The sequence below is a fragment of the Primulina tabacum genome, chromosome 14, assembly GCF_025594145.1.
Source record: "Primulina tabacum isolate GXHZ01 chromosome 14, ASM2559414v2, whole genome shotgun sequence".
Lineage (NCBI taxonomy): Eukaryota > Viridiplantae > Streptophyta > Magnoliopsida > Lamiales > Gesneriaceae > Primulina > Primulina tabacum.
This window is the reverse complement of record NC_134563.1, coordinates 2,487,342-2,630,052: the sequence shown is the minus strand read 5'-3', so window position 1 is coordinate 2,630,052 and position 142,711 is coordinate 2,487,342. Positions and strand designations below refer to the sequence as shown.

At 33.4% G+C, this 142,711-nt stretch overlaps 17 protein-coding genes and 1 long non-coding RNA gene across 29 annotated transcripts; 12 read left to right on the top strand and 6 right to left on the bottom strand.

Annotated features, from left to right (window-relative positions):
- Positions 1-3,589: 3,589 nt before the first annotated feature.
- Positions 3,590-8,536, bottom strand: LOC142524275 (uroporphyrinogen decarboxylase, chloroplastic). Its single transcript, XM_075628175.1, has 6 exons — positions 8,232-8,536; positions 7,452-7,573; positions 6,250-6,360; positions 5,816-6,004; positions 5,431-5,556; positions 3,590-4,317 (listed from the first exon to the last, which is right to left on the bottom strand). Exons 1-6 carry the CDS (start codon positions 8,329-8,331, stop codon positions 3,802-3,804), a joined length of 1,164 nt encoding a protein of 387 aa, XP_075484290.1. The 5' UTR covers positions 8,332-8,536; the 3' UTR covers positions 3,590-3,801.
- Positions 8,537-18,096: 9,560 nt separating this feature from the next.
- LOC142525601 (LOB domain-containing protein 15) lies at positions 18,097-20,797 on the top strand. Its single transcript, XM_075629925.1, has 3 exons — positions 18,097-18,216; positions 18,747-19,005; positions 20,305-20,797. The coding sequence occupies exons 1-3, from the start codon at positions 18,203-18,205 to the stop codon at positions 20,707-20,709; spliced, it is 678 nt and encodes a 225-aa protein (XP_075486040.1). The 5' UTR covers positions 18,097-18,202; the 3' UTR covers positions 20,710-20,797.
- Positions 20,798-24,803: 4,006 nt separating this feature from the next.
- Positions 24,804-26,898, bottom strand: LOC142524303 (peroxidase 4). The gene is made up of 4 exons (XM_075628226.1): positions 26,574-26,898; positions 25,958-26,149; positions 25,704-25,869; positions 24,804-25,382 (listed from the first exon to the last, which is right to left on the bottom strand). Exons 1-4 carry the CDS (start codon positions 26,802-26,804, stop codon positions 24,994-24,996), a joined length of 978 nt encoding a protein of 325 aa, XP_075484341.1. The 5' UTR covers positions 26,805-26,898; the 3' UTR covers positions 24,804-24,993.
- Positions 26,899-33,440: 6,542 nt separating this feature from the next.
- LOC142524304 (alpha-soluble NSF attachment protein-like) lies at positions 33,441-38,057 on the top strand. Its single transcript, XM_075628228.1, has 9 exons — positions 33,441-33,668; positions 34,123-34,172; positions 34,254-34,326; positions 34,757-34,836; positions 35,105-35,256; positions 36,073-36,232; positions 36,317-36,364; positions 36,585-36,665; positions 37,750-38,057. The coding sequence occupies exons 1-9, from the start codon at positions 33,524-33,526 to the stop codon at positions 37,828-37,830; spliced, it is 870 nt and encodes a 289-aa protein (XP_075484343.1). The 5' UTR covers positions 33,441-33,523; the 3' UTR covers positions 37,831-38,057.
- A 4,392-nt stretch (positions 38,058-42,449) lies between these two features.
- LOC142524838 (serine/threonine-protein phosphatase 7 long form homolog) lies at positions 42,450-46,552 on the top strand. 6 transcript variants are annotated; one of them, XM_075628957.1, is made up of 7 exons: positions 42,451-42,772; positions 42,962-43,010; positions 44,140-44,898; positions 44,992-45,122; positions 45,195-45,282; positions 45,368-45,799; positions 45,886-46,552. In XM_075628957.1, the coding sequence occupies exons 3-7, from the start codon at positions 44,140-44,142 to the stop codon at positions 45,943-45,945; spliced, it is 1,470 nt and encodes a 489-aa protein (XP_075485072.1). In that variant the 5' UTR covers positions 42,451-42,772; positions 42,962-43,010; the 3' UTR covers positions 45,946-46,552. The 6 variants fall into 6 exon arrangements, with proteins under 6 accessions (XP_075485073.1, XP_075485072.1, XP_075485071.1 ...); XM_075628956.1 differs by having other exon boundaries at positions 42,451-42,826; XM_075628962.1 differs by having other exon boundaries at positions 42,452-42,772; positions 44,384-44,898.
- Positions 46,553-46,981: 429 nt separating this feature from the next.
- LOC142525022 (uncharacterized) lies at positions 46,982-48,684 on the bottom strand. Its single transcript, XM_075629189.1, has 2 exons — positions 48,548-48,684; positions 46,982-48,314 (listed from the first exon to the last, which is right to left on the bottom strand). The coding sequence occupies exons 1-2, from the start codon at positions 48,682-48,684 to the stop codon at positions 46,982-46,984; spliced, it is 1,470 nt and encodes a 489-aa protein (XP_075485304.1).
- A 1,764-nt stretch (positions 48,685-50,448) lies between these two features.
- LOC142525021 (uncharacterized) lies at positions 50,449-52,349 on the top strand. The gene is made up of 3 exons (XM_075629188.1): positions 50,449-51,862; positions 51,933-52,076; positions 52,167-52,349. The coding sequence occupies exons 1-3, from the start codon at positions 51,167-51,169 to the stop codon at positions 52,347-52,349; spliced, it is 1,023 nt and encodes a 340-aa protein (XP_075485303.1). The 5' UTR covers positions 50,449-51,166.
- Positions 52,350-53,545: 1,196 nt separating this feature from the next.
- On the top strand, positions 53,546-53,872 carry LOC142525579 (uncharacterized). The gene is made up of 2 exons (XR_012815102.1): positions 53,546-53,634; positions 53,712-53,872. It is a non-coding gene; the product is annotated as an uncharacterized LOC142525579 (long non-coding RNA).
- A 2,548-nt stretch (positions 53,873-56,420) lies between these two features.
- LOC142525019 (uncharacterized) lies at positions 56,421-58,911 on the bottom strand. The gene is made up of 4 exons (XM_075629186.1): positions 58,595-58,911; positions 58,127-58,334; positions 57,344-58,033; positions 56,421-57,167 (listed from the first exon to the last, which is right to left on the bottom strand). The coding sequence occupies exons 1-4, from the start codon at positions 58,909-58,911 to the stop codon at positions 56,421-56,423; spliced, it is 1,962 nt and encodes a 653-aa protein (XP_075485301.1).
- A 5,999-nt stretch (positions 58,912-64,910) lies between these two features.
- LOC142525016 (wound-induced protein 1-like) lies at positions 64,911-65,630 on the top strand (the record flags this gene model as incomplete). Its single annotated transcript, XM_075629184.1, has 1 exon — positions 64,911-65,630. A coding segment is annotated over one exon (558 nt), but the record flags the coding sequence as incomplete, so codon positions are not given.
- A 3,035-nt stretch (positions 65,631-68,665) lies between these two features.
- Positions 68,666-71,439, top strand: LOC142525187 (uncharacterized). Of its 2 annotated transcripts, none has more exons than XM_075629369.1 (4): positions 68,666-69,046; positions 69,680-69,749; positions 69,854-69,947; positions 70,047-70,144. In XM_075629369.1, exons 1-3 carry the CDS (start codon positions 68,684-68,686, stop codon positions 69,904-69,906), a joined length of 486 nt encoding a protein of 161 aa, XP_075485484.1. In that variant the 5' UTR covers positions 68,666-68,683; the 3' UTR covers positions 69,907-69,947; positions 70,047-70,144. The 2 variants fall into 2 exon arrangements, with proteins under 2 accessions (XP_075485484.1, XP_075485483.1); XM_075629368.1 differs by lacking the exon at positions 70,047-70,144 and adding an exon at positions 71,136-71,439 and having other exon boundaries at positions 68,668-69,046.
- A 2,370-nt stretch (positions 71,440-73,809) lies between these two features.
- LOC142523639 (arogenate dehydrogenase 1, chloroplastic-like) lies at positions 73,810-75,739 on the top strand. Of its 2 annotated transcripts, XM_075627348.1 has the most exons (7): positions 73,815-74,057; positions 74,144-74,312; positions 74,411-74,566; positions 74,664-74,746; positions 74,824-74,893; positions 75,204-75,278; positions 75,355-75,739. In XM_075627348.1, exons 1-7 carry the CDS (start codon positions 73,894-73,896, stop codon positions 75,472-75,474), a joined length of 837 nt encoding a protein of 278 aa, XP_075483463.1. In that variant the 5' UTR covers positions 73,815-73,893; the 3' UTR covers positions 75,475-75,739. The 2 variants fall into 2 exon arrangements, with proteins under 2 accessions (XP_075483464.1, XP_075483463.1); XM_075627349.1 differs by having other exon boundaries at positions 73,810-74,057; positions 74,989-75,739.
- On the bottom strand, positions 75,031-84,568 carry LOC142523637 (protein RETICULATA-RELATED 6, chloroplastic-like). Of its 5 annotated transcripts, none has more exons than XR_012814793.1 (8): positions 83,799-84,568; positions 83,079-83,208; positions 79,118-79,648; positions 77,992-78,099; positions 77,320-77,868; positions 76,651-76,764; positions 75,839-76,319; positions 75,031-75,544 (listed from the first exon to the last, which is right to left on the bottom strand). XR_012814793.1 is itself a non-coding variant. In XM_075627345.1 (7 exons), exons 1-7 carry the CDS (start codon positions 84,422-84,424, stop codon positions 76,173-76,175), a joined length of 2,205 nt encoding a protein of 734 aa, XP_075483460.1. In that variant the 5' UTR covers positions 84,425-84,568; the 3' UTR covers positions 75,031-76,172. The 5 variants fall into 5 exon arrangements, 1 of the variants encoding a protein (XP_075483460.1); XR_012814794.1 differs by having other exon boundaries at positions 75,031-75,905; positions 75,936-76,319; XR_012814796.1 differs by having other exon boundaries at positions 75,031-75,602; positions 76,057-76,319.
- Positions 84,569-95,569: 11,001 nt separating this feature from the next.
- LOC142525456 (uncharacterized) lies at positions 95,570-97,668 on the top strand. Its single transcript, XM_075629754.1, has 2 exons — positions 95,570-96,477; positions 96,878-97,668. Exons 1-2 carry the CDS (start codon positions 95,624-95,626, stop codon positions 97,515-97,517), a joined length of 1,494 nt encoding a protein of 497 aa, XP_075485869.1. The 5' UTR covers positions 95,570-95,623; the 3' UTR covers positions 97,518-97,668.
- A 1,492-nt stretch (positions 97,669-99,160) lies between these two features.
- LOC142525031 (uncharacterized) lies at positions 99,161-111,821 on the top strand. The gene is made up of 9 exons (XM_075629199.1): positions 99,161-99,373; positions 102,661-102,858; positions 102,986-103,080; positions 103,592-103,645; positions 104,412-104,666; positions 104,743-104,805; positions 110,390-110,458; positions 110,566-110,611; positions 111,489-111,821. Exons 1-9 carry the CDS (start codon positions 99,337-99,339, stop codon positions 111,548-111,550), a joined length of 879 nt encoding a protein of 292 aa, XP_075485314.1. The 5' UTR covers positions 99,161-99,336; the 3' UTR covers positions 111,551-111,821.
- Positions 111,822-112,741: 920 nt separating this feature from the next.
- Positions 112,742-113,667, top strand: LOC142525315 (PRA1 family protein B3-like). Its single transcript, XM_075629572.1, has one exon. It carries the CDS (start codon positions 112,823-112,825, stop codon positions 113,459-113,461), a length of 639 nt encoding a protein of 212 aa, XP_075485687.1. The 5' UTR covers positions 112,742-112,822; the 3' UTR covers positions 113,462-113,667.
- A 7,374-nt stretch (positions 113,668-121,041) lies between these two features.
- Positions 121,042-124,113, top strand: LOC142525287 (putative leucine-rich repeat receptor-like protein kinase IMK3). Its single transcript, XM_075629530.1, has 2 exons — positions 121,042-123,118; positions 123,306-124,113. The coding sequence occupies exons 1-2, from the start codon at positions 121,243-121,245 to the stop codon at positions 123,920-123,922; spliced, it is 2,493 nt and encodes an 830-aa protein (XP_075485645.1). The 5' UTR covers positions 121,042-121,242; the 3' UTR covers positions 123,923-124,113.
- Positions 124,114-128,855: 4,742 nt separating this feature from the next.
- On the bottom strand, positions 128,856-134,141 carry LOC142523638 (sorting nexin 2A-like). The gene is made up of 5 exons (XM_075627347.1): positions 132,896-134,141; positions 131,582-131,791; positions 130,938-131,198; positions 130,192-130,278; positions 128,856-129,295 (listed from the first exon to the last, which is right to left on the bottom strand). Exons 1-5 carry the CDS (start codon positions 133,868-133,870, stop codon positions 129,221-129,223), a joined length of 1,608 nt encoding a protein of 535 aa, XP_075483462.1. The 5' UTR covers positions 133,871-134,141; the 3' UTR covers positions 128,856-129,220.
- Positions 134,142-142,711: the final 8,570 nt, after the last annotated feature.

Genomic DNA, 142,711 nt, shown 5'->3' with positions numbered 1-142,711 from the left:
TTCTGCAAATTTAATCATTTTTCATCGAGAATGATGATATGACATTACACAAGTCATCGTCGCGTTAGTACAATTTTTTTTTTTTTTAAAAAAAACTGTTTCAAATATTTACAACTCCAAAAATAAAATTGAAAATAAGGAATAAGCTTATCATGTTTGTCTAAATAATATGGTGAAGGATTGGATCTCTCCGGATTCAATTATTTACATGTAACATTTACGATCATGACAATTATATATGCACAAAAAATAGAATAATCACACATATCTATGCTTAATGATTAAGAGAGCTGCCCATGAAAAAAAATTATTAAGAGAATTATTTAGGTAACCATCGTAATCATCCACTTTTTTTCCTTTTTTCTTTTTTTATCTTTGGGCAGTTGGGATAAAAGCACGTAGCGAAAAAAGATCCCACTTTCATTTGAAAGAGCGCGCGCACACACACACATATATATACTAATACATCGACGTATGCGTTGCGTGCTTGTATAATATTTTTTATAATTCATTTGATTTATATTTAAATGAGGATCAAAATATAATTATAAGAAAGAGTGAGGGAATACACTGTAATTTTGATACATAAATTAAAAAAATAAAAGAATAAAAAAATGACATCAGTAAGAATTGAACCTAAAACTTAAACCCAAAAAAACATTGACTATATCCGTTGAACTACATATAACTTGCATTAAAATTTTAACATTTTATTAATATATATAATTACTAAAACATATCATGACACCAAAGTTAGTTACTCTAAGTGCCTCAAACTTAATAAATAAGTATATATATATATATATATATAGAATTAGTATATTTATAGTCCAAGAGTGGGTCTCATGTGAGACCGTCTCACGGATCTTAATCTGTGAGACGGGTCAACCCTACTGATATTCATAATAAAAAGTAATACTCCTAGCATAAAAAGTAATACTTTTTCATGGATGACCCAAATAATAGATACGTCTCACAAATACGACCCGTGAGACCGTCTCAGATAAGTTTTTGTCATACACACGTGTATATATATATATACACACACACTTGGTATATTATGCGTATATTGTGTATTTGTACAGTTTGTTTTTTTAAAATTAGCTGTGAAATTAATTCAAATTTTCTCATGTTTATAATATTTATTATAGTTATAGATGATTGATAGAAAATAAGAATATATTGATTGAAATAAAGGAACGCATCAATTCAAAACCTCACCAAAGGGGCATAATTTATTAGCTGTGTGGATGCTATTGGCTTACAGTCTTGGGTTCCTCCAGAGAAGCCACACTATCCTTTATGCAAAGTGGTCAAGGCGAGTGAGACCAATCATCATCTCAAAAATATCATATTCTTAAGCTCTACAATTCAAGGGAAAGATTTGAGTTATTCTCCAAAATTGCGACATTTTTTCGGAATATACATACAAAAATTTGCATTACCTGGTAATTCCTATTTTGAGTTGGATTCTAACCCCAAAACAAGGGATTTTCTTTCACCCATCGGAAGAGTAGTACAAACAACGGGAGGAGATCTTCCGATGTAGCATAGCGCGCGTCACATATTAGTAGTAGGATATTCCGATGTAACAACGCGAGCGTCACGTTAGTATGATCTCTTGACCAGACCAGATGATATTTATGGAAATATAGGAATAATTATTGGATGCAATATTGCATTATGAGTATGGAAATGTCAAATTATATGATTGAAACTAGGGATTTAATCGAGTCGAGTTGAGCCGAACTCTTGAATGTTTGAGCTTGGTTCGTTTATAATAGAGCCGAGCTCGAGCTTTATTTAACGAATATATGCATAGCTCACGAGCTTATTCAAGCATTTATCGAGCCTAAACAAGCTTAATAAATATGAATTATACATTTAAATTTTCATTAAATTAATTAAAGAGTAAATTATATATTTAAAAAAATATATTATTCTTATTAAAATTTGTAAATTTATTATAATAAATAAATTTAATAGATTTTTCTATATATTTCATAAATAATATGCAAAATCAATAAATCAAATATCAAAACTATTATTTTTTAATCTAAAAGATTACTCATGAACTTACCAACGAACATGTTCACGAGCTAACGAGCTGAATACTGTAAAGCTTGAGTTTGGTTTGTTTATCTTAACGAGCCTCATTAAACAAACTCAAACGAGCTTTTATCGAATCGAGTTTCGAATATCTCACAAACAGTTTGGTTCGTTTACATCCCTAATTGAAACAAATATTTGGATTCGTTGATTCAATCCACGAGTGGGATTATTAATCACTTCAATGGAACTGAATCTCTCTCTCATCTTCCTTTTCTTGAGGGGGACGTCTTCAAGTACCGCATGTGTGTGCAATTGGCCTAACACTGTACGTAACTAACAACCAAAAATCCCTCCAATTTACGTATCGTTTACATGCCGTATTTCTTTCAAAGTGCTCACTGGATACTCAAAAAATACCTCGGGGTGTGCCTGTTTGTCGAGGTTTACGCTCGAATCTGTCGAGAAAAAGAGTTCGGGTTGAGATGGAGTGGGTTTCATTACAACCTCTGGAGGTCTCTATCTCTATATACACGGAATCGGTGGGAAATCAGGATAGCTAATTTCACCTTATCTCCAGATAGACCTTTTTATTGGTCACCTTCCTTTATCTTGTTAATATTACCTTGATTGTAAAAGTGAGATCATGAGACTGATTCTGCAATGTCAGGAAAGGCATTTTTTGGTCCATTTTAAAACATAAAACTTACTACATTAACACAAAGACGATTCTCCTGCACAAGAATCCTTTATATAAAGAGCTCAAATGTGCTTCATTGGATCACGATTCAGCATGGCAGGACTTTGACAGCTTATCATAGTGTTCTTGATCAGTCAGCAGAATTGACTCAATGTTGTGTAATGTTGCTGATGAAAACATGTCGCATTTGTTCTTCATGTGCCCGATTTCTGCGCGTATTTGGAATGGAATTCGTCACTGGCTTGGCATGAAAAAAATCATGGGCTCAAAAACGGTGGTACTCAAGGCATTTAGAGGTGTGTATCGAGGGAGCTCGACGTTGGCAAAGATGAGATGCTTGGCTCTTGCAGCTACGGTTTACCATGTCTGGAATGCAAGAAACAGAATCATGTTTGATAATGAGAAACTAGATATTGATGCAACAATTAAGAAGATCGAGATCCTCTTGCTTGGATGTTTTCCAAGTTCTATTGATGTAACTTAATTGCAGTTTACGTAGTTAGTTTTATTAGGTAAAATTTGTTGGATTGTATTATTACTCTTTTTATCTTATTAATGGAAATAGTTTCATTAAAAAAAAACAAATATAACTATCACATCTCAAAAGTTTTCAAATATTTTTAAATTACTAATTTATATTTTAATCTTCATCTAAACTTTTAAATTTTTACATGATCCTATAACTACTGGCATTAAAAAAATTATAGTAAAAAACCATAAATTTAAAAGTAACAAAAAATTATTCAATAACAAAAAAATATTTAGCACTAAAACTTTTCATACATATGCACACATTGCATGTCAAGGGAAGAAATGGTTGGCCAAACCTGAACCTGGAAATATTTAGAAAAAACAACTAAATTTCACAGTTAAATGTTACACAAAATAAAATACATGGGTTCACAATCAAAATAGCAATAGCCATAATCTTCCGGTAAACTCTTCCCATATCCAAGCTGCATTAAAATAGCAAAAATGCAGAAAAACGAATCAAATAATCCTACAAAAAAGCCGGTCCGAACACAACCCATCCTCGATCCTTGTACCTATGTCTAGTACCTAAGACCTTTAGCAACTTCGAAGAAATGAGCAACATTTTCCTCAGGCGTACCTACTACGATGCCATGTCCAAGATTCAGTATATGTTTCCCTCTACCAGCTTTTTTCACAGTATCATGTATACGGTCAGTGATGAATTCTTTTGAGCCAAAAAGAACACCAGGATCCACATTACCCTGAACTGCCACGTTGGAGCCAAGTCGACGCCTTCCCTCAGCCATGTCCACTGTCCAATCCAAGCTAACAACATCTACACCGGTTAGTGGTAGTCTCTCAATTAGGCCACCTGATCCACTGGCATAAAGAATTAGTGGGAATTCGGGATGGGTGAGTTTCACAGTGTCTACTATTTGTTTCAGGTAAGGTAGACTGAACTCTTCGAAATCTACGGGGCTAAGTTCTGTGGCCCAAGAATCGAATATCTGAACGGCTTGAGCTCCCTTGTCTGCTTGGTACTGAATATATTTCGCCATGGAGATTGCAAATTTTTGAAGTAGTGCACGAAGGACCTATATTCAAAGCACAAGTTAAATGAGTAATTGATCAATACTCGGTACACATATTCCTTGGTTGGAAAGCACCGAGATATAGATAACCTTGTAACCATAAGCTCAAGATGAAAACCCAAGACCAAAAGACAAGCATTTAAGGTAGAAGAGCTTCTAAAATTTATCAACAAATTCATCATTCATCACAGAGCCAATGCATGATTGTAATATTGAGATTTGAGAAGCCGAAGACCTCCCAATCTAGAGGATTTTCACTCATCTATCATTATTCAACATACATACCTTAATCTAAACTATGATGTGAACATAGGCCACGTTATAATTTGACTAACTAGATCATAATCCTTATTAGGTAGTCCTTTCCATAGCACAATTCCCAACAAGAGCATCAATAGGTCATAAACACAAGAAGATAACTCAAATTCAAGACACTGCCTATTAAGTTCGAGAATCATCCCACCTTATCAATCAGAACAGGTGGAATTGTAGCAAAAAACAGTGTTCTTCAACAAGTAGAATAAAGTGAATTGCCTAAAATCCAGTAGCCATTCATCATCACCATTTTCTTAGACTCTGGTTCATGAGTATTAGATCAAAATCTGTTGTGTGCTAGAGAACACCCTTCAGAAAGAGGAATACTCTCTAACACAGTTGGAAAACTAATGAAAGTCGTCCAGTGTTTTAAAAGCAAATTAAAATCTGTTAGGTACTTCAGAAAATTGGGCTGGATAAGTAATGATGGAGTTATTATCACGAGCCTGGATAAATAGGGTCAAGAGAATTCTAGAACCAATAACTTGGAGAAGAGGAAAGGGATTAGGAGGCAATAATATAAATTAGCCGGGACAGAAGGAGATGGGTATTCATTCATGTTTATTGTGTTTTGTTCTACCAGAGTGAGTGCATTCTTCTTGTAAAAAGATTCTATCCTTGGATGAGATATTTATCAGATTATATTCAACATTTCATATTAAACAAATATTTCTTCTTTTTCTACTAGTCAATATTTGCAGGATAAATTGTGTTAGGAGATTTAGATCCTAACAAAATCCCTCTTTCAGATAAGTCAGATACCATGTTGAAGATTGGTATACTATCAGCAAACATCTACACCTTGGGTTCTGAGAAAGCCAATCTCTTTATTTTTGAGAAGTGCTTCGAAGAACCTCCTTCAACTACATAAGAAGCCAAGGTGAAAGGAGCGCCGACAAAACCAAGAACCGCAGCTTCATTATTTACCTGGAAAGAATGAGAATTTCTTGGTCAACATTTTTTAAGGCATAAAGCGAAAGGACAGAAACATTTAAGTAAATTATGACGTTCACTCTATTCCTTTTGTTCCATTGTGAACTAAGTCATATCATTCAATCGTTCATCAAATAGAATGCTGTGTAATGTTATAATAAATGATAAGGTAGAATGCTGTGTAATGTTATAATAAATGATAATTTCATCGAACAGTGATAATAATACACGGAAACGAACAGAGTAGTCAGACCTCCTCACGCAGGATAGTTAAAGCTTCCCCAACATATGGAACTGACTCTTCAGGATTGAATTCTCTCACTTTCTCAACATCAGCAGCAGATTTAATTGGGTCAAATATCATAGGACCCTTACCTTTTACGATATCAAATGGTATGTTCATACCAGACAAAGGAGTAAGAATGTCGGAAAATAAAATGACCTGAAATATAGCAAATAATTCGTTAAGTATGAGTCGGAGCACAGAAACTTGGAATTGGGTTCCCAGTCTATGAAAAAAATTGGTCATTGTCATATGGAACTAAAGATTATCTCAATCTAATACTGGCACTTAATATATGGAATTTTTACACAAAACAGTGAGAAGGAATGAGTGGGTCAGTTAATGAAGATCCCATCAATAAATTGCTTATTGTAAAAGTACTGTCTTCAACAAAAACATCTTACCCCATCTGGTCTGAACACTTTCCATGGCTGAAGGGAAATTTCCACCACAAGATCCACATTTTCTGATCTCTCACGGAAGGATGGATACTTCTCACAGAGGGTTTGGTAACTCTACCAAAGGGAAAGGCAAAGAACTCCAGGTTCAGTATAAAAATAGAAGACTGTGACTAGATCATGAAGCCATACTAGCTAGTATCTCCTTAGATCCACATAATTAAGCAATCAGAACTGTTTAAGGTTGGCTCACACATGATCACATAAAGATGTTTCATTATCAGTTCCACAACCATATTATTGTGGAAAGTCGACACTTTATGTGGAGGCAATTACCTAATCTTGAATAATTATATTGCCTTCAAAACGTTAGTCATTACTGATACATCGGTTAGGATACCAAGGAAATTTCAATAATCATTTAAAACCATTTGAGTTTACACATGTAACGAGAAGATCTTGTAATAGTATAAAAATCTAGGTTGTGCAATTGTGCTTGTAATGAATGAATTTATTATTTAAATCCTCTGCTTTGAGGTCATAATTTTGAGCACAATGAAGAGTTCGATAGCATAATGGAAATGAATTTCTTAGCATATCTTTACAACTTGAGCACAATAAAAAGGTTATGTGCCAGAATAAGAGTACAGTAGAAAACTATAAATAGATTAGGCTCATTTATTTGAAAAGATTGTTTTCTTTGTGTTAGGGTGGCAACTATGAATTTAAAAGCATAAAAAAACTTAAATAAATTAAAAAATAAAACCTCTACAATTCAGAAAATCCATTTCTTCATGTCCAAATAATCTTTTGAATGAAACATTACTTCCAAATTGGGAACACAATGAAATATCTAAGTGTAAAAACAGTTTTTTTCAAGTTGATTGACATTCTTAGTCTCATTGGAAAATGCAAACAACAAAATATGCGAACATTTCTCTTCCAAGTTTTCAATTTGGATGCACTATTATATATGAATGGCATAGGCAGTGAGCAGACATAGGGCAGTCTCTGCGGTTGGAATGCATCTCTATCAGTTCTCTCTTCTACGAAGTTAATGCTTTCCTTATTTATATGTTCATATACTTTCAGTTTATACAATATTATTCAAATGAAATGCCATCGAAGAGCAAACACAATAGCTAGCCTAGTAAGATAAAGACATGTAGCATAAAAAGCACAAGTTTAATCAGTCATACAAAGCCTACCTTCATGTATCTCCCCGCTTGTCTCATAAGCCAAACCGGAGGTCTCTCTACTTCTTTCCCACGTACAGCATCAAGTAACAAAGGTTCTGTGGCATTGATTGCTTTTGGTTCGGCAACAGCCCCTGCAAGATTAGACACAAATTGACTAAAGTAAGGTTTCGTCAACAAAAAAACTCAGAATATTATACTCATCCATCATTTGCAATCATGATGAGATACATGATTAATCGAGAAATGAAACAACACATATAAAAATCTATCGGATAATCCACCCTCCTACCAGAGGAAAAACAATGTCAAGCAAGTGGCTAGAGAAGTACAATGAAAACAAGTCAGTCAAGATTGTTAATATAAAGTGCAAGTATCCGCTGTAAAGCCAATACTTAACATTTCGGAAACAAATAGACATCCAAGAATTTGTTGTTAAGATTGAGATCTCACGGCTAGGAAGGAACATTTGGAACGTGAAATTTAACAATGATCCAACTATGAACAGAACGATTGGTCCAACTATGACAGCCCAAAAGCTAGCTAAGTGCGGAGGATTGTGAATTCCTCCCAGGGATTTTATACATTTGTCAACCTAATTTCATTCATATCCAATTAAGTTTAATTTGTCCCTAAAGAAGCATAGAATCAGTAAATTCAAAGTAAAACCCGGTATTCCTCGTAATTTATCAGGACAAAATTAATCCACAAATTAACAGTACAAAACAAACAGAACATCATCATCATCATCAATAAACGGATAGAAAATTCGAAGAAGGAAGATAATATAACCTGCTACGGAGCAAATGAATCTGGGTTTTTTATTTGAAAGCGGGTTGAAGTTGAATTTAGCAGAGATTGAAGAAACTGAGCAGCCGTAAACACAAGCCATTTTCTCCCAACTCAATTTCCTAGCTGGAAATTGAAAATTCCCCCAATCCCAAGTATCAAATCAACGTACAAATCTTGGGAACTTCTTCCACTCAGCTGATTATCTATATTTTCATGGCGAAGCTTTAAGGGAGCAACGAAAGGGATGGATGATGTGGAAGAAGATAAGGGGAAGAAATCTCATCTGCTTTCAGCGCCCCGGCCACCCCCAAAATGGGTCCCATTATTCGATCATAAATTACGAATATTTAATTTAATTTAATTTAATTTCATTAAGATGTAAATAAAATAGGGGATTAAATTAATTTATATAAATTGATTAATATAATTATATAAATTACATTGTATGTTTTTAGAATCAACAGTGTCCGGTATTCTTTTACACTAAACCCTTGTTCATTCAGAGGGAAATCACATTTTCTTCGATTATTTTTGTTATCATCAAAACTTAGATAAAATATGATATAATATATGAATTATACAATAATACTTATTTAAGATCGATTTACAATTCCGACTACAGTTCCATACGAATATGATTTAGATTTCACTTAATTCAAGTTTGAGTTTCTGATTTTTAAGAATTGGAATCGTTCTGTAAGTCATCGATTTCGGTTTCAATATAGAAACCGTGAAGAACAATCCAGCTAAAGTAACAAGAATTAGACCTAACACGATTCCAAATTAAAAAAAAAACTTCAATCATCTCAATTTTTTGAGAAGAAGAAAAAAAATAAGTAATATCTAGACCTAAAAAATAATCCGAACTGACATGAATCTCAACGACGAATCATTAACGATTGATAATAAAATATAGAATATACAGAATCTTACATAAAGATTTTTTTTATGAATTGTTTCTTTCAAATAGTTAAATAAGTCGTATAATGCTTAAATCAATAAATAAAACTAAAGTTATATTTAAAATTACTAGTAGAAAACCGAAATAATTAATTATAGTAAGCATTGAAATATAATATAAAAACAGGAAAACAATAGTTTCTCTTTTGATTTTTAAGTGATGATCCCGATTTCAATTGACGAACACCTTTGGCCCTAACTTTCTTGCTAATTAATATATGGAGTACGAGTATCTTAAGTATATTTTTTTTATACTAAATATTTATATAAAATAAGTTTTTTTTTTTTTATGTAAATTTAATATAGTTTGAAAAAAAATAAAGATTCGACTTTTTAAAAGGACATTTTCGATGTCAGTGACTTGTTTCTAAATAATATTTTATATATTTTAAAATATAAGACAAAAAAAGTCCCAGAAGTTTTACATGTGTCTTAAACATTTTATAAAATATAAAATTTTAAATAGTTTAACAAGATTAGCCCAAACAATCACCAAGTCATTCGAACACATAGCCCAAATAATATAAAATTGTTTTTTACTAGTTTCTTCCCTATGAGAATGGTAGGTTATGATCAATGTCATTGTGTGTTAAAGAAAGTGCAGTATGCAGGAGAGGTGAAGAAGCTGGATCCTAAATAGGAGGGGTCGTTCAACGTGATTCGGAAGCTGAGTTCGGGTGCATTCTACCTGGAAGACATGTTGACCAAGGTAGTGACGTCGATCAAATTCAAATTTTTTTGGGACTTAATTAGCCATCTACTAAATTGATATGGTGTCGGAGGGCGCATTTGCAGGCATACTTAGATCATTCATTTGACAACTCGACAATGTGTGGTTTTGTGAGGTTTACAGTGTTGTAATTTTGTCATTCTTGACTTGCAAGGTAATTTATGAATTTACCCAAATTTGAATCCTCTCTTTTGAAATTAGTCAAGTGATCTAAATTGTTCGAGGACGTAGCCAAATAAAATCAATATCCAAATTTGGAAGATTCATGTGAACGATAGCATAGTCGTCGCTCCTGCGAACCTGGAGAAGAAATGAAGTAGATTGTCATCCGCGTCACAAATAAAGTGTTAGAAGCATTAGGAAATACCTAACGCAAATACTCTGAAACTCAAGTCGGCCACAAAAAAGTGTAGAAAACTTTAATGGGTAAATGACAAGTTACCCCATATATATAACTAGAAAGCTTGCACTATTTATAGGCATTCTAATGGCTTTGTGGGCTTGGAAATTAGCGGGGGCTTGGTAGCTTTAATTATGGGCTCCAACAAATAATTAGATTAAAATAAATATAAGACCCAATTGAATTTAATTAAGTGAGTATATATAATTAAGATGTGTATGACCAATCGTCAAGGGTTCTTTATGCTAAAGTATTAATATATTCAATAGCATTTGTAAATTTATTTTTTACAGTAAATTTGGATGCTGACTCTTTATAGTTCTTTAGAACATGACAATATGATGTGAAAAAGGGCAAATATATGAATTTATATAATAATAATAATAAATAGTAATTATCATGAATTTCGAAATAATTTATAAATACGTGAGATCGTGACAGCTATCTTACAATTACCAAAAAGACAAATACAAATAAAAAATATTCATCTTACTAGAATATTCAAAACCTATGCCATTTGCAATTATTAAAAAATGAAAGTCGTGGTACGTACTAATCGCTATCTAATTAAAATCAAGAATTTATTTATGATTTGATATATACTATGATATATAATTACACCATCAAATGTGTTATAGAAAACTAGATACAAGTCCTACACAAACTACACTAAGGGCAAATACATCCTACGACGATATACAATTTACATGTAAATATAGTAATTCTCGCGGTATAGCACAAATTTTGCACATTTATCAGTTGATATATGATCATGTATATTTAAATATCGCTACTATATGTTATTCTGAAATATCGAAATCTTTTAAATTATGAAATCTATCATCGTTAGTTTTAAGAAAACTTAAAAACTAGACAAATATTTGTGACTTGTGGACTTCCAAGACCATGAAATTCTTGAATTCAAGAATTTCATTAGAATATATATAAATAACAATTAATAAACAAAGAGTAAAATATCACTTGGGGGTAAACAATGGGGCGGGTTACTTGCCTAAAAATACGGGTCAAACAAGAATACATGGTGTCATTTCCTTCAAGTCTAAGCAAATTTTACATAATTTAATATGTACTCCATATATATAAATATATATATATAATTAAATAAATACTATTTTATAATTTATGTTTATTCCCATGCATACATCACCACCCACCTTGAAATAACGTTCCCAAAATTTCAGAGCCAAGCAAAATTTTGCTTTTGTCCTATCTTGTTTCTTCAATTAGACATTAGATTGGTAATAATTCAATAAACTACTAAGTTTGCACGAACACTTCGATTCTTTTAAGATTTTATCATCAAATCGACCCAACTTGTTTAAACTTAGCTTTGATGGTAAAGAAAGATTTTTAATGCTTCACATATATGCCCCTTTTCGAATTATTCTTTTTCGAATCGATTGAATATTGTTTTAGTTAGTTTCGAATCGAAGAATAAAAATTTTGATGGATTCTATGCAAGATATTGTATAATTTATATTTTCAATCCTATTTTCACGCAATGTCGAAGATATGTATCCGGTGAAAAAATAATATTACATTGATATTTATTTTTGACTAGACATGTCAAAACGAGCTAACGGGATCGACTTGACCAATTTTATGCATAATTTGACAGGTTGAGATGAACCAACCCGCCATTAGGTCGGGCAAGGCTGTCCATTATTTTGGCCGGTTGGAAAATATCAATTCATTCCACTCATTTTATATAGACAGTTGTGTTGACAAAGTCAAAGAAAGGAGGCTGCTGAATTTTAAATGTGTTTCATTTTAAATTTGAAGATTGAAGATGCGTACAAGTTGCAGCAGGATTTGAAGACTGAAGACGCGTTTTCTACGCGTCTTCACACTGACAGAGGCTCTATAAATAGAGCTTCCCCCTTCATTCTGAAATCATCCCTTCTACGAGTTTTCTCTCATCTTATAAGCATTTGAGTGCTTAGTTCTATAATATTTGTGAGGTGTTTTGTTCTCCTGTATTAAAAGAGTGTGTGTTCTCTTTGGAAACACAGTGAGTGAGTTGTACACCACAAAATATTATAGTGAAATTCTTTTCATCTTGCCCGTGTTTTTACCCTAATAATTTTTAGGGGTTTTCCACGTAAATCTCGGTGTCCAGTTTATTCTTTATTTTCGGGTTTTATTATCTCAAATTCCGCACGTGGGACCAACAAGTGGTATCAGAGCCTTGGTTTAAAATTTCTTAAAATTCTGAGTATGCTCTGTGATTGCAGCCTAGACTGATCTTCCACATCAGAAAATATTTTTTGAGATTTTTTATTTAAGGTGGGATTATTTTGTCCAGTCTACTAAAATTGTTGTAGACATAATGGCGGGAAGGTACGAGATAACAAAGTTCAATGGAAGCAATTTTATGCTGTGGAAAATAAAGATACAAGCAGTTTTAAGAAAGGAAAATTGCTTGGCAGCTATTGGAGATAGACCGGTGGAAGTTACGGATGATTGAAAGTGGAATGAGATGAATGATAATGTTGTTGCCAATTTACACTTGGCTATAGCAGATGAAGTTTTGTCAAGTATCTCTGAGATAAAAACAGCCAAAGTTATCTGGGATACTCTGCCAAAGATATACGAGGTCAAGTCCCTACACAACATGATTTTCCTAAAGAGAAGGCTTTATACTCTTCGGATGGCGGAATCCTCATCAATGACCGACCATATCAACACACTAAAGACTCTATTTGCCCAACTCACTTCCATTGGGCATAAAATAGGGGAAAATGAACGTGCGGAGCTTCTACTTCAAAGTCTACCAGATTCATATGATCAACTTATCATCAACATTACCAACAATATTCTTATGAGCTTTCTAAGATTCGACGATGTCTTAACTGCGGTTCTCGGAGAAGAAAGCCGGCGCAAGAATAAGGAAGATAGGTTGGTAACTTCGAAGCAGGCAGAGGCTTTACCGATGATAAGAGGAAGATTTATGGATCGTGACTCCAGTGGGAGTCAAAGACGAGGTAGATCAAAGTCAAGAAGCAAGAAGAAAAATATTTACTGCTTTAAATGTGGCGGTAAAGGGCACTTCAAGAAAGAGTGTACGAGTATCGATAAAAGCTCTCAAGGAAATGTGGCCAGTACTTCAGGCAGTGGTGAAATATTATTCAGCAAAGCAGCAACTGTTGCAGAAGGCAGACACAAATTTTGTGACACGTGGATTATGGATTCAGGAGCGACGTGGCACATGACGTCTCGGAGAGCATGGTATGATCATTATGAACCAGTCTCAGGAGGATCTGTATTCATGGAAAATGATCATGCCTTGGAAATCGCTGGGGTCGGTACTATCAAAATTAAAATGTTTGATGGCACCATTCGCACCATACAGGAGGTACGACATGTGAAAGGACTGACGAAAAATCTTTTGTCCTTGGGGCAATTGGATGACATCGGGTGCAAAACTCGTATCGAGAACGGGATCATGAAAATTGTGAAGGGCGCGCTTGTGGTTATGAAGACGGAAAAAGTTGCTGCAAATCTGTATGTACTTTTTGGAGAAACACACAAAGAGGCAGAACTAGTTGTTGCATCAATTGGTTCAGGAGAAGAATTAACAGTGTTATGGCATAGAAAGCTCGGGCATATGTCAGAACGAGGGTTGAAAATTCTCTCAGAACGGAAGCTGCTGCCGGGACTTACAAAAGTGTCACTACTCTTTTGTGAGCACTGTGTTAACAGTAAACAATACAGATTAAAATTTGGCACTTCTACTGCCAGGAGCAAAAGCATTTTGGAGCTGATTCATTCGGATGTTTGGCAAGCACCGGTTGTATCCCTAAGAGGAGCGAGATACTTTGTCTCGTTCATTGATGATTTCTCTAGGAGATGTTTGGTGTATCCAATCAAGAAGAAATCAGATGTTTTTCAAGTCTTCAAAGATTTCAAAGCGCGGGTTGAACTTGATTCAGAAAAAAAATCAAGTGTCTAAGAACTGACAATGGAGGAGAATATACCAGTGACGAATTTGATGCATATTGTCAACATGAGGGCATCAAAAGGCAATTCACGATGGCTTACACACCTCAACAGAATGGAGTGGCGGAGCGGATGAACAGGACCTTGTTGGACGGAACAAGAGCTATGTTGAGGACTGTAGGTCTAGAAAAGTCATTTTGGGCAGAAGCAGTCAAAACCGCTTGTTATATTATCAATCGTTCTCCTTCAGTGGCGATTGATCTGAAGACTCCGATGGAGATGTGGACCGGGAAGCCGACAAATTATTCTCATTTGCATACATTTGGAAGTCCTGTGTACGTTCTGTACAATGAGCAAGAAAGATCAAAGTTGGATTCGAAATCCAGAAAATGTATCTTCTTGGGTTATGCTGATGGAGTAAAGGGGTTTCGCTTGTGGGATCCTACTGTTCACAAGCTTGCCATCAGCAGGGATGTTATCTTCGAGGAAGATAAAGTAAAGGGAGACAAAGACACACCGAATTCAGAAACTACTATTTTTCAGGTGGAAAATAAGACGGACGAAGGTCAAGTTTCTTGTGAAGCAGTACCAGAGCACGAAGAACAAGAACATGTTGAGTCTGAGGTTTCTAATGTGAGGCAGTCAACTCGAGACAGAAGACCACCAGGTTGGCTTTCAGATTATGTCACTGAAAGCAACATTGCATATTGTCTATTATCAGAGGATGGTGAGCCATCGAGTTTCCACGAGGCTACTCAAAGCTCGGATGTATCTTTGTGGATGATAGCAATGCAAGAAGAATTGGAGGCATTAGACATGAATAAAACTTGGGATCTTGTTACACTACCACGAGGGAGGAAAGCCATCGTTAACAGATGGGTCTATAAGATCAAGCGAGATGGCAATAATCAAGTGAAGCGGTATCGTGCTAGATTGGTGGTAAAAGGGTATGCTCAGAAAGAAGGCATTGACTTCAATGAGATATTTTCTCCTGTGGTTCGACTTACAACAGTTAGAGTAGTACTGACATTATGTGCGGTGTTTGACCTACATCTAGAACAGCTAGATGTGAAAACGGCATTTTTTCATGGAGATCTTGAAGAAGAAATCTATATGCTCCAGCCAGAAGGTTTTGCAGAAATAGGCAAAGAGGACTTGGTTTGCAGGTTGAAGAAATCTCTGTACGGTCTCAAACAAGCGCCGAGGTGTTGGTACAAGAGATTTGATTCCTATATCATGAGCCTTGGATACAACAGACTGAGTGCAGACCCTTGTACGTATTTCAAGAGGTTTGGTGATGTTTATATTATTTTGCTGTTGTATGTAGACGACATGTTGGTAGCAGGCCCCAACAAAGATCAGGTCCAAGGATTGAAGGCACAGTTAGCTAGGGAATTTGATATGAAGGACTTGGGACCAGCAAACAAGATTCTAGGGATGCAAGTTCACCGAGACAGAAGTAACAGAAAGATTTGGCTTTCCCAGAAAAATTATTTGAAGAAAGTCTTGCAACGCTTCAACATGCAAGATAGTAAGCCAATTTCGACCCCTCTTCCTGTTAACTTCAAGTTATCATCCGATATGTGTCCTAGCAGTGAAGCAGAGAGGATGGAGATGTCTCGAGTACTGTATGCATCAGCAGTGGGAAGTTTGATGTTCGCTATGATCTGTACAAGACCGGACATTGCTCAAGCAGTGGGAGTAGTTGGTCGGTATATGGCGAATCCTGGACGAGAGCATTGGAGCACTGTTAAAAGGATCCTTAGATACATTAAGGGTACCTCAAATGCTGCATTATGTTATGGAGGATCAGATTTTACACTCAGGGGCTATGTCGATTCAGATTATGCGTGTGATAAGAGAAAATCTACTACTGGTTATGTGTTTACACTTGCAGGGGGAGCAGTAAGCTGGGTTTCAAAACTGCAGACAGTTGTGGCGTTATCTACGACAGAGGCAGAATACATGGCAGCTACTCAAGCTTGCAAGGAGGCAATATGGATTAAAAGGTTATTGGAGGAGATCGGATACAAACAAGAAAATATTTCTTTGTTTTGTGACAGTCAGAGTGCCTTGCACATTGCAAGGAATCCAGCCTTTCATTCCAGGACGAAACACATTGGAGTACAATTTCATTTTGTGCGAGAAGTAGTAGAGGAAGGAAGCGTGGATATGCAGAAGATCCATACAAAGGATAACATAGCTGATTTTCTGACCAAGCCAGTGAACACTGATAAGTTTGAGTGGTGTAGATCCTCAAGTGGCTTAGAGAAAACGTAAGCAGCAGGTAATGACAAGATTGAAAGGATGTGTGGAGATGTGTTTGATTCTCAATCAAATCTCTAAGTGGGAGAAATGTTGACAAATTCAAAGAAAGGAGGCTGCTGAATTTTAAACGTGTTTCATTTTAAATTTGAAGATTGAAGATGCGTACAAGTTGCAGCAGGATTTGAAGACTGAAGACTGAAGACGCGTTTGAGTGAAATTCTTTTGTGAGGTGTTTTGTTCTCCTGTATTAAGAGAGTGTGTGTTCTCTTTGGAAACACAGTGAGTGAGTTGTACACCACAAAATATTATAGTGAAATTCTTTTCATCTTGCCCGTGGTTTTTACCCTAATAATTTTTAGGGGTTTTCCACGTAAATCTCGGTGTCCAGTTTATTCTTTATTTTTGGGTTTTATTATCTCAAATTCCGCACGTGAGACCAACAAGTTGGATCTAACTCATTTTAATATCTCTGAAATTCAATTTAGGCTAATTTACATGAACAAATTTGTTGTTTTTCCTATATCATAACTTTCTTTTTCTTAAAACCCAATAGCTATTATATATAAATCAATTTTTACTATGTCAAGTATTTACAATTTTTAATTAATGTGAAACACTTACAGATCTACTAATAAATAATGATCGACTGTAATGTTAAAATTTTTTAAATACATTTTGATTGTGAATTAACTCTAAATATTGTCTTATTTTGTAAATTTTATTTTTAACCACATTAGTTAAAAATACTGTGGGTGAGATGTCAAATATCAGCATGAATATGTGTCCACAATGTAGAAAATAGGGCACATTATATTGAAGGTGATGCTTCATTTTCAGTGAAAATAACTGAGATTTATCACCTCATAAAAAATGAACTAAATCACATTATTAAAACTGTCACAATTATAAGTACTTAAAAATTATAAAAAAGAATTAATCGATGGTAAATAATCGATTAATATTACTTCCTATGAAGTCCTCGGAATCGACACATTCGTTACATCGCAAGCGAAGGCTAGAGTTCTTTTTTCAATATCAGTTATTTTTATTATGTGAAAATTACATTTTTTGGTACTATATGGAGATTTTAACCATTTAAATCATTTGTAGACAAAACTGCGATTTATGGAACTCGAACGAGGAGGGGAACCCATGTATGCGCGCGCGCGCACGCGGCAGTATATAATGGTGTATATAATCAATAACTCATTCCATAATTTTATAAATGAATAATTTCAAAAAAAAATCATGTGGTTAATTTTCAGCGTCTTCTTCATTTTCATATTAATTATAATTTGAGTAATTAATTTCATGCATGTTTAATTTTCAGTATCTTCTAGATTTTCTTTTAATTAAAACATGAATTGCAGATATTTTGTGAAAATTTATGTAGTATTTCAACTTGTTTTTTTTTTTTTTAACGAAACTTCTAATCAATTGATGGTGCTTAATGTTTAAAATTGAATCCTCTTCTCATAATTTTTTTTCCCAATTTCCAAGATGAAACTTTGGATCATATTCTTAGTAATATTCTTGCCTTTCAAGCACTCTTTTTCTCTTACCCTTTATATATTTCTTTCTTCAACCTTCAAATCTCTCCTTCTTTCTCTCTTAAACTTTCTTACTTGGTCAATCAACAGATAGTATGCCTGAATGTCAAGAGAAAGGTAAGCAACAACGGACACAGATTCGTTGAATACCTCCAAACTCTTAAATTTTTAGCATGAGTACCCGGGAATCTAATAAAGGGGGCGATTCGATATATTAAAAAACAAACATCCATTGGATTTTTGTAACAAAAATATATATGATTCTTTTCTTTTTTTTTTTTTTTTCATTTTTTTGGGTTTTACGCTGTACCTACTCACGCATTCGAGCAACCATTTTATTTTCGTGATCTTTCTAATTCATCCTTGGTGTGAATAGAGACTGATCCTTTTAATTTCTTGATCTTCACTAGTCTATACACCTATGGTGGGTTTTGGGTGGATATATTACGATTTTATGTGCGACTTTTTAAAGAACACAAGTTATTTCGTCGAAATCCACTGAATTGTCCCTCGAAATCGTCTTGCCCCTACAAACAATTCTTGATCCGCCCCCCATTTGGAACTGCAATCTTGATTTATCTGGTGAATATATACCATCTTCCATGTATTTTTCTTCCTAAAATTTTTTGTGTCGAATTCTTTCGCAGGGAGAGATTTGAGGAGATAGCGAAAAAGATAAAGAGAGAAACCAATGTCTTCCCTCCTACACGAGGAGGAAGAAGGCATATGCTAGGGTTACCAGCCGGAACCCTAAACACAGTCACGCCCTGTGCTGCCTGCAAACTTTTGAGACGACGTTGCGCGCAAGAATGTCCCTTTTCTCCATATTTTTCGCCACATGAGCCTCAAAAGTTTGCATCTGTTCACAAAGTATTTGGAGCTAGCAATGTTTCCAAGATGCTAATGGTAAACCGTAAACCCTAAGAACTCTTTCTTATATCAAGAATATGGCTCTTGCATAGTACGAGTATCCTTGAAATTTTTGTTTGAGTTCTCAAGAATGCCTAAATTAGTATAGCTTGTTCTGGTCATCTTTGCAAGGTGGAGATATAAATTAAATTTAGGATATTGATCAATGAGAATGAAATAAATTATTTAGAAAAACAAAGTGCGTATAAGTTAAATTTTTAGGCCTAAAAAAAGAGTTGATATTTACACTTCATTTCTTGTCATTTACACTCTATTTGTCAATAAATTTGACACATATTTTATACATGAATTATAATATAAATAACACTAAATGAGGTGTAAATATCAACTCACAAAAAACGAAGTTAAGTTTTTAATAGTTTTTTTGATTTGATTACGTTACATGAAAAGACTAGACTACAAAATGTACATGTGAAGATTCATTTCTTGTCATTTACACTCTATTTGTGAATAAATTTGACACATAATTTACACATGAAGTATAATGTAAATAACACTAAATGAGGTGTAAATATCAACTCCCAGAAAATGAAGTTAAGTTTTTAATAATTTCTTTGATTTGATTACGTTATATGAAAAGACTAGAATACAAATGTACACGTGAAGATATTATTTAATCGTATTTTCAATTAGGAAGATTTACTAATTTTTGTTTTAAAAAAAAAAACCGAATAACTATGAATATATTTTTTATTCGAAATAATGACTTACTACCCTTATTTCTTGTAATAGAATCCCGAGTTGTATTTGACGTTTTATCAATTCACTTCTTTAATTTACTGTGAATTCATGGTAGAGGCATTAGGCTCATTTAAATACAAAAGATTGATTTTTGTGTGTATTTTTCTTCATATTAAAAATTATATTTTCCAATATATTGATTTGCATCCCGAAGACATAAGTCCGTCTGTATTATTTACCCTTAATTCTTTAGTCCACTTCAAAATTATGTAATCATACACGTTAAAAGCCGAAAATTTCAAAAATCATCAAGTAAGTCAATGATCTAGATTGGAATTTTGCGCTCTGATTAAGTTTAAATTTATATTGTTACTATAATAAATTGGTTTTTTGCTTAATAATCTGATTTTCGTCGGAAAAAAAGTACTCTATGTGCAAAAAAAGACCAAATTTTGACTAATTAACTAAATGTTAAGAGATGAGAGAGCGAAATCCGTCATCTTTCAGCAAGTAATTCGATTAGAATCTAGAAATATTTACTCAAAAATCATGTGGTTTATTAATTATTTTCATTTAACTTCTCTGTCTTTCTAGGAAGTAGCTGAAAATCAAAGAGCAGACACGGCCAATAGTCTTGTTTACGAGGCCAATGTAAGGCTAAGGGATCCAATCTACGGTTGCATGGGAGCCATATCTGCCTTGCAGCAACAAGTTCAAGCTTTACAAGCTGAACTAAACGCAGTAAAGGCTGAGATTTTGAAATACAAATATAGTGAAACCAATGACAATATAATTAATCTTCCATATTCTCATATTGTGGCAACACACTCCTCAAACGCCGTCTCGATCGCTGCGCCGCCATCAACACCTCAACCGCCACTGCCACCAACTCGTCCCTCCATTCCGATCACACCGACCATGTACAATACAGTCGTCGTTACGTCTAGCCCTGCTGACTTTAGCACCATAACTGATGGAAATATTACTTATTTTGGTTAGTATGTTTAATTTGTTTATCTAATTTATTGAATAAGTAAATTGGCATTAGTCATGTTTAACTTATATGTATTCAAGATTTTAATTGTATCAGTTAATATATTTATTCTAATTTATTTAAAATTTTATGAATGCTTGATGTCATTTCCTATTGTGTTAATTAGCAAATTTTATTGTTATTTTTATTTGCCAAAAGCAAGAAACCCAAACTCTCAAATGTCGTCGGTTTTCTTAACGATATAGAGGGAAAAAACTAAAATTTATTCTGTTACTATATATGGGTTTAGTCCTAATTATTCAAAATTTGGTCATGGTGCAAAAATTTTACTAATTATAAGAACAAATACATAGATAGACCAACTTATGTGAATAATTTAAAAAATACATTTTTGTCATGTATTTTACATTTTTTCTTTTGCATTTTTTGTCACGTAAATTACTTTTTTTTTTTTTGCATTTTTTTCATGTTATTAGGCAATTCATGTTTTTAGTCCACTAATATTTATCATTTTTTTCAATTTTAGTTTTTTTACCAGAGTGTTGATATGTAACTGAAATTGTGTGTGAGAAAATTACAATTTTTGTCTTGTAATTTGCATCAATTTTGTCATATTGTTGACGTGTTTGATTACCATGTCAGGCTCCGGTGGAAAAGAATAAATATTGAAAAAAAAAGTGCAAAATATTATATTAAGAGCATAAGTTGATCAATAACCTGACAAAAAATAAAAAACATGCAAGTTAAAGAAGTAAAAATGTAATTTTCACTATTAATCTTGTTTTTTCCCCTCAAATATATACTACATTTAATAATGTTTCAAAGTTAATTTTTAATGAGAATATTTTACTATATATACTTTAGATTTCTGTATTTTGACTTAAACATGACCTAACTTGGCATATGCATAGAGACGTGACCAGATTTGGTCTAACGTCCACATTGCTTTATATTGTAGCATCTGACTTATCTTACTCCCACAATTTGTCATGATCTTTATATAATTAATAATGAACAATAATAGTTCAAAAATATTTCAACTAACTATATTATTTACTTTTGATTAATCCCCATATCTCATATATTTTTTATCTTTCTTGCAGTCGACAACAAGACCAAAAATAAAAAACGTATAAGTTGGTTAATAAAATTAATTTGTTTCGGATTATGCATGTAAACATATTAATTAACTTCAGAAATGTTTTGATCTTCAGGTATAATATAAAAATGTAAGAAAAATATATTATGATTTCTTTTACAATTATCAATTTGAACTCCGTAGAATAAACCAATAATTCTCATAATTCATGTAAGATATCACCAACATTCAAATTTGTTGACTTAACACTTGTAACATACTGTAACTTCACAAACAATTGACCAAATATTTAAGTTCTATGCTAGAAGAATGAAATTGTGCATGAGAAAATTACAAATTTTTTCTTGTAATTTGCATCCATTTTTGTTAGAGTAGTTGCCCGGCAAACCAACTTATGGCTTGGGCTTATTGACTATAATGTAAAATAATCTTTATTTTAATAATATTTTACGATTTTATTCGATTATGGCATTATACTTTATCTGTATACCCATGCAAGCTGCATAGATAAAGTCCTTGAATATACAATAGGTACCATGAGGTCTCCGTCGCAACGTAAGATCATGAAACTCATTAGGAAGTGTACCGTATATTCTAAACATGTTCCTAGTCGAATAAGCCGCCTAAAACAAGGATAAAGGTCGCTCGAGCTTGAGACTAGGATTTGTGGTGTAAACGCCATGTTTCATTGGCAAGGGCATGGAGATGTTCATTCACACAGATGAGTGATCATATGATGATGCACTGAACAACCCTCCCTCGGACTATCCAATTGGTTCTCACTTATCGAGTGGAATAGTCCGCAGTTATGGTTGTACACCATTAGTCCTTTGACCCGGGACAATGTAGGGGCTATACGTACTAGCATGCACTTTGATCCGTTTACCGACTCCATCGAGGGTCATCAGGTGACGAGGTTGGGTGTAGTTTCGAAATACGTAGGAGCAAATGCATTGTAGTCGGGGATTCACCGTTTGCCTACGGGTGAAGATATCATATGTGATCTGATGAGTTAATAATGCAAGGAGTCTCTGGCCAAAGCAAGAAATATGCTTTAGGAAAAGGTGTTTTCCTAGTTGCACATACCATGCCACTATTAGTACTCAAAGATAAATCACATCGTTATCGAATTCATATGCAACTCTCGATATACCAATGGTTACAGATTCGATCGAGATATATGTGTTGAAGGGACCATACTGTACGCTAACCATGACTAAAGGTTCTTGCAGGCACTATCAGTGATACCTAGGGGATAATGGGACGATGCTACTAGACGCTCTTACCATGATCCGATGGGTCCAATCAGAAATGAGTTCTGACATTCTTGATCAAGGTGTTGATGAAAAAAATGGGGCTAACTATATTAAGCCCGAATAAGAATAAATGTTATTCTGAATCACATGGAGTTGTGAACTCACGGCTAGCTATATCCATGAACCATTGAAGGTCACACAAGTATCGGATTCTGTGTTCCCATTGAGATAGTCAAATTTCAAGGAGTTGGAATTTGGCGACTATAGTTTGATAGAGATCAAACAGGAAGCTTATAAAGGAGTTTATGAGCTGATTCTATAGGATGGAAGAAATGGAAGTTGGCGTGATTACTAAACAAGGATGGAGAGTGGAACTGCCTGTTTTGTGAAGGAGTTCACTAAAACTGGCAGCTGCCAAATATGATAACTGCCATATATGGTAAGTTCTAAATTTGGCAAATGAAAATTTTGATCTTAGAAATTTTCAATTTTTATTATATGAACAAGATTTGTATCCTTGACACATCGGCGCTCTCGGATCGTCGATCGGGATTATAATGAGTTCGAAATCATTTATTTAGTGAATTGAGAATTTACTAATTAAATGATTGTGCTAGTAGTTGTGACTACTAACTTGCAAAAATTCTCATATATGTTCTAGAGGAGTCTAGAATTAAATTAACCAATGAGTTAATTTATTAATTAAATAATGGTTATTTAATTTAATTAATATACATGTATATATTTTATATGGTGATATAATATATGTGTATATAATATTATTAGATCATGTATTATTAAAGGTTAATAAATACATTATATATTAATTATATGAGAGTTTAAATATAATGAAATTATTAGAGTCCTTGTGGGAGATGGACTCCTAATTAGATTAGGAGTCTCACTCTATAAATACACCATCAGAGCTAATTGTTGGAGGATGAAAAAATTGCACACAAAACAAAAAAAAAATCCTTCCCAATTGCAATACCACTCACGGCAACCACACAAGTTGGTTGGAAGAAAATTTTTTTTGACCACAAAAGACAAATTAGATTTGCTTGATTAATTTGTTGATTATTGGTTAAGAATCATTAATCACAAGAAATCATGATTTAGAATCATGATCTCTCGGCCATCAAGAAAATTTGAGAAAAATTTCGGCCAAGTGATTTTCTTCCACCACTGCGCCGACGACGCTACACCGTCACCGGATTTTGGAAATTCGGCTACAGTTTCAACGCACAAATCGTTTGTGATTTCTAGTGCAATCCAAGTGAGAAACAAAGTTTCTGATCGTGGACCTAATTAGGCGATCAAATTTGAAGAGCTGTTCGTAAGGATTTACAAGAAGGGCTATATCCGCCTAAACATCGGAATAGTTTGGAGTTCAGCGTTAAGAACGCAAATGTATAATTCTAAACACCCCATGAATGATTTGAACACACGACGCCCAAGAACAAAATTTTTAAACTTCCGCTGTGTCTTGGGTGCAAGAATACGATGTCCCAACATTTTGTCATATTGTAGGTCAATTTACGGTACGTCTACGCTAATTTGCATATTTTTTAAATTTTCCGGTGCCACGTAGCACTTATTTAAAACCGAAAAAATTCGAAGTTAGTGTACAAAAATCAAATTTTGCAAAGTTAGTTGACCAAAAAAATTATTTTCTGAACGAAATTTAGAAACCTTATTTTATTGTCCAAAATTACCATTGTTTAGCGTGTGGGCGAGCACACGGTGAAGTACAAGTACTTAAAATTCAAATGTAGACCGAATTAGTGTTGTCACACACTCAAACCATACAAATCGAGCAACCAACCAAAAAAAAAGAGAGAGAAAAAAACTTGGAAAACACCTAGTATGATTCGAAATCAAAAGATGCAACTTTATAAAAACCACGACATTTTAAAACCCTATGATGAATCAGTCTAGTTGAGCCTTCTGCAATTCTTCCTTATTTCACCATTGGATCCAGTCAAGGGCCTGATGTCACCCATCTTGATCATGGCAACTGCAAAATCGGACTTGAAGACGTCCATGTTCTTACTGTACGTTCTTACAATCGAATCAGTCGACCCTCCGTTGAACAACTGTTGGTCGGAGTGGAGGAGGCCACGACGGTTCAAAAGGCTGTTGAAATAGTTGTTGTCGAAGGTTGTCGGAGTCTGATCCAATGGTGCCAAATTGTTGTCTCCCACACCATTGGGTCTGGGGCAGTTCCCTTGTCTTGTTTTTGCTAGGGACCTATCCAAGTTGGTTTCGTTGTATATTCGAGCTCGAAAACTTGTGCATCTTGCTTGTCCAATTGTGTGAGAACCTGCACAAAAAAGTAATTGGTCCCTGTTGCCTATTAGACTATTCCATACATTAAATTCTTGCCACGAAAATTTGGGTTAACAATAAAAGACTTCATCTCACGTATTCATCAAATAATTTTTTACTACAAACATTCAGTATAACAATTTTGTATGTCTCAAATATTAATTTCCGATGTATGTTCTTCGGCCTCCGGCATACATGTTCGGGGTGTACTAAATATAAAATTATTGATTATGCGACATCCCAAGAGCTCAAATTTTTGGGGAGGAACATGAGCTTCTGCATGCATTTTTTAGTCGAAAAAAACAACAAACCAAACCTGATAGGGCAACCATGTCCTTGGTAGAAAGGCCAAGAGCATTGAATCTTGAAATAAGGGAATTGAGATTCGAAGTTGGAGGGGGAATGCTGTTATTTGCAGCTGCTTGACTTGCTGTTCTTGCATCTCTTCTGCCTAGTTTTACCCCCCAATTAGGCCCTCCTAACTGCATGCGCAATACAAATTAATTAATTTGAAATAGATCAAGCATTCAAAACATGCATGGAATGGCAAAAGCCAATGATAATACTCACTATGACAACGGAGTCGCGTGCAGCAATGGCTAAGGCATCGGCACAGGAGACGACACCGGGGCACACTTTCTCCACTGCAGACTTAATCTTGTCCACAACATCGAATCCACGGGCCGAATTCAAGTTCGGAACTGCCCTTTTTTCGCCTGTGAAAGACGATGTGTCGTCGAGGAGGACTGACGCATCACATCCCTGACAAAATATATATCGTGTGAGTTAAGTTCTAAGTCTACGTTAGTTTAGTGATTGTATTGAATGTTGCTGTGCACAACGTCGGATATTCAACAATGGCCTGAAAGAAGGTCAAAAGCATATTGTAATAACACTTTTTCACCTAGTTCTAAAAGACTATTTTTTCATTCTAGAAATTATAAAAAAATTTAATTGAGGCAAGAATCATGAAAAGATTTTGTTAGTTTAGGTAACAAAATTATATTTAAATTTTCTCTCAAAATCATCGTCCTGTAAGTTGGACCAAACCCAATAACGGACAAGTCAAAGGACCAAACAAATCATTTTCTACCTATGTATATAAAGCACGGGTAAGAAATTTAGAATGATATATATTGATAGCTTTTGCGGTAAAAAGTAATGATAAAGTGGTGGGGAACTTTACATTAACGAAGCAATCGTGGAAGAATAAGCGCAGAAGAGAAGCTCCCATTCGAGCTTCTCTTTGAATTGCCTTATGCACCACAGATTTCACAGTAGTGAAAAGCTGTGGACAAGATTTTGAGTAAAAATCTGCGGAAAGTTGAGCTGAAGAGTTTCCTATATTCAACAGAATCAACAAAACTAAAGCCAAATTAATGCCATGATTCTTGAAAAATACCGAAGTTAAAGCCATTGGAAATATATTTTCAGTATATACTAGCTATATATAATTTAGTGCTGAAACAAGAAAGGAAGTTTGTGGTGCAGATATTGGTGATGAAAGCTCAAGAATTTATAGACGATTAGTCGTGGGTTGAACTTTGAATACTCTTTCATTTTTAAATGAATATAGGCCAAAATTTTCCCTCCCAAACACGATTTTGTCAGTGTCGTTTTGAATTTTTCTTCCAGGTTTTTCTTGCTTTATTTGTATATAGTTGTATTTCACATGTGATAAAGTGAAAGTCATCAACGCACAAAGACATTTGTGAAGGAAATAGAAGAATAAGTAAACATTATCTAGGGAAAATTTTCGAATTCGCCATATAAGTTGTCATGTCCTATAACTTCTCAAAATTAAGTTTTAGCTTTTGTTGGTTTTTGATTCCTATTTCCCCCAAACACTGACATGACGTCGTAAAATACCGACGTGACACTAAAAATACTAGCATGACATCAGAAAATCGTTGTTATGTCTGACTTCATATGAATAGTATTCTAGCGAAATATGCTAATTACTAACAAAACAGCAAAGTTAGTTATTAAAATTCAACGTTGATAAGTTAGTAGACAGAAATAGAAAACAGGACAACTTAGATGATTAATTCACTGTTTTCCCTATTCTTTAAATGAGTTCTTTCTATGGTATAAGCTGCGGAAATTTTAGTAAGTATTTAACCACATGGATCACAAACATCTGATTAATATTTTTGAGAATACCAAACCTGAAAATATATTTGAAAAAAGAAATTAATCCATTGCGATGAGATCAAGAGACGCTAAATTAATTTTTCCAGGGAAGGAAAAGTAGTAAACAACCATATTTTCTAAAATAAAATATCATTCTATCTAGATTTCATCTACACATAGTGTTGGATTGAGGTTAATAGATGCAAAATGACATATCACAAAATCTCTAAGATTTTCCATGTGAAGCGCACGGCGAATTATACTGCACATTCATTTATCATGTCAGTAATATCCGATTCAGTATCAACACTTTTGACGAAAATCAGATTATAAGTAAGATCAACTTATGATCGATCATGAATCCGAGAACAAAAAGTCTATGTAGATCAATTTATAAAACCAATTCAGAATTTTTTTTGAGAGTATTTGTCGGAAAATAAATTTGAATTATACATGTAAAAATAATTCTTCAGTTATTGGCGAGGTAGGTTACCGAACCTTTTTCTTTTTTCTTTTTCTTTTTAATCACCGTACTTTTGGACTTCTTTGCATGGCGAATAATCATCTTTTGAAAGATGACCACGTAAAAGTTCTACATACTAAGTCTCTTTAACTTTTTATAATGATTAGGTAATATAGGTCAAATGAATAAAATCAGAGGTGAGATTTTCCTATGTTCTAGCTATTTTGTGACAGATTTTGTATCTTGAGACTTTCTGTTTTGGTATATATGATTAAAAAGAATGATTTTTATTAATTTTGTGTGTGGATTATACTTAAATTTGCACTAAATTTATTATAAAAACTTGATTTCTCGTTTCTGTGAATGAAATTGAATTTTTTGTACAAATTTTCTTTTAACGACGTGCAAACATACGCCGTTGATTTTCTTATCCACGACGTGCGGTGCGCGCTGTCGATTTTTGGATCCACGACGTGCGGTGCACGCTGTCGATGCTTGTATCCATGACGTATAATGCGAGCTGTAGATACCATTATTCGCAGCGTACGACGCGTGCTGTCGATTCTCGTATCCATGATGTGTAGGGCGTGCTGTCGATTCTTCTATACACGACGTGCGGTGCACGCCATCGACTCTTGTATCCTCGACGTGCGGTGCACGCTGTCAATACCATTATTCGCAGCAAGCATTGTCCGCTGTCAATACCTATGACTTTCAACAGCTTTTAACTGTGTAATGCGCGCTGCGGAAAGCCCATTTGCGCACTGCGACAAGTCATTTTTGTTGTAGTGATATAAAAATGAATATGTTAAAATTATCTTGAGTTTAAGTAATAGCAAATAATTGATGACTGTTAAGTTGTTTAGTTGGTTGTTTAGTTCCTTATAGGATATGTTGGAAATTTTAATAAAATTTAGAGTTTGAATGAAAGTTATGACTCATGAATGTGGGAGTGTCTTTTGGCTCTCCACATTCTCGAGTTGGTTGTGGCTCATTATTGTGGAGTGTATTTTGACTTTCCACATTCTTGAGTTACTTGAAGACCTTTGGTTCTTCATATTCTTGAGTTAATGGGAAGATTAATTGAGTTAATTAATCTTCCATGACTCTTGGTGTGCATTTTGGGGCTTATAAATAGTGGGTTCATTTCCTCATTTCAAGAACATGATGATAATCTTTTCTCTTTCAAGTATTCTCTTGCATTTCATATTGTTAGCTTTTCATTTGGCATCCGTTAAATCTCGGTGATAAAGTAAATGTACGTTTTCAGTTCGTCGTAGTAGTGTCTCGTGCTAAGTCACTGCTGGTTGTTCCGTTGTATCCTGGGAAACAGACGTCCAAGACGATCCTCGAAGCACATACAGGAGGGGACGAATCTGTTTTAAGGAAACTGTACATGCTACAGGCCTCGGTTTGGTTTTGTTTTCTTTTACACAATATTCATACTGTAAACATCACACTTGTTTCGATTATTGCTTTATCTCTACAAGTTCGTTTCTTCGCTACTGTTTTTAGCAATTTTATCTAACAGGATATCTCGATGGATGTCTGGGCATGTTGATGACATTTGTTCAAGACTACTGTCTGCTGCTACCATTTCAAATTAAACCGAACTCCTTAGATGGTTGAAAATCCAAGAACGATGTCGACAACAGAGGACAAGAAGAAAGCTAACATTAACAACGTGGCCAAGAAGATTATGTATAAGACAGTATATGAGGGTAAATTATCGGATAAATGAAAACAAGTAAGTTTTTAACCTCGTATTCAAGAATTTTAGTACATGTAAAACTTTTTTTTTTTTGTTTTTGAGATCTTAAATTGATGTAATTTAGTCGGGACATAGTTGTACGAGTACATCCAAAATTTATTTGAAACTTTACGAAAAACATTGGTTGAAGTCAAAAGAGTTCTAGGGAAAGAACTTTGAACATGTCATACTTAACAATTTTTTTTAATTAAATTAAAGATATATAGTTCCATTCAGATTAGAAGCTTTTAGTTCTTCATGACTCATGCACACATATGTATATAATATTATTTGTGCGTGTTGAAATTCTAAATTAGAATCAAGTATTTTCTCGTGTCGCATCAGCAATTAGATCAAAATATATAGCTGAAATAAAAAGTTAATGTATCAAAATCAAAATTTGAAAACTTAATTACCCAAAAACTCAAAATTTAGGAAGTTACCGAACCAAAAATTTTATTTTTCCTAATTATTAATAGCATCAGTTATTTATAAAATTTAAAAAAAAACTTCAACTTTTTATTAAATTATTTTATTGTGCATATATTATATTACATGCGTATGTGAACCCTATCGCAAAGCTGGTACCATTTCAAACCAGTGACTTTTCAAAAGCTTCTAAAAAAGGGGCATAATTTTCTTCTGTTTTGGTAAACTAGCTTTAAATTCATATTAAATATATACAATCTGATTACCGTTTGGTTCCAGCAGTCAAATTAAATCGGAATCGAAACTATAAATCTACTCTCGAATTTTAAACGTAACAATTTTAGTTTTATAAATCTAAATTACTTGACTAAATTATATTTGATCCATGCCTTAATTTTTTTAATTCGAAGAAATATTTTGTTCCAAAAAATATAAACAATTCATGGTCAAAATCGTTACAAATTGGAGACAAACTCTATATTCTCGAATGACTAGTTAAAATTGCAATGAGGACTATGTATATAAGAGAAACTAGTACAATATAATGTGTTTTAGCATATTAAATATTGTTCATGTATAGTAAATTTGCATGTAAATCAATATACTTTAAAGTAATTTATTATTTTTATTAAATTGATTAAATTGTTTTTAAATTTTTAATAAAACTTATTTTATTTTTACTTTGTGTTTTAATGATTTATTTGTTTTGTTGTTTTAGGGGTCATGAGATTATGCTAGAAATTAATATAAATATTATTAAATATGGGTACCGAATCATGGTAGAGCTATTTACTATTTATATTAAGAATATGTCTTTCATGAGAGGATCTCACGGATCTTTATTTGTGAGACGGATCAATCATTGTCTTATCACAATGATTTCAAATGTAAGAAAAAAAATTCTTTCAGATTTCAAATTAAAATTTAGGATCATCATTGTCTTATCACACGATGAAAATGTGTGAATGAGGTGGATCTATCAAACTAAAAGAAATGGAATTCACGATTGTTGAGCTAGCAAAAAATCTATTATCATCAAGTATGACTTTCTTATTATAATACAATCAATTTCGAGTGGTTATAGCAGGAAACCCTTTTGTATTAAATTAAATCTCTTTCACAACCATATGTTTTAAAAATTTAGTCGCGTCTACATCATTTGTAAAGGATTTTACGTATAATTTTTCAAAATAAAGTGTTTTAAATTATCGTTAGTGTAGAAGGTTGGTTGATTTTAATCCATCACTGCTTCCGAGGAGGATCAAATTAAACATGCCTACCAGATTGAGTTCATGTGTCACGTCCCGAGCCCGAGCCTGTGCATGCGTGACTGCATAATGAGCCTCTATAGCAACTACTGTGTATCTTTCTCGCTCTTCGAAAATGATTAACCCAAGTTGTTATACAAGTCTATTGTAGCCCGTTATAAATTCATTTTAAGTCTTCAATTTTTACCATGTAGGACAAGAGGTATCACATTCACCTCTCCTTCAGAACGCGACGTCCTGGTCGTGGCCTGACCCCTTGATCCACCATCGCTGAGAATATAGAGGTGACACTCCTACAAGTTCAAGAGATGGCTCCCGTAATGTAACACTTTGTCCCGCATGTTCAAGAGGTGGCTCTCATGCATGTAGCACTTTGCCCCACATAGCGCTTATTTCCCGGTGTTCCTTGATGTGACCGTCTCTGATATCATTCTGTCACACCCCGAGCCCAGGCCCGCGCCTGCGTCACTGCACAGTGAGCTCCTATAGTAACTATTTCTTATTCGTTCTCACTTTATGAAATTGATTAACTCAACTTACTATAGAAGTCTATTGTAGCCCATTATAAACCCATTTTAAATATTTAATTTTTATTATGTGGAACAAGAGGTATCACATCACGGATCCGATAATCGTTCCATGATAGTGGCTATCAAAAGATTGTAGCTAGGAGGGTGTTCAACAAGTTAATTATCCATCTCCTCTTTACTCGGTTCGATATCAAGGTGGCCTCATGCCTTATTCTTTTCTCTAAATATGGGTTATCGATCAACAATTTTTCCAGATTCCAGTGATCGAGTTGTTCGATATTTAGCTAGTTTTCTCCGTCCACTCAAACTGTGCATGTTGCTAGGCAATCTGGGCATTAATTAATGAGTATGTCTCTTGTGAGACGATCTCACGAATCTTTATCTATGAGACGGGTCAACCCTACGATATTCACAATAAAAAATAATACGCTTAGCATAAAAAGTAATATTTTTTAATGGATGACTCAAATAAGATATCTGTCTCACAAAATACAACCCGTGAGACCGTATCACATAAGTTTTTGTCTTAATTAATATTTAAGTTTCATCCATTTTGATACATATGTTTGCCTATCAGGAAACTAGCTACTGAAAACTAATAATCTTCTTGCACATGAATGAATAAATAATTACTTGTACCTACAAATTCTTGAATAACAGAAACAGTTTTCAAAATCCTTTTTTTCAAAGTAAAAAAAAAAAAATCACAATTTATAAATTTATTTTAATCTTTATATTATTGGGTTGGTCTAAAATTAATTAAACAATCTAATATTATTAATTGATAGGAATTATGATTTAAAAAATCACAACAAGCCTTACCCATTGGTATATATAAGTGCAATATCTCATGTTCATATGTCGTTACAAATAAAATTTTGTGCGGTTTTACTAGAAGAAAGTAAAATTATATATTATCTGAAAGACAAATTACGAAAGTATTTAAAATGTATTTACAAAATTTTTATTTATTTTTTGTTACAAGGGAGGGGTCACCCGCCATTGAACATTTATCATACTATGATTCTTCTCAAACAGTTTATTCTCATTTTGTTTTTTTCAATGATTTCATCTATGCCTGCTGGAGGGATTCGAATAGTTGTGTATCTTCGCTGGTACTTTAGTACTTCCGAAGCCAAATAATCAGCTGCCATGTTTTGTTACCTGTAGATATGGTTGATACTGACTTTTCGGTCTCTATTCAAGATGTTAATACGGGTAGAGATCAAAATTAAGCCATTTCTTCTTCAGCCATTTCTTCTTTTTCAGCCACTAAAAATTTTTTTTATTTGTTTTGACGATAATTCAAGATTGACACTAGAAATTTCTTAAATTTATATGTCCATTATTTTTTAAGTACAAATAAATAATAACAAAGATCAAAGTCCTAGATACTAAAAATATAATTATCCCAAATTTATTTTTATATTTTTTTAAAAAGAAAAAAAAAAATCAAATGAACTTGATTAGCTATGGGCAGCCCAATTTTCATTCATTTCCACCCCAATTTTCATTCAAAACCTAAAGCATCGTTTGCGTGAGGAACACAAAAGGGTGAAGACTATGGGGGATCAAATTGCTAGAGCCGAGGAATTTGAGAAGAAAGCCGAGAAGAAGCTCGGCGGCTGGGGCATTTTCAGCTCGAAACACGAAGACGCCGCGGATTTATTCGATAAAGCCGCTAATGCCTACAAGCTCGGGAAATCATGTAAAGTTTTTAGAAATTTATGATTCTAATTCATTTTCCTGTATTATCCGATCGGCCGATTGTGCTTGTTGCATCGGGCCCGATCTTATTTTGTCCTATTTCTGCTCTTAATTGATTGTGATATCGCGAATGTTGATAAAATATTGACCGTCTCTTGGTTATGAACTGGATTTGCGTCTAACTTTTAGGATTTTCCTGTTTTGTCTGTTTTTATTCTAGTTGATTTCTAAATTGGTGACGGATGAATACCCGATTGTTTCATTTAGTTTTTTTGGGTAATGAGCATCATTAGGTGGAGTTGAATTTATTAACTTCAGGTATTGAATAAATTTAGGAGAACTCTTCTTGTGAAGATAGGAAATGTATGAGTACCAGCTCCTCTTCAAAATATTTCCATTACCTTTAGTTTTGGGTGGTCCGTGTTGCTAATGTTGGAACATGTTTTTTTAATCAGGGGATCAGGCTGGTGCTGTGTATGTAAAGTTGGCTAATTGCTACTTGAAGGTGAGCTTTGTGTGTGGCTGGAAGGCCCCCTTTGACTACTTAAAAGTTAAAATCTCATACTTGTGTTTGTTATGCTTGTAGTTGGATAGCAAGCATGAGGCTGCTAATGCATATGCTGATGCCGCTCATTGCTACAAAAAGACTAATATAAAAGGTTTGCTTATTTTTCCTTTTATGTTGGCAGATTTAGTCATCGACATGTGAATTCGTTTTGTGCTTTGTAGTTATTTATATATTGGCATATAAATGTCTTTTCTGAAGTTTTGAAAGTGTGGATACTCGTTATGATAAATTTAGGTTTTGGTGTAAAGAAACAAACCTAAAGCCATTGCTGCAGATATGCACCTTTACTTGTTAGTTTCTTTCTTGTTTGTCTTCCTCCACTTGGTGCCATTTTATTTTCGACACGAAGAACCTGTTGTACATTTGTTAATGGAGAATAATTGACTTACAATTGTGAACCTGGTCATTTATGTTCATAAATTGCTCTGTTGTTGACCCTGCTTCTTTTTTCTCGTTAATTTCTCTCGATGTCATAAGAGTCATTTATATTCTGTCACTAATTCATCTCGGACACTTTTCAGAGTCAATATCATGCCTGCAGCAATCTGTTAATTTATTTCTGGATATTGGGAGGCTTAACATGTCGGCCAGATATTACAAGGTAAACATACTGTACCAGCAATCTAGTGATATCCAAAGTTGTTTCTTTTATTACATTTTTTTGTGATAATGGACATAAATTCCTCTCTCATCATCAAGTTCTGTTCTTTATCATTAGAAAATGATTTTTCTGCTTCGCGCAACATATCTCAACTATCGCATTGACTATTATGAAATATCAACCGTCACAATATCACATTTATCAAATATGGTCAAACTAAGATCGAAGTGATCGAAAAACTTGGATTGATACTTCTTCACTTCTCCAGGAAATAGCCGAGTTGTATGAGCAAGAAGAGAACTTGGAACAAGCTATTGTTTACTATGAGAGAGCCGCTGATCTCTTCCAAAGTGAAGAGGTGTCCACAGCTGCAAATCAGTGCAGGCAAAAAACTGCGGAATTTTCTGCGCGACTGGAACAGTTGAGTTTGCTTGCACTCTCTGTATATTCTCTTGTTACTCGAATGGGGGTGCTTTGATACATATATATTAGAACCACTGGCTTCAGTTATGCTTTTTTCTTCTTATTTGGGCTTCATAAAAATTCACTATTTTGGGTCATTGATAATTCTGTACATTTTCCTTTTTGATTGAATATGATTTTCCATGAATGGCTTTCATAAAGTTTTTAATATTATCCTTTGCATGCATGCATTTATATAGTATCCTTGAGCTATAAATGTGTGTACCTGCTGATTCAGATTGTCAATTATATTTCTCTTTGTATACCATATTAATGCAACTTTAATGGATATCCATCCTTGGCTTCTATCAAAATAAGGAGTTAACCAAATTTTGCATTTCCGCAATTGACACTCTTCTTATTTAACAGACCCATTTTACTATTTCTCAATCTCATCGTTGTCATCTCCATATTCTCATCATAATGACATCGCAAATATTTCTTTTCTGTAATACTTACTGGTGCTAAAGCAAACTGTTTCGATCGAGGCATAATTTAATACAGCTCTGTTTGGTATTCTATCGATAATCGTTATTACATGGAGATGGACAAAATATGTTGCTATTTTCATCCTTAATCAGTGCATTTCTGGTTGTGTGTCTGCTGTTTTCCACTCCATTTAATGAACCTTGTTTTGCGTAAATTATTGACGACTGTTGGACATGCAAGATGAAAAGGAACCCCACCCCAGGCACCATTTGATCATGCTCTTTCAGTCTGAAAGTTTGTTCAGGTGGAAGTAGACAAAATGATAATTGGTAACATTTTGCTCAGATATCAAAAGGCTATTGAGATTTATGAAGACATAGGACGGCAATCATTGAATAATAATTTGTTGAAGTATGGAGTTAAAGGGCACCTTCTTAATGCTGGCATTTGCCAGCTCTGCAAGGGTGATGTTGTTGCAATCAACAATGCATTAGAGCGATACCAGGTATATTTATTTCCAGGTACACAAACCCAACTCTCTGTTATATAATATGTGCTGATGATGTTAATCTGTTTTCTTTATTTTTAGGATTTGGATCCAACATTTTCTGGAACACGCGAGTACAGATTGCTGGCAGTATGTCATTTTATTTTATACTCTCTTCTCCATATCTTGATGGCTATATCCAATCCTTCTGTTAAATGGATTTTTCTCGTGTTAAAAAACTTTGGAAATCATTATGTTTCTTCTGTTTTTGTTATTGCTACTAGCATATAATTTATGCTTTGTTTTTCAGCATCTATCTGTTTTTTTAATGAGAAGTTCATGTAATTATGATTGCTATACATGATCACAGGATTTAGCGGCTGCGCTTGATGAAGAAGATGCTGAGAAGTTCACTGGTGCTATTAAGGAATTTGACAGCATGACTCGTTTGGTGAGTGAATTGTCTGTTGGTTATTTTTTAAACTTGATTTGGAGTCTTATATAGTGAATTGAACTTCTGCAACAAGCCTACCTTTGTCGATAATCTGATTCAAATTATTTCTCCATGAGGCATGACTTTATATTTTAAGGCATTGTTTGTAAATCAGTCATTTTTTAAACTTCGAGCCAGTTGTGTACATTGAATTAGATTTTTTTTTTATCATCCCTTACATTATGTTTAATTTTAACAGACTATGCATTAGGTTTCATGTGTCAATATGTGATATTATTTTAGTAAGAATGTGTAAGTTGTTTGTTAAACAAGAAATTAACCTTTGGTTTTATTTGATAGTCGTCTGGCCTTTAGACGCCACTGTGTTTTGTGATGAAGGTAGGCAAAAAAAGGTATGAAAGAAAAAAAATTAGATACCGCTTGCATAAAAATTTCGAGCTCATGGATTTGGGCTCGGGATAGTTTCATGCTTTAAGAAATTGAGAAGATATTTCTGGTAAAAATATCCAGGATGTAAATGTGCATATTGATCTGGTATTTTTGATAACCAATATTTTGAAATAAGCATTCAGTGTCAACTTAATGCCATGTGAAGGAAATACATTTCAGGAATTGAAATTTGTGCTCTCGAAAAAAAAGCTCCAGAACATTTGTTTGAAAAGCTTGTATTCTTTGGGATGTGTGCTGAACCATAATTTTTTTTATGGAATACGAGGAAATGATAAATATTATTATCATTAAAAATATTACTCTGCTGAAGCATCATTTGTAATGTTGGAGGTGCAGGTCGGTGAGGTTCTTCCCTTCATTTATCACTTTGTTGTAGAACCTAAAGTATGAATTCTCAAGCATTGAAATGCATACCAAAAATCCGTTTCACGTAGTATGATTATGGTGAACTCACTGGTCAATCTCTATAACTTTGTCTCTTTAAACTTGTCTACCACTTGGCTTGATATTTTATTGCATTGTTTGTAAACCAGTCATTTTCAAATTTATGGATCTGTATTACATTTCAACTTTTATCATCCAATGGAGAATTTACTTAAAACTACAGCTTTGACATACTTTGTTCATATAGGATGCATGGAAAACAACGCTTCTCCTCCGAGTGAAGGAAGCATTGAAGGCCAAAGAGCTAGAGGAAGATGACCTTACCTAAAGGGTCTTAATTCGCTCGGACGGCTTCTTCTTTCGACATTGTTTTCTTTGCTGTGTATTATTATGCCTTCATTACTCTTGAATTGCTTCGAGTATTGTACGACTTGATGACTTCTTAATTGCGCAGAACGCTCTTGATTGTCTCCTAGACTTGTGTGATTTGACACTATATATGGTGGTTTGTGAGACTTCACATTGTTTCAATTTATGTTCTATTGTTTAGCTGAATTGCTACTTTCTTTAAAAAATAATTTGGTATATTTATCAAGGTTTTATAAAAGCGCGACAAATACCGAAATATACCGTCAAACTTTAAGCTATATAAGTTTACACAAAAACTCCTGTGAGACGGTCTCATTGATCAATTTCGTAGGTCGAATCTTTTATTTGGTCATGTATGAAAAAATATTATTTTTTATACTAAGAGTATTATTTTTATTATGAATATCGGTAGAGTTGATCTGTCTCATCTCACAAGAGATATGCTCTATAAACTTGAGTTTATTTTGGGCGAGATTTAACATGAAAAAACACTGTGATAATGAAATCTATTTCCTGTACATATGTCATGATTCCTTACTTGGACAGGTTAAAAAAAACATACACAAAAGGTTTGGGTAGGTTTTGTTTAGGTGCTTTAGGGATTTTTGTTTAAAAATTGTATATTTTCAAAATTTATTTATTTGAAATTTATAATTTAACTTTTATTAAAAAATTAAAATTAACTAAAAAATTTGCATCACTTTCTTGCTCTTTTTTCGCATTTAATGTGGTCGAACCAAGGTTGATCGCTTTTTCACGCTTTTGCTCATATCAAATGTATTCTTCGTGTTTCGCTCTTACTCGTGGTTTTTTACACTTTTCAAAACATTGATATTTATATATTTGAAAAATATTCATTTAAGTATACATGAAAAAAAATATTTCACTTATTTCAATTAAAATTAACATAAAAATATATAGACGCCAGATAACCAAATTAAAATTAGACTATCAAGAACAGACTTGATACTATGAAAAATCGCGAGAATAAATATTTTGGACATATTTTGGTTTCATTGAATTTCGTGATATCATATCGAGATAAATAAAATTTGTGGGGATATCTTTAGTTTGAAAACGTTAAAATAAGATCTTATTTTAATAAATGAGTTGATCCATTTTTCAGTGGCCACAAACTTTTTTAATAAACTAACTTTTCTTATTTTGGATTTTCATCCCACTAATTTTTCAAAGTTTGATTTAGTGTATTACCTTTGATTTTTATTTTTTGTGATTTCACCATAATATTACTGTGACAGTGAAAAATACTGATGTGACGTCATAAAATACTGACATAACTAGGGGTGATATACTGTATCATACCGTACCGAAAATCATATACCGTATACTGTACCGAAAATTACGGTACATATAACTAGCATATCGATAATATCGAAATTGTACGGTATACTAAGATTTCGGTACGGTATCAGTATATATCATTTTATACCGAAAAAAACCTTACATTTTAAAATTTTTATAAATTTATTGTTTTAAAATATTATATATTTTAAATTTTTGTATATATTTTTCGGTATTTCGATATTCCGGTATATATCTAAATTTTCAAATTGTATACCGTTATCGTACCGAAAAATCCGGTATTGTTACCGTACCGTACCGAAATCTTTGGTATACCAAAAATTCGGTAAATTCGGCATTTTTTCGGTACGGTAATGTCGGTATGCCGAAAATTCGATATTTTTTCCCACGTCTGACTTGTCTAATTTTACATTAACAATTGGATCAAGATAGCCAAACAATGAAATTTGGTGTATTAAAACCAAAATTTTAAAACTTAATAAACCAAAGCTCGAAATCAGAGTTAGTGGACCATTTTTTTCCCAATAACTTATAAGTTGTCAAAAAGTTTTTTATATATATATAACATCTTTCATTATTTACAGCATCCTCTAAAAATATTAAACATCCGCTATGAATTTTAGCTTTGGAGAGATCATCAAAATAGAGTTTCTAAAAGTTGAAATAATATATTCTAAAAAAAATGTTAAAATAATATAACGCAAAATTGCACTTGTTAAAGTTGAAGAAACTTATGATACCAGGTGTATGCTTCGGTTTAAGTTATACCTATTGCCCTTACTTTCTTTCTGTTGATTTATCTATATGGATGAATTTTTTATATTTATGGGTAAAACTCATTAATTGTGGTGTTATGTATATTCTTCATTAGATGTATCAATAATAAATGGAAGATTAATTTAAAATTGAGATTGTTAAGATTGAGACTTAGACATAACTTAATCTCAAAAGCTAGTTCAAGGGAAGGATGTAAGTTTATACATGCCACTCTCAATGACTTAATCCGGCTGATTTGAGATATCTAACACTCCCTCTCACGCTCAAGAATGAACAAATGGAGTATGAAATTTATAAGAGATTATCAGGTGACTCATAGAGCTGTCAAACACATAACGGTGAGTCTAACTCAACCTCAAAAGTTATGTCAAGGGAGTGTATTATCAAATTTCATATATACAACTCTCAATGACTTAATTTAATCGATGCGAGATAACAAACCGAGTTTATTACTGATTTTTATCATATATATCTATCACTAGTGTCATAGTTTCTCATATATCTATCATAAACGAGTCATGTTATTTGTGCTCCATTTTACACTATATACACTTCAAAAAAAAAATTATACATTATTTGGATGCTTGAGTAACATAAATTGTAGTATTAATAACTTTTGAAAAAAATTGTATTTAGTAACCTTTACATTTGGAAAATAATTCGAATGAGACTCGCGAGTCGACTCCCGAAACAAATTAGAAGAACATAATACATGTCGTGAGTAGATGTTTGTGGTATATTTATTTTCTTAAAATCCATGTCAAGTGAGTAAGAAATTAACATCCGAAGTTTCTCATTTTAATATTAATTTATGTGTTTAAAATACATTTCAAGTGAATAAGAAATTAATAGCCAAATAAATATGATATGATCAAACGCTTACCATTAAATCAAAAGTTAAAACTGTCAGTTAAGATGCAATTTTTTTTCTTTATATTCATAGCAACACAGAGTGCACCTATTTGAGTGCTAATAGGCCCATGAATCCGGAGAGGTGTATGTTTATCTGCTGATGTGTCTCATATCTCTTAGATATCAATCTTACTCTTTTCCTACTATCGATCTTTTCCCCAGCAGAGACAATGTTACCCGTTAAGATCTGACGACGTTACTCATGTACGGTCCACTAACCAACTAGATCTAATACACGAGAACTTTTCAAGACGTCACTCATCTTAATACTACTATCGATCACGCACGCTTGACCCAACAAAATCATTCAGTTGTGTTTTCAACATTTCAAAATTGAAATAACTTATATAACATTAAAATACATCTGTCAACATGCTTTTCCTTTGTTTATTGGCTCTCGAAGAATCTACTTTAAACGAAATTGCATCGAAATTTCCTTGTAATAAAAACAAACGAGTTGTTGTCCAGCTTAGACGTTGGACCATAACTTTGTGCACTCAAACCTTGTCTTGATGGACAGAAAGCTTTTAGGTCGTGGTATGGATAATGGGATACATTTCACATATCTATTTTTTAATTATTTATTAATTATTATTTTGGATAATAATATTATTAAATTCGACCCATCGTTAATTTGTCCTTTGAGTAATCGTCTAGCCGTAATTAATATTATAGAATATACATTATTTGAATCTACTTACATTTTATTTACATGATAAATAAATATGTATATATGTGAAACCAATATTTTTAAATAGTTTTCTTTTTCATTTATTTTCATTGAATTGTTTTCCGATTTTTATTATTCGATATTTTTTTTATTTGAGCTTTATTAATTATTATATAGTTTTAACCCCTCGTTAAATCGACAGGGTAGAGTTTAACATGCCCTTTTTAACTCCTTGAAAAACAATAAATTAATTAGAAAAAGGTAACCTTTTGAATTGGAGGATAGGTGCCAAAACCAAGTCTCATTCTTGAATTTTGTATTTTATTTTTATTTTAAAATTATCATCTTGATATAATTTTTTTATCATAACAAATCAATTTTGATATTTATTAGTTCGTAATTATGAAACATATTTTTTATTATATTTACTAACTATGTTTGTGTCTTCGATTTTTTTTTTGTTATAAAAATTATAGAAAATTATTACATTCATACAATGTCTAACATATATGATGTCAGAACTGTATTTTTGTAATATATTTTAATTATTTTTTGCAAATTTACTCTTTTGTTTTTGTAATTTTAGCTTGTTCTGTGGTAAAGTATTGACGTTACATCAAACACGTCAATAGTGATTGACGTCATGCATGTAATGAACGTCTATACTACTTTCCGTAGAAAAATGACCAAATTGCCAAAAAAATAAAAAATAAAATTGACAGATTATTAGAGAGCGAAGCCAAAAAAATAAAAATAAAATTGACAGATTATTAGAAGAAATTTACATGAAACAACCTTTTTATAGCAACATTATCGGGATTGATTCATTTGAACAGAGAAATATGTACTAGGGCAGTTTTGCGGACTTTTTAAATAAATATTATAAATTAAAAAAAAAATTCAAAAATATACCAGATTTTAAAATTTTAAAAAAATATGATAAGGTGGGGTTTGTAACCCCGCTTCATTGAGGAGTCGGGTTCTGAGACCCCGACTGCTAATTGTGTTTTTCGAGGAGTCGGGGTTTGAGACCCCGACTCCTCTTTTTATTTTTTTTTTCCGATAACTTCTTACAATTGATTAGTGTTGATTTTTTTTTTTTGTCATTTTGTATGACAAATGTATCTGATAAAGCCAAATTGAACACCCGTGATGGCCAAATTGAACACCCGTGAATCTATACTGAATTCAACTTGCAATATCAGTGATGCTCGAACATGTAATTGCTTGCTTTTATCATTCCTTTCCCTCATGTTCTTCTTCTAAGGTGCATGTAAGTTTTTTCTTCTTTTCTATCTTTTTTTTTCTTATTTCAATCTATTTTTCCTCTTCAACACCAATTTTTTTTATTCTTTACTTTGTGTTTATGATGAACTAACAAGAAGCTTAAATTTTTTTTCTTTTGCAGGTATAAATTTTTTTGAAAAATCAATAATTTGGAGTTCCTCGTCAACAAAGTAAGTGATTTTTTTTATTAAACAACAATTGTTAATATTTTTAATTAAATTTATCATGACTTTGTTATGTTTAGTGTTATATCATTCATACTTTGTAAATAATACAATTTAAGATGTTAAAATTTTTTAATGGTGACAAATATTAATGTTAAACCGGATACGAATGCCTTGAAAAATTATAGTAATCAAAATTTAATTGTTGAATATTAACTAGTTTGGAGAATTAGGATATTAAATATAATTTAGATACAATCTGATATTTTAAAAACTTTTTTTATTCAATTAGTTTTCAGTAGAATGAAAATTTTGAGCAAATTAAAAATAATTTTGTGATATTAATTAAATTTTAAGTATAAAAATGTTTATAAATATTATAAAATAAAAATCTTGTAGCAAATTTTAACCGACATTTGAATTATAATTTAATTTTTTTTTGTCATATATTTATCAGTATATGAATATTTATCAGTATATGATTTTTCTAACTAAATATCTATTCATTATTATATATCCTTTCTAAACATAATAAATATAAATTGTATAAATAGTCAAAAAGATATTAGTATTTATAATAAAAAAATTTTCTAAGATCAAATAATTATTTATAATCTTTTTTAAAAAAAATTCTATCAAAATTGATTGAGAGAAATGTTTTATAATTACAAAGCTTTTAATGATAAGTTTGAAAAAAATAAATTGATTATACGAAATAAATACTAATTTGATATACATATATACGTGAAAATTTTTTAATAGTAAACTTTTCATTAATAATATTAAAAATATTGTTTATATATTTAAAAAATTAAATAGTATACTCATTTTTTTATATCATAAATGATATAATTTCAAATATTTTTATGTAAATATATATAAAAAAATATTATAGCATTTTTCTCATAACATAAATATACTGAACTTTCCTAAAATAAATTTATTAATTTTTGTACACTTAAAAAATATATTAATTGTAAAAATATAACAAAATAATGTTTTATTAGCTTTTTGGACTTAAAAAAATATTGTAATTTTAAAAATATAATTATAATTTTGTATTATTATTTCTATTTTTTGAAGGAATATTATTATTTCTAATTAATAATAAATTATTCTTGTTATTTTTTACAAGATGGGGGCATATATCAAACCGGTCGACCCTAGTGTTCTTCACTTGCAGGAGACTCATATCTCAAGAACAATATCAAGCGATAATATCGATACCATTTTAGAAGTCAGACGATCGGATAACAGAATTTCGAAACTTTATAGTTCTGACTTAATTCACAATCGTGTTCTGACCCTCTTGAATGAGATGGGGTTATATGGTGTTCTCCGATGTGGCTTTCGACCTATTGACAATCATCTAATTACAGCTTTAGTTGAGAGGTGGAGACGTGAGACTCATACATTCCACCTACGTGTTGGTGAGGCCACCGTCACACTCCAGGATGTTGAAATAATATGGGGTTTGAATATTAAGGGTCAACCTGTAACGGAAACCGACATGAGTCACACGGCTGAAGAATGGCGTCAAAAATGTGTCGAGTTACTAGGTTTTGCACCCACTGCATCTTTAGTGACTGGAGGACGCTTATCGATATCTGTTTTAGACGCACACTGCAGAGAAAATCAGATTGACAACGACAGTTCAGACTTGGAGGTGGTGCAATATACTCGATGTATTGCCCTGATGGTAATTGGAGGATGCATGTTCCCTGATTCTCGTGGTGGTGTTGTGAGTCTTATGTATTTGCAGCTACTTCTTAATATTCCACGGGTGAGTAGGTATAGTTGGGGAAGCGCTATATTATCCTTCTTGTATCGCGAGTTATGTAAATCATCAATTATAGGGAGGAAAATAATTTGTGGGCCTTTGTTGATCTTACAGGTAGCTTTATTATTTTGTCTATAATAATTTCACAATTTTTGTAAGCCAAAAATAATTTGTAGGCCTTTGTTAATGGTGCTTTCTTTAATGCAGGTTTGGGCATGGAGCAGGATGGCATCGCTTAGTCCTGATGTACATGGTTTTTGCCATATTGTTCCTGCAGCCCCCGATGTAAATGATAACGACTATGATACAATTCTTCCAATTGCTCCTTATGGTGCAAGGTAAATTTTTGCAAATCAATTTAGCATTTGAGTTACAAAAATATTTGAAATTACTTTTGTTTGTTTGTTTAGGTGGGCTCGTCATTTTAGTCATACTCATACATCTACCCACTCAGTACGTATTATACGTGAGATACTTGATCTTATGGAAGATGGTCAGGTGTTTATCAATCAATATTCATCAATATTAATACTAACATTCAATTAACACTCATATTGATTTTACATTTTTTTATTAATTGCAGTTTAATTGGACTGTTTACAATTTCGAAGCGCTCGATGTGCAAGCATTCATCACAGGACATCAAGGGGAAATATGGCGATGTGTATGCCCTCTAATTTGTTTTGATATTGTGGAAATGTATCGTCCAAATCGGGTGTTGCGTCAATTTGGAATGCCACAACGAATTCCCGAACCCGCAACTGATGGGGATGATCTACACAACTTGTCCCGAGTAGGACATCGTAATTTTGATTGGAAAGAATTTCATAGTGGTCCGATTGAGATATGGAAAAATAAGGAAACACATATCGTGGAGGATATGCTCGTCTCTGGACACATGATGGTGGACTATCAATATAAGAAATGGTACGACAACATCACTATACGATTCATTTCTCCAAATAGCGAAGGAATTGGTTACTCCAGTGGACAAGCATATTTCCGAGCCATTGTGGTTAGTGTTAATGCAAATTTATCAAAGTAAATTATTTGTACTTATTTTCTAATGTTTTCTTAATTGATATGATTTGTGCTACATAGGACGAGGAAGCAACCACACTCACAAATCGATTCAGAGGGCTTAGCGTACATGAACAATAGAGGGAGGCACTTGAGGAAGCCATTCAAGATGATTGGAGAATTGGTTCACGTCTTCGTGATGCACTGAATAGGGTATCTAATGAAGAAGAAGTGCAACATGATATACCACGTAGAAACTCGTTTCAAAATCGTGAGGAATGTAGCCGTCATCGACGACGTGAATCGGGTTCTAGTAGCTCATCTGGTTCACAGCAACATCGTAGACCACATGGATTCGATGTCACTGCCACTTCACATGGACATTGCATGCGTGGGTCATCACGTGGTCATGACATGTCTGGAACGTCACATAGACCATCAAAAGTGTCTAATGTTGACTATCGCCCATCAATGCAATACGGTTTTCACACTCCGTACGTTGCTAACAGTGTATCATTCACTGATCTACTAAATTCTGACCATCGACAGTTTGATGATGAAGTGCGCTCGTTTAATCATGAAGTGCGTCCAAACTATTTGACTTCACCGATTCCATTCCATGGATTTTCTGCCACATCATCTGCTAATGATCCATATGGTTTAAACAGAGAACACAATACGGAGACAGAACATAATACGGATATAGAAGCAGAACAGTTGAACTTGCGAAGAAGTCTACGAGTGCGTATACCACATGGTTGTGGCACTAGCCATTTCTATTATTACTAGTATTAGTATATCCTCTATGCATGTCGATTTCATATTCTCGTCAATTGTAGTTTGTTGTTTTATTTTGGTATTTGTATTTTGGATGTGTTATGATATTTTTATTTGAAAATAATATGATATATCGGTGCATATAACATGATATAAATTTATATCATATTTTTATTTCATATTTTTATACTTATATAAATCATATAACATGATATAAATTTATTGACAGAATAAAATATCAATAGTCAAAGTAAAAAATCAAACATCAATTACAGCCAAAACAACAACTACAATTATTTAAAAACTGTTGATATTACACATTCGTAATACACGTAACCACACTTCACTTGCAACACAAATCTTAATATTATTATGATAAACAACACATGAAACTCCATTGTTATGATGTACCACCACGTGCATAAGCATGTCTCTCTCTTGCTGTTGGTCGATCCATCTCATTATGTATCCTTGATGTTCTATGTCTACCAGCTCTTCGTTTTTCACGTCGACATTGGTTATGGTTTAATTCAAATTCAGCGTCATCCCAATATCCTTCATCTGGTATTGGGATAAATCTTCCTTCATATGTTTTAACATATCGGTGCATACTAAACCACGGCTGCATTAATTCCATCGGGTCTAAACCGTACCACTTTGCTGTACATATGGCATGAGAGCAAGGTATTCCGAAAATTGTCCATTTTCCGCAAGAGCAATCACGAGTACTCAAGTTCACAACTTGTACATGTTCATTATGTCCTAGTCGTCCTCGTGTTACTACGGATGCAAATTTGTCACTGATTTCGTATCTACTAACACTGTGATTGCTTGATTTGATTGACCATTTCTCGTATTTGTGGAATGCAAAATCAGGCCACGGTTGGTTGTTTGCCACCATATAGGTAATTCTTTCCTTACGATCGAAGAAATATTTTACACAACGTCCAATTATTAACTGCACAATTGCTGAAATAGGAAGACGTCTTGCACCCTTCAACACACCATTCAAACACTCGGACATATTTGTCGTCATCACACCACGACGCCATCCACCATCATGGGCCATCATCCACTTCTCACGTGAAATCCCACACAAATATCGATACGCATTCGGGTTAAGGTTTTTAATTGCATCCATTGTGGCATCAAACTTACGTATCTGATGTTGAGTGCCCGCTCGCCAACAAAGATCTTTCAAATGAACATTCTTAAACTGATTGTTGAAGTTTGAGCATACATGGCGCAAACAAAAACGATGTACTCCACGAGGAGGTTTGAAATCTGGTACATCATCCACGGCGCTTACAATAGCCCAATGCCTATCAGAGATAAGACATATACCTCTAGCCCCACGAATGACATGTTTGCTTAGATTATCAAGAAACCATTTCCATGAGTCGTACGTCTCTTCATCAACAATCGAAAAAGCCAATGGCAACACCTGATTGTTTGCATCCAATCCCACTGCTATCAACATTTTGTGCTTGTACTTGGTATATAAGTGGGTTCCGTCAATGCTAATAACCGTACGACAATGTTCAAACCCATCTATGCACGGTCTGAATGCCCAAAACACATAGTTCAAAATCTTCACTGTTGGGTTATACGTATCAATATGGTTCCACTCAACGATAGAGCCTGGATTGTGCTTCACGAGGGCGCCCATATATCTCGGTAGTCGTCGAACAGAACTTTCCCATGTTCCATAAATGTAAACACCGCAGGTCAATCTGAGATGTCATAAAAATCTGAGATGTCATTGGAACAAACATTATTTTGTACCGACTCAGACTCAATATACAAATGTAAACACCGCAGGTCAATCTGAGATGTCATAAAATGTAAATTATCGTCATCTTCGATACAAAGTTGAAACTCTATTCTATGCGTCATCTCCATGTAGGCATATTTGGTTGTCAACTTCAGCATAAATTCCTTGCTGTTAATATTTAACTTTTTCTACAATCTCTTCATCAAATCAGAATAAGTTATGGAACGTGGTACCATCATCATCTTCACAGCAGGCTTGCTGTATTCCACGGTTCCTTGTTGTGCAACTACATAACCATTGACATGCAACGCCACTGATATAGTGTCCATTTTCTGTGTTATGTGAATATAATTATAATTAATCACAACACAACATATGTTATAAAACTATGAAATTCTGAATAAATTAACCATGATCGTAAAGTGATTGATTTTAGAGAAAAAAAAAGTTCATTTTAATAAATTAAACATTGTCGTCATTTTATTAAATAATATCACACACAACATATAAATAATACAATATCAACAATAAGATAATCATGTAGAATTAATAATCATCTATAAAATTTCACTTACAGAGTATAGAAAACAAAAATACTTCGTCTAACTTTGCAAAATTAAGTTTAAACAAAGAGATAAATTAGTATTTGTAAAATCAAGTTTTTTAATAAAAATCACATACCTGAAATTTAATAAAAATCACAAAATTATTTCTCATTTAGTCAAAATTTTCATTATATTTAAAGTGATGGATTTTAGAGAAAAAAAAAAGTTTTTTTAATAAATTAACCATTGCACTCATTTTTTTTAAACAATATTACACACTACATATAAATAATACAATATCAACAATAAGAAAATCATGTAGAAAATAATAAGCATCTATAAAAGCTTCACTTATAGATCATAGGAGAAAAAAATGCTTCATCTAACTTGTTCGGATTTTTTTACAGAATACCAAAATTTATTTTAAATAAAGAGATAAATTAGTACATGTAAATAAAATTGAAACAAAATGTTGAAGAAAAAATACATTTATATATAACCAACATTCAGCTATAAAATACACTACCACATCGTCGCCGAATGCATCTTCATCAATGTCAATACGAATGAATTATTATTCATGTAAGTTATACATATATAGTGGGACGAATGAATTATTAGTCATGTAAGTTATACATATATAGTGGGAAGAAAGCATAAAAAAACAAAAGAGGATTCAATGAATATATTTCAATCAGACATTTGTCCCGAGATTCGCGGTGGTTACTGTAGCGGTCAAGGAGTCGGGGTCTTAAACCACGACTCCTCGAAAAACACAATTAGCAGTCGGGGTCTCAGACCCCGACTCTTCAATGAAGCGGGGTTACAAACCCCACCTTATCATATTCTTTTAAAATTTTAAAATCTGTTATATTTCTAAAATTTTTTTTAATTTATAATATTTATTTAAAAAGCCCCAGTTTTGCACTACACATTCGACCCAATTTGGTTTCGGATTAATACGATGTGATATCTCTATGTCTATGGAGTTCTGGTCATAAGTCTAAACAAATTGAATCGAGCCTACTATCACTAATTTTAAGGCTCGGATTCAAGCTCGATTCAATTTGAAGTTCGCAAAATTTAATGTATTGGGCTCTAATTCAGTTTGAATTAAGGCTCAAGTTCGAGTTCGACTTAAAATACTTGAGCATATCTGTGAATCACTTGAAAGCAAGGATCGAAATATATTTATTTAATATATAATAATATTATATTAATAAATATTAAAACGAACGAGCGACTCACAGATTATTGAATAAAATAAATTTTTCATCGAAAAAATTCAAGATAAAATAGTAAAAAAAAAATAATGTCATGGACGTCCTCATCCTGTGTTTGATGGAAATAATGTTGCTATAAAAAGGTAATAACTGAAACCTGACATTTACATTGGACATTTAAATCAACGGCAAATTGCACATAAATTCCTATTGGAGTTCTGAACTTTACGATCAGTACCCAATAGTTAATTTATTTATATTCAATGCCTGACAAATTGTATTTTTATGTTTAAACTCCTCAATGAAGAGGCAAATACCGAATTACCCTCATATTTAATAAAAACCCATTACTACCCTTCTTTGTATTATATCTTCTCTCCCTTCTTCTTCAGAGCTTGTTCGGCCGAGTGAAAGGATATCACGACAAAGAGGGAAAGCTTCAACTGAGACGCAGCAAATGGGGAAAAAAAGGCGACAAACAAATCTGCAGAAGCTAGCACCTCGAATGAATGTCGAAGAACTCGAAATAAGAAGAAATCGAAGCAAGGTACGAACGAGAAATCCAAGCAAGGTACGAACGAGAACCACATTTTCGTCAATGTCTAGCGTTTGTTAATTGTGGAAACTTTTTTGTGGTTTTGAAACTGTTATTGTTTGTTTTAGGTTATTGACAACCTTTTTTCCCCAATTTATAGGCTTTGTTCTTGATATTGTTATTCATTCGAATTTTTTAGTTGCATTGTTAATATTTTTAGAAATTTTGATTAAATTCAAAAATTAGTAGTTGTGCTTGATTTCGAAGCTGCTGTTCCAAATTCCTTGTGTTATGCACAATTCAATTTTTATGTGATTATTAGGGAATTTTCTGTCTACTGTTGTGGCCAGTGCAATTAAATTTTCTGCGTCTAATACCATGGCTAGATTTGTTGATCAAATAGACATGTCTAAATGCTAATTATTGTTTTGTGTATATGCAATTATGTTCTGTTTCTTTTTTTTTTTTTTTGTAATTGTGTTTGTAATAGTTATTGTATAATTTTTTTATGTTTTTTAATGTAGAAACTACTGCAGAAGACAAACTAATTCATGATTATAATGAGAAGAATAGTGGTAAAGAATATTTTTCACGATGTTCCCCTCCTTATTTTAAAACTGTGATGGGAGAATTGAAGCCAATTCTAGGTGAGCAGCATATGAGTCGGATAAATGATACTCCTTCCGCCATATGGATTGATATGCCAGTCCTTGCTATCAGTAGTGGGCGGATTGATTATTTTCTGAACAGATTTCAGGGTGATTCATGTTCTTTTTTTGTTGGTGATAATATTACCATCCCTTTCAAATCAGCTGATTTCTCTGTTGTGCTCGGCCTACATCACATTGGACAACCAGTTGACTTGGACCTGAAAATGAAGTCCAAATATTTGACACGTCATTTTGACGGCAAGGTCACCAATGCCAAGCGAATAGCCATTTATGAAAAATTGATTTTCCTTGCAAGAAGTGACGATGAATGTGATATTGATGATTTTGTGAGAACTTTCATTTTGTTCATTTTCAACTGCATAATATTTCCCACGGGCAATTATATCACTCCTGGATTTATATTTCCTTATCTCGATGATCTTACGATATTATTTGAATATGCTTGGGGAGATGCTGCCTTCCGATTTTTATATCGAGAAATATGTCAGATCGGGAAAAAACTTTATGTTGATGGATGCGCGGTTGGATTGATTGTTAGTATTCAGCTTTACTAATTACGATCTTAGTATTTGTCATTAAATTTTATTTTATTTTTTGTTTTAGGCTTGGTTATATGAGACAATCCCAGTTTTAGGAGTAAGACGTGGTTTAAATGTTTACCCTCGGTTGTTTTGTTGGGGGAAAAGCAAGATCCCACTAAATGCAGCTGGCACTGAAACATTGTTGAAACGCATAGATTCAACTCAGGTATTTATAATTATTTTAGTTTATTAATCTAGTTGTGCAAAATTAATGTTTAGTTGATTGATAGTTGTATTTATTTTTATTTGTGAATAGGTTCTGTCCATACATCCATTTTGTGAGGAGGAGAAGTTGTTAGTGGACATGAATCTTGTTTTAAATCAAGAAACGAATAGATCTGAAGTAAAATATTTTGAGAAAGTTGTCCTGAAACAAATGAATGATTTGAAGATACTGAGAAAGAGATGTGCTGAATTAGAGGGTGAAAACGTAGAATGAAGGGAAAAAGGTCTGTGGCGGATAAATGTGAGAATGTTGTTGAATCTGAGGAGAAGGTTGATAAAACAGAAGAAAATGTGACTTTTGAGTCACCACATGATGCAAGAGCTAACTTTGGTGATTTTGTTGACGTAGTAAAATGCAGTTGTTTCTGATTTGGCTAAAGAAAAGAAAGAGTTAGATGAATCCCATTCTTTGAATGTTTGTGTTGATGAGAGCATTGGTGGTAGTTTTGTTGCTACTTCTGAAGTGGAGAAGAAAATTATTTCTCAATCTTCAATTGCGGATCACGTGAGGGCTAGGGATGATCGTGTGAAGAAAAAAAAAGGTTCCATGTTTGTGACTCCACCTAGCTCAACACCAAGACGTAAGAGGAAGGTGACAAAACAGGTAAATGAAGTGTCAATTATTTCGAAATAGATTGTATTAAGTTTAATTTAGTTTTTCTGTTTTTCAGTACTATTGTTGTTATTGATGTTTGGATTTTCCGTTATATTGTTGAATATATCGTCGCTTTTGGACAGGAAGTTATAGACGTTGAGAAGAAAGGCAATACTCCTGGCAAGGTTGCCATTGATGAGTTTCAAGGTAGATCAGATTTCTGTGGACATGAAGAATCTGATGATGAAGAGAGAAAATTGGTGACAAACTTCTTGCTAGAAAAGAGTTGGAGTACGTTGATCTTCCGTGTGTTTCTTCTTCTTATTTTCGTAATAATGTGTCCAAAATTTTTTAATGAAATTGAATTTTCTATTTTGTAGTGTTGTCGTTTGGAAAGATGCGGTTATGAGTTTAAGTGGACCGATATTATGTCATTTTCTTTTTGGTGATCCTGTTGAGTCTGAGATAATTAACGTTTATATGAGAATCATGCAAAAGCAAAGTTTGCAGCATGGATTTGAGATTTATTGCATGGACACAATGGTGCAGGTTCGTAGCAGTCCGAGTTTTGCGTTTTTTTTGTTTTCGTTTTACTATATTAAGATAAATGAGTATATGTGTTCTTCAATGTGTAGAAAGAAGTCCTTACGAAGTTGGAACAACATGGGAAAAGATTGATGGTACATCGGGATGATTATGGAGCTTTTCTTTCACTGATGACATCTTTCACGATGGCTGGACTGTAGGAAATGGCTGGAGAATTATTTAGAAGATGCAGATACATCATTTTCCCTATTAATGACATGTGGCATTGGTTTTGTTGGTTTACAAAAGAGATGAAGGGATATTTAAAGTGTGGAACTCCATGCATGATCCATTCTCAGTTGGGAAAGCCAAAGTTTATGTAAGTTTACTTTGAAATGTTCAAAGTTTATGTAAATACAAATTAAGATTAAATTTTGAAAGTATTGTTTGTTGCAGACAAAGTTTTTGGCTGGTTCCATACGTCACTTATGGGGATTCGACCTTGTAAGTGAGCCAGTGTTAAGAGAACCTTGTCGTCAACAAGGTGCAACCCTCGATTGTGGTGTCTATGCATGCATGTGGTTGGAGTGTCTAGCCCGTGACACAGATGAGATCTGGAGCTATGCACATGATGTGAAGATGGACACTTATCGAGCACGTTTGGCAGCCACAATATTATCTGATGAAAATGGATTGTTGAAAAACAAGTTTGAGTAATTAATTACTCCTCACTATTCTGATGGTTAAGAAGTTACAGTAGTACTGGAGTTTGAACATTTGAAGTCTATGTTTAATTGTTGGTTTAAATTATGTAATGAAGACACACAATTGATTATTATCGTGTTTGTGTTAGCTGTTACGCACTTCAATATCTATTTCTGTTAAAATTTATTTGTTTCTGGGAAAGTTTGGTGTCATTTGTTCACTTTTCAGAATTTGGGTTACCTGGTATTTTAAATAGTACATATCAATTTAGAAGAGAAAATTGAGTCCAAAAATTGCTTTATTGGGTATATTATGTGTAACTATGAGTACAAATGTTAAATAATCGAGTATATCTAACTAATCTAATATTTAGTCATACATTAGTAAACACACAATAGTATTTAACTACTCGAGGACAATGTACACACAAATTGAGCACAATATACACATGAATTGATTACACAAACTGAGCACAATATACACATGAATTTATTACAATGTACATATGTATTGAGTACATTGCACCCATAAATTTAGTACAATGAACACATGAAACGAGTACAATGGCTTGTCAATCCAGCATAACGTAGAGTAGTTCATCTATTCATGCTAGGATCACCAAGTCATTATCTGGGTGAAGTTGTTATTATGTCAATTTTGAAGCCCACAAGATGTCTGATTGAGTATATATATTAAAAAATAGAGCACAATTCACAATAAATCGGGTACAAATATTTTAAAATCAGGTATACATGTACATAAATCGAGTACTCAAATTGAAGATGTATAAAATTCATGAAATTGACATATAACATGAATTTTAGTACTCGATTAATATACATGTATACCTGATTTTAACACATGTATACCCGATTTATTGTGTAATGTTCCTCATAACATATAACATGAATTTTAGTACTCGATTAATATACATGCTCACAAGATGTCTGATTGAGTATATATATTAAATAATAGAGCACAATTTACACTAAATCGGGTACAAATGTTTTAAACTCAGGTATACATGTACATAAATCGAGTACTCAAATTGAAGATGTATAAAATTCATGAAATTTACATATAACATGAATTTTAGTACTCGATTAATATACATGTATACCTGATTTTAATACATGTATACTTGATTTATTGTGTAATGTTTCTCATAACATATAACATGAATTTTAGTACTCGATTAATATACATGCCCACAATATGTCTGATTGAGTATATATATTAAATAATATAGCACAATTCACACTAAATCAGGTACAAATGTTTTAAAATCAGGTATACATTTACATAAATCGAGTACTCAAATTCATGTTATATGTAAATTTCATGAATTTTATACATCTTCAATTTGACTACTCAATTTCGAAGCCCACAATATGTCTGATTGAGTATATATACTCAATCGATATAAATGTTTAAAATCAGGTATACTTGTACATAAATCGAGTACTCAATAAACTGTTAAATTGGTGATCTTAGGCATGAATAGATGAACTACTCTACGATGTGCTGGATTGACAAGTCATTGTACTCAATTCATATGTACATTGTTCTCGATTTTTTAACGTATATACTCAATCTGACAATTTATGTACCTTGAAATTGACACTACAAGAAAATAAAGTATATACTCAATCTGAAAATTTATGTACCTTGAAATTTACATATAGTATACACAAGAAAATAAATTTTGTATTCAAATCTCTGTTCATATTAAATTTTGAATAAAGTTTGAATAGTCAACAACTTCCAATTTAGACATGTATTTTGTATTTCCGGTATAATATGAGTACAGTTTTCTTGTGCACAAAATGTAAAGTTTTCTTATGCACAAAATGTACCTAATTATTTAATATTTTTACTCATATTTACACATAATATACCAAATTAAGCAATTTTTGTACTCAAATATCTGTTCAAAATTGATATGTACCATTTGAAACACTCCTTAAACCAAACATTAAAAAATGAACAAATGAAACACCAAACCTTCCAGAAACAAAGAACAATAAATATAAATACATATTGAAGTGCTTAACACCTAACACAAACAAAACAATAAATTCTCCAACTTAAAAGATTAACATAAACAACAACCTAAAGCCCAAGTTTTTTTCCAGAGAACATATAAGAATACAAGACGTCAACAAGCACTAAAACAACATGACAGTAAGGCAAACCAAACCAACTCTTTCCCAACATTTTCAAAAACAAAACAATCACATAATGCGTAAACCACCAATGCTTCCACTCGAACGCGTACAACTTCTCACTGGTATCAACATGCTTGATTCCCCTTCTAGCACTCTCTTTTTCCTGTTAAGGTTTCGAAAAATATTTCATGTGTCAATCATAAAAAAAATACTGAATATTGATAGATACTAACAGTAAGATAGTTAGTAATAATAAAAACATTGAAACACCATTTTCATAAAACAATAACAGCTAGTTTATAGCTTCTTTGCAGCTACGTCTGTTATGTCCTCCCTTATGACAACGACTACACTTTGACACACGTGATTCGATTTGTGATGGTATCCTCTTGGTTTTCCTACGACCAGACTGACTCCTCACATCAGGAGCATTGATTACATTTCCATCATCAAGATAAGACTCATTAATGTCAAACGTTGGGATGGGATTAATAATTCCTCTGTACGTTTGGCGGTACATTTCAATTTTGAAATACTTGTCGCAAAAATCATAAAACGACATCGACTTCGACTCAATAGCAGCGCAAGCATGCTTGCAAGGAAGCTTGTTGATTTGCCAATATTTACATGAACAGGTCATGGCTATCAAATCAATAGCAAATGATTTTTCATCATTGACTACTTCAAACCTCCAATTACAAGACCGGTGCACTCTCAACTTCCGGGATTCCACATATACACTACCAATAGCTTTCTCCTTTTTTGGACTTAATTCTTTAACCATAATAGCTGTTGATTCACGTCGTTGGTGCATCATGTTCATGATCTGCACTCGTATATGGTCCACCATACCCACGATAGGGAGATAACGAGCTGCTTTAACCCAATTATTCCAACATTCGACGATGTTATTATTTATAACACCCCATCTATTGCCAAGAAACAATGCATTTGCCCAACTCTGTGATTCAGAATTTACAGTAAAATCCCTAGCAAGTGGCATGGACTCCAGGATATTTTTTATATGTTGTTCATACTCCTGCAAAGAAAGAGCATAAGCAGCTTTTTTGAATACCGAAGACCAATGCTTTTTGTTATGTTTTGGATAGCTTCACAACACCTAAAATGGTTACAAAAAAATCAGATTAAATACATCTATTTATATACATAAACAAAAATATCGGTATAGAAAAAAATAAGTAATTGATTATGTACCACTTTCACAAAATTATCAACTAAATGTCTCAAGCAGTACGCATGGTGACTGCCCGTAAATATTAGATTAACTGCCTTGATAATCCCAGGATGTCTGTCAGAGAAAATAGTGTACTCATTGAATGGAATGCTTTGACACGAAAGCAAAACACTTCTCAGATGATAACAAAACCATTCCCAATTAATAGCATTCTCCGCGTCCACTACAGAATAAGCAATTGTGAAAAGATCATCGTTGGCATCCTTCGACACAGCAAGTAGGATACAACCTTTAAAATTATTCTTTATATGAGTCCCGTCCAAAAAAATCAACGGTCTACAACCAGTAACAAAACCAACTACACATGCGTGCAAACAAATGAACAGTCGTTTAAATTTGTTAGTTTCGATATCAATCTCACACTCAGCAACACTTCCAGGATTCGTTTCTTTAACAGCTCGACAATACCATCTTAGTCTATCATAGCATCTCTTATCTGTGCCATGAATATCATGCATCGCTAACTCCTTGCCCTTCCACACATTGCGATAGTTTAACTCTACACCATAATCTCTTTGTGAGTCTTTCTGAATTGTACAAGGACAATAAGAGGGCTCTCCTATAAGTTTGCCTTTCATCACATTAGCTATCCATGTTACATCTGCTCTAGGATGTCCTCTACTACGTAGATTATTCTCACCACATGTATGCTATAAATTACATTTTCGGATAGCAAATATATTTTCTGCTTTGTATTTAGAAGCATAAATTCTCCATCCACAACTAGTCTCAGTACAAGTAACAGTGACTTTTTCGCTATCATTCTTCCTGTACGAAAATGAACGTCTTGTAGCAACAGCATAATTTTTAACAAATCTTCTAAAGTCAGCAGCATCTTTGAATGTTTGACCTACACCACGAATGCAATTAATCCAATCATCTAGTGTATTGCTCAAAGAGGCTTCATCAGCTTCATTACCACTATTTCTTTGTCTGTCTTCCTCATCAACCCTTACCAATATGATATAAACTTGTTAGGTGCAAGATACAAAAATAACTTAACATAAAAAAATGCAAAGTATGGAATGTAAATAATATTAGTATTGTCAAATAATTCATATCATGACAACAAAATATTTTTATATTATCATAACATAGAACAAATTATATAACCACAATAATCTCAACTAGTGCACAATTTCATGCTTGATAAATTAAAATATAAAAAAATTATTAAAACTAAACAGGGACATAAATCTAATATATTTTACCTCCGAATATTTTGGTTGCGCACATGTTCGTTTTTACTCTGTGCCCTCAATTCAATCATGCTGAGCTTCATACACATATGAAGATGAATCATATTTAGGACATCATCATCGTCGTTCAAAGTCACGTGCATCTTATGTTGGGTGGCTACGTATTGCAGAATCATAGCTTCAGGAGTAATCTCAGAACATTTTTTTCCAAGCCTCTCAAAAATGTCCATCAAACTACAACCGCTGAAAATTGAAATCACAAACAATTGTTTCTTGCATTTATAGCTATCCAAAAACGACATGTTGCAAGACCCACTTTCATATTCCATTTTGCACCTAATACAAAAAACATACAAAAGTAATTGATATGCACATTTCAAGACTTTAAAGAATTTTCAGAAAAGTTTAAATTAACAACTTTCTTATTCAAGAACTAAAACATAAAAATTGAGGATAAAATTGCATTAATCGAGAAATCTAAAAATAATTTCTGCATTCATCTTTACACTACTTTGTATTCAAATAAGGCAGCCTTATGATTAAGGCCACAAGATACTTGTATTGCTTTTACGTTATTCTAAAAACCAATCATAATACAAAACCCTAAATTTTCGAAATTCAATCGGTGGAATTCAAATAAATGAGGTTTTACACAGACCCACCATACGGCTGGTGGAATTCAAATAAATGAGGTTTCGAAATAAATGAGGTTTCGAAATTCAAATAAATGAGGTTTCGAAATTCAATCGGTGGAATTCAAATAAATGAGGTTTAAAACAATAAACAACACACAATAACAATCAAAAAACATAAGAGAATCATTAAATTGAAACAAATAAACACAAACTCACTAAAAGCTGGAATTTCACGAACTCCCTAAAACCTGGAATTTCACGAAAAAAATGATAAAGTTTGAGGAAAGAAACTCACCTTTACTTTAGTTTCCCTTCGATGAATTTTTTATGCACGACGTCTTCAAGATTTTGAGATTCAAGTAAATGAGGTTTCACACAGACCCACCATGAGATTTCTTCTCACGAAGCCGATGGGGGAGATTGGGGTAATAGTATTAAAATCCCAAATACAGATGGATTCAACAAAATAAATAAGGGTAAAAATGGGTTTTAATTAAAAATGAGGTCAATTAGGTAATTTGATGTTTACAAGGGAGTTAAAACATATGAAATGGTTTTGTCAGGGAGTGAGAATATATTTGTTTTACACTAGGGACTGAACACAAACTTTGAAATGGTATTAGGGATTTTAATACAATTGTTCCTTAAATCAATGAATTACATTTTTTTAAAGCTATCATTGCAGAGGTTTTTGTTATAAAATATAAACCCCAAAATGAGACACCAAATTGATGAAAATTAGAATATTTACAAGTTCGACTCGAATTCAATATTTTTGAATGTAAGTTAACTTTTTGAATAGACAGAAGAAGTTCAAGAACCGAACTCAATTCGTTTACACCATTAGTTCTAGATTAAAAAAAAAAAAGATAATGCCTGTGACGTCCTTGGCCTAATTTGGAGGAAATAATGTTGCTATAAAAAGGTAATAATTGAAACATGACATGTACATTGGGCATGTAAATCAATAAATCACAATTTTAAAAGCTATTATTGCAAAGATTCTTATTATAAAATATAAGCCCCCAAATAAAGCACCAAACGGGAACAAGGATTTTATAGTGAATTATTGAACGATTAGGGTTTTTTTGGGGGGGTTAACGGTTATAGTATGTCTCTTGTGAGACGATCTCACGAATCTTTATCTGTGAGACAGGTCAATCTTACAGATATTCACAATCAAAAGTAATACTTTTAGCATAAAAAGTAATATTTTTTTATGGATGATCTAAGTTAGAAATCTGTCTCACACAAGTTTTTGCCTAACTCTTAATGGTACTTTAACGTCATATTTTATATTCTGGAAAATTCCAAAAATAGTATAAGATTTTGGGTCTCTAGTTAATAGAAATTTGGTTTTTTAACAATAAATTAGGTTTTTTTTACATATTTAATCTGATTTTCGAAATAATGCAAACATGACTATAGATATTGCTAATATATATCCGGCGGTAGGAATGAACACGAGTCAGATTTGGATTTGGTTCGGGTTTGGATCAAATATTATCCAATTTCTTAAAAATATATATATATATATATATTAAATTTTAATTTATACTTTTTAAATTTAATTATGACATAGTTAGCCTAAAAATAAAATATATTAGCATAATCACCTAAAATTTAAATAAAAATATATAAATTTATAATTTTATCTATATATTAAAATTATAAAAAATTAAAATCAGGTATTTGAATTAGTTGATGGGGTAGGGAATTAATATCTCTATCTGGCCGATATCAATAACTAGTAAACTCCACAAAAATCTATTATTTAAAAAAAAATCAACAAATCTCTGCAACGAATACAACTTAATAAAATTATCCAATTTTTTTACAGTGAGATTTGGGTCAACCAAATTACTCCACCCAAACGTTCACCTGTATCTAACGTCATATCATCACTATGTCGGAATATAATAAATATATGAAAATAACAATAATTTATCATATCAGAATTTTATATGCCAACCTGTACTACTAATTTTAGAATTTTCCATTACTTGCATGAATATTCATTCACATGTACAAGCAAATACATGTATCGGATTATTATGTGTTTTATCTGGAGAATTTATTCATCTATGATATGATCAAATATTAGTAACTGAATCATCAATATATATGTCAACTTATATAAAAATGTGAGATACTCACTTGATATAATGATATTTAAATAAAAATCAAAAGACTATTTTCAACTAGTACAAGAAAGAATACCATGATATATATCTACAAGATCGGGTTTTTTACATTCATTTTTATTTATATTTTATGTATTTAACACTTAGATTCCTTGCAAAATACAAAAAATTACAACATGTCAACAAAAGTAAATGTTAAATACATTAAGGCACTGTGTGGTTCGTGTGATAGGATAAGTAAATGATATATAATAAGAGTGATAATAAAATAAAAAAGTAAGGATAAACAATATATTATGATAAATTATATGATATTTGACATGATTTTAACTTGTTCGATTATTTTTGTTGATTATTTACTAAAATGCCTTCATCATATATTAATTAGTAATATATTCTTAAAATGATTGAATAAAAAAATAAAATTTCTAGAATTAATTGATTTAAAAAATTATAATAAAATTAAAATATTATATTAATTATTAAATTTTCATTAATTTTAATTTTCGAAAAAACAAAATCGATTAATATTATAGAAAATAATTAAATTTTTATAATAACATAAATATGCATTTATTGTGATAATTAAAATATTAATACAAATTTGAATATTAAATCATGGTTAATAACAATTATAATTGTTACCCATACATTATATAAATTCTAGGATCTAATATAATATAAAAAAATATTTATATGATCACAAAAACTCATGTGAAACGATATCATCAGCAAATTCTGTGATATAGATATTTTATTTGGATCATTCATGAGAAGTATAACTTTTTATGCAAAAAAAATTACTTTTGATTGTAAATATGAACATCATTTACTTTTCTCATTAATAAAAATTCTCGAGACCGTCTAATAAGATACCTACTTTCATATATATATATATATATATATATCTGTGTGTGTGTAAGTATATGCATGCACCGATTTAGTGACATACACTGTGCATATTTTAGCTGACATATTATTAATGAATTAAATAAATTCTCACAAATGCTTATAAAATGAGAATGATCGTGTATAAAGTAGTTGTAAAAGGTGTGTCGATTATTGAGTCTTTTATTTAGCACAACTATCTCGAATTGTTTTTGGTGATGGATTTAGATAAGATAATAAAATTAAAAAGTCCTACAATTTTACTTTTTAGTTCGTCGATTTTTCACTCGAATATAGGGTGACATAAATAATACTTTTGCAATTTGCCCTTATAAATTTCACTTTAAAAAAGAAGTATTATTTTTCTATTTATTTATGAACTCGTTTGTTCAACCTTTATGTATTTAGGAATAATAACATTTTTTATCTCGTAACGTGCATTTTTTTAATTTTTCTTTTTATTAATTAATTTATTATTTTATTTCATTAACATACATTTTTTCCGATTTTTTTAGTCATTTTATTGGAGTGCTAACGTATAATTGAACACGCCAGCAATATCTAGCGATATGTCAGCATTTTTTTGTGTCATGTATGTAATACCCGGCACCATGCCAACATTCAAGTGAAAAATGATTAAATTGAAAAAAAATAAAAATTAATATACTAAGAATATGAATTGACTAATAACAAATTAAAAATGTTATTTTCTCTCATACACACACACACTACGTCATAAGGATGAGAGGTGTAGAATACTTAATTATGGTGTTATGGTGAGTCAGATTTTTAAAATTCCAAAATATCGGTACTAAAATGATAATTTTACTTATTTATAATTTATTAAATATTTTACGTTATAATAATAAAGATGTTATTATTTTACTTATTGATAATTTATTAGATTTTAAAAAGATCCAATATATCTCTGCTACAAAATTAATCAATCTAACGATAATTCATAATATAATTATATATTAAAGTAACCAAAATAATTATACTCAAATATTTGAGGGAATAATTTTAGTCAAATTTCATTTTTTAAAAATATCATCTCCAAGTATATTTGAGTGTTTTCAAATATACATGAAAAAATATTTTTTTTAAAAATGTTTAATCAAAGTTATTTTACTAACTACTCCTTAAAAAATTATTATACATGCCCAAGCCAATTTGACTTAGTGGCACACTCTTTTCCAACCCTTAAATAAAAAGGTTATTATATATAATTAGAAACAATTTTTTTTTAAAAATTTTAATAATTATTATTTATTTTAACATTAGAGATCAATCATTTATATGTTAATTGATTTAACTTAAAAAAAAATATAAGAAATGAGACTATTATATGACACAACATGTACACGTATACATTCACACATACATTATACATATTGTTACAAATGGTATGTGAATTATAGAATGAACTAAGATATATGATGTATAGGTGTCGTCAGGAAAAAATTACTGATTGAATTAAGGTATTTGATGTATACACTGAATACTGAAAAAGCGTGTGAAAGTCATATACAGTGAGCTATCACCGCCATCTACTTTCAAAATGTTCGGCAAATATTACAAATGTTCCGCATCAAACATTAAAACTACGAGTAAGTCTTTTGTGAGACAGTCTCACGAATCTTTATCTGTGAGACGGGTCAATCCTACCGATATTCAAAATAAAAAGTAATATTCTTAGCATAAAAAGTAATACTTTTTCATGAATGACTCAAATAAAAGATTCGACTCACAAAATTAGTTCGTGAGACCGTCTCACAAGAATTTTAACATAAAACTAATACAAATAGCTTACAAACAGCATCAATTTTTTTGTTTGTTTTCAAACTCTGGGTGGTGCGCTAAATTTCTAATTCCATCGACTTTACATTTTCAGTGTGACTGAGATTGTTTGATCATCATCCATTAAAAACATAATTCAGTTGTGGACAACTTCAAACTTTTGTAAACAAAAAGAGTGTGTGTGTGTGTGTTTTAATTTGTTTTTTTTTATGCAGTCATTATTTTGAATTAACTTTGATAACACTTGAATGGAATGATACGATTTGGAGGCATAAATTTAATTTAAAAAATATTTGAAAAATAAATTCAAAACGCACACATCTTACAAATTCAATCAACACATAAGTATCAGTTACCATTATATATAAATAAAATCAACAGATTTTTAAAATATTTAATATCAGTATTCTGTCAAAACTAATCTCACCAATACAAATGCAACTTTTTTATTTCTTTCTCAAAATTTTTTAATTAAATATCAAAACTTACATAAAAACTCTTGTGAGACGGTCTCACGGATCAATTTCGTGGGTCGAATATCTTATTTGGGTCATCCGTGAAAACATATTATTTTTTATGCTAAAAGTATTACTTTTTATTGTAAATATCGATAAGATTAACACGTCTAACAGATCAAAACCGTCTTACAAAAACATAATATAATTTTGATCATGATACGTTTACACTTAGGGTTACATATTAAGTTACAAAGTGTATTTGAAATGATAAAATTATTCTAAATATATTTTTGATTTTTTTTCCAAATAATTTAAACATTTCAAATATATTTCGTGAGTCCGTTTTTATCATATAACATTTATCATATAATTTTGCAGTTTGCACGTAATGATTACCCAATAAACCCTTCAATTTCTCTATATAATCGGTTCAACTCCCAAATCCTTCTCATGCACCTTCCTCTCTCTCTCACTCTGCATAGGAAGTGAACTGGCGTCGAATCAAGAAACTCCGGAGGATTCTAGAAACAAAGCGGTGGTCGCGGCCCTCTATGCCGCCTTGAAGACCTGGGACACGGAGGCAATCCAGAAGATCCTCGCCCCCGACCTCGAGTGGTGGTTCCATGGCCCGCCGTCATACCAGTTCTTGATGCGCCTCCTCACCGGGGAACATGACTCGCAGTTCCGGTTCTCGCCGCACCGCCTCTCCGCCTTCGGCCCCACCGTCCTGGCAGAAGGGTTCGACCAGTCCCGCTCCATTGCGTGGGTTCACGCTTGGACCGTGGCCGATGGGATAATCACCCAAGTGAGGGAGTACTTCAACACCTCGCTCACAGTCACCCGGTTCGGGAACACGAATGCACCGACCGGCGCCCTGCCGCTGAGTTGCACGTCCTTATGGGAGAGCAATCTTCCTGACTGGGTCGGGAAAGCCGTCCCAGGGCTTGTGCTTGCCATATGATCAAAATCCTTTTGCTCGTTTCCTTGGGGTATGTGTTAGTAGTCCGTGTATGGAGAATCAAAGTAAGTGAAACACTCGTGTTTGTTGGTGATGAAGATGCATTTCTTCTGTGTGACGTTTTTGTTTTCAATAATGCAAATGGACGGAAGTCGATTATTTGTAGTTCATCTGATATAAAAACTTTGAATTTGGAACAAATTATTGAAAAAACATGAATACTTCATTTGCTTTTTTTTCCTTCATAATAGTGACTTTTAATTTTCATATTAGTGATACTGGAATTTAATATTAACTGAATAAAATAAAATATTAAAAATTTTATAATGAATTTTTATACTTAAATATCGGGATAATAATTTTTTTTCCAATCTGAAATTATTATGCACTTCGTCGGTATATATGCATGGGCAAATATTAGCCATCTATCCTATCATGGGGCAATACCCACACGGTAGGATGAAATAAACCCACTTGGCCTTACATAGAACTACTACTTGATTCGAGATAATTAAAAAGTATTAAAAATTAAATACGCCATTTTATACTTTGCTTCAACTAAACATGCTTAAACTTATAATCATGACCATCTCGATACTTGGACATTGTTCGTCTTGCTTAGAATCTTGTTTTCAAAAGTATATATGAGGAAAAATATTTGGAAATGTAGTTTTAGTTTGGTTTCTTCACGGTTTATTATAATTAAAGTTGTCAAAATGATCTAGATTTATCAGACTGGCTCATCCCATTTTATAAAACAAGTGGTTTGAGTTGGTAATTTTCCAACTAACCCGACAAAATGACGGGACAAACCTTAATTATGGGTTGCGGGTTGGTCCATCCCTCTACTCAAAATAGATGAGTTTAGTTGATAATTTTTGAACTACTAAAAACTCAGGTTGAGCGACATATTGTGCGCCGACCTTCCTCACTAACTCTGAAACACTACAACAATAAATGAATATTGTGATACTTTTTGCAGACACTTTTAATTAAATGTTGTTACAAATACTTAATAATGACACTTGTAAAAAATTAATAATGTGTAAAATAAAAAAACATACTAGATTAGTTATCATGACATTTTTAATTGATGTCATCTTTTATATGGAGGGGAACAATTACTTTTTCCACATCGTAAAAAATCATTAAAAAACTTACAAATTTCACTATAAATAAGTGTGAGAATATTTGGGTTAGATAAATATTGGAGGAGGGAAAATAATTGTCTCCCTCCATATAAAAAATGACATCAATTAAAAATGTCTGGATAACTAATCTAATATATTTTTTTATTCTCACATTTATTTTATCTAATTTTCCCTCCTCCTATATTTATCCAACCCAAATATTCTCACATTTGTTATTGTCACTATAAATAACATACACGACACTTTTAGTTGTCATTATAAATGATTTTAACTGACATATAAATTTGTCATTATTACTATAATAACAAGGCATCTATAAATGTATTTAAACATGAGTTTTCCTGACATTTAAAATTGTCATTATATGAATAATTAGTAACACGTATGAAGTTGTCATTAACATCTTATAATGACATTAAAAAATGTCAGTAAGTTTAAGACGACATTGGAATAGATGACATTTGTTGGAGGTGTCACTAAAACTTAAATGTCACTAAATATTGAATATGATGACATTTATGAATGTCACCATAAGCATTTATTCTTGTAGTGAAAGGGCTGTTGATCATAGACATTTAGGAAATAAATATATAATGTGTATCAGACGTTAGTGTTGTCAACATCAGCGCACAACATACAACGGAAATTATTTATATAAAACACACATAAACTTTTAATAAATAAACACCGAATTTAAATTATGCACAAGTATAAAAATTTGTGCAATGCCTCATGACAAAAATTTCACTAGAAAATTATGTAAATCGTTTACACCAAAATAATACTAGTGAGTATAACAAACCTAAATTCCTTGACACTCCAAAGAATTAAGATGCATCAAAAACTCAAAGTAAATATTAGATGCATAAATAAAAAACGTATTGCTTAAAACCAAACGAAACCACTCTCCGATCAACACTCTGCGTCAGTGTTATTTTTGAGTGTCTTCAACACCAATCAACAACACGATATATGTGAATCAATCACACAAATTATTCAACATGAAAATCTTCAACTCTGAAATATGGATGTGTTCCACGACCAGCTCCAGCAGCCCTCCTCTATTTTTTCTTCTTCGACCATCTTACTTTATTCTCTCAATATTCCATACATATGCAACAATATCTTGACCACATTATCTTCCCATAAAAATCAATCCTACAAATATGAAAAACATAGTTTACTATGCATAAAACTCTTTCAAACAAAGATACAATATCTTAGAGATAAATATCATATTAAGATCAACTCTTAGAATATCTAGGGATAAGTAAACCAATATATTATCATTTAGAATTAAATTAAGTATTAGAAAGTCAAAATTTTAAATTGATAATATCAAGTACAATAATAAAAAAATAAAATATTTTTTTCAAACCCGTTTTGACATCTCTATCATGATTCCCCTAATGTTTCTAAAGACGTGAAAAATGAAAGTAAAAACATAAAATCATTTACAAATGAGATAAATGTGTTTGATTTTTTGTTAACGCATTCGACAAATTTGTTTATTTTTTGAAAAATTGAATAATATATTAGCCTATCAATATTTTTAAAAAAAGTTTTGTATCGTTTAAACTTTTCAAGTTGCTGTAGTACAATTAGTCCGATAATGAGATGATACAAAGAAAATAATTTTTATTTTATTATTATTATTTTGAGTTCATACGTTAAATACGAGCAAGACTGGAAGAGGCTGAAAAATGCGTGTAGATAAACAAACAAACGAGTGGGTCTCATGTGAGATCGTCTCACGGATCTTAATCTATGAGACGTGTCAACCCTATCTATATTCAAAATAAAAAGTAATATTCTTAGCATAAAAAGTAATACTTTTTCATGGATGATCCAAATAAGAGATCCGTCTCACAAATACGACCCGTGAGACCGTCTCACCCAAGTTTTTTGCCACAAATAAATTGGATGGATCATTCAAATTTTAGTAGTTGAATTGAATTTGAGCATTTCTTGTTCAATTTCGGCTTTTACTTCCTAATTTTTTAAAATATAAATAAAAATAAAAATGTTCTTACGCTCAATTTGTACTTTTTGATTATTTTTAATTTTATGGGAAAATCAATTCCAGCTGCACACAGAATCGAACACTTTGCAAAAGTCATCGCCTCCAACATCACCAGCCTCCGCCGCCCAACCCAATCGGCATTCAACTCCAAAATTCCCCGACCCATATCCTCCTCATACTCAGGGCCGAAGTCTCGACACAGGCTGAAGCTTAACAATCGAGGCATGGAGGCGGCGGAAAACTCGGAACGGCAGCGGCGGGTACCGCTGGTGGAGGTGGTGAACGACTGCGTCAACCGGTGGTTTCAGGATACGCTTAAAGAGGCCAAAGCTGGTGACACTGCCATGCAGGTGCTCGTTGGCCAGATGTATTATAGCGGATATGGTGTAGCCAGAGATGCCCAGAAGGTTTATTTTGTTCTTTCTGTTCTTTATCATGTTTTTTGTGCTGTTCTAAGAGTTTCTGCTGTGTTTGTGGTTGTTAGTTGCTCAAAGTCCTAATCTTTGTGGTATTTTTTTGGATAATTTGTGGGGAAAATGTGTAGATCAAATTGATGAATGATAAGTGTGTGTAGTTTTTGTTTAGTGGATTCGAGGATTGGAGATTTTGGTGGAGTTCAGTTCAGGAAGTGAAATATGCAGTATTTTTCTTTATGCTTATGCTGTGTCCTAAAATTGTGCACACAGAACCCATTTATAGTAGTGGAAAAGAGCAAGAAGGTATGTCAATAAAACATAAGAAGAATCCAATTCCCTTTATTTTGACAGGGAAAGGTCACTTGTAATGATAGCTTAGCAGAATGGAAATCAATTCTCATATATTTATTGTACGACATTTTGAGAAACTGAAAACTGATCCTTTGGCCACAAAACAAAAACAAGCGGTTCGGATGCAAGATTCCTGTAACGAAGTTCTTGAAATTCTGTCGTATATAATGGAATCATCAAAGACCATGACTTTTCGAGCTGGAGAACTAATTTGACATTGTAGGATTATTAGACATGCTTTTAGCTTGTGTTTTATCATTGTTTGTATTGTAGGGAAGAGCTTGGATTGGCAGGGCCGCAAAGAGTCGGTCTTCGGTGTGGAAAGTTGGCGATAAGCATCCAGGTTCTGGATTTACATTTTCTTTATTTATCCAAATGTTCATGGTTCCATCTGTTTGTTGCGCCCTTCTTTATTTTCTTGATTCCATATTTTTGTATTTGCTTTAGGTTACAATGCCAGTGATTCAGATTCTGATGATGCAAAGGAAGATGCCAAATAGGTCTGGATGCAGTTTATATTGATAACAGAAACTTTGACAAAGTGAGCTGAGTTATCTTCTCGTGTTCTGCTTATTTAAACACGTTCATTGAAAAACTTTTGCTCGATATTTTCTTAAACTGTATGCGATTTTTGTTTCAGAATATTTCCCACTGTATGGTTATGAATCCTAGCATTCTGGTTTAATTTATACGGGATAACAGATTTATCTAGAGTAATAAAAGCATCAGCTATATTCTTACAGCGTCCCATATAAAAGGAAGTATTTAAGATTAGATAAGTTCTTATTTTGATCTATGAATTTTATGATCATTGATGCACCAGAAGTAGGGTTATATAATTATATTTCCAGAATGTGATATTCAATTGTGTTGCTACTTGCACAGGTGATAAGAAATCTAAAAAGGACTGTGATAGACTGATAGTTTAATGTGGTGTAAAGTTGGTCGGCTATCCCAATATAGGAAAGCTTGTATTTAGAAACAAACTGGAAATCACTAATTAATTTGTTTTGGCCTCCAACTTGTGCTCATTGTGAACTGGATGTAACTGAACTTACCATAAATTTAAAGTCGACGTTTATCAAAGCAGCTTGTATAGGTTCTTGAATTACAAATTTTTTTGTAATGCTCGATGTTGTCTCTTTGTTATCGACCTTCGTTACTTGTATGAAGTACAACTAAGATGCTCGCGACCTATTCTATTTCGGTCAGTATAATAGATGGTGTGGCACTAAGATTTATGGAAGACAAGTAATGATCTTATCATTGTGTTTTTTGTCAGGTTTGGTTTAGATATGTATTAAATAAAATCCCGATTTTGTAATTAGATAGGCCATGATTGCACTACATTATGTGGACTGTGTCCTTGATTGTGCCATATTTTGTTATCTCCACAAACACGTAATTCGGGTTAAGGTGCGACAAAGATGTTCAATATCAACTAGCAAGCTGGCTATCGCTCATCCCTGGTCTTTTTAAGCTCTCATGTATCATGAGATAAATGGCTTATTCTTTCGGTATTTCTTTTTTCTTTCTCTGTTTTCTCTCCTTGGGTTCCTTTTATTTGAGGTTTATAGGTCATCCGACCACGACATTTCCACATTGTCTAGAGACCTAGCCACCCATTTGTACCACATCCACGTGTCACAAGAGTAATTCCGTTTTTACACTTGAAAAATTGCACATCATTTCTTACTTTAGAATAACTAAGGTTTTCTTCTCTCTGCAGTGTATTCATGCGCTGCCTCGATCCTGGCTACCAGGATTCTGCAACAGCCTATGCTTTGCTAGGCATATGGTTTTCACGTAGCAATATTTTTTTCTTGAGTAAATAACATTCTTCCTGATTTTTCGTTAAATCGAAAACGGTGTTGTGTGTACTGGTAATGTTACACCAGTCTTTTTGTATTGTTATTTCTTTGGTCTGAATCGTCTGATGATGTGTGCTTTGATCATATACCAAAGTATTCCAAAACTACGTATGAAAATCTTGATATCTTGACAACGTTCCTGTATTTTGGTTCAACCATTAATGCTTTGTGAAGTAGTCGTACCATTACTTGCTTTAGTCTTGTGGAGGATGATTTACTTCGTCTGTGTATTCTTTTAGTTAGTTTTACATTTTTTCATATAGTCCTACCATTCTGTTCTCTCCGTCACTGCGATCATCCTCCTCCTTCCTTGGTGTCATTTCTCCCTCTTTCGGACAGAAATCGTTGAACTGAGATATTGTCACTTTGGATCGTATGGAGGAAGGTCGTTGAAACATGATTGTAATGTTGAGATATTGTGATCTATTTAAAAAACAAAAAAGTTATTTCTTGATTCTTATTTCTCTTCGTTCTCTTTTTTTCTTGTTTTGAAACATGATGATAAATCAAAGTTCGTACCAATGAATAATTAGTTTTCGAAGTTGATGTGAATAATATTTCTTAAAAAAAGAAACTATATGAATAAAAAGTTTAATTTATATTTTTTATTTGTTAAATAATAATATGTGTTTATTTTCTCATACTTTATTATTTGTATTTAGACATAATAAGATGAATTTTTATCTTCAGATTTAAATAATTGATTAATCTGTTCTTTCGTGATGGTTTATAATTTATTCATTGAAATTTTTATTATTCTGAGTCATAATTATCCAACACTTTTGAAGTAAAACTTAAACTATCATTATTTGATTTAGAGTGATACATAATCTAAAATTTAAGGCAACATAGATCGGTTTTGATGGTGTAGTGACCGTCATTTGTCTTGTGAAAGAATAATAATATGGAAATAACAAATTTTTCGATGGAATATACACAAAAGTTGGGACATAAAATAAATGAGAGTTGTGTAAGAGTAATATTAGACTAAATTTTTTTGATGATCGTAAATTGTTTGTATGTGTTCAAAGGAGAAAGTTGAAAATTTATTTAAGTATGAGTTTATTTCATTTACAGAAAAAATATATCTATAAACATAAAGATAATCTTAGATAACCAAGCAAAAAATGTCACAAGTTTCATTTCAAATTAGACAAGTTACTAAGAACAATGATGTATTGTCAATGGTGGTGAAAGATGTGGAGAAACCAAGTGAGACTTCGAAAAAAAACAAGAGCAAATAAAATGAAGTAGGACCCAGAGTACGCTCAAATAAACAAAATAAGAAGCCATAAGAAAAAAACAAGGCAAGTATCATAAAGATTAATCAACATAAAATCCGATGATAAAAAAAATATAAAATTGGATATGATGATGAGATCGCTGAATTTATTCTAACAAAAAAACATGCAAAAATAAAAAAAATGAAAAAGATATTGAATGATTCAAAAATCAAACAAGGAAAATATTGAAGAAATTAAACCATGATTGTTTGAAATGATAATAAATTCTGAAATAATTCATATCAAATTATATGATAAATAAATTTTACACAAAACTTCTGTGAAATCGTCTCACGGGTTAATTTTATGAGATTTCATCTCCGACCGACCCGGTCTGACTCAACCCATGAAAAAATCATTTTATGTAGACCGTCTCACAAGAAGCTTATTTCTAAATTTTATTTTATTTTATCACGATTAATAAATTTAAATTTTCAAAAAAAAATAATAATCAGATTGAAAATTGTGTTCGCAAAATGTCACATGCGGGATTACTAGTTGTTCATTAAGATTGGATTTTGAAACAAAATTAGTATTTGGAAGAGGAGTAGATCTCTTGTGAGACGATCTCACGAATTTTTATCTGTGAGACGGTTCAATCCTACCGATATTCGCAATAAAAAGTAATATTTTTATCATAAAAAGTATTACTTTTTCATGGATGACCCAATTAAGAGATCTGTCTCACAAAATATGACCAGTGAGACCGTTTCACATGAGTTTTTGTCTGGTTTACAAAATTTCATTTGAACTACTTGAAATCTTTTCCAAATTGGAATATAAAAGGAATTTGTAGATGGGATTAATAAATGAATTTTTTTTTAAAACATTTAACAACATACAAAACAGAAATAGATTTTCAGAATCTCGGAATTTCTAAGCCCGTATCAAATCCAAATCAAATTTTATTTCATTTCCAAACACAATATTTTCAACATCTCTCTCCTCTCCATTTGATTTTTGGCAAAAACTTGTAAAAGAAGTCTCACGAGTCGTATTTTGTGAGATCGATAAAGATTACTTTTTATTTGGATCATCTATGAAAAAATATTACTTTTTATGCCAAGAGTATTACTTTTTATTGTGAATATCGACAGGGTTGACCCGTCTCACAAATAAAGGTTCGTGAGATCGTCTCACAAGAGATTTACTCTTGATTTTTCTATCAAGTGGACAACCATACATTGGCAACCACCACATGGAACATGTTCAAAATTTGATACCCAAAACAATGATGTAGGAACCTTTTGACTTATCAAAGCCAACAAAAGATGACCACTATAATATCTACCAGTCTTCCTCTCCAATTCCAATCACACACACCCACCAAACCATGTCACCCCCTTCACAAAATACTCTGAAAATAGGCATTGTTGGGTTTGGACCCTTCGCACAATTCTTGGCAAAGACCATGATCAAACAAGGCCATAGCATCACTGCTACTTCAAGATCGGACTACTCAAATCTCTGCACTCAAATGGGCATCTCGTTTTTCAGGTATTTCATACATATATGCATACATACATACATACACAAACGCGAGCGCAGAAGATATGCTAATGGATATGTCAATGTATGAACAGGAATATGAACGAGTTTCTTGAATCAGACAATGATGTTATACTGTTCTGCACATCAATACTATCCCTATCACAAGTCATCAGCATAATCCCATTCAATTTCTTGAAAAAACCAGCACTCTTTGCGGATGTGCTCTCAGTGAAAGAGCATCCGAGGGACCTCATGCTACAAGTATGTACCTTTTTCGAGATTTTGGACTCGTGTTTTATGATTATGGATTGCTTTAGTGTGTTATATGTATGGATGGAAACTAACTCTTTTCCGGGAAGGTATTGCCTCATGAGTTGGATGTGTTGTGCACGCATCCGATGTTTGGTCCTGACAGTGGGAAACATGGATGGAATGGCCTTTCTTTCATGTATGATAAAATTCGAATCAGGAACGAAGACATATGCTCCAGTTTCCTGCAGATTTTTGCAAGTGAGGTATAACACTATGAAAAAGCAGAGCTCAGATAATTTCCAGAAGATGCACGTTTCGATTTTTTGCACAGATAATTCAGTAGCATGCGAATGTACACAGGGTTGCAAGATGATGGAAATGACTTGTGAAGAACATGATAAATCAGCTGCAAGAACTCAATTTGTCACTCACTTTATTGGCAGGTATGCATTCTAATTTACTCCAGGTTAAAACAACTGAAAATATTGATTAAACAAGAAAGTAAATTCTCTATTGACAGACTTTTGGGACAGATGGATATTGAACGAACGCCCATCGACACACTGGGATTTCAGAAGCTAGTTGAAGTGGTATTTTTAATGATCTGCGATTCATTTTTCAATCTGCATACCATGAACTAACATTGAAAACATCGCTGTTAACTTCATGCTCAATGTGGTTCAAGGTAGTGTTGCGAAATGCCAAATCAAAGAACAAAAGATTGCAGTAAAACAAACAATGCAAATGCCATTGTGAATACGAAAGTTTATAATTCCATCCCTTCTTTATATTGCAACCAACTCTATGCCACACCAAGATATGAATATTTCCTCAATTTGTGGCAGCAATAACCGATAATTGGCACCAACGCTAAATATCTATTTGGGTATCTACATGCAGAAGGAGAGTACAATGAGAGACAGTCTTGATCTCTTCGATGGCCTGTTTATCCACAATAGATTCGCCAAAGAAGAGGTATGAGTCAATATCTTCTTGAAGCACATTTATTCATATGAAGTCACAATTGTGATTTGCACAAATAATGAAACAGCTGAGGAAGTTAGAACTTGCATTTGAGACAACCAAGCAGCAGCTGCGTAAGGGGAAGGATGAGAAGCAGGAACCGAGCATTCAAACCTTGCAGCTGACAGAACAAGAAATGAACCTCTGATTAATGATCATCACAGATGATTATAAAAATTGGATGCACGGGTCCTGCGAGAAATTCCCACCTTTTTGTCCTAAACACGTGTTGCAAATGACAGCTCCATGGATCAGAGAACATATATTTGTATTATACTGTAAATCGTAATCAATCTGTTTAGAACTCCGTAACTATGAATATTTCATAAGATTCAAAATCGTTTGTCAAATGACAAAACCTGTGTATTTTAGGAACTAAAAAGAGAATGCATCCATTCTTTCTTCTTTGGTTACATTCCTATTGTCATTACTAAAGTGAACGCCGAGACACAAAGAATCAAAGGGTAGATTCTTCACAAACATGGCATTTTACTGCATCAGTCAGTCTTCACCAGAGAAAATACAGAGGTAACAAAACATCATGACTTGCCTACAGCATCCAAGTTCCAACAGTATCTTCTACTATACAACGTAATTTTTCAGTTTCACGTATTGCAAGTCATTAAAGAGACTATGAGAGCATAAGAAACTCTTGGATAGATAGAAAAAGAAGGTATCTATTGACTTCTCGTGAACAAAATCTTCACTTTGTATCCATCCAAAAATATACCTTTGACATATTGTTGTGTGGTTTTTCATTCCCAATCAATCGGGCCTTCTGTTCTCATTAAGCCTTGCCAAAATTTGAGAGAAAATAAAAGAATCATACAGAACAGCAATAGCAGTCTACTGATTGTTGGTATTGTCGACATTGGAATCTTCTACGATTTTGCATTCTATAGTAGCGGAATCTGAAGAATCTGGTTTCTCAAATGAAACATTTTCATTTTTACGAGCCTGCAGTCCCATGTACCTTGCCAAATCAATCCATTGCTGCAGCAATTGAGAGAGATAGATGTCAGGTGACACGTAAAATTTGCATAATACGCACAAAAAAAAAAACCATTCATTAGAAATCATGCTTGATAAGGCAACAGAGCCAGGTAAATCCCTTGGACTGTCGCTTCAATACATTTTACATGTTTAGCCTTTATAAAGATTTATCTCATCTTAATATCTTAGGCGATCAGATGAATGAGGGTGGATTACAAATAGACAGATGCCAGAGACAAAATAAGAATCAGCTCCTCAAAGTTTGTCAAGAAAGACATGCAACATTAGAAAAAAGTTGATTTAAATTCATATTTAAAGAAGTGTCTTTGACCTGGGTTCCCCAATAAGAGTTGACTGTTCGAGCCACAAAAGATATCACATTTACAAGTAATGCCTGGTCAGAGAACTGCTCTGAAATTCGATGCTCTATTATTCCCGCAATTACCTGTATAAATAAAGAAATTAATTTTAATACATATTTAGGTCTAATGTTAAAGAGAAAGGGAAGTTTTGAACTGCACAGTTAAACATAAAACATCACTCAACAAGTTCCATTGACTCAATCTATTCGTTTTTTCCACAATCAATTAGTTCAGCATCAATCCTGACATGTTGCAAAAGAATTATTGCGAAGAGACAACAGCCTCTTCCAATCAGCTATTAAAAACGGTGATGCAATCATTGAGTCGTTTCTGCTAATGACTTCTTTAGCTATATAAATTGAAAGCTGAGAAAGTAACAAAGAGCTAGCTGAACATCCTTAGAAATGATAGATGATGACGTTGACAAAACCTAACTGCATAGTGTGCACCTGAATTTGGGTAGTGTGGGAGATAAACACGTGGGACCAAATGCAATGGCCTTATGAACTGAGTACCTCAACAAAATATGGAAGGCAGCGATACAATTTGACCAATTATATTACAGGAAAGTAAATCATCCACTTGCTTGTTTCTGAGAAGGGAAAAATGTTCATTTTGGGCAGAAAAAGAATTCTGACCTGGTAACGTAGATTTGCTGACGTTCCAAGGAAGGATCCATAAACAAGTGCTGTTTTAAGTATGGGTGATCGCTTGGTCAGTTGCTTGCTAACAGGTCTTGGATTAAGAACCTTTCGAACAGCATAAAGTATATTTGAGGAAGCCACAGCACCAATGCTAGAAATGAATCCAACACCAGCCAATTTAAAACCACCAAAGAGTACTGATGCAATTCTGTGATTCAAATTCCATTCTTTCCCTACTACATTTTTTTGAAATGCATTATCAGGAATAGACCCCAGAAGACCTTTTATAGCTTCCACGCTGTCAGGTTGTTTAATGTCACCAGCAACCGGAAGGAATGACAACGTGGGTGCTGGAAGCCACACAGTAAAAAAATCTACAACTGTTCCTCTTAACGTATCTGTAATGACATAATCAAGTTCTTCAACGAATTTCTCTTTCCGCTTTTCGTATTGTGCTAGGAGGGTAGTTGTTATTGATATAGCTTCTTCTATAGCTAACCTATGAAGAAATTTTGGATCTGCCAATAATCTCTCCCTGAAACCCTGCATCAACAAACCATTGTCAACCTCAGCTACTCTCTTGGTAATTCATCATTTATTCATGCATCTGAATTGTAGAACTTTAGAGAATGAAAAGATCTAAAAAATAACCAAAAGTCAATGTACCTGGAAACGATGAGTCAATTCTGAGATGACAGGATATTGTTCCAGATCAAAAAAATTCTGTAGCACTTCCGGTGATACAAGTCCAAGATCCAGTCCATTTTGAAGGTCCTGATTTGCATTACAAATGTTGCTGAATAAAATAGATCGAGACATATAACAGTAGTACAATAAATCAACAAATCTTGCAAGATTGTAGCATGATGTGGTAACCAAACTTTTAAGTCTTTTGTTACAAACAAGCATCTTACTACTAAAATAATTGTATGCCTATATTGGGCCCATTATGACACTTCAAATCAGCGGTGATGGAAGTTACCTGAGTCAGTTTCTGCCTGTTATTACTAAAATTATGCAAAAGTATATCCCCAAATAACATGTGGATTCCACGTATAATAGCAGAGAAAAATATAGTTATAAAGAGACAATGGGAAGTTCCCTTTGGGACAACAAACAAACAGTTTTATTTATGTCAAAATGTTTCAAACAAAAGAGAGTCGCACAAGATTGGGGAAAGCGGGTAGGAAAGAAAACAGAGAAGAAAGACGAGCAAATATCAAAGGTATTGTTACATCTATTCTGTTCTTTGTTTGTGTAATACTAAATTTGGAAGAAAAAAAATTGAATGAGCAGTAATTACTCATGTTTGCAAGAGATGACATAAAGTAGATAACATATTCCCATTGATTTACAACTTTCTATCGATTAGCCCGGGAAGACAAGTTGCAACAAATGTATGCAATAAACCTATACAACTTTCTATCGATTAGCCTGGGAAGACAAGTTGCAACGAATATATGCAATAAACCTATATCCAACTATCTTTGGACACATATCAAGGCTCCTTCTCAGCAGTAATATCAACGCTGAGGTTTATGTGGCTACCTAGCATGCTTCTTATTAAGCAAGATGCAAAATGAAACTTCATTGACTAGTCATCAATACAACTTTAAGGTTCAAAGATATATGGGGAGAAAACAGAAAAAAGAAAACCCAAGAACATTTGAGGAAGAAGGCGAAAGCCTACCTCAAACAGGACAGTCCTAGATTATGATTAACACATCCAAAAGGTTCCAAACATGCCAAATAATGCCACCCTTTACTAAATGAATCTTTATGAAGAATTAACCTGAGGCAAGGCTTCTCTACTCCTGCCAGCTGCACTCATCACCCTAGCAATTTCAGCACGATCGAAGCAATTTCTATTGCAAGGTCTGGCAGCAGAATACCACAAGAAATCTGCAACAGGGAGATCACCTTCCCTCCGCATGAGTTGTCGTTCAGGGTCTAGCAATATAACAATTTGATTGTTCTTCTTCATTTTCTTGGAAATCCTTGCTGGTAGCCCAGTTCCCCTTGTTCCATACATGACATGGCTGGTACCTGTCACTACTACAAGCATGCCACTAGATCCATCGTCATATACAGCTTGTAAGATGATCTGGGACATTGTGAAATCCTCGACAGCTCTGGCTTGTATCGAAAGAAATGACCTTGGCCCATAAGGAGCAGATTGATTGGGAAAATTTATATCAGTAGATGACCTTCGAGACATAGAAGGGAATCCTGAGATAAAGCCTGAACCAGCTGCAGGAGCGTACTTTCTACGATCAGCTTTAGAAAGGCCCTTTACACCTTCAGCTTGAACTGTTCGTACAATCTATCCAATCAAAAACATCAGAACAATATCATGCCCAATCTGATTTCTCTTCATTAACAACAAATGATGCTTAATAAGTTGATCGATTTAAATGATGGCACATACAGAATATCAACAATGGTAAGATGCGTAAACACTGCCCAGTAACTGACAGCAATTTTTAATAGAATGATAAACTAGGGTATGGGCATATCATACCAAGAGAACTAACCCAGCAAATTTTTTTGAGCATAGATTATTCATCAATCTATTGAATTAACTTGGCTCGGGACATGACTATGTCGTTTAAGTCCAGTTATATAAAGTCAATGCTGATAAATTGATAAGCTTTTCAAATGCAATGATGTTTTCTGTGAAAAGTAAACCTATATGTTCAAAAACTCTCACCTGAAGAGATGAAAAATTTAGTTATTAATTGTTTTGCCTTCATTAATCAGTTAACATCCAACGCCAATCATGTCATCTTCGTTCATTTTATATGATACTAGCATGAAATACGTGTGATGCACGTTGACACTAATTATATATGATATGAATTATATAGAAAGTTAAAAATTCAATCTCAAAAACTTATATTATTAGCAAATGATAATAAACACAACATATAGAAAACAATATGGATCGAAAAAAAACTCAAAAAAATGTTTATCCATCCACACACTAAATATTAGGGAGAGTGAAAAAAAAAACAATTTAGATGAAGATGAAATGATGCAGAATATATAGATAATACATCATATGTCAATTCAAATTTATAGTTTGACCACAATCATCTACTATCATCGCAACATCTCATTAAATACATATCTTATAAATAAATAACAAGTACAACAAGGAAAAAATGGATGACACGACACTTTGAAAATAGAAAGAAAACGACAACCAAACAAATAAATAAATGAATTGTTATCTCTTTTTTTTACACTTGCTCATATGCAATTCTTTGAGAGAAATTTGATGTTAAATGCAATTTCAAGAAAATATCAAAATTTTCAATCTCAAGCCCTTAATAATTTACAAATACTTCAAACAACAATTGCAATAAAGTTGAACCTTTGTGACTTTCAAAGAAACCAAAGAGAGAAATAATGATTATAAAATGCAATAATTTTTTTTTAAAAATGAAATATGACATAATTAAATAGTATAATGAAAGAAAGAGAATGGAAGAAAGTCAAAAGCACGTAAACATAACCATAAAATATGGTTAATTAGTATTAATTATTAATTAATTGACTAAATGTGAAATTACCATATATGTTACTTGATGATGAAAATAAGTAAACATGTGAAGGGTAATCATGTACATTCACAGTCGAAAAACTTTTCCATTATCTACACTCTTATTATGCAATTCTTTGAGATAAATTTGATGCCAAAACTATGATACCAAATGTAATTTAAAAAAAATATCAAAATTTTCAATTATAAGCCCTTAAAAATTTACAAATACTCCAAAAAACAATTGCAATAAGGTGGAGCCTTTGTGAGTTTCAAAGAAATTAAAAAGAGAAAAAATGGTTATAGAATGATATATTTTTTTTAAAAAAAATGAAATAGAATGAAAAATGACATAATTAAAAATTATAATGAAAGGAAGACAAGGGAATAAAGTCAAAAGCACATAACCATAAAATGTGGTTAATTAGTATTAATTAATTGACTAAATGTGAAATCATCACATATGTTAGTTGATACAGCATATGTTACTTGATAATGAACAAAATAAACATGTGAAAGGGTAATTATGTCCGTTCACAATGAAAAATTTTTCAATTATCCACACTTTAATTATGCAATTCTTTGAGAGAAACTTGATCCCAAAGCTATGATACCAATGCAATTTCAAAAAAATATCAAAATTTTCAATCATAAGCTCTTAATAATTTACAAATACTAAAAACAACAATTGTAATAAGGTGGAACCTTTGTGTGTTTCAAAAAAATTAAAGAGAGAAAAATTGGTTATAGAATGAAATAAATTTTTTTTTTAAAATAAAATAGAATGAAATATGACATAATTAAATATTATAATGAAAGAAAGACAAGGGAAGAAAGTCAAAGCACATAACCATAACCATAAAATGTGGTTAATTAGTATTAATTAATTGACTAAATGTGAAATTACTAAATATATTACTTGATAATGAAAATAAGTAAACATATGAAGGGTAATCATGTCCGTTCACAATTGGAAAACTTTTCCATTATCCACACTGATATATATATATATATATATATATTATAATAAAGAAAGACAAGGGAAGAAAGTCAAAAGCACATAACCATAACCATAAAATGTAGTTAATTAGTATTAATTAATTGACTAAATGTGAAATTATTACATATGTTACTTGATAATGAAAATAAGTAAACATGTGAAGGGTAATTATGTACGTTCACAATTGAAAAACTTTTCCATTATCCACACTTATATATATATATATATATATATATATATATATATATTATAATAAAAGAAAGACAAGGGAAGAAAGTCAAAAGCACATAACCATAACCATAAAATGTAGTTAATTAGTATTAATTAATTGACTAAATGTGAAATTACCACGTATGTTACTTGATAATGAAAATAAGTAAACATATGAAGGGTAATTATGTACGTTCACAATTGAAAAACTTTTCCATTATCCACACTTATATATATATATATATATATAAGAAAGACAAGGGAAGAAAGTCAAAAGCACATAACCATAACCATAAAATGTAGTTAATTAGTATTAATTAATTGACTAAATGTGAAATTACCACGTATGTTACTTGAAAATGAAAATAAGTAAACATATGAAGGGTAATTATGTACGTTCACAATTGAAAAACTTTTCCATTATCCACACTTATATATATATATATATATATATATAAGAAAGACAAGAGAAGAAAGTCAAAAGCACATAACCATAGCCATAAAATGTAGTTATATATATAAGAAAGACAAGGGAAGAAAGTCAAAAGCACATAACCATAGCCATAAAATGTAGTTAATTAGTATTAATTAATTGACTAAATATGAAATTACCACGTATTTTACTTGATAATGAAAATAAGTAAACATGTGAAGGGTAATTATGTACGTTTACAATTGAAAAACTTTTCCATTATCCACACTTTTATAGGTCTATATATATATATATATAATGAAAGAAAGACAAGGGAAGAAAGTCAAAAGCACATAACTATAACCATAAAATTTGGTTAATTAATATTAATTAATTAACTAAATGTTAAATTACCACATATCTTACTTTGATAATGAAAATAAGTAAACATGTGAATGGTAATTATGTTCGTTCACAATAGAAAAACTTTTCCATTATCCACACTTTTATAGGTATATAGATATAGATATATAGATTAAAGAAGAAAATCATCACATGGTCTTTATTCATACAAAAAGCCTTAGTACCTCGCGTGGCACACCACAAGCAATCAGCCGAACCCCATTATCACGGCAGTAAGTTAATAGAAGCTCGTACTCCTGCCAAAGCTGAGACGGCCAATCTGTCACGAAAGACTTCAGGGTCTCTTCATCTATCCTGGGCGAGATATGAAACTTCAAGACAAAGCATAATAATAATTGGAAAGAGAAGTGTTACAGAACTAAGTGTGGAGAGTAAGTTCTTGGCACCACTTTTGCAAAGCCTCCTTCTTTTTCGAACATTGGCTAAATTGAGAACTCTTCTTAGCATACCTTCTCGGTTTTAGTTGTTGTATACTAAGTACCATAAGTTTATTGTAAACAAGAAGGGTAATTTACCAAAAGAAAAAAAATTCAAAGGAAGTCATGAATCTGGAACAAAAAAATGACAAATATACAGCTAACCGACCCTTCGTTTTAAATTCACCGTCTGATTTTATGATACCAAAACATTTAAAAAAAACAAACTTAACAAAATGGAAACAATCAAAGTCAAATCTTTAACCCACTTTGATAATTCATGCTTTCAGAATTACCATAAAACTTTGCAATTGAGATTGAAAATTTTCAAGTGGCAGTCAAAATCCAATTACAAACATATTGAATATATTCATTTCACCATATACCAATCACTCAAGTAAAACAAGTTGGCCGTAAAAATCAAACTTTGAACTATAAATCAGTTTATAAATGTATAGAAAGTAAAACCTCTTGTCCACAAATTGATCAAGCTGTTCCTGTAAGTTCAAAGGGAAAGCTTCCAAAGCCAGAGACAAGCGCCGCCCAGCTTCCACACATCTCCGCCTCAGACCCTTTACAATCACAAGCTCCAATTCCTTATCGTCGGGGATCGGGACCTGCTCCGCCTCCCCTAAATACACAATCCGGGCATCCATCATCTTCTCCAACACCTTGCTCTTTTCCTTCCCCATCGCCAAAGGCTCCCCAATCACCGTCGCGTCGTAAATCCTCAAACTCGCCACCTCCGCCTCAGCCTCAGCCTCAGCCGCCGCCGCTGCCGCCTCAGCCTCAGACTGAGAACTCACCAACGTCTCATTCAGAACCGGCGGAGCCGGCGCCTCACCCTCCACTGGCAACTTATCATCTGCCCGGGCCACCGCCGAGCGGAGCACATAGGCTCCAGCAGCTAGAAAGGGAGTACTAAGCACATCACGACGTTTCAATCTAAGTTTCTCGCCAGGGTACTCCCCTCGGCAATGCACCGGAATGCTCACGCCCCGGCGGCGCGTGGTAGCATAATTCCTGGTCCCGAAACAACTATTCGGAACTACAGAACAGCCCGGAGGATTCACATTTAAACCTCGGGCTTCCATTCTCTCCCAGAACTTCTTCAACACACCGAATTCGCCATTTTCACAGCTGCAGAATGCAGTACAAAGTAGTCTAGTACAGCAGGAGTACTTTGTACAGAGTTGAATTATTTGTAGCCTCAAAATAAATTTTCCGATACTGTCGGGTCTTAGTGATAATTTATGACGTGGTGGATATACATTTGGAAAAAGTTGTGTGGTAGTTCACGACTTTGACTTAACGGCTGGAATTTATAAATCGTCATCAACACTTTAGCGTTTTTAAGCCAGTGGTGTTATTTGTTTTTATTCAACGTATAGATGTGGATAACTCTTACTTAAATGAGTAGGCTCTTGTGAGATGAGATAAGTCGATTTTGATTTATGATTATTATGAAAAATAATAATTTTGACATAAATGATAATAATTTTTATGAGTTGGATCGAGTCGAAGACTGTAAGACGATCTCACAAAATTGATTCGTGAGACGATCTCATAAGTGTATTTGAATACTACAATTTTGGGTTTTATAACATGTATGCATCTAATAACATTGTATCTGTAAATATATCATATCGGGAAGGAATAATTCGACTCCTTTGGCGACAATTTAACAAAGCATTTTTGGTTTCCATGTTACAGCCTAGCTATTGCCACAAATAATAAAAATATTATAATAATTTTAAAAAGAAAGGAATTGATGGAAAACTTTGCTTCCTAAAATAAAAAAACTTGATTTTATATTAGCATTCTCATCTTTCTCAAATTTTAAATATGTTATATTTCAGACAAAATATTATCTTATAGAGGTGGGTCTCTTGTGAGACCGTCTCATGGATCTTAATCTATGAGACGGGTCAATCCTACCAATATTCACAATAAAAAACAATAATCTTAGGGTGTGTTTGATTGATTTGATTAAATAAGGATAGATGAATAATCACATATTTATCTAATGTTTGGTTAAAATTTTAAGATATATTAATAATCATTTTGACCCGATTTAAGACCTAATTTTATGATTAATTATTTGATTATTAATCTAACAAATTAAGTGGGATAAGTTATCAACACACCACAAATTACATTTTTATCATCTTATCTCTTATGAAAATAAATATTTATTAAATTCTAATTTATTGTGTTTAATGATTACCGTAATATTTTCAAATATATTTCTAATAAATATATTTAAATTAATTTTAATAAACATAAATTATAATTATAAATATTTAATTATCTATTTAATTATTTTAAGAATATTTATAATTATTTAAAAAAACAATAATATTATAATATCACTAAACTTTATTTAACATTCAAATTAATATTCAAAATATTACTATTATTTTAATTATTAATTATAAATACTTAATTATCTATCAAATTATTTTAAGAGTATTTATAATTATTTTAAGAAAAAACAATAATATTGTAATTATTACTAAAACTTTATTTAACATTAACATTCAAAATATTATTGCTATTTTAATTATTAAAGTAAATGCCTATTTACAAATTTATTTCTAATAAATATATTTAAATTAGTTTTAATAAATATAAAGTATAATTATAAATATTTAATTATCTATCCAATTATTTTAAGAATATATTTAATTAGTATTTGGGGCATTTTGGTCATTACAATAAAATTTACAAAATTAATTCATCATTTTAAAATCATACCAAACACCATGTTATTTATCTCACCATACTATTAATCCATATATCTCATTTTTTAATCACTCTAATTATTAATCATTTACTTATCCTATCACACGTACCAAACGAAGCCTTAGCATAAAAAGTAATATTTTTTTATCGATGACCCAAATAAAGATCCGTCTCACAAAATATGACCCGTGAGACCGTCTCACACAAGTTTTTGTCTATCTTATAAATCATATCGTGTTATCCAGTATCATTTATCTGATTATATGAATTCAAACCGGGCAGTCTTATCCTCAGAACTCTAGTTGGATTGTCTATTCCTCCAGCTAGCCATTCTATGGTCAAGCTGGATATCCTTGCGTAAAGAGCATGCTTCTTCCAAGACTCAAATTCGATTGCTTAAAGAGTTCAAGCTGCAGTTTGGATTCTAGCTGGCTTGTTTTCGCATCAAGTCAATTTGTATACCAGTCAGACAATTCAAAATATCTTTTGACCAATCAATGTACAATAGTCGATGTCTCCAGTTATTCAAGAATGTCTTCTAAAAAGAAAAATATGCGCGCAATATTTTCTGTCTCATAAATCAACTTTTCAGAAGTTGTTAATTGTCATATTTAGATAAATGACAAAGTGCATTTTATTACGGCATACTATGAAGAGAAATAGACAAAAGATAACTTGCTTTTATGTCAGATATCACTACAAATAATTGTTGATAAAGATCAGATTGTTAAACGAAGTTCAAGTACATGAAGGTATATAGACTACAAAAAAACATTTATAATCTATTTTAATTAAGATCTCGAGCATTCATATTCTTTCAAATATCAAGTTGTTCACTCTAGCACACATTTACTTCTATATTTGATCACCGAGGATCAATTTGTGTTGCTCAAACTATCTATTGAACCAGATAACAGACAATTATTATTTGTGTTTATTTTGTAGATACATTAAGAGTTTTGGTATAGACATTTGGATAAGTCTTAAATAAAGTGAGTTGTTACAAATTGTTGTAAAGTCAAAACTCTTTTAGTGAATTTCTTCCTTAAGTGGAAGCAAGAAAGACACACAAGGATTTAGAATTCGAACTTCCATATATCTCGTATCATTCACATCCATCTGCTTAATTTATGTCTGGTATCTTGTTAAAAGATTGTTTAAGTGAGTATATATTGATTCACTAGTCCAACCGAACTCTACCGCACTTGAACACTCTTTTTCAGGGGTCAAGTTATATTTAAATGGTCGAGAACATGTACTAATAGCCAACAATTGTTATTGTCAACGCAAGTTTTGATTTTTTTAAAGATTTTATACAAATCCTTTTCTAAATGTTTTTACGATCATAACAAAATATTTTTCAATTAATTTTAAGAGCACACAAAATTGTTGGCATGTACGAAATTTTGATTTACTAATATTTTTAAATTTTTGGATGAAATACAAAATATAAAAGGATTTTTGTCATTTTATATCAAATTTTTACTAAATATCTACAATTTTTAGAACATAAAAATATTAATTTTAACTATACTCATTAACATATACACGCATTAAATTTTAAAATTAACCCATATATGTTTTTTTCTATATTCTGAAAATATTTATATACAGGTTATCTATAAATTTAATAGACAATATTTTATTTTAAACTAATAATATAGTAATATTTACATTTCGTATAAAATATGGTTAAAAATAAAATTATAAGCCACAATAAAAATAAGATGATATGAAATAGAATATTAATATTAAAAACATAAAAGTATTAATTGACAACTTGATTAAAAAATTCGAAATAAAGCACAAACTAAGATGTAAATAAAATTAACGACAAGTGTAATGAAAAATGTTTTTAATATTTATTTTGTGTATTTTCTAAATTTAAGGATTTTGACATACTTAACTATAAACTTTTATAAAATTAACCATAACCTTTTGTAATTAAACTTTTCGATAACTTATTTTAGGAATTTGAGATTACTATTGAATTTACCAAAAAAAAAAACAATTAATTGAAGGACAACATTGTCAATTTATGTTATATAAAAATGAATGATAATTTGTATTTAACAAAATCAGAGTACTATTTATGGTAAATGTAGGGTAAAAATTAAACCTGAAAATGTAATTATATGAAGTAAATTATAAACGAGAAGCCTCTAAAAATCGGATTTGTATTCTCTGCTGTAGTTGAAAATACAGCACTTGATGTCATGCACTTTTTACATGAGATGATTAGTTGATCATCTGATGGACCTCACAGAGTGTTAGATAAATTTAAAAAATTGTCAGACGAACGAGATGATCAGTTGATGATCTCGTGTAAAAAGAGCACATGACCGAGTGTGCTGTGTTTTCAGTCATCCAAATCTCTTAAAATCATGTATATTTTTTTACATTTACTTGATGTTTTTATCTTGTTTCTCTCTAGCTTTTTTTAAAGGGAAAATATTTGAATTTTTATCAATAACCCAATATGAACTTCTTAACAAGAGGGCCTGATATCGTCAAAAAAAAAAAAAAGGCCCGACATAAACAAGAACAAAATGAATGTTGCATAGGAAATATCATGAAGCTGCGTGGACAAGTCGCGGATATTCGCCACACCAGGATAGTCGATAGCACGGACTACCTTAATTGCATCAGATTCCTCAACCTACCGCTGCCCACCAAAACTAACAGCCGCTCTTAGGCCTTGGCGGACTGCACATATCTCCTCAGTGTATAGTGAAAATTCACCGTGTAAACAAGAAGCTATAGCAAGCATCATTACCCCATTTACATCCCTGCCAACAAGCTCCAATGAATCATGGCAAAGAGGCTGATAACAAATAAGAATTTTGTGGAGAGTCTTCGGTAAAAGTGGTAAGAGGGTTTAGGAACTTGAAAATGACTGTAGGTTCAAGTTAGTGCTAGTGTTAAATATCGTTTCTTTAAGAAGATATTTGCTCCACTCTTGGTGATTATGAAATGTGAATCAATATAACGACTACAAGCTTATTATAATAGAACTTCAAATCACAAGTTTCTCGATCTGGTAAGTTCTCTAATTTTTATTTTTTTTTTTGCGGTAAGAACTTGTGATATTATTAAGATAATGATAAGTCATTCATTGCAAGATTTACTAACCAAGAAGAAAAATTTTCAATTTCTAAAACAAAAGAAAAGGGGGAAGAAATAGCAAAAAAAAGTCATGCAATCTCATTCGCCATTCTTCTCACATGAAAAATCTTTGAGCCTTTAAGACTACTATCAAGTAGTAGTCAAACTTAATTTGCAATTGCCACTACAAGAATTTTGGCATACAACAACACACCTACAACAACGATTTTTCACTAAAACCGTTGTCGTATACTTTTTAACAACGGTTTTAGTGAAAACCGTTGTCTTAAGTGTGTTTTTTTAAGCTAAAAGCTGTTGTCTTTGAGCGTTTTTTAGGGTCAAAGATCGTTAGTGTGTTTTTTTGGACAATCGACAACGGTTTTAAAAAACCGTTTTCGGTTAGCGTGCTTTTTTGACAAACAACGGTTTTTTAAAACTGTGACTATATTTACCGTCGCTAATAACGACATTGTTCGTCTAACCGTCATCAATGTTAAATACATGGTTACTAGTGGGCTTGAAGTCTTTTGTGCCGGAAATTCAATTTTCATAACTATATCCCTCAGGTACCTCCGATGTCATCTATATTTTAAGGTGTATCTGAAGTAATTAAGTACATTTATTAATGTCTTATGTAACACGACCGACACACTACATAATATGTTATATAAACTAAATTATGGGCTATATAAAAAATTTCGACAATGTCTCTTTTGTTTGTATAACACCATGAAACACAACAAACATTATATATATAATAATCTATGTACCAACAAAACCAAATCAACATGATTATATTCAAAATTAAGATAAAATAATTGGATATATATGGAGACATCCTCTTCAATTATACCACTAATATCTACCCAATAGAACACATATTACTAATCATATTTACATGCACAATATCATATACACAATATATAGATATTCGTGAATAAGTTCACCATTTTTTTAAAACACCTTTTAATTAACAAAGGTAATCGACATCCTCAATAGGATAATACCATTTATTTGGCTACATCAGTTTGGCACATCTGCGGGCAACCTGACCCCGCTGCTAATGCTCATCTAGCCCCACCTCACTGCGGCGCACAACACACACCAAAAAACAAATCCCAGAGCTACCGAGTGCACACCCTACACAAATACCATCACCGAGCCCTAATCTACGTCGTGGCCGAGCTCGCTGCCGCTGCCCACTTCGCATCCACCGATTTCAAGACTTGTGAAAATTGTAGTTTTTAACTAAACACACACAAAAGAAAGAAAGGATTTTCTGCAAACAAAGAGTAGGTCTGTAGGGATATGTTTATATTATTTTTTCGGATCCTCTAAATCTTAATAACAGTTGCCCAAAATCATGTAAATCTGGTTATCTCAAACAATCTACCGTTGACCACCCCCAATATCTTGGGAGTGCTCCCTTCCGTTAGGACTCAATTTCATATTCAATCAAATTATTAAATTTGAACCTTCAAGAGGTAGTTTGAATGATAAGGTATGGTCGGTCCTTATCAAGAAATCAATGGTTCAATCTCTCCTCGCTTCTGTCATCAAACTTCGAGTTCGTCACATAAGACTTGTCCAATGTGCTTTTACCTGATCAGTATGATTTTCAGACTACTGTATTGACCATTTAAGTTTATTAGAGCACACAAAAAATAGAGGTTGCGAGTTTTCAAAATTTAAAATAATAATAATTAAATTTGAGGCTCAAAACCATCAAATAAACCAAGCCCACTAGGCTCTGGCTCTGGCATCTACTTTTTTTTTTTAATTATTATTAACATCACATTATATAACATATGATAACATTAGCAAATTTAATTTTGTGAAAATCACAAAATATTCCATTAGTTGCAAAGATAAAATATTTACATATACATGAAAGCAAACATGACATTAAAAAGGGAACAAGTGGAATAATATTATTCTTACTTTTAGAATTGGAGGAATTTAATTGGTCAAAAACTTGGAAATTAAACAAAGGAACAACATATTAATATTTCAACCAAAAGTTCTTTTAGAAAAGATATGCCAACTTATGTGGATTGCCATTGGCCGATGGAGCATTGAAACTTTTTGAACGAAGTAGAATAGGCATATACATATAATTAATTAGTCTATATATTCCTATCTTTTTTAAGCTATATTCATATCTTTGTCTGAAGGAGTTCTGTAATAATTTTGAACATTTGAATTTGGTTTCATCAGAAAAGAAAAGTCTTTCGTAGTGAATTCGGGATATAAACAATTGTGTTGATTGTTGATTTAGTATGTCTCCATTTTCGTTTTTTTTTTAATTTTATTGCAATACGTGATGTATCAAATCAAAATCATACGTATTAATATTTTATTTGGATTGAATCATCTGAAATTCATGATTTCGAATTTATGTTCATATATAGTTAAATAATTTAAACAAAAAAACTCAAATTCATCTCTTACTTATTTATATTATAGTTATATTACTCACAATGGATTTTAAGTGAATCAATATTCTAAGAATTTGAAATTCATTGTGACTGATATAATTTGTAGTGTTAATAAGTATGAAGACGCATTTGAATTTCTTTGTTTAAATTATGTAAACAATGAAAATGTATTTCAAAATTATGAATTTCAAATGACTTAATCCAAATGCACTCTGTAGGGCCGAGTGCTTGCCGTTTTAACAAAAATTATAGCTTGTATTAATTGTGTAACTCAAAATTTTGAAACGTATTAAAATTCAATCACCATGTTTTGATTGTTCTATCTCGTAAGGACAATTATTGCACTCAAAACAATCTAATTGAATGAAATAATACATCGAGAATAAATTGTTTTGAGCGCTTGTTATGCAAACACTTTTTCCCTTCAAAATAATACCATGGAATTACACAAGATGCATAAATTATATATAAAAAGTTACATAATTCAGTCTTTGACTCATTGAAAATTACTAATATCCTCCTATCAATTAATCTAAAATTTTAGGTTTTGGTAGTATGTAACAAGATGTGTTTTTTTTATATATATTTTCGAGATGATGATATAGTGTCGGATATTATTGATACGTCTAAAATCATGTTAGCACTCAAACAATTCAGATATAAAAGTGAAAAAAACAAATCATATTATTCAACTATAATTAATTTATGATTACCTATTGATCAAAAACCAGAATAAACCAACGGGACAATTTGGTAATTTTCCCCAACTAATCATCATTTGGGATGAATGGTAGAGTAGACATTTTGCTCATTCTTAAATTTCATTTAATTTGCCGAATAATATTACTCGAACAAATAATACATTGGAGTTTCTTTCAAACATTTTCCCCCTTGAACCGATCCTATACCTCCATAGCTAGAATCTTTACTTCTCATGATTATCCAACCCCGAACCAAGATTTATTCCATTAGGCATAGTTTGAGACACGAGATAATGGAAGTATTGATAAATAATCCTCCTTATCCCATGTTTGAGACCTTTTTAAAAAGCTCATGATTGATATATAATTTTTTAGAATGATAAAATGTCTCTACTATTAGGTGTGATAATTTTAATTTAATGATCAAATACACTATAAATGACTTAATTGTCCTCAATTTATAAATGATTTTTATAAATCTATGCTAGTAGGTAGAAATTAAAATCAAATAAATATTTTTATTTATTTTTATATATATTATGTAATATGATAATTATATAAATAAATTCGAAATAATTATATAAATAATTTTTATAAATATCAATAAAATTATTAGTATAACTCGATTAACCTTAAAAATTGATATTTGACTTGATTCACAAAATCAAGGGCTCAATTATCATATTATATAATATATAAAATTAGGTAAAAATAAATAAATCATGCAAGCACTATCGTCACATGAACAGATAAAAAATATGAACTCAAGCAACAACTTTGAAATTATAAAATTTATTATGATAAGATTAATTTTGTCATTACAATATAATATATAAATTTAATCACTCTTATTAAAATCATACCAAGCATTAAATATAATATTCTACATCTTATTTATCCTTAACTTATCCTTATATTATATATCACATGTTTATCCTATCATGTGTACCAAACTATGCCTTAATGTATATGTGTTAAGATTGGATCTTGAACCTAACTCAACCCCAAAAGCTAGCTCAAAGAGGGAGGATTGTCATATATACAACTTCTAGGTATTTTATACAACCGATGTGAGACAAATAACACACCCCCTTCACGCCCAGGAATGAACATCTGGAGCGTGAAGTTTACAAATGGTGGAACCTGAGCTCTGATACCATGTTAAGATTGGAACTTGAACGTAACTCAATCCCAAAAGTTTGCTCAAGGGGGGAGGATTGTCCAAGCCCATATATACAACTTCCAGGTATTTTATCCAACCGATGTGGGACAACTAACAATAAGCAATGACATATAATATGTCATTGTATATCATTGAATTTCACAATTTCTAAAGAGGATCCTAGTTTATTTTGAAGTAATTATTTTTCAAATGAAATATTATCTCCTTTTGTCTATTATAAAGAAAATTTTAAGTTTTATTTTTAAATTCTAATTTTTGTAATTTTTTAAAAAATAATAAATATACTAATAGGAAAATATATAATTAGATTACGTGCGTGATAAAATTTAAAAAATCATTCTATGAATTAACTTGGATAAGATTTTGCTTCTTTAATTGGTTCAAATTTGATCTACGTGTAAATAACTTGGTGTTTCTTGCACGTTTAGCCCGATCATGTGAACTTTCTTTTCCTTTCCCATTTCCATTCTCGCATATAGCAAGGGGGAAAAGGCAAAGAGATTGCCAGGAAAAACATAAATTTGCAAAAGATTTTAACACAAAAGTTTATGTGAGACCGTCTCACATTTCAATTTTGTGATATCGTGAAAAATATTACTTTTTATATCCAAATTATTATTTCAACTACAAAAATATCATTTTGTTCATTATGTTATGAAAAAATATTGTCTAATATATGCTGATTTGAGTGAAAAGTATTCAACCAATGAAAAATATTACTTTTTATGTTAAAAATGTGATATTTAATTGGAAATATATATATTTTTTTGTTAGTTATGTTTTGAAAAAAATATTAATTAATATTTACTGATTTGAGTTAAAAATATTGTTTTTTATGCCAAAAATATTTTTTTCACTATAGTCATAGACCGAGTCGATCAATCTCACAGATATAGATAGACCGTTTCATAGGATATTGACCCGAGATTTATTCTAGATTGCAAATATTACCATCATAAAATTTCAGATATTTAATTGGAATTTTAATATTTCTGTTGACCGATTAATTAGCATCAAAATTAAAGTTTATTAAGACCATAAATCTAAGTAAAAATCACAAAACTTTAATTTTCTTATATGAAATCCGCCATATATATCTATCTATGATCTATATATCTATCTACCTATCTATTCTGTATTTTCGATATTACATATCCATAATTAATTGTGTTTAACAGGCAAAAGGAATAGAATACGTCTCATTCTTTGGTGACCATTGACCAACTCAATTTATAAAGAAAACTATTTCTAATTAATTTTCCATTTGTAGGAAATACATGTTGTGCTGAATTTTCGTTTTCTTTCGTAAATGATATCCGTGCATACATTTATGTTAATTATTAGCCAGTAAGCAGCATATTACTTAATACACATAATAGCTAATTAAGAACATTAAGTACGTGTACAGATAATTAATTTGAATTTAAGACACAATTATCAAACCTATATAATTATTGATTGTTCAGAAATTAAGTTGAAATGTAAGTACAATGAGTAAACACTATGGAAATATTTACTGTAAAACAATTAATAATTGTATCTTTGGTCCTATAAATTTACCAATTTGATATTTTAGTTATTTATATTGTCAAATTTCAATTTTAATTCATTATTTTTGTTTTAGTTTTTTTATGCGACATCGGTGTTGTGCTAATGTGTGCAGTGTCAAATCAGCACTCTTGATGGAAAATCATAAAGCTCGATCGTAATCCAAAATCCATGTGGTTCTTTCCTTTTTTAATTTTATTTGTGCCAATCTTAATAGGTTCATCTTGCTTGTTTATTTTATAGTTAAAAGTATAATATCACCACTATTTCACATTATCAAAATAGATGAGCCAATGATTAATTATTGTATAGGAATTTTCCATTAAATAAATTTCGTGGAGGGTCGATTCAATGTATTCCGAACCTTTATTCCTCCTAACCCAGAAGAACATTTCTTGCACAATTTCAATAGTTTTATGCTTTACCCTTTTGACTTTCTTTTCATTAAGAATATTACTTCTAAGTTCCAATATTTTATCTAATCCATCCCAATCTCTTTAAATAAACCATTTCGCATTCTTGAAATCCAACTAAAAAAAAAAAGAAAATTTCCCCTTTGAATAGAAAATTTCCATGGCCTTTTCTTGCTTCCCGGACATATTTTCTTGGATTGAAAGCCTTCCCCCAATCCTTCAATGGCAATCCCAATCCATTTCCTTACATCTTTGTCCTTCAAATTCAATACAACCTTCTCTCAAATTATCACTCAACAACTTCAAAAATTCCTCACTATCCCTCTCCATATTTGCGGATTACAATTTTCCAATCTTGCTTTGGACCTCAAAGAACATAACCCTAAAATCCGATTTCAAGATTTTGAGAATAACACAAGATGATGACACAATTTACACTCTTTTAACCAACTTCATTGAATCCATCCTCAAATATTCCCCTAACAAATGCCCATCTTTCCTTAAACTCCCCAAAACACAAAACAACGACCACCTCAAAGACGTCTTCAACTTCACATTTCTTACACTAACTTTCATCGTATGCATCTACGAAGCCCCCAACGACTTACGTTCAGCATGCCTCGAGAGCCTCAAGGATCAACTAGCATGTCCCAAATCCAGAGGGGTGTCTAGGGCTTTGATGAGGATGTTGGGTTCGAACGCCGAGGAGCTATGGATGCGTTCGATGAATCTTGCTATTACGAACTGGATAGCTGAGCTTCGGGCCGCACATGTTGGATTCAAGACTCCTTCACCTTTGTTTTCTTACTCGGTTTCGATGCTAGGGCTTTGGAAAGTTCAGTTGTATTGTCCGGTAATCGCCATGGATGTCGAAAAACGTAGTGATCCCTCGCCCGATGAGCGTTTGTTGTTCTCTTTAAATTATCATCAACTTGAGGGCGTGATTCAGTTGAATTACAAGGTTCGGATTCAAGAGAAGTGGATCGAAGTCATGGTGAATACGGATAACATAAGGTAAATTTTTTTTTTTCACCAAATATATCACGTAATATATAAAGAAAATATATGTTGGGCAATTAAATAAAAAGATATGTTGTTTTCTGATAACGATGGAATAAAAAATTAAATTAAATGAAATTGCATATTGAAAAAGTAAAATAAAAAATAGTGTGAAAATGGTTTCTCTCATTGGTACGTAATTATGAAAGTTAAGATCATTTTCCAAAAATTAATTTAACAAAACACTCTTCCTAAAGCTGTCTTTAAATTTATTTTAAAAAACTTCAAAATATTAATTAAAATAATTACTTTGCATGCTTTTGTTTCAACTTATGTTTTCAAAAAATTGTCAAAACAGCAGCAAACGAGTTTGTTTCAACTTGTTTTCTCTTTTCATTTTTCCTCTGATCATCAGGTGCGATGTCATAAAGCTATTAACAGACACTCTAATGGCGGAACGCGGCGCCGGGACGTCGGAGAAGCACTTCCCCTCCCGAATCGCTTTGCAAATCACACCAACCACCCAATCCAACGTGATCAGCATCTCCGTCAGCAAATCCTCGGACAACCCGCAGCGCGAAATCGGCTTGGAGAAAGCCATCGAAGCCTCGTTCGAGCCCCTCAACACGAACATCGGCCTCAACTTCTCCTCCGCGGAGACCACCACGCTCACCTTAAAGCCGTGGAAGTTCGAGCAATCCGTGTGGGGGAACAGTGGGAAGCTGAACTGGTTCCTGCACGACAGTGCGGACGGGAGAGAGGTTTTCTCGTCGAAGCCATCGAAGTACGCGATGATCCAGCCGAAGGCGTGGTTCAAGAACCGGTATTCGAGCGTCTACCGGCCGTTCACAAGGGAGGGAGGGGTGGTGTTCGCTGGGGATGAGTATGGGGAGAGTGTGAGTTGGAAGGTGGACAAGGGGTGCATGGGAAGGAGTATGGAGTGGGAGATTAAGGGTTGGATTTGGTTGACATATTGGCCAAACAAGCATAGGAGTTTCTACTCGGAGACTAGGAGGTTGGAGTTTAGGGAAATTCTTGAACTCACTCTACTTTAGAAGTTGATGCAATCCACTTTTTTCTCCATATTTCATCTTGTTCTTCTTGATGATGTATTCTATTCATTGTAATTTTATAAATACAGAAAATAAAATAAAATTATTCTCTAAATTAGTCTGTACAGATTTCTTCAAGTGTCTTTTGCAATCACCTCACATGCATTTTATGCATTCAGCATTTATTTTTCTTATCAAATGCAATAGTTATAACATGTCAAAGGAGATAAGTGTTAAATACATTAAAATATAGGTTAGATGAGTACTAGGGGTGGTATACCGCACCGTGTCAAAAATCCTATACCGTATGTTATACCAAAAATTACGGTATATAAAATTCATACCGATACCGTACCGAAATTTCGGTTTTTAAAATATTATATATTTTAAAATTTTTATATATTTTTTCGGTATTCCGGTATATGCCGAAATTTTCAAATGCATACCGTTAGTGTACCGAAAAATTCGGTATTGTTACCGTACCATACTGAAATCTTCGGTATATCGAAAATTCGGTAAATTCGGCATTTTTTCGTTACGGTAATCTCGGTATACCGAAAATTCGATATTTTTTACCACCCTAACGAGTGCAACCCCATTTTTTTTCAAAAAAATTGATCAAAATTTGAACACTAGTTTATAACCGATAGAATGTTGACCTAATTTGCGTATAGAGAATAACACAATTTTGGTTTAGTAAATTGATTTTTTTGGATTTTAATCATTTTTTTGGCCAAAACTTACTGACCCCAACTAAATTTTTTTTTTACATTGATGTTTTTTCCTACCGCCAATAAACATATATTACACGCATTTAAATAAAATCTAAAAAAAAAAAGAGAAAATATGAAGCAAAATGACACTCAAGTATTTCAATATGAGAGAAAAAAAGTTCGTCGTTTTCTTTTGTTTTTTATTAGATAGATTTAATATGTATAATATACGTTATATTTATATGAGTAATGTATGAGAGTGTCGATACTAAAAAACAATATTCGATAGATTTAGTAGTTTCGGACGAAAAATGACCACAAAAAATCTAAGTTATCAAACAAAAATCAAATATTGATAAATTAGATGATTAAAATCCAAAATAGACCAACTTAAATGACTAAAATTATAATTTTTCATCGACTAATACAACAACTGGCCGTGTATTATTAGCTTCTGAAGCACTGCATGCCACAGTATGCTAATGTTATAAAGTAATAGTTATATTTTACTCTGAGGAACTAATTTATTCCAAATTTATAATAAACTATTGTTAGATATATATTTTTATTTTTTAAAAAAAGAAATGTCAACCCCTTAATTTGATCTTTTTTCCCTACAATATTGTTTTAAATATTTTTTGATCAATGATATTTTAGGAAAAACATGTTAAACTCAATTACTCAACTTAAAAAAAAAATTGTATATGAATTTCTGTCCATAAAAGCGTCCAATTTTTTTTATAATGAAGGTGAAAAAAAATAGTATATTTGAGTAAATAATAAATTAAATTTTAGGTCTAAATTTCCACTGGAATTTAATTTTTTATCTAAGAATTTCTTTGCATCAAGAACCAAAGGATAATATTGCAAAAAAGTCGCATTGATGATTATACACGAAGATGAGTAGAAAAGCGTGTTGAAATGGGCTAAAAATAGCACACTGTAAATTGTAGAACCGTAGGGGATCGGGTGAAGAAACTGATGAGAGTGGCGAACATTTCGAAGCAGAGACGAAGCCCATAACCAACTCATTTATCGCAGCTATAAGACGAGAGATTTCCTCTCTGTATTTCGTTCGATCTCTTTGATTTCATCTGGGTTCGATCTCCATGGATTCCGCCGCCGTTAATCACCGCTCTTTCTATTGTAAGTCCCAATTGTTCTCTCTCTTGTAGATTACTGAAACATGGCGTTTTGTGTATGAGCTGAAACTCAGCTTGCATTTTATGATTTGTGTTAAAGATTTGTTATTTCCTCTCCGTCGTTGGTCGTGGCTTTGTTTTCTTTAAGATATACAATGTGATTTTATGCTTATTGTTATTTATCTGTAAACTAAGTGTTGGGGAATGCTGTGATTTGTGTTGAGCTACGCTGGATGCAAATCAAGGAAATTACATTATGATTGGAATATTAGGAGTTATTTATGCTAAATTTTGGATTTGCGAGCTCGGGTGAGCAGGGGCGGAGCCAGGATTCAAAATTACGTGGGGCTGGCTCCGTCTCATACTATATTTAATAAAATAAGTAATTAACTAAAAAATTTAAAATAAAAAATATGTAAACATTGACTTCATGAAACCATAGAACAAGAGTATTTAATACTTTCAAAAACATGGAGCTAAAACACTATTGAAGTTGTGCTCTTCGATTCTTCTTAGAATAAATTGTGCTCTTCGCTTCTTCTTAGAATAAAACTCATTAATTATTAAATCGTTATCAATTTTTCAATCAAATCTTGTTCGATGTAAATTATCACAGAATCTCCGAAAAACTATGCTTCCATCTTGTTACGAAGAGTTGTTTTTACAAGTTTCATTGATGAAAATTCTCGTTCTGGTGTTATTGTAGAACGGGACGAGTTAAAACAAGACGAATCAAGCTTTCAATTAAATAAATATATCAGATTTGATAAATAAGTAAACGACGTAGATAAAAATGTATAAATCACCTGTCAATCAAATCGGAGATTCTTGACAATTAATCTTCAACATAGTTCAGAAATAGTTGACAAATTCTGAAATCTTTCATGGCCAGGAACATCAAGTTTATAGTGATCCAATTACATTCTCAAGTGATGCAAATCTTGTTAATCGAAATCAAGATAATAGAATTTCTCAACAAGTCGATAGATATGATCAACATTAAGAAGCTTAAAGTTTTCTTTAGGTTTCAAAGCACAACTAAGTTTAAGAAATTCAAATGTCTCATCCTTAAATCTATTATTTAGCTCTTCAACTTGAAAATCTATTGTAGCTGTAAATACATTAAATCGATAGTGGTGCTCAACTGTGATTGAATCATTTTTTTGGCAAGAACAGCCTATACCAGATTTTAAAAACTAAAACCAAAATTCCAGTTAAACAAATTGATTTTTTAAATTAATTCAGCTCGATAAGTTATTTGAGTTGAAATCGATATTTGGTTCACTCATAGACTGAATTGATGTATGGCTTTATCTTAATTCCAAAAAGATTTTTCAAATTTTTTACTCTTAAGAATCATTGCGGTCAAAAGCCAAGATCAGTTCACATCATTTTTTAAAACCAACGGTAAAACAAAAAATGATATTGACAAACATCAAAGAATAATATGGACATTAATAGAAAACAAAAAGCTTGATACATCATTTAAGTCATTATGTACGAAATTCAAATCATTGATAAATCATATAATATCACATACTATGATTCACATGAAAATTTTGCGCAATTTCTCAAAATCATTACTTTATTTTTCTCAAAATCAATTCTTATAAATATACACTAGTTCATACTAAAAAAAATTAAAATTCTATAAAATTTTTAGTATTAATAAAAATTAAATAAAGATATAATAAAATATGTAGTAACTGTATAATTGTATTATCATATTAGCTAAATTTAATATATTTGTGTGTTATTGTAAATATAGTCTAAAAATATGTTTGGAACTTAAAGCTAATTTTAAAAATCAACTTCCATTAAGTTCTCCAACCTTTTGAGCAAAATGCGAGCGAATGTCAAATTTGATTATAGGTATTTACAGAAGATCATTTTAAAAAATTACTCATAGTTAACAAATTCTTCAAATTTGCATCATTAAAGTAAAGTTAACAAAACACAAAAATAAGGCAAAAAAAAAATACAGAAAAAAAAATATTTTGTAAGATTTAGGTGGGGCTGGAGCCCACCCTAGCCCAAGGGTGGCTCCGCCCCTGCGGGTGAGTGCTTGCTGTTGTGTATCGTTTCGAAGAACTGAGTGAAAAAATCAGCAAATGTTTTGTAGACATATGAGCTACATAGATTACTTATGTCTAGCTTTTGGTTCGTAAATTTATATGCGTCTTGAACCTTGAGAACCATTTGGATTGTTAAGTTCTGGAATTATTTTACTCACTTATATTTTAGAACGTGCATGATAGCAAATGCAAGCCCAGAAACATAGAATTGATGGTTGTACTTTGGTCCATCCACTTGTCATAGACTTAGGCACCTAAGTTCACTTTGGGCCTTTGCCCGTGACTCTGTCCATGCGAGTACTAGCTAGCAATGTACAAGTAATACAGAAACAGGCTTGGAAGAGTTTGTCTTGTAATTTTCTCAATATCTTAGTAAGCCAGTGTTAGTTGAGCGTCCGCGATATTTAACAAAGTAAACTGCCACCTGTAGTTAATGCTAATCTAACCGCTATCGTCTTCATTTGAACTTCATATTCAATTAATTTTGATGTGATCTTTGTAAACTTGTGGATTCATTTATAGAAATTTTCTATGCAGCTTCCTAAATTCTCCTTGTATCTTAACATTACTTTATTAGCTTAACGTTCATAAACTTGAGTTTCTCTCAATGGAAAGGGAAGTCGAAAAGGGAAATTATGTTAAGAATGAAATTAGATGTTATGTCCTGACCTAAGAGCATTCTGCTGATTTATTATTGTTGGTCTCAAGGTTATTTTTCGGCCTTAATTTTTTGGCTTTTTTTTTAATTTTTCCTGACTTTTACTTAAATAAGCATAACCTTAATCTTTGGTCGACTTGAATCAGTAGCATGTAGAATGTTCTTGGATGTTTGCGGGGGCCTTGTAGTTCATTATGGTTGTTTTATGTTGATTTCTCGTTGTTTTCAGAGGTTTGGGCAAATTAGTACTAACGCAGCTATTTATCCTTTTGAAGTCTACAATTCATTTCCTAGTGTCCAGTTACTTTTATCCTCATAGGCACAAATAGGAAAGATGTTTCATGCATGCTGGTACATAAATTTGTGAAAGGACAGCCTGGATCAACCAAGTGTTTTCTGTATTCAACTGTTTTTCTGATGGTATATCTCAGGTCATTATATATTGGTCCTAGGTAAAAGGATATATGTTCCAATCATGTCTAAAGGTTCAGCTCACCTTATGTTTGAAAAGCTCAAAAGTATCTGAAGCTTCATTTTGAATGCTTGTGTGTGTTTCAGATTCTGTCAGCCCGAGTTCACATTCAAAGGCCACATTCGAAAGACCTGGTATCATTACCGTGAATAATGGTGTCTTCTCCAACTTAAGTAGATTGACCGTGTCTGGTGGGAAGATATTTTCATCCACAAACAGCCGTAGACCAATACTCGTGTCTTGTGTGAAGACCTCTGAAATTGCTCTGGCAGCCAAATCTAATGGTGACTAACTGTTTATATAGTGATAATGAAGAACAAACTATATATGTATATATAGATAGATATATATTTTGTTCTTATCACTATATGGATCCTGCAATTTAGCACTTTAAAAATGTCATGTCGCCAGGTGAACCCAATGGAGCTGTTGTACCAGAAAATCAACAGCCTGGCTTGCTAGAGAAGAAATCACACTCCAGAGCTACTTTTCCCAATGGTTTTGAGGTAAAAAGCTTCATTAATGTTCATCTTCTTGTCTGGAAATGCCCCATCTTACAAGCTTTGGGCATAACTTATCTGTTTCTTTCAATTCACTATAGCTTTCGTTGGAGTTTAGGATGAAGATAAAGACTGAATTTAAAAAAGTTACTTGACAAGGTCGAAGCAGGAAATATTATTTTGGATACAGACACTTGATTCTACATTTCAAAATTTGAAATTTGGAGCGATAATCACGAAAGCACTTTGGGATTCAATTGAACATATTTTTGAAGATTACAGAACAGTTACTGTTGATAGTTTTGTTAGAAAGCAAAGACCATTTCAGAATCCAACTCTTAATGGTCATAACTATGGAGAATGGAGGAAATATTCTGTTCATAATTTATGGTCGTCCTGTCATTGCGCTTTGAGGAAGCACATTCTGGTGATTCTGGGGTTTGGCATACTAGTTTTAAGGAAATTATCTTCTTTTTTCCTGCTTCTTTTGACACATATATGATCTAACATTTATCAGGACCTGCTCAAAGAAGTGTGTGATGAAACACAGATTGCTGAGCTTAAAGTTAAGGTAAATTATGTTAATGTGTAAACTCTGCTGTTTTACTTGCAATAGGATTACAATGTAACTCTGTTCCATCTATAGACCACATAATTACGTAACACTACATCTCTTTTTTCTGAACTTGAAATAAATTACCATGTCACCGAGGTAGTAAAATCGGCAATGGAACCCCCAGAAAGTTCATTTCATCTGTGTTACAGTGCATTTTCGAATTTCAGGTTTTTTATGCATTGGGTAAAGATAAAAGTTTAAGAAACTTGTGAGACTATTCCTCGCGTGACATCGATCTATGTAGAAGAACGAGAATGTTATATTAAGAATTTATCTGGTAGGTTAAGTAATGACTACAGTAACGGTGTATGCAAGATATACGTATGTATCGATTAGTACATATCTTCTCCTGAATGCTCAGCCAGGTGAGATTTTTTTTGCAGTAAACACAAGCAGCATTTGATTCTTGCATTTTTGTCGTGACTGCTGAAATTGAACATTGGTGCGTAGCTATCAACAACTGTAGTGTAGTTGTATTTGCCTGTCTCTAATGTATTTATACACTATTGATATTATTTTTAACCATTAATAGCTTCATTAATAAACATTAAAAATTGCCAATTAAAGAAAAACTAAGGAGTTTGTGGTTATAAATTGTTGTTGTGTGCCTTCGATTAATATACATAAAATTGTCATACACTAATGCCAGTACAGGTCGCAATTGTACGACTTCATGTGTTGGAAATTCATATTTTCATGGATTTTTTTTACCATATGATAGTTTGGGGCCTTTGAAATCCACATGAAGCGTAACATTGGTGTGCCAACAGCCCCTCCCCCTGTTTTTACCCAAGAAACTTTGCCACCTATCCCCAGTAAACCAGTCGATGTGCCAACTAGTGCTCCTCCACCCCCACCTAAATCTTCTGCTGAAAAAGTGAGCCCCTTTACGAATGTCTCTGTCGAGAAGGCAGCCAAATTGGCGGCAATAGAGGCTATTAAATCTGATGGCTATGTTATAGTATCCTCACCCACGGTATGTATAGTACAATCGCTTACATGTGGTTCCATGCACAACAACACATGCTTTCTCACCTTGTTTTAAATATTAGGTTGGTTCATTCAGAAGGGCTAGGACTTTGAAAGGAAAGAAGCAGCCACCAGCTTGTAAAGAGGTACTACCTTCTAACTGATTTTCCATTTTACTTTGAGTTTCAATAAGCAGTTTTTTTCCTTACTTTATCTTTTGCTAGTGTTATTATTCATTTTGATTAGGCAGGTATTAATGATCTTGGATTTTTGTCAGTTTGGCAACTACCAACTTTAGTTATGGCAGTCACATTATTTTTCTTCTTCCCACCCAAACACTCAATTTCTGCAAATCGGAAACAAAATGTGAAGTATTTTGGTTGCAGTTAAACATTCAATTACATATAACTTTTTACCTCTCGGCAGTAGTGATGGTGTGTCTTTTCGCATTATTGCTTGGTTTACTTTTTTCTTAAGTTGTGAGTAGAGAATGAAACGATATCTTGCAGCTTCTAATATTCAACAAGAAATTCCAAGTTCTAAAAATGAAGTTCAAGGGTCTTGGAAGTAATAAAAAGCCTAACTGACAGCTTGCTGTTATTAACTTTGTTCCATATAGTGCGATAGAAGTTAAAGCCCATGATATTGAAGAAACTCAGAGCCCATAACAAGCCCATATAATCTAGGTCCATTACCCATTAGATGTATCTAGATGAAGTTATCGTTGAGTTGGTTGTAACTGAATTTCTGATAAGATTCCAGGTGTCAACGTCTTATGTCTTGAGTCCTCTGTATAAATCGATTCTCAAGTGTAAATGAAATTAAGCAAGAAATGATTTGCACAAGCCTTATTTCTTCTTTTCATCTAAAACTCTGACTTGGTATCAGAGCCGCTCTCATGGCTAACGCCAGCCCCAGTAGTGAGTCTCTCATCCAAACCGAGGTTGCAGCGACTGTCCCAAGCTTCGTGTTCATTAACCCAGCCAACCAGATTAATTCGGTGAAGCTGAGTGACGACAACTTTCTTTTATGGCACCTCCAGATCATTGCTGGAATCCGTGGTTTGGGATTAGAGGATTTCATTCTTGCAGACCCTCCTATCCCTCCCAATGTGATTTCTGAAGATACCATGACCCCATCCAGCAATCCTAAATTTATCACTTGGATTAGACAAGATCAATTATTATTTTCCTTCCTCTTGTCATCTATGACAAAGGCTTTTCAAAGCCAGATGATTGGGTGTGCCACATCTTCCCAACTTTGGCTTCGGGTCTCGAGCTTATTTGCTTCAAGATCGAAGGCGAAGGTAATGCAATATAAGCTACAGTTGCAGACTTTGAAGAAAGGAAATCTAAGTATGAAAGATTATTTGAGTAAAATGAAACACCTCATGGATACTCTAGCCGCATCTGGTCATTCCATCAATGAGGATGATCAACTCCTGTACGTTCTCAGTGGCGTAGGCGTGGAATATGATTCTGTCGTCGTTCACGTGACATCTCGGGTTGATACTTTATCATTATCAGAAGTTGCTGCTCTCCTTCTTGCCCATGAAGGACGCTTGGAATCGCATAACACTAGCACTGACACTCTACCTCATTCAGTGAACACAGTCACACTCCCTCCTCAGAAAAAATCTGAATATTTCTCGTCACCTCGAGGAGCCTATTCTCGTGGTCGAGTTCGTGGAAGGAATACTCGAGGCGGACGCCGTTCTTGGAACAATAATGGTCGATCAATTTGTCAAATATGTGGGATTCCAGGCCATGTAGCAGAAATATGCTATTACAGGTTTGATGCTGAATTTGTTCCTAAATCCGCAACTTTCTTTCGACCACCGTCACAAGGCTCTTTTCCTCCAAGACAGCAAGGTCATCCACGACCTCCTTCGCCAGTCTATCCATATGCAGCTCTAGCCACTACTACTTCTGAATCTGCAGAGGATGAATGGTGATTTCCAGATTCCGGTGCTTCTCACCATGTTACAAATAGCCTTGGCAATCTCACAATTGGCACCGAGTACACTGGAGGTGGTAAGGTTCATATTGGAAATGGCGCAGGTCTGTTCATATCTCACATTGGTGCCTCTAAGTTTAAATCTCCTTCCTCTCGCCCTTTTCGATTAAATAACTTACTCCGAGTTCCTCGCATAACTAAAAACCTTCTAAGTGTTAGTAAGTTTGCCCATGATAATAATGTCTTTTTTGAGTTTTATCCTTCCTTTTGTCTTGTGAAGGATCTAGCCACGCAAGCTGTTCTTCTCCGCGGAATTTTACATGAAGGATTATACAAGTTTACTTTTGGGACACCTCTTGCTGCCGCTTCCCCAAAGCCCACATGTCTACACTCCACCTTTTCAGCCCCATGTTCCACTCTCAATCAACATTCAATCAAAGTTTCTCCAAGTATTCTGGACCAGTGGCACTATAGACTAGGACATCCACCACTTCCTATTGTTAGGCAAATTTTATCCAAATGTAATTTGTTGATTCCAAGAAATGCTATTATACAATCATGTGAAGCTTGTGAACTTGGCAAAAGTCATAAACTACCGTTTCCCAATTCTCAAACACAATTTTCAGAACCTCTTGAACTTATTTTCTCTTATGTTTGGGGTCCTGCACACACTCCTTCACGCAATGGTTTCAAGTATTATGTCAGTTTTGTTGATGCCTTCAGTCGATTTACATGGATATATTTTCTTAAATTTAAATCAGAAGTTGCTCAAGTGTTTTCTCACTTCAAAAATCATGTTGAATTACAACTCAACAAGAAAATCAAAGCTGTTCAATCTGACTGGGGTGGGGAGTTTCAATCCTTAAATACCTTACTTCAAACACATGGGATCACACATAGAGTGTCTTGTCCTTATACCTCAAAACAAAATGGTGTCGTTGAGCGAAAACACCGTCACATAGTCGACACTGGTTTGTCTCTTTTGGCCTATGCATCTATGCCGTTAAGGTTTTGGGATGATGCCTTTTCAACGGCTGTTTATCTCATAAATCGGCTGCCTACTGTTGCTCTTCAGGGACTTATTCCTCTTCAGCGTCTGTTCAACAAACCACCAGATTACTCTTACCTTAGAATATTTGGATGTCTTTGTTTTCCATGCCTTCGTGACTATAATCCTCATAAACTTGACTTTCGTTCCACCCCGTGTACATTTCTTGGCTATAGTGACAAACACAAAGGATATAAATGTCTTAGTGCCACTGGCCGTGTCTTTATTTCCAGACATGTCAAATTTCATGAACACAGCTTCCCTTTCCGCAAGCAGCTTGATGGCTCTAGTTCCACTTCCATACCTCAAACTTCTTCCCCTGCATTTCTTTATTTACCAAAAGTTCCTGCTTCCTCATATTCCTTTAGTTCAGTATCTCCAGCACCTTCACCCCAATATTCCAGCACACAATCTGTTCATCCATCTGCTACTCCGTCCCTTGTCTCTTCCTCCACTGAACAACAAATTGATCTACCATCACCTTCTAATTCTCCTTCCTCCCAAACCACGACATCTGCGCCTATTCCATTGAATCTTCACCCAATGGTGACTCGTTCCAAGGATGGGATTTTTAAACCAAAGGTTCACTTATCTATACATTCAAGCTTCCGAGAACCTTTATCTTTTCAAGAAGCCAGCTCACATCGTGAGTGGTGCAAAGCTATGGAAGTCGAGTATCAAGCTTTAATGCAGAATCATACATGGACTCTTGTTGAGCCACCCTCTTCTTTACCTATCATTGGTTGTAAATGGGTTTTTAAGCTCAAAACTCATCCAGATGGTTCTGTTGCTCGATACAAAGCCCGTCTTGTCGCAAAAGGCTACTCTCAGACCCCGGGGCTTGATTACAAAGAAACATTCAGTCCAGTTGTGAAACCCACAACCATTAGACTTGTTCTATCTGTTGTTGTTTCCAAAGGCTGGAGAATTCAACAGGTTGATGTCAATAATGCCTTTCTACACGGTCAACTTACTGAGCTTGTGTATATGCGTCAATCTCAGGGCTTCGAAGTTCCAAATAAAACGTCCCCTCTAGTGTGCAGATTGAATAAAGCTATCTATGGGCTCAAGCAGGCCCCGAGAGCTTGGTTTGAACGTCTCTGCCACACCCTTAAGCTTATGGGGTTTGTCGAATCAAAAGCTGATGCCTCATTATTTGTTAAGACTCATGGTGGCTTTGTGATTTATGTGTTGATTTATGTTGACGATATTCTAATTACAGGGAGTGATACTACTCAAGTCCGATCTCTTATCACAGCTCTACACAATCAGTTTTCTCTTAAGGATTTGGGAGATGTGAGTTATTTCTTGGGCATTGAAGTTTGTAGATCACTTGATAATTCCATAACTCTTACTCAGGCTAAGTATGCGCAAGATTTGCTTCTTCGTACTAAGATGAGTAACGCTAAAGCTTTGCCAACTCCAATGACTTCGGGTCTCAAATTATCTTCCAAAGATGGTGATCCATTTGATGATGTTAAACTTTATCGTAGTACTGTGGGTGCACTTCAATATCTGACTATCACTCGACCAGACATTTCCTTTAGCGTCAACAAAGTATGTCAGTTTATGCAAGCTCCCTCACACTCTCACTGGAAAGCGGTAAAACGTATTTTACGTTACTTAACTGGTACACTTGGATATGGTATTCGCATCAATCCTTGCTCAGCCTTTACTTTACAAGGTTTCTGTGATGCTGATTGGGGAAGTGACCCTGATGATCGTCGGTCCACTTCTGGCTTTTGTTGGTTTTTTGGGTCTTCACCAATTTCTTGGAGCTCCAAGAACCAGTCTATTGTGTCCAGATCCAGTACTGAAGCCGAATATAGAAGCGTTGCTAATGCCACATCCGAACTACTATGGCTTCAGTCTCTTCTTTCTGAGTTACATGTTATTGTCTCCAGTCCACCTATTCTTTGGTGTGATAATCTCAGCACCATTGCCCTTACTGCCAATCCTGTCCTACATGCCAGAACCAAGCACTTAGAACTTGATCTGCATTTTGTCCGAGAAAAAGTTCTGGCCAAGCACCTTTCAGTCCGTCATGTTCCTTCAATTGATCAAATAGCAGACATGCTTACTAAACCATTGTCAGCAATGATGTTTCATCGTCTTCGGTCCAAGCTTTGTGTGGCTCCTCATCCCCCACAAAGCTTGAGGGGGCCAGTTAAAGCCCATGATATTGAAGAAACTCAGAGCCCATAACAAGCCCATATAATCTAGGTCCATTACCCATTAGATGTATCTAGATGAAGTTATCGTTGAGTTGGTTGTAACTGAATTTCTGATAAGATTCCAGGTGTCAACGTCTTATGTCTTGAGTCCTCTGTATAAATCGATTCTCAAGTGTAAATGAAATTAAGCAAGAAATGATTTGCACAAGCCTTATTTCTTCTTTTCATCTAAAACTCTGACTATAGAAAGTTCTAATCTTTATGAATCGCATAGTACATTACCTTGTGGATGGAATTCTGTATTTTGTCGTCTCTAGTGACCCTGTGCTACAGGACCTCTACTGGTTTATGCCTTGTTGAGTGTGAACCTTAGTTGGAGGGATTACATTGTCTTTTTAATATTGTTTCTTCTTGCTTCCTATGTACATAAGGGCTTTGCCTCAAGTTTTTGAAATCTCTTACTAGGGCATTGCAATAGTGAAGTGCTCCATTGTAATCCTTGTAATGACATTTGCATGTATCATATGAACTTTAATCGGATTTTGAATATAGGGTGATGTGATCAAGGAGGGACAAGTGATAGGGTTTTTGGATCAGTTCGGCACGGAACTTCCTGTCAAAGTGAGCCTTATTTTCTATTTTCCAAAATGTAACTCTACTTTCACGATGATATACTAACGATTTTTCCTCTTTGTTTTTTGGTCATCCTGGAAATAATCTTTGAGCAGACGGATGTTGCTGGGGAAGTTTTGAAGGTTCTCTTCAATGATGGAGGTATGATGGCTTGCACAGTTTCCTTTCCCATGATTTTTAAGTTCTACGAAAATTTCATCCATTAATTTTCTCATGATTGGCTAATAAATCTGATGTAAGTTCAACCGATAGTCAAAGATTTCCTGCTTAAAATTCTGGTTCAGATGGAAGCACTCAGCTTCAAATGAGGTTGCAGAAAAAATGTCATATTTTTCGGATAGAGGTTTGCATGATCATTGCAATTTGCGGAGTAAAAGAACTTGTGAATTGATGTGGTGGGATATTTTCTTTTCAAGTGGAACTAGGGGAAAATTATTTGCATATATATCATTATCTTACCAATTAATCAGCTGGAAAAGTTCAGCTTTCTTGTTGGGAAGATAGTGCAATTTGCAACTTAAGTTTGGTGTGCTCATCCTGATAAGCTCTACTCTCATCTTTTCAGACATAATTTACCTACAAACCTAATTCATTCACATGGTATAGCCTTCCAACTTTACAAAATGAAAAGAGTTTTACTCGAATTACTGTAGGATAGTACGAATTGTATTGTTGAATGTCTAGATATAGAACTTATAAATAAAATTTTCAAATTTTATGATGATTTCGCATGTGTCATGCCACATACGCATGGTTGAATATTTTGAATGTATAAATATTGTTTCAATGAATACGTATTTCATTGACAATATCTTATTTTGAACGTATAAATATTTTCGAAATGAGTTTGCATTTGATTGACAATATCTTTTAACTGATCATGATTAATACATTGATTTTTTTATTTATTTTTTATCCCTGTACCATTTGTAACAAGGAGACATAAGCCAAAACAAGAATCAGTATGACGGCTCATCGACGACTCTTCTTATCGTTTAATCTGTTTATGCATATGCAGAAGCTGTAGGTTATGGAGATCCCCTCATCGCTGTCTTGCCATCATTTCCTGGTATCAAGTAAGTCGCACGATGAAATAGCTTTCATTTAGTCTTCACGGGATCATGATGATTCCTGCAAAATTTTCTGTTGTCTCATTTTCGACAAGTATTCGGCGCCTGTTGTTTCCGGTGATGTAAACTGATCCATAATTTGATTTCGAGTGGAAGTGAGCTGCAGTGGACGTTTGAATTCTTGTTTAATGAGTTTCTGTAGAATTTTCTTTTTGTATAAATAATCAATCCATGAAATAAAGATGAGAAAATCTCTTATTTATGATAATAATTTTCATTTCATTGTATGGTTTTGAACAAAATTTTCGATGAGTGAAATCTGCAGCCCAACTTACCGTCCGCCTAAGCCCTATATACTTAATTTCTGTATTACACAGAAAATATAGCAATTCAAAATCGTATGTTTCGTAATTTCATTGAAATTGATATTAAACACACTCGTATATTACGAATTTATTCCGGCTCTAAATATATATTATTTCCAAATCTAGCTTTAATATATATTTTTTTTAAAAAAATTAGATTAATTTGTAACCCAAAATTTAAACTTTTGTAATAGATACATGTTCTTGGGTGGAAATGCGTCTTTATGCAAAAATTATTGTAGTTCTTTATAATTCACCGTAGTTTTATCTGGATTTGTCCTCTATTTACAATAAAAATTAATATTTTTTATGAATTACTCAAATATAGAATAAAAATTAATGATTATTATATAAAATTCAATAAACCAAACTTCAACTTAAGTTAGATTCAACCGAGTATCGAGAAATTTACATGTCATGCGACAGAATTTGAGACGGATTCTAATTATATAAATTAAAAAATTAGACGAAATTTTTTGGTATTTTTCATTATATATGACAAAATATGATTATATCGAAAATATAATCATTTATAGTATTTATTATAAATAAAAATTAATGGTAACTAATATTTATATGAAGAGAATCTAGATAGTTCATTAGATTAAAAAAAAGTTGGGAGTAGGATAACAATTTATAGAATAACAACGTTAGCTATTTTAAAATTTAATTATATTTTAAAATTTAATTTGAACGGAGGATACTTTTTTACATTAAGATTTTTCTTTTAAAAATTATTATTAAAAAAAATTACTAACATAATTATTTTAATAAATTTTTATTTAATATCTAAACATTATTTTATATTTTATCACTACCTTAAAAATCGTGAATAACTAATAAGTTGCTAGGAAAGAAAAAAAACCAATAGTCATTCCGAACAAAGAGGCCACATCTTTTTCCATCTCTTTCGTCCAATGGCCTCTCCGCCGACGCTGCCAATCTCCAACCCCCAATCGGAATCTCAGCCGCCGATCGCCACCCCCGCCTTCCGGGCTTTCATCCACCGTCTATCCTCCAACATACGCCGCGGATTCTCCCAGCGCCGCCCTTGGACGGAACTGCTAGATCGATCCTCCTTCGCCCGCCCGGACTCTCTTACAGATGCAGCATCCCGCATCCGAAAAAACTTCTCCTACTTCCGCATCAACTACATCTCGCTCCTCGCTCTATCAGTAGCATTTTCTCTCCTTTCCCACCCATTTTCCCTCCTCGTTCTGCTCTCACTCCTCGCCGCTTGGCTGTTTTTGTACGCTTTCCGCCCGTCGGATCAGCCGGTGGTGATCGCGGGGCGCACGTTCTCGGACCGCGAGACGATGGGCATTCTGGTGGTGGCTACCATTGTTGTGGTGTTCCTCACCAGCGTCGGATCGCTGCTCATATCCGCCTTGCTCGTTGGTCTCGCCGTGGTTTGCACGCACGGCGCTTTCCGGTTACCAGAGGATCTGTTTTTGGATGAGCAAGAGCCGATGAATTCTGGGTTTCTTTCGTTTCTAGGAGGCGCTGCTTCCTCCGCTGCGGCTGCCGCTGCGCCTACTGTTGCGGCGCACGTGTAGCTTGGATCTGATGAATGGCATTGTACCCACAAGGTACCCACATTTGTTAGGATTTTTCGAACGTGATTGAGTTATTCAATAGATTGTTATATGGGATTTCGGTTAAATTCAATTGGGTTTTTTCTTGTATGCTACAGATTCAGTACTTAGAATGTAATATTATCATTTGTTCAAGCTTCGCAAATCCATCTTCCATGTTATGTCTATGGTAGCTCTAGGTCATTAGCTGTGCGATAATGATCTGACTTCACTGTTTTTTATTCCGTATAATGAATGATGTTGGCGCATTTTAGTTTCCATGCTCGAGTTCTTGCTATCCTGATCTGATGTCAACAGTTCGTCGGCAGATGATTTCAAATTCTGAAATACCTTACCGTTACGATTAGTCGAAAACATGAGCTTTTTTGAATTTGATGTGTTACTATATGCGTTCTTGAACCATTTCGATTATATACAATCCAAATGAGAACTTTATGTCAAGCGGAACTCGAAAATGGATGGCTATACAGGAAGTTGCTCATACTTATTTACGGGTTTCAAAATTTGTCATGCTGTATTAAAGGTTCATGCTTGGTGACCATATCTGGCCTTGGCAAACGGAATTCCATGTAATTTTTGTTTAGTTTTGAACATCATTTCTTTGAAAATCGAAAGCGATTAGTTTGATTCAGATGTCACAAAATGAGTCTTGATATGTTCTGTTTCATTGAAAATCCCAACCAAATACATAATCCAATGATGCATCCAATTATCCATATTCATTTTCACACACGGAGTTTATAGAAAAGATTATGGATCTAACGTGTAAGAATAAATTTTGAACATCGGATATTTACAGGGCAATGCATAAGGTATGTCAAACTCGACGGCGAACTTACCCTGTTTTGAAATGTTGTGTTCTCTGGCTTCGATGAGAGTAAGATATTCCTGAGACTGGGCATTGTAACTCAGTAGTAGTGGTCTCGTCCGAGTTACTCGTAGCTTTGTACTCGAAAAAAGAGTAAGATATTCATCTTCAAAATGTCCCATGGTGGAAGTATCAAGCCCAAGTGCCTTGAAAGCTCTTTGCAATGTATTAATTAAGCACATATAATATTTAGTAAAGCGTCCATTTCTCTCGTTTCAATATTTTATTAGATTATTTAATAAAATAAGACTTTTAATTTGGTTTTAAACGATCTAAAATTCTCCCCCTTGAAGAATCGTAGATTTGTTTGTCATCTCCCAAATAAACTCGATGAAAAATGAACTTGTTTCGAAAGATAAGAGTGGTGAATTAGATAAAAGGATGAAATTGAGTCAGAGTCCAACAAAGAGGTACAAAAATTTTGAATTTTGTGCTTTTAAGACTTTACAAATTTTATATGTATATATTTAGTTCTAATTTTATATGTTTATGTATTGGTTTATCAACTCTATATATTGATATAATAAAAATATAATTAAACATCAATAAAAACAATTTGTATGCAAAATTCCGTTTTAACATTTTAAGCTTATAAATCATAATGCTTAAATTCTATGATTCGCCACGAGTCGTGCTTCTTAAAACTTCGTTCACAGTGGGATATTGGTATTATTATTTTGAATAATGTTAAAGGTACAATTAATATATCGTTACAGCAATATTTACGATCACTATATCGCGAGATTTTACTGTTATATCGTGAGATTTTGTATTCAATATATAGTGAGATTTTGACAGATTGAATTTTTTGTGTTGTACAAATTGATGTACAAATATCGATGTACATGTAACATCATTCTATTATTTTTCCCTTATTTATTTCATATTGTGATGCATATGATCTAGGTAGTGCATAAAATTAATATTCATAGAAATAATTTCGGTCCATAATGGACCACAGATAAGGAAGTTCCTCTTGTCGGTAGGCGTTGGATTAGGGGGCTCTGATTTCTTCCCTTCCATACTCTGTCGTATACTTGTCAGACACGGTTCGTCTTATAAACACGACTATACAATGAATTCTTATAACAATTAGTCTGAATATGTGTTCGTTTTACAAAAATGGTTAAATCAGATTGTTGTAGAAGTCATATGTATCTCATAATTCAATTTAAATACAATTTTCTAACCAATGAGTGATAGAATCATCACAGTCACCACTCATCCAAAGTACATTGTTCTCGTCGTAGGCTAACTCTCGATCCACCAATGTCGAGAATCTAGATGTGATTTCTACATATTCAAAATGTGGCTCTTGTTATGTAGCATTTTGACCTAATGATTCAATAGTTGACTCCTATACACGTAGAATTTTGTCTTGTATAATAATTATTTCTTTGTGTTCTTGTTAAGTCCGGGTAAGCGCAACTACATAATGAATCTATATAACAATTATTCTATATCCATAGTAGTTTTACGAAAATTGTTTACTCAATTTGTTAGAAGAGTTCATTGGCATCCTAGAAAAATATCATTTAAATATTTACTCACTGGTCAAGAAATCTTGGTTATGCCTATATTGATTTTGCTTGCAACAATATTTCAAAACCTATATATATATATATATATATATATATATATATATATATATATATATAAATCAGGGACAGATGAATGGATTGAATTCTCATTATTGCTGACGATGTGGGCTATAATTATGCAATTACTATTTTCTGAATAATTAATAAATTGGTTTTATGAACTATATAGTTGAGACTTGTTTGACTTATTTTACCGACAGTATTCTTTCAAATGTCCGAGAGTGCAACCATAGAGTCAACTGATGATCAGTATTTTTGTTCAATCTTTAACGACAATATCAAGAAAATGTACAATCATAACATTTTATAAAACAATGCAATTTTCCTCTAAAATTTTATATATTTTTTATATTACAGTTACTATTACTCGAGTCTTTGTTACTTTATATATATAACTCTGATGTCCGGATTTCTCCCGACTAATCATATGTTCCCTTTACTTAAAGTCTTGATTGCCATTTTTTTAATATATCATCAACTAAACATTCTCGGGGACTTTCTTAAAGAGAAAAACCTCGTATAAATACCATGGAATAGTCATTTTACATATTCGGACAAACTTTCTATGCCAATTGCCAATACCAACAGCCGGAATCAACTTTTATAATGATTGTGATTCCTGAAGTTCATGTGGTTGAGGGCTTGGAACCCACAAATGGGTGCCAAAATTTCAACAAAATAAGAATTCCAGAAAATATATAAATTAGATTTAAAATAATCACTGCAAGAAAAAAGACGAAAGACAACAGTTTTTAACCGTTGTCGTAGGTCAAAAAAACTGTTGTTAAAGCCACTTTTGTTAAATAGTGCGCTCAAAGACAACGGTGAAAAATCGTTGTCGTAGACATCAAAGACGACGGTGAAAAACTGTTGTTGTAGGTCTTGTAAAACCGTTGTTAAAGGCACTGTGGTTAAAAGGGTGCGCTCAAAGACAACGGTGAAAAACCGTTGTCGTAGACGTCTAAAGACGACGGTGAAAAACCGTTGTCGTAGCATTGAAAAATCGTTGTAAAACAAAAATTTTGCGACGGTTTTTCTAAACAATTCCGTCGCTAATAGCAACAGTTTTGGATATCCGTCGCACAGTAGCGACGGTTTATATTATGATCACCATCGCTAATTAGCGACGGTTTGTAATTAGCGACGGTTTGTTTATGATTTCTGTCGCTATTTTTTTCGTAAAATAAAAAAAATTTACGGTTATAATTTTATAAACCTAACAAAATATACTAACAATCTTACTAAATTAATATATTTATAATCTTTAACTTAAAATTTAATTAAGGAAAATCGTGGACAAAACGTGGAAGAAAAAAAAAATTAAGAAGTAAAACTAACTAAGGAAATGACTTAGTGGTGTGAAAAAAATGACTAAGGAGTCCGATATTTACAGACACTTGTGCGACGACTAGCGACGGTTTACTCAAATACCGTCGCTAAAGTAAATCGGCGACAGTGTGCTAAAAACCGTCGCTAAATTTAGCGACGAACTGTCGCTAATTGAGCGACGGGTTTCATAAACCGTCGCTAAAGTTAAATTTAGCGACGATATTTTATAAAACCGTCGCTAAATATTAACCGATTTTTTAAAAAAAATTAGAAACTACGACAACGTTTTTTCGAAAACCGTTGTCTTTAACCAAATAAAACACTAGGAAACGACAACGTTTTAAAAAACCGTTGTCGTAGTTAAAAAACCATCCGAAAGACAACGGTTTGTAGACAACGGTTTTTGAAAAACGTTGTTGTAGCCCAAAAAAATCATCCAAAAGACAACGGTATTTAAAAACCGTTGTTGTAGTCTAAAAAAACCGCTCATAGACAACGATTTTAAGTTGTAGCCCAAAAAAAAAGATCTTAGACAACAGTTTTTAAAAACCGTTGTTGTAGCAAAAAAAACGCTCATAGACAACGGTTTTTAAAAAAACCGTTGTCTATAAGCGGGGTTTTTTAGGCTACGACAACGGTTTTTGTTAAAACTGTTGTTAAAAGAAAAAAGACAATGGTTTTAATAAAAATCGTTGTCGTATGAGTGTTGTTGATTGAAGCTTTTGTTGTGGTGAATATTTTGATTTTACAAGAAAGGTCGCATTTAGACATATTGTTTTTGAAAAAATATATTTAGAAAATAGAGTCAAAGCTAAAAAATATGGCTTTTAGGGCTTATGTTTCATATTTAAAAAAAAATATAAAAATTATTTTCATTATTGGATCCGAATACTAAAAATTGTTTTTTCCCCTCAAAAAAAAATTAAAATTAAAAATGGATAAAACAAAACTATCTAAATTAAGTAGTTTTTAAGCTAAATATTTTTATATTCGAACTTGTGCATTATTTTTGCAAAAAAAATTATCATTGTGTCTTATATACTAGTTTTTTTGTTCACAAGTACGAAGATATTTAGTAATTATTTAAGGAAACAAATCCTATGGTAGCAAAAACTTGTGTGAGACGGTCTCACGAATCGTATTTTATGAGACGAATATCTTATTTGGGTCATCCATGAAAAATTATTGCTTTTTATTGTGGATATCGGTAAGGTTGATTCGTCTCACAGATAAAGATTCGTGAGACTGTCTCACAATAATTCTTCCTAAAATCTTTATGGTTAATAATGCCATCTAACTTACTAATAAACCTTAGGCTACGTTTGGTTAGAAGATAAAATTATGAAATGATTAAGAAAAAAATGATTGAAGTAGAAATATAATATGTAATGATAAAATAATATTATGTTTTGTATGATTGTTAAGAATGAGATAATTAAGAATTTTTTGATGAATTGACAAAAGTGCCATTCCACTTTGGCGGTGGCGGCGGACGGCCGACGACATCGATGTCGGCCTGCGGCGTTCGGCGGGCAGTCGGCGATCGGCGGCGACGGTTGGCGGTGGTAAGTTTGGATATAAGAGAAGGGTAAAATTGAAAAAATAAGATGTATTAAGAGTTGGATAAATAATCTTAGGGGGTGAGGAGTGATTATTTTATCCCCATTAATATAACATAATCATTTATAGGAGGGATTGACTTGGTTAAATAAAAATCGTACCAAACTTGGGATTAGGTGGGTTAAAAAACCATAAACCCACCTAATCTCTCATACCAAACACAACCTAAAGGTAACCTTTGGAACTCAATATTTGAAACACTCTAATTCACTTTAGCGGTTTAGTTCACATATTTTAAGGCTACGTTTGGTTGGAAGGATTAAATAAACTAATGATTAGTATGTAAATGATAAAGAAAATGATTGTAATAGAAATGTAATATATGATGTAAAATAATATTATGTTTGGTATGATTTTTAAGTATGTGATAATTTTGAATTTTTTGATAAAATGACGAAATTGCCCTTTTCTTTTTTTTTTCTTTATTCCGGCGACGGCCCAATCCGACGATCGGCGGTAGGTCGGTGGTCGGCCGGAAGCGGCGGCTGGCGGTGGTCGGCCGGAATCGACTGGCGATGGTCGGACGGTCGCCGGCGGCGGCGGTCGGACGGTCGCCGGCGGCGGCGGTCGGCGGTTGCTGGCGGTGGTGGGCGGTCGGTGGAAGGAAGTGCTGGGGAGTTTGGATTTAGGAGAAGGGTAAAATTGGAAAAATATGATGGATTAAGAGTGTGATAAATAATCCTAGGGGGTGAGGAGGTATTATTTTAACCTACCTAATATAACATAATCATTTATATGAGAAATTGACATGGTTAAATAAAAAACGTATCAAACGAGTGATTAGGTAGGTTTAAAAAAAATAAACATACCTAATCCTATCAACCAAACGCAGCGTAAATATATTATCTTTATGATAAATTCAACGAACATCGTTGCATTAAAAAAATAAATTTACGTGAAATTGGTTAATTAACCTCGTATGCTTGAACTCATGATCATTGTCTTATTATCTTCTTAGTTCTATCACCTAACAAAAAGGACTTTCTTCCCATAATTTTAAAATAATAAACCTACGAAAGGGACAACAAGCCGTGCAAAAGCTCCATATATGACAAAAACAACCTCAAAAAACACCAAGAAACATCACAAGCTCACAGAAAATGTCAAGGACATTCTTGTCATTCCACATGCAATTTGGGGTCCAAGTATCCAACCCCAAAATCCTATTACAGCATGACCAAAAGTTGACCAGCCCCACATGAAAAAGATAGCCGTTGGAAGCCAATGGGGACAGAGGGGAGCCTCATTTACTACCAAAAAAATTAAAGTAATTATTGGACCCAAGTTCCCAAAAAGCCAAAAAAAAATAAAAAATCCCTAGGCTTGTGTGCAAAATTACCTGCAATAAAATCAAGAAACTAGCCGTTGAGCATCAGGGCAGTGAAGAAAAAGAACCATCGGCTCGTGCATTATGTATTCTGCCATGTCCTAATCGATTTGTTTGTAATCACTAAATAAATGATTATTCAAGTTTTCACTTTCTGTCTTAAAAATAGTTTCGTGTGTTCTTTGAACTTAGATTCTGTATTAGTTTCTGCTTAATTTAATTAAAATTCAAAAACGGTAATACTTGTAATCGAACTTCTACAAAATTGATTTTGGTAAAAAGTTAGAATTAGAATAACTTATTCATCAAACACTGCTCATTTCTAATTTTTCTAAACTTCTTTAAATTTAATCATTTCTTTAAAATCAGAAGTTGTTGACATTGTACGTAGAGTAAATTTCACAATGTGTAGTATGATCAAATGAGAATAATGGATTCTGAAAACTACGATATGGATCGATAGTAAAATATGAGAGTCCTGCTTAATCTTTTAATTTTTTGAGGAAGAGATCGAATTCACTCGTGAAGGACAACAAAATATTCTACGGAGTGTCGTATACAACGTCAAATATTTTTAGTAGAATACAAGTTATTTATCATATCATATGTGCATCAATTTTGCTATATTTTATGTAAGATAAGTTTCTTGCGTATGTGGTTGGACTACAAACTTTTTTTATGTCAACCCATATTTTTAAATATTTATTTTTTTTAAAAAATGAATATTTATTTAGCTACTAAATATATGTCATAATGTTATTTACGTGCTTTGAAGTCTCATAAAAAATATCACCAATTCACGTGCCTCGTTACACAAAACCCCACAGCCATTGGCACTCTCCCACTTCATATTTTAATTCCAAAATCTTTGTTAACGTACTGTTCCTTTCTCATGTTTCACTTCAAAGTGTAGTATAAATTTTTGTTAACAACAAAAGGCTGGGTTTTCTTTCACATATATTTCATATACCAGATTTTGGAAGTTTTGTTCTTGATTATGGATGTCAAGAATGTCGTTTCCGGAGGTTTACACCCGAGTCCATCTCAAGAAAATGAGGTTCGGTCTCATTTTACTGATAGAGAGAAGGAGAAGTGGAAGATTCAATATGAGCCATTTTCAAGAAAGCTACTTCTTCTCTTCCCCCAAAATTTCTTGATTTTTCAGCTGTTATTTTGTGTCATTGTGCCAGTTTCAAGCCAATCTTGGGATGGTGTGGTGGTCACACAAGCAGATTACCAAGCCCTTCAAGCCTTAAAACATGATTTAGTTGATCCAAAAGGGTTCTTAAGAAGCTGGAATGACTCTGGTTATGGAGCTTGTTCAGGTGGTTGGGAAGGGATTAAATGCGCACAGGGCCAGGTAATAGTAATCCAGCTTCCATGGAGAGGGTTGGGTGGTAGAATCACTGAAAAAATAAGGCAGTTTCAAGCTTTAAGGAAACTAAGTCTTCACGACAATGTTATTGGAGGGTCAATCCCAATTTCTTTAGGATTTTTGCCTAATCTCAGAGGTGTTCAGTTGTTCAACAACAGACTTTCTGGTTCGATCCCTTCTTCACTTGGTTTGTGTCCCCTTCTTCAAACAATTGACTTTGGTAATAATTCTTTGTCTGGGGAAATACCTTCTACAATTGTTAACTCTACTAGGTTGTTTAGGCTTAATCTTAGTCATAATCAGTTGTCTGGTCAAATCCCAGTTAGTATTACACAATCTTCTTCACTTATGTTCCTTGCTCTTCAAAATAACAATCTTTCCGGCCAAATTCCAGATTCTTGGGGGAATGATGGGAAAAATGTGTCTCAACTTCAATCTTTGGCACTTGATCACAATTCTTTCAGTGGTGGGATTCCTTCTTCTTTTGGCAGGTTGAGTTTGCTTCAAGAAATTTCACTTAGTCATAACCAACTGAGTGGAGTTTTATTTCAGGATATTGGCAACCTCTCTAGCCTTAGAACAATTGATTTTTCTTACAATTTCATCAATGGGAGCTTGCCTGGTAGTCTGTCTGATCTGCAGAAACTCTTGTTTCTTGATTTAAGTAATAACGGATTAGTTGGTGGTATACCGGCTACGATTGGCGGCATTTCGTCGCTCAAGGAGCTTGAGTTGTCTTATAACAACCTTAGTGGAGAAATTCCTAGTTCTCTTGGTGACTTACCAAATCTTGATTCCTTTAATGTTTCATTCAACAACCTTTCTGGTCCTGTTCCTATTAAACTTACTCAAAGATTCAACTCAAGCGCCTTTGCTGGCAATCTTGAACTATGTGGATACAGTCCTACAACCCCTTGTCCCGTTTCACCTTCCTCCGAAGTTCCTCCACCACCGAAAAAACGAGCCCGAAAACTCGGTATCAAAGATATTATTATAATTGCAGCAGGGATCCTCCTCATAATTCTCGTAATAACTTGCTGCATTTTGCTCTGCTGCTTGATAAGAAAAAGAAAAATGGTAAAAGAAGCTAAAAAGGGACAGGCCGCAGGAGCGGCTGCTGCTGCCAAGGGTGAAAAGGGCACTCCTGCCGGTGAAGTCGAAGCAAGTGGAGAAACTGGAGGGAAACTTGTGCATTTTGACGGGCCCATGGTTTTTAGTGCAGATGATCTTTTGTGTGCTACTGCAGAGATAATGGGGAAAAGCACTTATGGAACAGTGTATAAAGCTACGATGGAAGATGGAATTCAAGTTGCAGTGAAGAGATTGAGAGAGAAGATTACTAAAGGGCAAAGGGAATTTGAGACTGAGGTTAATGCACTCGGGAAAATCAGACATCCTAATCTTCTTTCCCTTAGAGCTTACTATTTAGGTCCAAAAGGTGAAAAGTTGTTGGTTTTTGACTACATGCCTAAAGGAAATCTTGCAACTTATTTACATGGTAAGTCAATTCTCATTCAACTTTTTTATCCATAATTGCAAGTTTGGATTAGCTTAAAAACTACACTGGCAAAATATTTTTTAAGTACTATCTTTGGAAAAGAAGCATATTTAACTTTGAATTGATTTTGACTTCATAAAAAGGAGTTGGAACAACAGACTCTAATAGCTGCTCATTCTTAATGCAGCTCGTGCCCCGGAAACACCCGTTGGCTGGTCAAATAGAATGAAAATAGCTAAAGGAATGGCGAGAGGGCTGATCTACCTTCATGACAATGTCAACATAATCCATGGAAACCTCACATCAAGCAATGTTCTTCTTGATGAGCACACAAATGCGAAGATAGCAGATTTCGGGCTCTCCCGGTTGATGTTGTCTACTACAAACTCAAGCGTTATTGCCACTGCAGGGGCACTGGGATACCGAGCACCGGAGCTTGTCAAACTCAAGAAGGCCACCACCAAGACTGATGTTTACAGTTTAGGAGTGATCATGTTGGAACTTTTAACCGGGAAGTCCCCAGGAGAGGCAATGAACGGTGTTGATTTGCCTCAATGGGTTGCCTCCATTGTGAAAGAGGAGTGGACTAATGAAGTTTTTGATCTTGAACTGATGAGGGATGCCTCAGTAATTGGTGATGAGTTGTTGAATACTCTGAAACTGGCATTACATTGCGTGGATCCTTCGCCCTCGGCTCGACCAGAGGCGAGTCAGATTATGCAGCAACTGGAAGAGATTAGACCAGAAACGGCTACAACAAGTTCAGGCGATGACGCTGGAGCAGTACCATCACCTAGTGATTGAAGAATTCTAGTAGATTAATATTAGTATTCCATTATTCTTTCATTGTTCCAAATTTAAGTGTGAAGTCTGTATATATAATTGGTGTGTTTCATTCAAGGATTCAGGCATTGACTAGATGTTAATCCATCTTAATTTCCATTCTCCTTTGATGGAAAAGACGAGACGATTGTTTGTTTGGTAGAAAAATACATCTGCTCTTCTATTATTTAACGTATCATTAAAACTTTACGCAAGTCCTTGGTCATAATACTCTAACTAACAAATACTTTTCATAAGGTTGTTGTAACAGGCACCTTACTTTAGTAAGAAAAACGTTTTCTATTTTTTAAAAGAATCCAATAACTTAAAGTCATTATATAAATTCTCAAAAAAAAGTTTATACATATATGTCTTACTATTATTGGGTCACAAAGTTTTGTAAGGAGAATGGCAATTTTTAACTTTTTATGTTTTACTCTTTGGGACTTTGGACCAATAAACTATCAAATTACATTTTTAGTCTATCATCTCTGTTTCCCCCCCATAATTTTGGTCTTTTTTTGCATGACGTTGATTTGTCCATTACGATGTAAGCATTTACATGGAAAAAAGAACTAAATTGCAAAATAAAAGACCAATTTTTTTTAAAAAAAAATGAAAGTTGAAAAAGTAATTGAATTTTTATGATATATGAACCAAAATCATATATAGATGTAAACGTAGGGATAAAAAAAGAACAATATTTTTCTTTTTCTTTATGAATTATCCGTACTCACAGAAGCTCAAGAGGATAATATGAAACATATCCTTACTTCACCGATTAGTATTCTTTAATGTGAAAGACCAAAGTAGAATGTGTTGGTGAATATTGCTTTATTCTTCAGGAATTGGATCTATATAACTCATACTGGACGACCATCTTCCATTTTTACAGAGTATTTTTCATATGTTAAGATTGGAACTTGGACCTAACTCAACCCCAAAAGCTAGCTCAAGGGGGGAGGATTGTCCAAACCCATATATACAACTCCAAGGTTATTTATCCAATTGATGTGGGACAATTAACACACCCCTCTCACGCCCAGGAATGAACATCTGGAGCATGGAGTTTACATGGGTGACCTAATTATAGGCAGTCCAACAAAACCCGGGCTCTGATACCATGTTAAGATTGGAACTTGGACCTAACTCAATCCCAAGAGCTAGGTATCATAACATCATATCCTAGTGTTTAATCGGTTATAAATTCAGATATGGATCAGCTTCAACATTTTAGCCATGAGCATCCATTGATTTTCAATGAAGAAAAAATATTGAGGATGAGACTTTAACCGCGATCATTTCTGCAGCATCTGCAATCTTCCAATATTATAGAGTTCTTTTTACAAGTTGTAAAAAGAACTCGTAAAAAGAACTCTATAACTTTTAATCTGAGACAGATACATTTTTATTTGATTCTTAGAAACAAAACTGTTCATAAAAGAAATTTGTTTTTTTAACAAAATTGTCTTAATACTTGGACTTATGATAATGAACTTCATAATCTTAATTTCTTACGTTTTCAGTAATAAATATTCAACTGAACAGATGAAGGGTATGTTTTCTTAATTTTTTTAGAGAAAGATCTAGGAGTTACTTATCTTCCACGACCGGATCAGAGTTGGATAGTAGGAGATTTACTAGGACTGAACTCTGGTGGGAATTCCGCGTTTGATCGTAAACTTGACTGAGAGCAGTCGTAACAACGAAGTAGCTAGCTAGCATGCATTGATCCCCCATTCTATGCCTGCTCTCAATCTTCCAGATGCCATTTTCATCTCCATCAACTATGTCCAGCTCTTCCTTCCAGCTAGTAAAAAGAAGCCTTTGTTCCATTTGCTGTCTTCTTGGCAACGGATTTTCTTACTAAAATTTTAAAGATGATGATGAAGGTTGTGTTGAATTGCATATTCCATGCGCTTTTGTGCCATTTATCGAACATGCGCCACACAAGCATGTAGCATTTTCTACACTCTGTCAATAGTCAAAGCAATACGATCAAGAAATGTTGTGCTGATCCGAAGACAGGCTATGGTATTTTGTACCGATGTTTTGATTGTGATTTCATCATCGACAACGTTTGTGCAGGAAAGATCAAGCATAAATACGACATACATCCTCTTTACCAAATTACTTGTACTGGTATCGCCAACTCTGATGACAACAATTTATGTGAGTTTTGCGAGGAACAAAGCGACACAAGGTTCTGTTACTATGGCTGTAAAGAATGCGACAATCTATTTCATTTGAAGTGCACCTCGCCCCGTGACTCTCGTTCGAATGCTCGGGTTCGGAATCCAAAGTTGTGGGTATTGCAAGGAAGTTGTGGAGGACTTCCGCCTACCCCAACATTTTCTTTGAAACAAGAATTATCTCTCGCGTGATATTTAAATCTGGTCAGAATTTCGGTAAAGAGCGACTTGAAATTGTCGACACGCGTCTCCCTCCCCTCTGGGAAAATTGCAAAAATTCATCAACAAATTAATTGGCTTTTTTTGGTTTTTCGTACGGTACGTTTGGTAATCTTTTTTCAATTTAGTGTTAATATCGCGTCGTATAATGATGTCACGACATCTAATAATGCTAATGGTAACATATACTAGTGATTTCTTCATATCTTCATATGGATGAGAAATTAAAATACAAAAAATAAACAAACTTATTAAAGTTTAACCAAATTTCGATGACTTGCCCACCAAAAACCAAGATGCCTCGAACCATAGCTGCAAGTAAACTTTTCCAAAAGGACAATGTGAATCTCGGATCTCTGTCAGACACAATAGAAACTGAGATCCCATGCAATCGGACTATATCTCGGATATAGAGCTCTGCATACTGAGCCATGGAGAAAGTCGTCTTCACCGGCCCCGGTGCATTTTGAAGGTAGATATTCAGAGAGCACATGACACTGTGGACTAGACTTTTCTGGAGGAGATTCTGATCCTTTACAACTTTCCTCCCAAGTTCGTTAAATGGATTATGGAATATGTCTCAACCACTTCCTACTCCATAGCACTCAATGGACATTTCTATGGTCATTTTAAGGGATAGAGAGGATTAAGACAAGGGGATCCTCTATCTCTTTATCTTTTTACTCTCTGTATTGAAGTTTTCTCTCGATCGTTAAAATGTATGTCTAGATCTCCGAGGTATGGTTTTCATCCTAAGTGCCTTAACTTTCATATTACGCATTTGGCTTATGCTGATGACCTACTACTACTGTCTCAGGGTGATGCTGTGAGTGTTGGGCTGGTTATGAATTGCTTGAATGAGTTTGGGGACATGGCTGGATTGCGAGTCAATTTACTCAAGTCGAATATATACTTGTCGTGGATGGATGAAAGAACCAAACAAGATATTCTTAGCATCACTGGTTTCTCGCCTGGTACACTACCGTTTCGCTATCTCGGCATCCCTCTTGCTGCAAGGAAATTGAGATCATCGGATTATTGCAAACTTGTGGATGCCATTGCAGTTAAGATCAATTCATGGCCTAGGCACTCCCTCTCATATGCAGGTAAGATTGAGTTAATCAGATCGGTGGTCCAAGGTATTGAATGCTATTGGTTATCTATTTTGCCAATCCCCAATTGTGTAATTTCGTCCATTTATTCTCTATGTCGAAAATTTGTTTGGCATTCCAAACATCCTCCTATTGCGTGGGAAAATCTGTGTAAGCCACTGGAGGATGGGGGACTTGGACTAAAGAATTTGATGGCTTGGAACAAAGCTTTAATTGCTAAAACACTTTGGAAGATACAATTGAGAAAGGAGAGCTTGTGGATCAAATGGGTTAATCATATTTATAGTCACTTTGGAGACGTTTGGCATTGGGGATGGCACAAGGATGAATCACCTTTAATTAAGCAAATCATTTCATTACGGGATGAGCTCCTTCGTAGATCAGGTTCGGTGGCTGCTGCTTCTACTTTGCTGAATTCATGGTTTGCTCGTAATCACGGGTTTCGTAGTGCATATGACTTCTTCAACAACTCGACTGGTAAATGGCCTTGGAAACCACTGATCAGCCGATCGTTCATCCTACCCAAACACAGATTTACGTTTTGGCTTCTGGCTCATGCGAAGCTCCTGACAAGAGATCGGCTTCCATTAGTTGTTGAGAAATCGTGTATTATGTAAAAGCGAGCCTGAAACAGTACATCACTTGTTCTTCAAATGCTCTTTCTCCTCGGCAATTTGGAAGGATATTCGAGTGTGGCTAGGCATGTCTAAAAGAATGGAATCTCCAACGGCAATTCTGAGAGCCTTCAAAACAACTTATGGTGGGAAATCGGTTCTAGCTAGGATGTGATTATCGGCTCTTGCAGCAACTATTTACACCGTTTGGAATGCTCGGAATAGGACAATGTTCGATGAAGAAGATCATATGATTGAAGACTTGGTGCGTAAGATTAAGATTATTGTTTTTCGTTGTATTCTTAGCTCTACTGACATGTTTGATACTATGGATTGATTTGTGATTCGGGTGGTTGGGGGGATTAATTCTTTCCGGGTATGCCCGGTGTACTTGTACTTTAACTTTTTACCATATTTTAATGAAGTCATTTTCATTAAAAAGAAAAAAAACATGGGCCAAGCCTACCTTTGTAAAAGAGCTCGAGTATCCAATGGTTCTGGTCGGACTCGAGTCATGGTGAGGATTGGGTCAGAATCGGGATGGAATTGGAATGTTGAAGGTAGGGCATGGCTCGACTTTATGTACAACTATTAATGAATATTCTTTCTTTTTAATTATTGAAGAATGCGACCTTTTATTTGCTCGATCTCAACCCAATCTTCAAGTGTACCAGTTAACTACGTACACTCTTTCACTTCGCTTTACTTTGCTTATGATACTATGGCTTTTGATCAATCTTCGAATTATCTTTATTATTATATCATAAACGCAATGGAATATATTAAGCCTTAGCCAATCTCGACTCTCGAGTATGAGAAGCCTCGGTTCAGCCTAAATACCAACATCCGTCGCCCAAAACAACAATCCCAGATCAAAAGAACCTTACAATGCTTACATGAGTAAAATCAAGAGATACATAGACAACGTACCACGAAAACTACCACTTTAAAAAAGGTGGTTCTTGATGAGTGTCTCTTAACGAATTACATCAACAAAGAAAAGTGGCAAAACAACCTGGACAATCTAGAGCTATAGCCATGTCATATGTGGGTGTAATTGTGCAGCGTTAGATGCCTCAAATACAAGGGATGCCATCGAAGGAATTGGGGCTCTGAGGGAGAAAGCCTGCATAGAGGCAATGATCAATTTTTCATGTATCCACGTGTTTGATCAGCAATCGTCTCCCAAACGTCGGCCATCTTCTCCGCATATCCAGCCTATTATCATTCCCATACCAAGAAAACACAATTTGTGACACAGAAGTATAGGAATCAAAGCGTAAAAATAGCCATCAATGCTTATGCATTGACAAACAGTGTCACGTAGTGTACATTGGGAGCATGCGTTACTTCTCTCTGATGCCACAAAAGGCAACCACATTCAATCCAGTGATTCCAGTCCAGTAAGGAAAATAATAAAAAACTGAAAAAATAATAGAACCTTCTCAAGAATCAAGATTGTTCAAGCTCCTTACAAATTAGTGATCTTAGTTCAAAAGGATGGAGAGTCATATATTACTAGTGCATTGAAGTTCTTATTGAGAAAGCATATTAGGTGTGATTTTGGTAATAAAAGCAAAAAAAATCATCCTTTTGACATTAAAATAATGCTAACAAAATTTTACTAATCACGATTCTAAAATGGACCATTACAATAGAAGCACGACCAGACAGGAGATGTTTCAATTGTGGTTCCATTTCAATAATGGTTTGAACTGATTTTAACATGATACTTATTTAACTTTTTAACAGTCCATAAAAATTTGAGACACTTCCGAGGAAATCAAACTAAATCTAACTATTCGATTATTATAATACAAGTTATTAACTAAAGAAAATTAAAAACAAGGTTTGAACAAATTATATAATTCAAGTAATTTATTTACCTAGGCTAAACTGTCTACTTGTACTTGGGCTTTCAAGAACTTTAGAGAGGTGTATGGTTCCAGTTCCAGTTCCTTATTTTTAAGGATTGATATCTTATCACAAGTCCTTGATTTCGGTTCTGATTTTCGAGCCAAAAGGATTCAATGTCAGGTTACAATTCACAGTTCAAATTGAACCGAGATCAGGTCTATAATAACATTCATTCACTTCCGGAGAAAACAAACTACCTGATTAACAATAAATCCTTTCAGCATGCTCAAGAAATCGTCACGCTTCTCTTGGTCAAGTCTCTCAAACTCATTTTTATTGCTTTCCTGTATGTATGGCCATTCATAAGTTTAATGGATGAATAAAAACTTCATAAATATGAAATTTTATGTAGTTCAACTACAAATTAGCAATGCTCGATTAACAAATTGAAAACGATGAGGATATACATTTCAATTTATGGAGTACTTAGTTAAATCATAATCACTGCATCATTGATTGTGTTAGTTCGAACAGTAAAATTACAGTACTCTGTAAAAATCAAAAGGTCAGACCAGATAATTGCAGTTTTTAATCATATGACAAATTGCAATTGTTCTGAAAATATCTGATCAAATCAAATAACACAGAGGAATCTTCTAGACAAATGAATTGTTATCTCAAGGCAGAGTGGAGAAGGTGAAGCATTTTATAACGCAATTGTGTTGTCTTTGGTAACAATATCAACATATTCAGGATTTCAACCGTTTTCAGACCATGCTGCAAGTATTACGCATTGGCTCGAGACTATCAATTTTTGTCGAGGAACAATGGAGTCTATATCAACTTTTATGGATTACAAGTAAAATGAGCAACTTGATATACATACATACATCTAGCAAGAAAATTTTTATTTAGACTATAGAATTTTAACAGGCATAGGGAACATTAACAAAATGACAATCTTTTATTTTCTCATCAAGTCCACCAGAACTAGAGACCATACCTTTATTCCTTCATACTCCCTGACAGCACAATTCTTAGCGGCCTCAGTTACTCTTACGGTTTCTCGCAACTCTTCTATTTTTTGAACCCTTGATCTATCCCCACCAAATATTTTCGATGCAGCAGCTTCAAGCTTTTCAATTCTCGAATTTAATGATGTTAAGTCTGACAAAAGGGTCTGTACAGTGAGCAGAGCACTAGATCTGTCTGAAAATGCGTTGTTGACAGCTAGCACCACCCCAAGATATTCGTGAAGTTTATCCTACATTAAAAAAAAAGATTCAGTAAGACTAACATCTGACGACAAGCGATCGAAAACCTTTACTTTTTCTGTCTAACTCTTTCATACTGAAGCCACGTTGGGCCCAGACTAATTCTGAGACCATATTCTAGGATAACTGAACTTCTTACCACCTAAACCAACAGGTATTGGTCAAAGTCTCAAAGACCTTTACTTAAAGATGAAGCAATTAAACTATAAAATGAAAATTAAATATTACCACATAAATTCGAACAATTAAAAAAAAAACTAAATAGAGCACAAATGGAAAGATTGGAATGCACTTAAAGTTACAAGTACGAAACATAGCATTGCATTCATCGAGATTCAAAGTTCAATAATAAAGGGGACTCCGGTTGATTTACCAAATGTTTAACGGTTTGAGAGTTTAATTCCCGGTACAATCTGCTTGCTTTTACAGCTGCAGTCGCCACATTTTTCATGTCTGCAGCACGTGTTCTTTGGTAGTCATAAGTAGCTTCCTCTGTTTCAAACTTCGTTAATTTGACAAAAGCCAACCCTAGTTGACCCATTGTCTCCCCAATCTCTTGCTGAGCATTGACAAGAGATTCAGCCTGTAAATATAATAGAGACCACATGAATATTGACCGAAGATTACCGACCATGAGTTTTGCAAATAAATTTCCGAATAAAAGAATGCAATAACTGAATAAAATGCATATTTCACAGTTCACATTTCCCAACATGCAAGTCTGCCAATGAACCAAGCACAATTCCAACTTTTGACACTTTCACTATATCAATGAAGGTTATATTTTCACAAGAAAGGCAATGTTGCACAATGACAGGGTTTAAGAACTTGTTTTAATATTTAAAACTATTTATACAACTAAAAAAATTTCAGATAACCACTCCAAAATTTCAAATACTAAAGCAAATATCATAAACAATTAACAGAACATACAAAATTCCAAAAAAAATTGATGAATCTTCCATAATGAAATATGTCGTATAAATGTTCACATTCTTTTTTTTTTTTAAAAAGGGTAAGTGTTCACATTCTTGATATCAACAAAATTTATTTTCTAAGCCAATGTGCCTTATGGGAATGAATATTCTTGTCATTTTAAAATGTAAAGTGTTCATCCATCATGTTAATTTTCATTCAACCAAGAAACATCTCCACGATCAAGAGTTTTCCCTCCAAAATACAATTTCTGACACATCTGATTTACCATCACATTCAAAGAAATAAACTAGCAAAATGGTAACAGCACAACCAGCTGCAGCTACTACCATATTTGAATTTCAAGATGTTTTTGAAAAAAAATTGTCATATCCATTTGACAAATAATTATGTCATCAGCATTTTCAAACAAAAGTCATCGACAATTCTCCGATGTCACTCCCACTGCTTTTAGAGATGGGTAGTCTTAAACTTGGCAAGATAAAATGGTGGACATAATTCCACCTAACTCAGAAACAGCTGTTTCTGAATTCATGTTAAATCCATCTCTACTAACATATATTTTGTTGTTTTACAGACGTAAGAATCATAAGCCATGCTCCAGTATGAACCAACTGGTTGTTCAAAACATCATCAACAATCACATAGATTAAAATTTTCAGAATTTAATTTAAAAACAAAAATATGGCCACGTTTATCAAGTTACAATCTTTAATAGCAATTGCAAAATCAAAGAGGACAGTAGTGTAACCTGCTGAGACACACTACTGAGCTGATGCTCGAAGTTCTGCAACTTTTCTTTCCTTTCTAAAAAATCCTTGTCCTCCTCAACAACCGCTGGCTTTGCCCCACCCCAATCATTAGCCACTGACTGCCTTAGCTCCTTGAAAATCCTCAGCAAATCCATCCCTCCTTTGGCAGGCTGCGACACCTCACTCACATCCGCTGCCCCAACCCCACTTTCACCACCAAGCAACTGCTTCGGAAGCCTCACAGCTCCATCCAACATCCTTGATGCCACATCCGTAGTCCTCATCAATGGCATTTTCCCATGAGACTCCAAAAACACCCGTAATTCCTCACTCTTTCTAAGCACTGGATGGGCAGCGAGCTGCCTCAGATACTTCTCCAATGCAGCACGTCTCTGCTCGACGAACTCGGTCTTCTGCATCACTTGACCCTCAACAGCACTCTTATCCGGTCTTACTGGTATAAAAAACCCACGGTAACTCTCGGCTAACCTATCCGATAAGGCTACAACATCTCTAAACCTCCTCCTAACATTAAACTCTGTCCCGTTAAACTCAGGTAAATTTGTAAAAGTCGTAATCAAGTACGAAAAATACGAACTTCCTCCGGGTACCAACGACCCAGATACCTCCTGCTCCTTCAACGGATCCGAAACAGAGATTCGAAGGAAATCGGATGAAAAAGAACGTGATTCCAATCCAGCGTGATCGTGACCGTTGATATCAGAAGCATCCACCTGATCCGAGTCAAAGGATCGAAAAACAGCTTCCGCGTAAGACGGGGGCTCGAGTATTGAGTTGATGGAGTTGTGGCTAGGGATTGGCGTCTGTTTCTGCGGGGGAGATCGCAAATCACCAGCATCATCAGTCGGAATCTCCACAAACTGCGAAGACGAAGAGAGAGGGTCGTCGAAATATGGCTTTGAGCCATTCGAAGGATCATCGTTTAGGGTGAACGACTCCATTTGCTCCATCATTATGCCCTAGGCACTCTGAATTGGGGGTCTTTAGCTCAAAGATAAAGATCGAAGAAGTGGACTAAAGATTGTGAAATTATCGGATACAGTACCATTAATTACTGTAATAATTTGTGATAGAGAGTAGAGAATTGGCGGAGAAGGTGAATATTACTCGCGGCGGCGGAAAGGCGGAGGTCGGATGACTGCCGAGGCGGCGATGCCTTGTGTTTCCAGGATATAGTTAATTACTCGTGGTAGATTACACATTACAGGATTATTTGTTTCAACGCTTTTGTATATATGTTTTTCAAAAATTTATTAACAAGCGCTCTCTTGTGATATGATTACACGAATCTTTATCTGTGAGACGAGTCAACCCTACTGATATTCATAATAAAAAGTAATACTCTTGGCATAAAAAATAATATTTTCTCATTGATGACCTAAATAAAATATATGTCTCACAAAATATAACATATGAGACCGTCTCACACAAGTTTTTGTCTATTAACAATTGGCGTAATGCTCATAACATGATGATTGGCCTATCAAAAATTTAAAAAATTTGAGTTTCACATTGAAAAATAATTGATGAGAACTATAATTATTTTTGTCGAAAAACCAATTGAAACATAATGTTTGGTGTATTATATAATTAATAATATGTATCTTGTGATACGATCTCGTAGATCTTTATTAGTGAGATGAGTTAATCATGCTCATATTTACAATGATAAATAATATTTTTTTACATAAAAAGTAATATTTTTTCATGGATAATCCAATTATAAGATATGTGTATCACGTAATTGACTCGTGAGATCACATCACATAAATTTTTGTGTATAATTTAAATTACTTGAGTTGTACTTCACTATTTATTAATTTTGGTGAATGCAATAGCTTGAGTATATGCATATATTATATAAGTTTATAAATTTACAAAAATATACATTAATGAGAAAATATAAATTAATTTGTGCGTATCACTATATTGTCAAATTGTACAAAAAAATATTAAAATGGAGTTTATTTATAAATAAAATATTTTGTTTATCTTGCACACATAGGTTAGTAAAGTGTTGGTAATATAATCTTATTATCTAACTATTTAATTAAAGTTGAAGTCTTACACTAACTACTTTTAGGCAAAAGCTTGTGTGAGACGATCTCACGGGTCGTATTTGTGAGACGGATATCTAATTTGGGTCATCCATGAAAAAATATTACTTTTTATGCTAAGAGTATTATTTTTTATTGTGAATATGGGTAGGGTTGACCCGTCTCACAGATTAAGATCCGTGAGACGGTCTCACATGAGACCCACTCCTTTTTTAATTGATTTTGTGAGGTCATATTTAAAATTACAATTATATCATCATTTATCTATATTTTTAAATTTATTCATATTTTTATCCATATTTTTAAATTTTTAGATTAGATAGTCTATACCCAGATAAAAATATGGAAAAAATATTATTTGAAAATAATAAAAATTATAATGTTCAATTATATAAGCAAGGGTCACTAGTATAGATATAGTAGCTCTCCTATGAAATATTTTCATATATTTATATTTGTGAGACGAGTCGACCCGGTCTATCTAATATTTTTCACTCAAATAAGTAGTATACAATATTTTTTCATAATATAGTTACAAAAAATGTTACTTTTACGGTAGAAATAATCTTTTGGACATAAAAATTAATACTTTTCGAGGATTGGGTCCTGTAAAATCGGATATTCGTCTCGTAAAATTGATTCGCATGACAATCTCACGTGACTTTTTGTCATATAAATAACAATCATATATCATTTTTTCTTGTCACGACATATTCCATGTATATATATTTATTTTCAATTATGAAGTGTAAAACGTTTATATGATTTTCGTATAAAAGTTGAAATAATTTATTCCCACAGAATGCGATGATCGAGTTTTTATTTAATTATTATTGCACCCAAATTTGAAATTTAGGATTATGTAGGCCAAGTGGGTCCAACATGCAGTGAACTCAAATTCCTTCTATGAATCGTCATTTACTCTTTCGATAGTTTCTCATGTATTTGGATCTTTTATTGTGGCCGAAAACACAGTATTTGAGGATTTGGATTTTCTGTTGTAGCTGAAAACACGATATTAAGTGCTGTGCACTTTTTATATGATATGATCATTTGATCATCTCATGGACCTCACACAGTAACAGATAAATTTGAAAATTTGTAAGACCAATGCTGTGTTTTCAGCCAAAAATTGATCATTTGATCATCTCATTTAAAAATGAGTGCCGTGTTTTCAGCTAAACCAGAAGATCCAAATCCATTTCTCATCGCTTACAAAAACTTATTTAAGTTATTATCTTATCTTCTTCTCCAGATCCATCCAAAATATATTGGCTATCACCTTTAGCAAAACATATTATATAAGAATCAAATTTTTTTGTGTAAGTCATCTTTCAACTACTGATTGAGATATATAAATAAAATCAAGTATGCTTTTCTAATTAATAATTCATTCTTAAATTTATAATTGAAGTATCCTACTATGTAACATCTACTAGCGCGGAAATATTTTTTTTTCATAAAAGCTCGCATTTTCGAAATAACATTTAAAAATGATCATAAGTATTTGACAATAAAAATAGTGTGTAAACATAAACGAGTAAAAATTGTGAAAAATCATCATCGTATCAAAGCTAGCGTATGAAAATGCTCATATCATCTCAAATCTCATAAAAACAAAATGCGGAAACATGTGGTCCTCGGGTCGTGTCACCCTAACCAGGTCTGTCTACTCAGTGTTCAGCACCTCCAGTCCTCAGAATAACAAGCTTACATGCATCACACACGCCTAGTGAGTCTAAAGACTCAACACACGTGTACCGTTAATAACAAGTACATATACATAGTACACAACAGTGAAAAATACTCAACATATCTTTCATGAACTTAAAAGCATAACGTAAACGTGTCGTATAAAATCATGTCATCTCATATCATCATATACGTGTCAAAACAGCTCATCGTGTCATCATAAACTTAAACATTTTCTTTTAATTGAATTCAGTTCATTAGTTGTGACTTTCGTATCAGCTCTATCGTATCAGCTCTATCGATGGATCCATCTATAAAAACCGTGGTACCCGGCGGCGGGGGACATCAGCGACAGCATTACCCGCCCACTGAGCCCGGGCCTCAGCTCATCATATCTCATGTCATCGTATACATATATATCGTCAGTCACAACCAATTCTCATCCTTCAAAAATATCATCATTTTCATCACTTAATAAAAACATGCATATGCGTAACTTTTCCTTTAAACCAAGCATGCAACGTATTTATCATAATTGCATAAAAATCGTAAAAATGATGCATGAATATTTAAAATATCATATATTTGTGCTCAGGGCGGTGCCAAACTAAAATCTCACCCCGGGTGCAAAATGACCATTTTGCCCCTGAAAACCCGAAAATTCTCGTTTTAATCCTGGACCTCTAAAATTGACCCGAAGCTTACCATACTCCTTAAAATGTCCCAAAACATATTATAAAGCATTCCTAGACGTAAAGTCGATCCAAAATCACAACTTAACCGAATAGTTTTAAAACTTGGACCGAGGTCCCGGTTTTAACCCAAATCGACTCGAAACTTAACCAAATTTCTCCCTAACTTTTTACCATATCTTAAAAACACTTAAAAGGTCATAAAAACATGTCATTAGGCCCCCAAACCCACGGATGGAATTTCTATAACTTGCCAACCTCTCGGTCCTATCCCAATTCAACACCTCATGCACACCTCTCTCCCAAAACTCACGCCTCAGTTAATCCATCGTGCCAACCATGAACCAGCCCATTGTGGACCTAGACCAGACCCTAGGGGACCTACCAGAACAAAGCCAACAGCTCCATGCATCAAACACAACACACACGACCGCTAGCTCCCTACGAAGTGCACTCGGACATCACCCAAACGTCCAACGCTCAAGCGGCTCCTAACCTCGTATCAGCCACGTTCGAAGCACCCTAGGCCATGGTTTAGACCCTCTATGATCTGTTCCAGAGCTAGGGACGCCCCTTGCACAGCCGAGACCGAACCAATCCTCGATCTAGCCCTTAAGCACGCACTAGCGCCCGAACGAACGGCTTTTCCCTGCATAGACCTGAACCGAGGCTCTCTCAGGTTATTCTAACATAACCCTCGACATGAACAGCTCCTTAGGACCCTAGATCGGCAGCCCCTTGCACCCAAACATCAGACACGTGAGTTAAATGCATAAAATACGGTTTTCACAAATAAGACGAATAAACGAAGCAACAATGGGTTTAAACATTTTTCGTATGCGATCACACATGTAACAGTATATAATGGCGTGAATGATGCAGAAAGAAGGATACAAAGCGTGCCTGCTGGTTGCTTAAGGGAAACGATCGAGGAATCACAACCGAGGATGAAGCTTCGTGCTTGAAGTGAAGGAAAATGGTATCACCGACAATCAGCAGCAGCAATACACGAGAGGAAACGTGGGTGGAGGAGGTGGGCGGCTACTGAAAACTTAATTAGGTTTAGTGGGGAGCTTAGGGAGATACTTTGGTGTTAAATATAGGGTTTAGGATTAATTAAATGGGCCCTCAATGCTAATCAATAGTTTAAAAATAATATTTAAGTCTAACAGGCTTAAAAGTGGGCCCATTAAATCCAAACGCACTCCCGAAAAATAACTCGAGTTGGAAAGATTTTGAAAATAATTACCGTGCCCTTAAAAAGTCTTCCGATTAGATAAAATTTGCGTACCATAAAATTTAAAGATCCCGCGGGTAAAAATACCCAAAAATTCTCATTTTTGAAAAATACACTTAAAAATGCTTTAAATTTATTTATAAAAATAAATCGTGTAATAAAATAATTTTTCTGAAAATTCTCCGGTCTCCATTCCTCGTTCGAGCGTGAAATGCACCTAGAAACCCTAATGCGTGAACTTATAAAATTTATGGAATAAATTCTACCATGCATGAATTATGCATAACATGCATAAAAATAATTAAACACAAATTAATAAAATAAACATGCATTTTATGCTTTTTAAAACAATTAAATAAAATGCCAAAGAAATTTAATAACTTGCATGCACGTGGTTCACGTGGACCTTCAAATTTTCGGGACGTTACATACTATTTTTTCTTAGACATGATATACCTTTTTAAAAAAATTGTTTATGTTGTTATCTTTTTAATAAAAAAAATAATAGGTTTAGTATTTATTAATATTCACCCATATTGTAATTTTATGTTTGAAAATCAAATTTATTTTTATAAGAGACATACATAAAACTAATTCAATAAGCCCTGAGTTAAAATACTAATGAGCGAGGTTGGAATGTCTCCATCTTACCATTATAGATTCCAATGAAGCAAGATAGCTTTGTCAGCCAAAAGATGAACTACACAATTTGTCGTCCTTCTCATATGATGAAGAGAAAGAAGATTGTTGACTCAAGAAGTGATCGTATTTCCAATGCCAATAATCCATGTGGACCAAGTTCCCCTTTAGGGTTGTGCACTGCACGACCAACTTCAAAAGAATCCGAGAAGATGCAAATATTGGATAAGCCAAGTGTCAAGCAAAAATCCATACAACAACGAATTTCAACGGACTCAGTACCTTTAACCTAACTTGGATGTCGAATAAAGCAAGCTTGCGCACCTCGAACAAGGCCTTGTGTATCTCTCACCACTACCCTAATACTGAACTGGTTCTGGAGATTGTCAAATCCCGCATCAACATCCAGCCTTAAATTTTTAGTTATCGGTGGCTTCCAAGATTGATTCGATTTATTTTTGTATGATTTGAGTTGTATTTGAGATATGAGTAAGTCCTACAATCGAGTTCAGTGGAGCTTAGCTTAAAGTAAGATTTGCGGCCCTTGAATAACTTAAAGTAAGATTTGCAGCCCTTGATTAACTTAAAGTAAGATTTGCAGCTCGGATGAAGTGATTTGAAATAAAAAAAATTCAAATTCAAGAGTTAAATTTAGGGATAACTGCATCAACACACACATCATGTAATAAATAAAAAAAAAATTTTATGTAAAATTAATAGTATTTTAGACCTCGTTTTTTAAAAAAATCAAGCATAAAACCCATATGAAAGGGGTAAATATACTTAAGTTTTTATTATAACATAAATGTGAAATGTGTTTGATTTTTAAAAACTAAGAATGTATTAGCCTATTAATATTTTTAGGGTTGTAGATGAAACCGATTTGGGAATTCCTCAAATATCTAACTATTTATTTTCCATACATAAGTTAATCAAAAATTCACAAAGAAAAAAAACTCATTAAATAGCCTAATCAACTACATGTTTGTAAGGCCCGAGATTTTATTTACAGTAATCTGAGATTAATCTGAAATGATTTGGCAATAATTAATACGAATTATGGGTAAGTGAGAGGTGATTAAAGACGGAACAGATCAGATCGGGACAGACGAGAAAAGACACGAATTAGGTGCGAGGGAGGTGCCACTCGCGCACATGCGCGACGTGATGCACGAGCTGTGCGCGAGTTGGGCAGAAGATCCCGCGCATATGCGCGGAGTGATGGCGCGCATATGCGCGAGCTGTAGTATACTCTGTCCAGAGAACCTCGCGCATATGCGCCGAGGTGAGGTGCGCATATGCGCGAGAGATGCCGAGACACACGCGCCGAGAAATGGTGTCTCGCGCATATGCGCCGAGTGATGTCGCGCATATGCGCGAGACGTGTTTCTTAAAGGAACGAGCTACGTTTCCTTGAGCATGCATGTGTATATATATATGTGTGTGTAAATGGACGAAATATTTACATTCAGTTATCCGAGGAAGCTTCGGGGAAAAGGCTCCGTCCGTGATTTCGAAATTGATTTACGAGAGAACCGTCCGTCTGATTCCTAATCCGACTTCAGTACTGTGTTCCTATCAACGCAGGCTACAACTGGACGTAAGTTTTGTTACGTTTTGACATGTTCTGAAATTATGATGTTGTTGGAATTGAATACACGTCATATATGATGTTCTTGACATGTTAGACATCATAGAATCGAAGTCAGATTAAGAAACGGACTGATTATGGAATTGTTATGAATTTTGGAATTGATTGATTGAGATTCGATATCAGATTTGTATTGTTGTTGAAATTATGAGTTATATCGATAGTGATTAGGAGTTCTGGTATTATATCTATGATGTTGGGATTGACGGGGTTATCGAGACTGTATTGGTATGCCGTCGAAACATCAGTTGATTGATATTGATCAGACTCGGTATTGGTTGAGATTGTATGTGGTATCATATATCGATTGGCATTGATCAGATTATGTTTTGATTTGAGTATTAATCAGAACAGGTTTTGAACTGAGTTATATACTGATATTGTATCTATTCGATTGTCATTATCAGATTGGGTATGGACAGAGTTGACTTCGATACTTCGTCTTCGTCGGACCGAGAAGATAAATGTATAAATTAATGTTGAGTTGGGATTGCACAACTCGAGTGAGGTTTGGCTCGAGTTTCCTTAAATCACATACTTTACCTTATTGTATTGATTTGATTGATGTACTTGTTTTCTTGATTTCGATACCCTATCGACGTGGATAGAACTGGAGTCTTTTCTATTACTGTTGGTCGATATGGGAATGCTAACTTCTGGAAACCGGGATCCCTAGGCTAGGATTGTGTCTAGTCTAAAATGTGGAGTCATGAGTCTAATTGACAGTTATATTGATTTATGTTGATTATGTCCCTGAATATGGTACATATCGATTTATGTTCCTGATGATGGTACATGTTTAGAATATGATTTATTCTTGATATGGATTTATATTCTGATTTGAATACATGCTAGAAATATCTGTTATATGCTTTTATGTTGTTTTTACGATTGCATGTATACATGATTTATACTGAGAATGTAATTCTCACCGGAGTTATCCGGCTGTTGTCTTGTTTGTATGTGTGCATGGCAACATGTGGGATAGGATCAGGGTCAAGAAGAGAACGAGGCTGGACTAGATAGCGTGGAGATCCGGGCTTCGAGGCAACTTAGGATTCAACACTGATATATAGTTGAACCTAGTTGAATTCTTGTAGATAATACAAGATTTCTATATTTATGTTTAATATGTAATTTGAATTGAATTACATTACGTTTCCGCTTTGTATTTAAAAAAAAAAATTTAGACCCTGTTTATTATAGTTGGTTTAATTATTCCTAAAGACGATTAAGGAATGAATTAGCGTCCGGGTCCCCACAATGTTAGTCTAGCTTACAAACTACTAAAGCCGTAATCAACAATTAATTCAAATTTAACAAAGAAACACCTACAAAATATGTTGTTATTAAAACAAATATGAGTACCAACGAACTCCTTATTTCTGTACTTTCATAACATATTAAAAATCATTTTACTAAAAATAATAATTTAATTTAAGACAAAAACATAAATGATTAAAAAAAATATGTTAAAGTTAATTGCTTGACTCACTGTATGAAAGATCAGGTTTATTTTTATTGTTTTTTTTATGGTCTGGTTTGAATTTATTTGTATTTGTGCTCTAATTGCATTTATCGCCACACAATTTAAGAAATTCCGCCATGGTCGGTCCCAAGCCCAGGTAAAGGAGGAGGAAACTTTGGCAATTTTCATGTATGCACCCCCCTTTAACCATTTTTCTATTGCTAGAATGTTCCCCAGAAGGAAGGTGTTTCAAGTTCCAACTGCAACATCTAGGGAAAGACGACTACATCTCCATAGAGACTCAGGTGTAGTGTCAAATATGCAAGGGTTCGACTGCGAGGACCACTACATCTCCTTA

What these genes read in the sequence shown, in the direction of transcription:
- LOC142523637 (XM_075627345.1), bottom strand. Translation starts at nt 84,424, where the DNA reads ATGGAAGCCCGAGGTTTAAATGTGAATCCTCCGGGCTGTTCTGTAGTT. An exon ending in CTTGTGGTGTGCCACGCGAG is followed by an intron (nt 79,649 to 83,078) that starts GTACTAAGGCTT and finishes TTGATTGGATAG; the next exon opens with ATTGTACGAACAGTTCAAGC. An exon ending in ACTCTTATTGGGGAACCCAG is followed by an intron (nt 76,320 to 76,650) that starts GTCAAAGACACT and finishes CAATTGCTGCAG; the next exon opens with CAATGGATTGATTTGGCAAG.
- LOC142525019 (XM_075629186.1), bottom strand. Translation starts at nt 58,911, where the DNA reads ATGGAATATGAAAGTGGGTCTTGCAACATGTCGTTTTTGGATAGCTAT. An exon ending in CGCAACCAAAATATTCGGAG is followed by an intron (nt 58,335 to 58,594) that starts GTAAAATATATT and finishes CATATTGGTAAG; the next exon opens with GGTTGATGAGGAAGACAGAC. An exon ending in ATGATAGCGAAAAAGTCACT is followed by an intron (nt 58,034 to 58,126) that starts GTTACTTGTACT and finishes TGTAATTTATAG; the next exon opens with CATACATGTGGTGAGAATAA.
- LOC142525022 (XM_075629189.1), bottom strand. Translation starts at nt 48,684, where the DNA reads ATGGACACTATATCAGTGGCGTTGCATGTCAATGGTTATGTAGTTGCA. An exon ending in TCTGATTTGATGAAGAGATT is followed by an intron (nt 48,315 to 48,547) that starts GTAGAAAAAGTT and finishes ATGACATCTCAG; the next exon opens with ATTGACCTGCGGTGTTTACA.
- LOC142525287 (XM_075629530.1), top strand. Translation starts at nt 121,243, where the DNA reads ATGGATGTCAAGAATGTCGTTTCCGGAGGTTTACACCCGAGTCCATCT. An exon ending in TCTTGCAACTTATTTACATG is followed by an intron (nt 123,119 to 123,305) that starts GTAAGTCAATTC and finishes TTCTTAATGCAG; the next exon opens with CTCGTGCCCCGGAAACACCC.
- LOC142525021 (XM_075629188.1), top strand. Translation starts at nt 51,167, where the DNA reads ATGTTTTTTAATGTAGAAACTACTGCAGAAGACAAACTAATTCATGAT. An exon ending in GATGCGCGGTTGGATTGATT is followed by an intron (nt 51,863 to 51,932) that starts GTTAGTATTCAG and finishes TTTTTGTTTTAG; the next exon opens with GCTTGGTTATATGAGACAAT. An exon ending in AACGCATAGATTCAACTCAG is followed by an intron (nt 52,077 to 52,166) that starts GTATTTATAATT and finishes ATTTGTGAATAG; the next exon opens with GTTCTGTCCATACATCCATT.
- LOC142525315 (XM_075629572.1), top strand. Translation starts at nt 112,823, where the DNA reads ATGGCCTCTCCGCCGACGCTGCCAATCTCCAACCCCCAATCGGAATCT.
- LOC142525187 (XM_075629368.1), top strand. Translation starts at nt 68,684, where the DNA reads ATGGGAAAATCAATTCCAGCTGCACACAGAATCGAACACTTTGCAAAA. An exon ending in TAGCCAGAGATGCCCAGAAG is followed by an intron (nt 69,047 to 69,679) that starts GTTTATTTTGTT and finishes TTTGTATTGTAG; the next exon opens with GGAAGAGCTTGGATTGGCAG. An exon ending in AGTTGGCGATAAGCATCCAG is followed by an intron (nt 69,750 to 69,853) that starts GTTCTGGATTTA and finishes TATTTGCTTTAG; the next exon opens with GTTACAATGCCAGTGATTCA.
- LOC142525031 (XM_075629199.1), top strand. Translation starts at nt 99,337, where the DNA reads ATGGATTCCGCCGCCGTTAATCACCGCTCTTTCTATT. An exon ending in TTGCTGAGCTTAAAGTTAAG is followed by an intron (nt 103,646 to 104,411) that starts GTAAATTATGTT and finishes ACCATATGATAG; the next exon opens with TTTGGGGCCTTTGAAATCCA. An exon ending in TTATAGTATCCTCACCCACG is followed by an intron (nt 104,667 to 104,742) that starts GTATGTATAGTA and finishes TTTAAATATTAG; the next exon opens with GTTGGTTCATTCAGAAGGGC.
- LOC142524304 (XM_075628228.1), top strand. Translation starts at nt 33,524, where the DNA reads ATGGGGGATCAAATTGCTAGAGCCGAGGAATTTGAGAAGAAAGCCGAG. An exon ending in TTTTCTGCGCGACTGGAACA is followed by an intron (nt 35,257 to 36,072) that starts GTTGAGTTTGCT and finishes CATTTTGCTCAG; the next exon opens with ATATCAAAAGGCTATTGAGA. An exon ending in GCGAGTACAGATTGCTGGCA is followed by an intron (nt 36,365 to 36,584) that starts GTATGTCATTTT and finishes ACATGATCACAG; the next exon opens with GATTTAGCGGCTGCGCTTGA.
- LOC142524275 (XM_075628175.1), bottom strand. Translation starts at nt 8,331, where the DNA reads ATGGCTTGTGTTTACGGCTGCTCAGTTTCTTCAATCTCTGCTAAATTC. An exon ending in AAGCGGGGAGATACATGAAG is followed by an intron (nt 6,361 to 7,451) that starts GTAGGCTTTGTA and finishes TCCCTTTGGTAG; the next exon opens with AGTTACCAAACCCTCTGTGA. An exon ending in TAACTATCCTGCGTGAGGAG is followed by an intron (nt 5,557 to 5,815) that starts GTCTGACTACTC and finishes CATTCTTTCCAG; the next exon opens with GTAAATAATGAAGCTGCGGT.
- LOC142525456 (XM_075629754.1), top strand. Translation starts at nt 95,624, where the DNA reads ATGGCCTTTTCTTGCTTCCCGGACATATTTTCTTGGATTGAAAGCCTT. An exon ending in GTGAATACGGATAACATAAG is followed by an intron (nt 96,478 to 96,877) that starts GTAAATTTTTTT and finishes TCTGATCATCAG; the next exon opens with GTGCGATGTCATAAAGCTAT.
- LOC142523639 (XM_075627348.1), top strand. Translation starts at nt 73,894, where the DNA reads ATGTCACCCCCTTCACAAAATACTCTGAAAATAGGCATTGTTGGGTTT. An exon ending in CGAGGGACCTCATGCTACAA is followed by an intron (nt 74,313 to 74,410) that starts GTATGTACCTTT and finishes TTTTCCGGGAAG; the next exon opens with GTATTGCCTCATGAGTTGGA. An exon ending in TTCAGAAGCTAGTTGAAGTG is followed by an intron (nt 74,894 to 75,203) that starts GTATTTTTAATG and finishes ATCTACATGCAG; the next exon opens with AAGGAGAGTACAATGAGAGA.
- LOC142524303 (XM_075628226.1), bottom strand. Translation starts at nt 26,804, where the DNA reads ATGGCTTTAACTTCGGTATTTTTCAAGAATCATGGCATTAATTTGGCT. An exon ending in TCCACGATTGCTTCGTTAAT is followed by an intron (nt 26,150 to 26,573) that starts GTAAAGTTCCCC and finishes ATATTTTGTCAG; the next exon opens with GGATGTGATGCGTCAGTCCT. An exon ending in GGACATGGTTGCCCTATCAG is followed by an intron (nt 25,383 to 25,703) that starts GTTTGGTTTGTT and finishes TTTTTTGTGCAG; the next exon opens with GTTCTCACACAATTGGACAA.
- LOC142524838 (XM_075628957.1), top strand. Translation starts at nt 44,140, where the DNA reads ATGGGGGCATATATCAAACCGGTCGACCCTAGTGTTCTTCACTTGCAG. An exon ending in GGCCTTTGTTGATCTTACAG is followed by an intron (nt 44,899 to 44,991) that starts GTAGCTTTATTA and finishes TCTTTAATGCAG; the next exon opens with GTTTGGGCATGGAGCAGGAT. An exon ending in CATATTTCCGAGCCATTGTG is followed by an intron (nt 45,800 to 45,885) that starts GTTAGTGTTAAT and finishes TGTGCTACATAG; the next exon opens with GACGAGGAAGCAACCACACT.
- LOC142525601 (XM_075629925.1), top strand. An exon ending in ATGTTTCCAAGATGCTAATG is followed by an intron (nt 19,006 to 20,304) that starts GTAAACCGTAAA and finishes CTGTCTTTCTAG; the next exon opens with GAAGTAGCTGAAAATCAAAG.
- LOC142523638 (XM_075627347.1), bottom strand. Translation starts at nt 133,870, where the DNA reads ATGATGGAGCAAATGGAGTCGTTCACCCTAAACGATGATCCTTCGAAT. An exon ending in TCAGTAGTGTGTCTCAGCAG is followed by an intron (nt 131,792 to 132,895) that starts GTTACACTACTG and finishes TTATATTTACAG; the next exon opens with GCTGAATCTCTTGTCAATGC. An exon ending in CTCAAACCGTTAAACATTTG is followed by an intron (nt 131,199 to 131,581) that starts GTAAATCAACCG and finishes TTTTTAATGTAG; the next exon opens with GATAAACTTCACGAATATCT.